This window comes from Macaca nemestrina, chromosome 10, assembly GCF_043159975.1.
Source record: "Macaca nemestrina isolate mMacNem1 chromosome 10, mMacNem.hap1, whole genome shotgun sequence".
Lineage (NCBI taxonomy): Eukaryota > Metazoa > Chordata > Mammalia > Primates > Cercopithecidae > Macaca > Macaca nemestrina.
Genome location: NC_092134.1, coordinates 34,719,155 through 34,853,812, shown reverse-complemented (window position 1 = coordinate 34,853,812; position 134,658 = coordinate 34,719,155). Strand labels below are relative to the sequence as shown.

Sequence of the window (134,658 nt, the reverse complement as noted above, 5' to 3'; positions counted from 1 at the left end):
TATACCTACTAGAGAAGTGGTCCAGGAAAAAAAAAAAAATAGGTGTGTGTGTGTGTGTGTGTGTGTAACAATCCCTTCAGATTATTCTGATGACACAACAGTTTGAGAAGGACTGGGTTTGAATAATCAGGACCTCCCTTACAGCTCAGATCAATTAGCCTCTCTTGAGGCACATGGGCTTCATGGAGGAGGGGTGGAAACATGAACAAAATTAACATGATTTTAAGAAAAAGGAAGGGAGCTGCCAGGTAATCAGTTGAATGTGCATTGACATTGCTTAAGCATCGGCTGGGTGCAGTGGCTCATGCCTGTAATCCCAGCACTTTTTTTTTTTTTTTTTTGGAGACAGGGTTTCACTCTTGTTGCCCAGGCTGGAGTGCAATGGCATGATCTCAGCTCACGGCAACCTCCGCCTCCTGGGTTCAAGCGATTCTCCTGCTTCAGCCTCTCCAGTAGCTGGGATTACAGGCATGTACCACCGCACTCGGCTAATTTATGTATTTTTAGTAGGCATGAGCAAACCCAGCACTTTGGCAGGTCGAGGCAGTTGGATCGCCTAAGGTCAGGAGTTTGAGACCAGCCTGGCCAACATGGTGAAACCCCATCTCTACTAAAAATACAAAAATTAGCCAGGCGTGGTGGCACACGCCTGTAATCCCAGCTACTCGGGAGGCTGAGGAAAGAGAATTGCTTGAAGCCAGGAGGCGGAGGTTGTGGTGAGTCAAGATCAGGCCTGGGTGACATAGCAAGATTCCACCTCCAAAAAAAAATTCCTTAAGCACCTATTATAAACCAACCTTGGGTTAACCATTTTGCATACATTATGTAACAACTCTATAAGGTAGGTACTATTTTTATACATATGATACATGTAGAAATGGAAGCACACAGGGTTTAATGTAACTGATTGAAGGTCACACAACTAATTAGTGGTGGAGCCTGGATTCCCATCAAACAGTCTGACTCTAAAGATTACCTTCAAAACCATGCTACTACATGTATTTGTTTTGGTTTGTTTGTGTTTCCAACATTTCTCTACTTGCAAAATGGAAGACCAACCCCTTGTCTATGATGAGCACCTGCTCTCCCACAAAGGAAGCCAACCACCTTAAGTAACATCTGCAGCTTGCCTCTCTCACTTTACAGAAAAGTAAACTGCAGCTAAAAGAATCTAAAATACTTCCCAAAGCCACTGAGTCAGTCAGCACCATGGTCAGAACTTGACATTTTATTCTCTTAGAGTAAAAAGGTTTATGATATCTGGTTAAGGTACAACTGTCTTACCATCTAGGGAAGTTTACTTTCTTTTTGTATTCATTTTATTTGCTTTTAACCTAAAGTTTTCAACAATTGAGATGCTAGCAGTTTCTTGAGTAGAGTAGAAGCTGTTGAGAAGAAATGATCTTAAATGAGCAGCTTTTATTTAGAGAGAAAAGATCCCCTTCTTTCTTCATAAGTCCTCTGTAAAAAATTGCCATCTGTGCTGAGGTAGCAGCTGTTCTATTGTCATATTTGACTCCACAGGGACTAACTTTGGACTCCTTTTTTAAAATTGGAAATCAATGTCAAATCAGGTGATGGAGAAAGCCAATGAAGTTCTTTTGTTCGTATTCCCTTGGTGGGGCACAAACACTCTTCTCTTCGCTAGCATTGATCTGATAGCAGACAGCTCTGTGTGTTTCTGCTTTGGGCAACCAAGATCCTTCAAGCACTCTTAGCCTGGCATAGGCTGGTCTTCCTTTGAACTAGAAAAAGAAAATCTATATATCTCTTTCTAAAACTTTTACTTGAAACAGTATTCAAAAGACTTGTACTGCTTCGGTCAAATTGGAAGACTCAGTGTAAGACATCCACTCTATTTTCTGAATTACTGCCCATAAATTCCCAAGTTGACCAAGGAGCAGAAAACAGTCAGGACAATCAGTCAGCTGACGAAAAGGCCAGCAGAATGACCACTGCTCCAATTATCACTGCAAGAGATTGGTTTTTCCTTCTCTCACGTGCTCACTCAATGCAGCACAGAAGGTATATTAGTATGTTCTCACACTGCTATGAAAAATACTACCTGAGACTGGGTAATTAACAAGCAAAGAAGTTTAACTGACTCACAGCTCTGTAGGCTTGACAGGAAGCATGGATGGCTAAGACGCCTCAGGAAACACAATCACGGAGGAAGGCAAAGGGGAAGCAGGCACCTTCTTCACAAGGTGACAGAAGGGAGTGTGAGAGTGCAGAAAAAAAAAAAAAAAACTTCCACTTTTAAAACTATGAGAACTTGTGAGAATTTACTCACTATCCCAAGAACAGCATGGGGGAACCGCCCCCATGACCCAATCACCTCCCTCCCTCGACACATGGGGATTACAATTAGAGATGAGATTTGGGTGGGGACACAGAACCAAACCATATCAGAAGGTTTCTGTGACCAGGCATCTGTTGGGTTTACCACACACCAAGCAATTCTCCAGCAGACACCAACTGGGTATCCTATAACTTCACTCAGTTCTTCTACTATCTACCTGGGGATAGCATCAGACTCTGCAGGTTAAAGTCACAGTCCCACAAGACTTCCCCCAACTTCAGATGCCAATGGCAAGCCCCAGGTTGTGACCTGTGCTTCTGACTGACCAGCCATAAACCTGGGTTCCCACATCCACCTCCTCATGTTCAATTAATTTGCTAGAGAGGATTACAGAACTCGGGGAAACTCTTTACTTGTTTTACCCATGTATTATAAAGGATATTACAATAGATACAGATAAACAGCCAGATGGAAGAGATGCACAGGAAAAGGTACGAGGAAAGGGGCATGGAGCTTCCATGCCTCCCTGGACACAGCCCCCACCAGACGCCTCCAAGTGTTCAGCAACCTGAAAGCTCCCTGTACCCTGTCCTTTGAGTTTTATGGAGGCTTCATTACATAGGTATGGTTGATTATATCATTGGCCATTGATGCTTGCCCCTCTCTTCTCCCATCGCTAGACTTTGCTGGGGGAGAGAATAAAACTCTCTATCAAGCTAATATTTTTGAGTCTCTGTTAATCACAATTGGTCCTACTCCTGACTGTTGGGAGAGAGCACAGACTTTACCCAGAAGCCAGTCTCAGTTAAAGTCAAAGAAGAAGATGACCTCGGATGATATCTGGGTCACACCTATTTCAAAGATGAAGAAACAGAGGATCAAAGAGGTTAAGTGACCTGCCCAAGCTAGCTAAGTGGCCGAACTGGAATTTCAGCCAAGGTCTACCTGACTACATTTCTGCATTTTTTTGTCACCCCAAATTCTAATTTATCTCTTCCTTCTTCCATCTTTCCTGATTTCTGCCTCTCCCTTGGAGCTGACATTAACACTGCTTTTCAGATATTAAACTCAGTTCCCTTCTCAGATACAATCTGCAGTTTCACTCTTCCCTTCCTCTAATCATGGTCAGCCTCCAGACCCCTGAGAACACTGTCCCCTCCCCAGTCCAGTCAAGACTAGCTCCTTTGGCTCTATCCCAGGGTATATGCATATGACCAGTATTCCTGCTGGATTTCCCCAGCACAGGGAATTAGACATTAATTCAGCTACATGTTCCATAAGACTTATTAAAAGTTAGGCACAAGTGCATTTTTGCCTTTGAGTTGAATCACAGTGCGATTGAAGAGAATTTCTAAATATAGGAGGATAATACATTCAAATCAGTTATTAAAGGAAGCTAGAGGTGTTTAGGGTATGTCCTTCAACCTCCTGAGATTGATATCAGGGGAAAACATGCCCTTTCAAAAAAAATTCTAGAATGCCACTGTGAGAGAGAAAATGCCAAGTGGCTTGACCCTTTTGGCATTTCTTTGGTTCAAGTTTAATAAATTCCTTCTTAAAATATTTTTTTCCTATTATAAAAGTAGTTCATGTTCATTTAGAATAATTATAAAATAAAGAATAATTCTAACTCAGTAAGAATCACTGTTAATATTTTGGTATTTTCTACTTGCAGTCTCTTTGCTTCATACATTTTTTATATCCTTGCGATCATATGTCACATAAAATACTTACATAGAGTGATTATTCACAGCAACTATTTTATTTTTGAAGCTATGAATACAGATTGTAAAATATATGGAAAATAGAAAGAAGTATGAAAAAATAAAATCATCCAGAATGTCAATGCCCAGAGAAAATTAAAAATAAACATTTCAGTGTTTGTCCCAGGAGTCTTCTTGCTATATATTTTTACATGATAGAGATCAAACTGTAGAGTCTAAATCTTAAGTAAATTCAATACAGAAACACCTAGGGTATATATAGAAGATGTTGCAAAGAGTCTTTCCCTTAGAAACCTGGTATCTACGATCATTAATATGAATTTTAAAGAAGGAGAAAATCGTAGCTAAAGTTCTTTGGCAAAGAAAATGCCTAATATATTGCTCTTTGCAACTCTGATTTTATAGAAGGAAAAAATACGATTTGTTTAGCAATTTTTCTAGCATGCTATCCCCAGCATGTAAATAGTTTTGTCATCCTTGGTAAGTATAGCAGAATAACAACAATTATTGTTTCAAGTGGTCTTCAAACCTGGCAACAGCGTCCTTCTAAATTTTGGTGGGAAGAATGCAGCCCCCAAAAATACATTTCTTGGCACTGGGAAAAGGGGAAAAACAAGAAGGGAAGAGCTGAGAGACCCACTTTCTTCCTTGTCACATCAGCCATGTGGCTTTTCTTCCCACCTTTTCTCTTCATCCTGTCTACTAATAGATCTGCTGTCTCCATGCACAGAGGACATAGCTTCTTACTTCATCTTTGTTTCCACCTTCCTCTTTTCTGCTTCCATGGTTTTCTTGGAATGGCATCTCCTGAAGAAAGGAAGACAGAAGGAGGAGGCAGTGGTTCCCATGGTGGACCTACACAGAGGTACAGCTGAAACCCTGACACAAGGGTCCTCCAAGTTCCAGAGCTCTGGAATTACATTTGTGATTAAATGAACCCCACAGAAAGCCCCAGGACCACTACATGCCCTGTAGAGTCAGCCCATTATAATCATAATGCATATAAAGTCCCTATACTACAGCTTCAGAGCAGTCTCATGTGTAAAGAAGCAGAGCCCAGGAGTTTTTAATCTTCTTTCTTGTCTCTTTCAAATACTAAAGAGTATCCACAGCAGCTCATTATAACTCCCAAGACTGCCTCTTTCTACTTCCCCATAAGATCCCTTTGTCTCTCTTTCATTTATACCTCCCATCCCTACCAGCCTGGTGCCTCAATGGCCTCTTTCTCTCTAGGTCTCTAGGAACAAGCTGTTGACACTCTCGTCTGCCACTTGACCTCAGGGAAATTGATGTTCTTCTAGGCTTCTGGCTTGTTTTCTCCTGAGAAGCCCCTTAGTGTGTCTGGGCCTCTCTTGGAAGAGGAAGGGGTAGGAAGCTAAGAGAACAAAGGGCAGGTGAAAGAAAAATGTGGTTTCCATCCCATCATACAGTATGAAAGTGGTCTTGGAAAAATGAGATGTTGATGGTGTAAGGTAGGAAACTCATGAGATCAGAGCACAAAGCATCACTACTCAAGGAACACTGTGGAGTACAAAGCATTCTTGTGAGGCTTGTCCGTCCTTCTCAAGTTCCAAAACTCTTGCACAAAAGTCTGGATTGGGGACACTGGGAAACAAGTCTAGACTGGGGGACATTAGTAGACAAGCCTGTGGAGGAGCTGGCATGAAGAAAAAAGGTAAGAGCAACTCATTCCATTCCTCTCCACCAGTATTTGACTTATGTGTTTATCTTTAATTATATTTGATTTCTCTTATCAGAATCTGACATTGGGGGACATTCATGTGCAAAGTTCACACAGAGAGTAATAAAAGCATATATTACACTGGAGATGTAGCACTAACAACCTCCACCAACCCTGCACACCTCCACCTCTTCTTCAGCTACCTCCAGCTGCCACCAATGACACCACCTACACCACTAACAGTGTGCACATTACTAGTTTTTTTGTTGTTGTTGTTGTTGTTTGTTTGTTTTGTTTTGTTTTGTTTTGAGATGGAGTCTCGCTCTGTCACCCAGGCTGGAATGCAATGGCAACATCTCGGCTCACTGCAACCTCCACCTCCCTGGTTCAAGCCATTCTCCTGCCTCAGGCTCCCAAGTAGCTGGGACTACAGTCATGCACCACCACACTCAGCTAATTTTTGTATTTTTAATAGAGATGGGGATTCACCATGTTGGCCAAACTGGTCTCAAACTCCTGACCTCAAGTGATCCATCTGCCTCGGCCTCCCAAAGTGCTGGGATTACAGGTGTGAGCCACTGCACCAAACCTAGTTTTTTTCTTTCTTTAAAGATAATTTTTTTTAACGGATTCTCACTCTGTCACCAGGCAGGAGTGCACTGGCGCGATCTCGGCTCACTGCAGCCTCCACCTCCCAGGTTCAAGCGGTTCTCCTGCCTCAGCCTCCTGAGTAGCTGGGACTACAGGCTCGTACCACGCCCGGCTAATTTTTGTATTTTTAGTAGAAAAGGGCTTTCACCATGTTGGCCAGGATGATCTTGATCTCTTGACCTTGTGATCTGCCTGCCTGGGCCTCCCAAAGTGCTGGGATTACAGGCATGAGCCACTGCACCCGGCCTAAAGATAATTTTTTAATATGAAATATATAGAGAATAAAAGTACCAGTGAAAATAGATTATTGTTAACATACTGTTATGCATTTTAGAGTCTTTTTATGGTTTTATTTATGTTGAGTCAGTGAGACAATTCGCATGATTTGGATTATAAAAAGTATGAAAGGATTTAGACTGAAACTCTCCCCCTTCACCGCTGTTGCCCCAACATCCAGTTCTCTGCCCCCAGAGCCTACCATGTTTCAAATATTTTCAAAATGAAAGAAATTAAACACTGTAGATACAGTTAATGTCTCCTTTTCCTCATTCTTCTTCCATGCTCCCTAGAGGCAGCCATTATCATAAATTTGATGAATCTTTTCAATGCCTTTTTATAGTTTTTGCATACATATGCATGTACTTATGAACAGTAGAGAGTATTGTACTGTGTGCTCTTTTTTTGTGTGTAATTTACATCAATGTTATCATACCTTTTAGCACTACCCTATGCTGCCAGCTCATTCTTTTTAACTGCTGTATGATATTCTGTTGTATGACTATATTATGTTTTATTCATCTATTTTCCTATTGCTGGGAAGTTCTTTCCTATTTTCCAATGGTATAAACAATGCTACCACTTTGCTGTTTTCTAAATTAGAAGAACTGTTAGGTCCATTTCTCCCCAGATGAATTGATAAATCCCAAATAACCCAATCAACGCTTAATAAGACTTTTTTTTTTTTTTTTTTTTGAGACAGAGTCTTGCTCTGTCGCCCAGGCTGGAGTGCAGTGGCCGGATCTCAGCTCACTGCAAGCTCCGCCTCCCGGGTTTACGCCATTCTCCTGCCTCAGCCTCCCAAGTAGCTGGGACTACAGGCGCCCGCCACCTCGCCCGGCTAGTTTTTTGTATTTTTAGTAGAGACGGGGTTTCACCATGTTAGCCAGGATGGTCTCGATCTCCTGACCTTGTGATCCGCCCGTCTCGGCCTCCCAAAGTGCTGGGATTACAGGCTTGAGCCACCGCGCCCGGCCCTATTTTCCAATGGTATAAACAATGCTACCACTTTGCTGTTTTCTAAATTAGAAGAACTGTTAGGTCCATTTCTCCCCAGATGAATTGATAAATCCCAAATAACCCAATCAACGCTTAATAAGATATTTTATAAAAATTGATAAGCTAATTCTGAAGTTCATCTGGAGGCAAAAACAAACAAAATTGGCAAATATTTCTTGGAAAAAAAAAGTGGGGAAATTTGCCCTGTGGTTTCATAATCTGCTTTTTTTTCACTTCGTGTATTATTCACAGGAGAGGAAGGAGCAGTTGGAGTTTCTAGGGAGGAGGCATGGCTCTTTCTCCCTGGAGGTTGTTTTGTCTAGACAGGATGCTAGAAATGCAGCAGCCATCTTGCTACCAGACTGAGGATAATGCCAACACATCAAGGTCCAAGCAAGAAGCACCAAGAAACTGAGATATACTTTGAAATTCCATATCCGGAGCCAGTTCTACCTCTGTATTTGTTTAGGTAATAAATGTTGTATCACCTAATAACCTAATTTAAAGAGATAAGGAGGAAGGAAGGATTGTCTTATTTGCAGCAAAAAGCATGCTGACTGATATGTTTTATAATAAGGTCTGATTTCATCAATCCTGGACTGTTGGATTTTTAAGCAATTTCCAATTTTCTTTTATTCCCTTCAAACAAAATGCTCCATGGAATACCCTTGTTACTCAGTCTCTGTGCAAATCTATGATTTTTTTCATAGTATAGATTCCTAAATAATTCCTACTTAAGTGGAATTACTCAACCCAGAATATGGGGAAGAAAGAGATTTGTCTCATAAAATACAATGTAACAAATTCTAATTCAGTAGAGGAAAATATGGAAATTCTAAATAATCTCTGAGTCCTAACCCGAGGCTCACTGTATCCTGTTTTACCATCTTGGGAAGGTTAGAATGTCTTCTTCCCCTTTCAGATCTCAGGGCCTCTATTATATTTGCTGCCTGTAGAATAACAGTAACAACAATAGTAATAACAATCGTTAAGACGTTTAAGCATCTTTTCTGTGCAACCAAGTATTCATACATATCTCATTTAATGTTCATAACAATCCTTTTGAGGAGATACAGTTACTAGTCCCACTTTACAAATGAGGAAATGAGGCTCAGAGTGAGTTAGTGACTCATCCAGAATCCTGCTGCTACATGAAGGGGCTGAGATTCCAAACTGGGTCTCTTACTGTTCATGATCCTGTTTCTCAAATCTCTCCCAAGGTCTTTGCTGAGAGCCTCACTTCCAGATCTTTCCATCCAGTTTCCTTCCTCTGTTATGTGGTCTTTTAATCGATATTAAAAGAACATTCCAAGAAGAAAGGAGGCAAGTCAACAGATATTTTCCCAGCAGGGTAGCCTGCTCCGTAAGTTACTCTGCAGATGTGCAGACTCACCTGAAGTAAAGCTTTGGTCTTCGTGGATTTGGACAACAGAAAACATTTTTCAGGAATTTGCTTATGTTATCACTATCATGATCCTTCCTTCTCTCTCAGAACTAAGTCAAAACCCTCAGCAAGTGCTACCAAAGGTCACACACAAAAATCTTCTGTAACAGACACTGTTGTCTTCCTAGCCTCTCTTCCTCCCTTTCTCCTTCCCCAGAGCCCCTTAGCTTAAAAATTCTCCCACTTTTTTTTCAACGGAGTTGAATTCAATCTCTCTACCCTACTGCAATGTATCTTTGGCATTCTCAGCATTTTTCCTAGAACTGCTAAGACAAAGATAATATCTCACTAGATGTGAACGAGGAAGCATAGCATCCTGGTGGCTACTAACAGACACCCTGGGATCCAGAGGGAAGCCAGCCTTGGGATGAAGCTGGCATCACAACGTATGGAAGATAGAGTGAAAATATCAGCAACAAAAGTAGCCTGATTTATTCATGATGCACTGGATCAAGTCTTACCCCAAACCCTCTCTCCCTCCCACTTTTCAGATACATGAGCTAATACATTCCCTCTACTGTGTAGGCAAATCTGGTCGGGTTTTTGTTCATTGCAACCAAAAGTGTCCGGGCTGGTCCCTTTTCTCTGTGGCGCTTTCTAGCACAAAACTTGGATCACAGCCTCCCAATACAAGCAATGTTAACATTTATGTAGCACCTAATGTATGCCACACACTATCCTAAGCACTTTATTTTATATTTTGGCTCATTTAACCCTGACAACAGCCCTATGAGCTAGTTTGGGGGGGATTTTTAAGCCCATTTTTAAAATGAGGAAAATAAGGTATCAAAAAAGGTTAAATAACTTTGCCAGAGCTAACAGATGGTTGAGCCAGGATTTAAACCCAGTCAGATCCTTTTGATCCAGAATTCTTGCTCTTAACCAGTTGGCTAGCAGCTCTCAAGTGCTGTCCTGGGCTCCCTTGCTGCAGGAGTCTAAGAGCATGCATATTGGACTGGGGGAGTTGGGAGTGGGGTGTGGGTGGGGAAGATGCAAATGTTCATTTTCCACTTATATTTTAGAGAACCCGAAGGTACACGTGTCAGTTTTCATTATCCCAAAATCAGGACAGAGAATTTGACTGTGTCACTCCCCCCAGTCACTGATGAAACTTCTTCTGCCAGGTTATTTCTCAGCTGCTGACAGTTGCTGTCTACAGCTGGGTCGATATTTTCATGTCTACTCATAATCCTGTGTGTCAAGATCCCTGAAAAATAAATGCCAGGATATTTTCTTCATGTTCTAGCCTCTGTTTTGATTTTAGACACCAAATCTAAAGTCTACCTCTCAGGTATTATATGTGCAGAATTCAAGAGGTATAAATTCATATAGGATTTATTCACATAAACGTGAGTGAGGTCTAAACCATGATGCCTTTTTTTGTCTTTGTTTTTTAATTTTTTGAAATAATGGGCTCTTGTTATATTGTCTGGGGTGGTCTCAAATTCCTGGGCTCAAGAGATCCCTCCACCTTGGCCTCCCAAAGTGCTGGAATTACAGGCATGAGCCACCACACTGAGACCTATTGTGCTTTTGAAGCAAAACTGTCTGCGCAGCATCTTCATTTTTGCTAAGGTGGCTGCAGAAGCTTCAATCAATGATAGTTGGACTTCAAACTCTGCCTTTGTCTTCATGCCAAATTCTCTTAAAATTGTCATTAAATAGGAATTAAACACAGAGTGCCGCAAAAATTTGCCTTGCCATCAGGAGCTTGTGATGTTTTAGATTAATAATAATCCGCTTACCATAACTGAACAGGTACCATTTTATTACTTCATCTCCCCCCTCTTTGGTTGGTTGTTTGCTTGCTATTTAATTTCTATTTATTATTAGTTCAACCATGAAAAGGGCCTAATAAGCAAAAGAAGAAAAAAGAGTAGGCAATACTTTCAAGTTCAAAAGACTAGCTGATGGGAGATCACAGTTCATCACAACTGCAAGTCTGAGATGGAATGTTTAAATATGTACATTTCAAAGTGAACCAGAAACCTTTCCCTGAGAGCCAGTAGAGGTGAAAGGAGGTTTTCAATATTCTTGCCCTATGTAAATGATTCTCAGAGTGGTCTGTGGGATTAATCTAAGTCCTTCTTTGCAACCAGATCTTGGATGGAGACACCTGAGTAGCCCTTCTAACAATTTAGGATTAACCTTGTTTGTCTGAACAACATAATTGGGTTCAGACATTATCCCATGTTGTTTCCAAGGCCGCTAGCCAAAAGCAGAACCAAACATGTCATTTCTGGAAGCCAGAAGAAAAGCATTGACCTCCAAAAACCTATAATTTGGCCACAGGTACACAGTGTAATCCTTTTTTTGTTTGTTTGTTTGTTTAATAATAGACGGCTGTGATGGCTAATTTTATGCATCAACTTAATTGAGCTAAGAAATGCCCAGACAGCTGGTAAAACATTATTTCTGGGTGTGTCTGTGAGTGTTCCCAGCAGAGATTAACATTTGAATCAGTAACTGAGTGAAGAAAGTCTCCCTCACTAATTCAGGTGGGCATTATTCAATCCATTCAGGGCCTGGATAGAACAAAAAAGCAGAGGAAAGGCGAACTTACCCTCCGCTTGAGCTGGGACATCCATCTCCTCCTGTCCTCAGACACTGCTACTCCCTATTGTTAGGCCTTCTAGCTCAGATGGAGATTGTCGCCATTGGCTCCCCTGGCTCTCTGGCCTTCAGGTTTGGGCTGGATCTCCACCACTGGCTTTACTGCTGTATTAGTCTGTTTTCACGCTGCTGATAAAGACATACCCGAGACTGGGAAGAAATAGAAGTTTAATTGGACTTACAGTTCCACATGGCTGGGGAGGCCTCAGAATCATGACAGGAGGTGAAAGGCACCTCTAACATGGCAGCGGCAAGAGAAAAATGAGGAAGAAGCAAAAAACGGAAACCCCTGATAAACCCATCAGATCTCGTTAGACTTACTCACGATCAAGAGAATAGCCCAGGAAAGACCGGCTCCCATGATTCAATTACCTCCCCCTGGGTCCCTCGCACAGCTTGTGGGAATTCTGGGAGATACAATTCAAGTTAAGATTCGGGTGGGGACACAGCAAAACCATATCACCTGCTGTTGCAGACAACTGACTGTGGAACTTCTCAGCCTCCATATCTTCATGTGCCAATCCCTCAGAATGAGAGAGGAGAAAGGAAAAAAGCCCATCAGGCAGGCAGTTAGGGCGGGTCCTCGGTTGAATCCTTTCAAACCAAAGAACAGCCTGCAGGCACAGATAAGGGAACTTGCACAGAGGGGCTTGCCGAAGACATGGCCACAGCTGCACAGATAAGAAAGGCTAGGGCTGGGCGCGGTGGCTCAAGCCTGTAATCCCAGCACTTTGGGAGGCCGAGGCGGGCGGATTAGGAGGTCAGGAGATGGAGACCATCCTGGCTAACACGGTGAAACCCCGTCTCTACTTAAAAAAAAAATAATACAAAAACTAGCCGGGCGAGGTGGCGGGCACCTGTAGTCCCAGCCACTCGGGAGGCTGAGGTAGGAGAACGGCGTAAACCCGGGAGGCGGAGGAGCTTGCAGTGAGCTGAGATCTGGCCACTGCACTCCAGCCTGGGCGGCAGAGCGAGACTCTATCTCAAAAAAAAAAAAAAGAAAAAAGAAAGAAAAGCTATACAGGTGACTTGCCCAGACATGCTCACAATGGAAAATTTCATCCCCTGACACATGTGCAGTAAGGGAAACGAAGCAATAGGGAAGAACTCAAGCTAAGGGCCCGCATGTACACTAGGAGGACAGGGTGAAGCTACCAGAAAGGTGCACCTTATGCAAATGAGATGCCCAGCCCTCATGGGTTTCTTATAGAAGCTTTGCATTCAGCTGTAAAAACGGCGGCTGTCTTCTGGGTCCCCTCTCTGCAGCAAAGAGCCTTCTTCATTCAATTATTAAACTTTCGCTACAACCTCACCCTTGATGTCTGTGCTCCTTAACTTCCTTGGTTGTGAGACAAAGGACCCAGATACTACTTCAGGCAATGAGACTACTACATTGTGGTGCATTAGTGAGGCTGTAACAATAGTAAATCTCTTTCTATATATCTATGTATAGCCTATTGGTTCCTCTGCAAACTGTTTTATCAGCAAGGCCTTTAGGTCTTGTGCCGACCTTCTATCTCATCCTATGACTAAGAATGCTTTAACTTGCTGCGAATTCAGCTGAGCAGGTCTCAGCCTTATTTTACCCAGCCCCTGTTCAAGATGGAGTTGCTCTTGTTTAAACACCTCTGACATTTCCTCCCCCCCCCCCCCCCTTTTATAAGAGAATCCTTAATCCTAACGCTTCTAGAGGGATCAAGACCCATCTTCTGCAACTTCTTCAGGCTGAATAAGGGGAGACGATATGCCTGCCTAACTATTAGGTCTCTTGCATTCAGGGTAGAGCAGAGCTCAGTCAGAAAGTGCTGGTATGGCAAGGGCCATTAATAACTCCGAGTTCCAACGAAAGGTGATATCAAAAGTCAGCCAATCAGTGCTGCAGTCTATTTCCTTTGGGTCAGGGGTCTCCTCGGTGTCCTCCTTTCCACGGTTTGCCAGAAAGATGTTACTGGAAAGGAGTCCTGATCCAGACCCCAAGAGAGGGTTTTTAGATCTTGCACAAGCAATAATTCGAGGCAAGTCCATAGAGTAAAGTGAAAGCAAGTTTATTAAGTAAAGGAATAAAAGAACAGTTACTCCATAGGCAGTGCAGCCTAAATGCTAAGTAGTAAACAAGATATTTTCACCCTCATTATCTCATTTGAAATAGAACTTGAAAAAATGAAAGCTTGTGAATTGGTAGTTATCTCACTGTAAAGAGGAGGGAGCTGAAGAAACAAGTTCTATTGCAGTGAGTAACATATAGGATTGATGGACTTTTTGTCACCATGCTGCTTTACTGCAACAATCCAAAAACACACGTAGCCCTGCTGCGGTGGCTCATGCCTGTAATCCCAACACTTTGGGAGGTAGAGGCAGAAGGATCACCTGAGGTCAGGAGTTCGAGGCCAGCCTGGCCAACATGGTGAAACCCTGTCTCTACTAAAAATACAAAAATTAGTTGGGCATGGTGGCGGATGCCTGTAATCCCAGCTACTCGGGAGTCTGAGGCAGGAGAATCATTTGAACCTGGGAGGCGGAGGTTGCAGTGAGCCAAGATCTGCCACCGCACTCCAGCCTGGGCGACAGAGTGACACCCTGTCTCAAGAAAAAAATAAATAAAGCAAATATGTATCCTATGGATGTTTGATATCAAGACATACAGAGCCAATGACTTCAGCACAAGAGACAAGCCAGTATGAGATAGGTCTCAGCATGGAAGTTATTTTCTCCCATCCTCAGACAGCCACAGAAGGCAGACATATTTGCAGAAATTGAATTACCTGTATCTAAAGTTCCAGCACTACATAAATTAATGCAGTAACTAATAAAAATAGGACTACAGTGTTACAGAAAGACAGCTGATCGTGATCCCATGCTTTAAATATAATTATTAAAAATGTATAGGCTGATGACTGACCAGTCTGCACACGGTACAGCAGCCTTGGATATGTGCAACACAGGCCAGCATGGGGCCTGAAAACTGAAAACACAGACCCAAGATGCCAACAGAAGGAAAGGATCCAAGCAGGGCCAGGATGTTTCCCTTAGGTAGATTAATTATATTACATTATATTATATTAATATATTAGTCTAGCAGATTGGTAGGAAATACTAGCTTTAGTGCTACGCTTTGATCAGTATAATTTGTTTGCAGCTTAATGTTATGTAAACGATGCCATTCTTTCCTTGGCGTAGACGCTCAAATAAACATTGAGCATCTTTTATTTGAGACATTCTCAAATAAACATTGATGATCTTTTATTTCACTTTTTATAATTTCAACTTTTATTTTTGATTCAGGGGGTCCATGTGCAGGTTTGTTACATGGGTATATCTGTGACATGGAGGTCTCGTGATCTTCTAGAATTCCATGTTAAAAGAATTCAAATAAGAAGAAGATATAATAAGAAGAATTCAAAGAATTCGAATACTCCAAATAAGAGAGGAATTCCATAAATAAGGCTGCCATTTCTACTGCTGTTGCTAAGACTGGTCAGATCCAATTTACAAGTGCACTGAAAATTTTGGTGCCTAGAGGAGAGATCATATAAACAGCATGAACTCTTCCTGACCAAGTTTCATTTCTGTTTGACCTTCTGAACAAGTTCTATTACATATAAAATAAGCAATATTTTTAAACCTCCAGTGCTAAAAGTAAGATTTCAGGAAACTATCACTAACTTACTAAGAGTTACGCTTGAAAGTCTAATGCTTCCATAGATAAATCAGAGATTTAAATGTGTTCTTTCTATTACTCTTCCATCGCTTTCTAAACTCTGGAAGGAAAAATACAGGAACGTATAGATGCCGGGGACCATTTTGTACCATGAATGATTGATGGCCAAAGGAGATCCCAGATTTTTCTTAAACATACTTCATCTTAGAAAAGTTTGTATAGTTTGTACATATATATTCCTGGTTTTCCTTTATAAAAAATGTGTCCTTTCCAAGGCCAACTCCAGGCATATTAGTCCCACACCTCTCGTTGATTTCTTTAACACATTCTCATAAGTTCCTGGCACACTTTCAGAGTGTAAGCCTTGGAGAAAGAGGCTTTGTTTTGTTTTATGCAAAACCTTTGACTCCTGTAATGTGGAGTTTACACCTTTAGTGTCAGATAAATGACAAATAATCATTGTTAGAGGCAATAACACATTCAGATGTGAAGTTTTACAATAATCTCTGTTTTCCCTGAGCTGCTAAAATCATTAGATGTATGACATTGGTGGATTAGTGGAACTGTATGCCTCTGCTCTGTTTACTTAATTTTTGAATGGACTGGAACGTGCTTTTAATGTGGAAATCGTATTACAGTGTTCAAATAATCTTGTACTCTGAACAAGATTATTAGCTGTAGAAACCAAATGGGATTTTATCCATTGTCATCATCCTCTATTTCCTTGACATGCTCATCCCATCTATTGACAAACCAAATTTCATGTCAGAATCTGCTCCAAAATCCTAACAACATGATTTGTAATTACAGAGCTAATACCTATGAATAATAAAATTGCAAACAAGCAGAGCACCATCAAAAATTCAACATGATAATTTTTTAATGATAATATTACTTCCCGTGTGTGATAGTATACAAAGCATGGAGCATTGTCTTTCTCAAGATGGAATTCTAGTGAATTTCTGAGCCTGAGCACCATGAGGACAGAGGCAATACGTTTCCCATCAATCTCATGGTAACACGGGTCTTCAAAAGCAGCAAGTCAGTTAAGAGAAAAATATTCTTCCCTCATTCTTCATCTTCCCTCAAACACTAAAGTTAATTACATGAAGAATGCATGAGGAATTAAATGCCCTTAGCCTCCAGCACGATAGCACTGTTCAGAACTCCAACTCTAGTCCTGTCATTGATCTTCTGGATTTATTTACATGCCCTTTAAAATCTATCTCAATTTCAGTTTGCCCTAGAACCACGAAATGTTAGAGACCACCTAATAGTCTAACACTTTCATTTTTAAGTGAAAAAACCAAGGCCTCCTTAGCTTAAAGGACCAGGCTAGAGTCATCCTCCTTGATTCTATACAGCTTATTCCAAGTTCAGACCCATCCAATGCTACATAGCGAGTCTCCAAACCCTTCTTAGACTTGTTCCCAAACTGCTCGCCTTGACCCTATTTGAGGTCCACAATCCAACTCTCTTTCAACCCATTGCCCTGTCCTCTTATCTCCCTAACTTCAACTCCAACAGCAGGTCCGTTTTCCTTTAAGTTACTCTGTTAAATTGCAAATACTCTGGAAGGTGAAAGTGCCTTATTATCCAACAATATCTACCATTTATTGAATACTACTTATGCCCCAGACACTGTATCAGGCATACCACAAACACTCTTCCACTTAATCCTCACAACACTCTGAGATTGGTGTCATTATACAGATTGGAAAACCAAGGTCCAGGGAACATAATTAACTTGCCTAAGGTTACACAACCTTCAGCAACCAGAATCTGTAAGTGGTAACAACCAGAATTCGAACCTACCTCTGTCTGGTACTCTTAAGCACTGTGCTTACTGCCTGTAATTTCCTACTAAAGAATTCGGCCATTCATTCATTAAAAACACACATGTCAACCATCAAATATATGCCAGGTGCAGTCCTGGAAGAACAGGGAGTACAGAGATTAAAGAACAAGGGGCAGCAGTAAGGGGCAGACACTTGAGACCCAAACAATTATTCCCCAGAGCAGTGATGAGGGTGGATGACCCTCATCACACCACGGGGTTTACCAAAGGCAGAGCCTAGGATTATTTCAGGCAATGCTAAATTAGGCCTGGTCCGAAGAGGACATTCTTCTAAGCCTCCGTATACTCAGGAGGCTCTACAAATTCCAAATATTTTTTACTAAATTTCCTTCAAGCCCTATTTGATATTCCCCTGCAGGCTCGTTTTGCCTGAGTCTCTAAGTGTAAGGAAACATGTTTTTTCCCCCTGCATACCTAGACAGGATGTTCAGTCATTCACTCTTCTCTGTTTTTATTTGCTATGCACTCACACTCTGTGGATGTTTTATAAGTTGCTAATGTTTGCAAAATTTGGTTCTCAGACTGCTTCTCCGCCCCTTCACTCATTCCCCAACTGCCGAAGGAGTGACAGTTCTTCCTCCTGTATTTGAACACTGGGTTCAAGCTTTCCTTTTTAAAAGTACTTCTCCTGGGCCGGGCGCGGTGGCTCATGCCTGTAATCCCAGCACTTTGGGAGGCCGAGGCAGGCGGATCACGCGGTCAAGAGATTTGAGACCATCCTGGCTAATATGGTGAAATTCCATCTCCACTAAAAATACAAAAAAAATTAGCGGGGCGTGGTGGCGGGCGCCTGTAGTCCCAGCTACTTGGGAGGCTGAGGCAGGAGAATCGCGTGAACCCGGGAGGCGGAGCTTGCAATGAGCCGAGATTGCGCCACTGCACTCCGGCCTGGGCGACAGAGCGAGACTCCGTCTCAAAAAAAAAAAAAAAAAGTACTTCTGCTGTCAGGTCATTTAGCAGCATCATTTATCTATAGGTTTGGGCTCTGCTTTTTAAAAAAAAAAGTTTCTTCCTTCCACATAGCTTTCGAAGATAGGGTTCAGGGCTTATCACACTGTGCTCTGGTCATTCAGAACTTGCATCTCAAATATATTTCCCTTACTGCATGTTTTTTTCTGCTGCCTCTTCCACGACTCAGATTTGTGAAGTGTTTTGTAACTGTTTATGCAAGACAGGGTTGGGGGAGGTAAATTGCCTGTGTTTCTGATTTCTCATTTGAGTCTCCATGTTTGTCTTAAATGGTTTCCTTGAGCTTGGGAAAAACAGCAATCAAAGCCACAAAGTGTCCATGAGACATAAGCAAAGCTAAACAGTTAAACCCTACAAAGATGAATTATGAAAAAGGAACTATGATTTACTCATAGCAAGAAATTAAAAAGTCAAACAGAAAAGGGACAGTGAAGTGTGAGAAGGAAATGCTGACAGCTAAATTGCCCTTCAAGTAAAGGAAGATAATTCTCCTGCCTAGATGAGGGGGCATTCATGCCAGAGCTCAAATATAAATTCCAACAGCCTGTATGGGCCTTCAGACCATTATTTGCTTTCTTGTATTCAGTTATCAGCTCTTTCTTCATTGCTTAAATGTTTGGATACATTCAGCCAGAGGCTTTTTGGATGATGAGCACATTTCCACAAAGCAGAAAAAATAAACATGATATGGTTGCTGCCTACTTCAAGAACCCCATATGGCCACTTTTAGACAGGGGTGTCCACCTCTGGAGGCCAGCTTCCCATATGAAAGGGTGTTTGTCTCATTCTGAGATCAGCTTTATAAATCAATTACAAAATTCAAATCTCATTCTGTCACTCACTTCAGCCAAGTAAGAAAGGAAGGGGAGACAATTTTAATGACTCTGGAAATTTCCATATGCGTAAAAGCTGTAACTAGCAAATATTCATTTTCTTTCTTGGCAGATGACTCTGGTAATTAAGGTAAACTACTAATAACCCTTTCCAGAGTGTAGGATAGATTGTTCCCAAACATATTGAGAGGAATCATATTGAGCAGCTTGAAGCCCAGACAGATCCTTAGAGAGAGCCCTGCCAAGAACAGAATCTCCCACAAGGAAAAGAAAAAAAAAAAAAAAAAAAAAAAAAACCTGGAGAAATCAAAACCCCCGAGTCTGTACCAAGGTTTTAATCTGCCTAACAGCTTCTATGCTGCACCCTTTTATGATCATTTGCTGCAAGTCAATTTATCTCAAAAGTTGATGTACATATTATCCTTTCTTAAAGCAGGCATTTTAGTGGCTGTGTTTGCCAGTCTTGAGCTGTGGTTGGCAATTTTGGGCTGTAAAGGGTCAGATAATCAATATTTTCAGCTTTGCCGGCCATACAGTCTTTGCAGCAACTGTCAACTTGGCCATTGTGGGGAGAAGCAGCCATAGACAACAGCAAATAAGTGAGCGTGGCCGTGTTCTAATAAAACTTTATAAACATAAAAGATGGGCCATATTTGGCACGGGGGCTGTAGCTACCTGATCCCTGCTCTTGAGGATAAGGTAACAGAGAGTGTGACACAGAGTAAGCCAGTGGCTTTCCCTCCCCAGGGCCCAAACTTCCTGGCACCTGACACAAGCTATATCACCCAGAGAAGATGAGCTCAGCCTATGGGGAAAACAACCCATTTTGAAAGTCTAGACTTCCTGAGCCCTCTGACAACTATGACACATCACAGCATTATTTAGTCTCTCGCGCATTTACAATGAGTCACTACTTGATTTGCAAGACTCCCCACTTCAGTGATAATATTGAAAGCCCACTAATATTAGTCACAGCAAGAAGCTGCCCCTAAAACTGGGAGAGGAAATTACTTTACAGTTTTAATTTCAGACTTTGAACTAAAATGACTATATATCAAATGGTTTTTAATGCTGCCTTTGGTACTAACACAAACAAGAATGATCACTTTCAAGTCATGCTGTTCTCCACAGCAGAACACTGTCTGAAGTCTTGAATTAAGAGATTTGCCCAGATATGCCATGCAATGTAGAAACAGGGCAGGGACTTTTGACTCAGACACATCTGGATTCTGGTGCCTGCTGGGCTGTTTACTACCCACGGAACCTGGACGAGTTGTTCAGCCTCTCTGAGTTTGTTTCCCTGTTGGCAGAATAATGCAATAAGCCCTGCCCTGACTGTCTCTCTGCTTCACGGGGTTGTTGGCCATGAATTAGGGGGTTGAGAGCAGAGGGCTATGAAATGAGATCACAGTTAAGGAATCACTTTGTCCATTGTGCAGTGTTCCTCACATAGGAAAGAATTATAATTTTTAAGACTGGAACTAGCCACTAGACACAAGAGCACTGATTAATCACTGCCCCCTACTTACACTGCATCCATTTGTGCCTCTGATGTGATCCTCAAAGTAGATTTACCTGTTGAAAATCTGTCTGATCTCACGGATTAAGTTCCTTGAGGAGCATCCTGATGACCACATATTGAGACTGAAATATATTGGAGCTCAGTCCTCCCGCACCATTTCCCATCTTCAGAACTTAGAGCAAAAATGACTAAATAAATCTAAAGATAGAAAGGCAGGCAGGCAGATAATACAGGCTCAAGAAGGAAGTCACTTTCCCCCCATTCTGAACTCCCTCCTGTCTATTTCCCCTGGAAATATGCAGAAAGATGGTGAACCCTATTGTTCTCTTGGGGACTGACTTTTCCTTAGACCAACCATTTTTCCCCTAGGAAAATTTTTCTCCTCAACTTCAGATGTCTCATGTCTTGATTTTTTCCATTTCTCCTGAATATATCAGTGCTCAAAAAAACTTTTAATTTATTTTCTGCCATGGTATTGTGCCTTCACAGTGGTGAGAGGCAATGGATCAGTCTGAGATAGGTCCAGGGATAAAATAGCATTTATCAAGAACTTGCTTTAGAAGAGAGAATGCAATTTAAATGGCATGAGAAGTAAGGATGCCCATTTTGTTTCTGGTTGATAAAACTAAATATTGTCAAAGTATCCATTTCCTACCTAGTTTCATTTCTATTTTTTACATAATTCTCAATCAAAATTCCAATTTGAGGCGGGGCACGGTGGCTCATGCCTGTAATCCCAGCACTTTGGGAGGCTGAGGTGGGTGGATCATCTGAGGTCAGGAGTTCGAGACCAGCCTGGCCAATGTGATGAAACCATGACTCTACTAAAAATACAAAAAATTATCCAGGCGTGATGGCGGGCAACTGTAATTACAGCTACTCATAGGCTGAGGCAGGAGAATCGCTTGAACCCAGGAGGCGGAGGTTGCAGTTTGCTGAAATTGCACCACTGCACTCCAGCCTGGGCAACAAGAGTGAAATTCAGTCTCAAAAAACAAAACAAAACAAAACCAAAAAAAAACCCAATTTGAGGAATTCTAAAGTTCATATGATGAATAAACAGATGAAACCAGCTAAGGAAGGTACAGGCATTACCTAACATCTTTGGTTTTAAAACTGTGATACTCACATACAAAATAAAAATTGAAAGCCAGCTCAGTGGAAATAATTTCACACTGAAACAGATTCCAGTGTAGTTGTGGTAAAGGACAAAGGATGTATGGTAAAGGTAAAAGGATAAAAGTGAGGGATAGAGAAGGTAAAGGATAAAGATGAAGAGCTACCTCCTACAGGAAGCCCTCCTCAGTTTCTCAGTTCTGAATTAAAAGTTTCTCTTTGGTAATCATATATTATTTTGTGAATGCTTATTTTTCTTTCTATATTAAAGCATGCCATACATACAATTGGGTGCAAAGCATAAGGGTATATCTCAGTGAATTCTCACACAATAAACACATCTATGTAGCCAGCACCTAGGTCAAGAAACAAAACATTACCCAGAATCCCAGAGGCCTCCTCATTCCACTCCTGGGGAAAAATCCCCACCCCTAGTATCAAGGTTTTTTGGGGGTTTCTTGTTTTTTGTTTTTGAGACAGAGTTTCACTCTTGTTGCCCAGGCTGGAGTGCAGTGGTGCAATCTCAGCTCACCACAACCTCCACCTCCCGGGCTCAAACGATTCTCCTGCCTCAGTCTCCCGAGTAGCTGGGATTACAGGGGCCCGCCACCACACAGGGCTAATTTTTTGGATTTTTAGTAGAGATGGGGTTTCACCATGTTGACCAGGCTGGTCTCAAACTCCTGACCTCAGGTGATCTGCTCTCCTTGGCCTTTTTTGATGGTCACAATTATCTTGACTGCTAACACAGAGCTTAGTTTTACATATTCTTGAGCCTTCGACGAATGCACTCAAATAGTTCATATTCTTTTATGCCTGGCTTCTTCAGCTCAACATTATTTTTCTATGATTCATCTGTGATGTTGGAGCTCATTTTTCCTCATTGTTGTATAGTATTTCATTATGTGAATATACCATGCTATATTTTTCAATCTGTGGTAGATGGATATTAGTCTTGTTTCCCTTTGGGGGCTACGTGCTACTATGACTGTTCTTGTGCATATCTTTTGGATGATACAAATGCACATTTCTTTTGGTATGAGCCAGGTAGTGGAAGTCATAAGGTCATTAGGTATGTGTTCATTTGGCTTTAGTAGGCAATGCCAAACAGCTTCTCAAAATGTCTGTACCAAAAGGAAACCCACCTCACATCTTTGTTTTTAAAAACACCAGAGTTTCCTTTTGCTATAGACAATGTTTTCATCCCCTCAAAATTCACGTGTTGAAACCTCATTCCCAATGTGATGGTACCAGAAGATGGAACCTTTTGGAGATGATTAGGTCACCTCCCAAATAGGATTAGTGCCCTTATTTAAAAAAAAAAAAAGACCCCAGGGAGCTCCCTTCAGCCTTTCCATGAGGACATAGTGAGAAGACCGCCATATACAAACCAGGGAGTGGAAACCTCTCCAGACAGCAAATCTGCTGGCAGCTTGCTCTTGGACTTCCAGCCTCCAGAACAGTGAGAAATAAACTTCTGTAAGCCATTCAGTCTCTGATACTTTGTTATAGTCCCACAAACAGACTAAGAGACCTTCACTTCACATCCTCAACAACACTGGTATTGTCTGTTTCGTCTTAGTCATTCTGGTCATTGTTCTGGGAATACAACTAAAATAACACTATCACCCTTTATCTGTTTATTTGGATATCTCCATCACAAGTTTGCAGGCATCCATTCTACAACCTAAGAAACTAAGACCCAGAGAGACTGGGCGAATGCCCAAGGTCTGTAAGTATTCTTTACAGCACAGAAGTCTCTGATGGGTAATGTTCTTATAGCCTGAGGACAGGCTGCCTTCTTTTAAAAGAGTTGGAAACTTGCTTCCAGATAACTAATGCAACTTGCTCATATAGCCAGAGATTTACTCAGGCACACACATGTGTGAGCACACACACACAGATATGCACATTCAACATTTCTAACTGGAAAGTTTAATTTGGAAGCACACCGCTGTTAGCTAAATGATCCTGCAACCAACAGCTACACCTCTCTCCCTTATCTCCCTTTGGTTAATGTTTGGAAATGACTTTCAAATGGGGTTGGCACAAATGACAGCTCTTCATTTTACCTTGTTTCTGTGGATGCCATTTGTGTGAATGTTTTATGGTTCTGTTAATTACCTACATCAAGAGGTTATTCTTGCTAGCCTACAAAATAAGCTAAAAATAAAATAAAAAACAAAGAGGTTATTTTATTGTTTCTAGAGAAGTAAAGTCATAAATGTAAATATTCTGAGGCAGCAAATTTCTTCAGCAAACTAAAATTAGGAGTTCTTGATTCTGTATGAATCAATGCATATATTTAAAATGTTGTGTTATTTCAGTTACTATCAATATCTCAAAATATTTTTCAGGCACAGGTCTATGCATGAAAAAAACGGAGGCAGATGCTATGCTTTAAAAGCAGACTGGAAGTTCAAAAGATGTGAGCTCTGGTATTTCGACAATGCCTTTAACTTCTCTGGGCCTTAATTTGCTCATCTCCAAAATGGGAAGTTATAACACTGTCTATTAGTATTGTTATGAGGTTACATAGAATATTGCATCAAAAGATCTGACAGTAATAAATGCACAAGGATTGCTAAGTGATGACTAAGAGCTAAGGAATTCTGTCACGATGAGGAACTGCATAAAGAGCTTATGGCATATGGCTAAGAGTTTAAGTCCTGGGGCAGTATCACCTAGGTGTATGTTCTAGCATAAAGTGTTCATAAGGTATGGCTAAGTGTTTGAGTCCTGGAGCAGTACTGCCCAGGGGTATGTTCTGACTTCTCCAGTTACTAGCTGTGCAGCTTTGAGTAAGTCACTTACACCCTCTGTGTCTCAGCTTCTGTGTCTCCAAAATGGGTAGCAACAGCAACAGTTTCATGGTGGTGTGAAGATGAAGGAGATAATCCAAGAGACCTGCTTAGAACAGACCCTGACACATAGTTGCCTAGAGAATAATAAATGTTAGCTGCAGACAGGTGTGGATTGCCCCAGGATGATCAGGGATGATGCCGATGACCTGACAGTGTGGAAATAGGCTGATTTCCTTTGTTGCATTTCACCTGTCCCAACCTGGCCAGCACCCTTCCCATCTAATTTTTCTTCCACCGCAGTCACCCAAATAGAAGATAAATGCCTTAATTATGAATAAAAATGGAATGTTTCTCTCCTGGGTGTCAACAAAAATGATTATTTTTTTCCTGAGGAAATAAAATATTCTTTAGCCCTCCTGGCAAATCCCAGCTCCAGAGTCTTGCTGTGCTCAGCATGAGGGCTCGGCACTTGCTAAGAAGCTCAACATGCATGTGCCTCCGCGGCTCTCGGTGCAGCAAGGGGCTTCCGCAATGACAGCCGTCAATATTCCAACACAGACCAGTATCTCACCTCAGAGTCCTTACAAAATGAGTGCCAGCAGGGATGGCCTCTCCGGGCAGGGCCGCCAAGACACTGCTTTGATGGCAACATGTCTCCACCTTACCACTGCCTCGCTGTGGGTGGGACAACTCAATTCCAGGATGGGAGGAGAAGCCCAGATTTGGGAACCAGTAGGACCTGGGTTCAAATCCCAGCTACACCATTTAGAATAGCATGACTCAGGGCTGGTTATTTACCCCCTCTGGACTTACCTCAACATCTCTCATGGAGGGGTGAGAATACTTACCTCAATGACTATAGTTAGCAATAATATACGGTTTCAAGTAGCTAGAGGATATTGAATGCCCCCGAAACAAAGAAATAATCAGTGTTTGAGATGATGTATCTGCTAATTACCTTGATCTGATTATTATATATTATATGAATCAAAACATCACTGTGTACCCCCATGAATACATAGTTATTATTTGTCAATTTAAAAAATTTAAATAAATAAATATTTTTAAAAGAATACTTCAGAGGTCATTGTGAAAGAATAAATGAGATAAAGTAGGTCCAGCACTTCTGCCAGGAGCAGGCACTTGGGAGTTATGATTATAATTTTCCAGCCCTCAGCACTAATATATCTGGATCATTCCACATACCAATTGTCCAAGAACAGTGAAAGAAATGGAGGTTCCTAGGAAGAGCTGGGATGGCATCTTTCCTCCTGCTTGGTGGAGCATAGAAGAAATTGGGTTTTTTAGTCCCAAAAGACCCCACATTATCAGATCCTCATCAGTTTAGGCTGGACGCCTTGGACAGAGGCAGTAGAGCCTGCCTTAGCACAGCTCAATCACCTTTCATCTTTGCTTACAAACTAGCTAGATTTCCTTCTCATAGAAGTGTGCTAAAAACGTCAAGAAGCAGCCAACACACATCATTGTTCTGATCTTTTTCAACCACTTCCCCTAGAGGTACAGGCTCAGGAGACCCACGGTTTCACTTCCACGGTTGTTGCAGGCAATGGTTTACAAATGTTTCACCACATCAGAAGAAAGGTAACCAACTTCCCAGCCTGCAGTCTCTTCATCCCCATTGTCCAACACTCAACACTTGCCTGGAAAGCCAAGAACACACATTTGGGGGCCAGTGGTGAGGTATGTTACAACAGTGTTTCATTTCTGCCTCCAAGTCCACATTAGAAAGGATTCAGGTTTCCACTATTGTCACATATCAGAAACTGAAATGGGATAAAGGCTCTGGAGTCGATAGTCGGGTTTCATCCAGATTCCACCGTTTACTACCACATGACCTTAGACATTTTACTTAAGTGCTCTGAGCCTCAGTTTCTTCATCTGTAAAATGGAAACCCTCCTTATGAGGTTGTTGTGAGTTTTAAATGAGTTGATGTAAAGCACTTGGTGCCAGGAATGTGATATGCTCTTTGTAAATGTTAGATCTCGTTATTACTAAACACTTATTATGTGCTAGGCATTGTGCTACTTGTTGGAAAGATCATGGTTCACAGGCTATCCATTGTCCGTGTCCTCATGGAGTATATGGTATAGAAGCACAAATATTAAACACATAATTACACAGATAATTATTAATATAGCAAGAATGCTTAATGCTATGAAGGAGATGTTCCAGATCTTTCACATCCTTGGTAAACTACGTCCTCTAAGTGGAAAGGAGTATTGCTGAGGTTATCTAATGATACAAAACCAACATTTGTAACATTTTCCATGGAAATAAATCTAGAAAATTCAACTCTTTTCTCATTCCATTTTACATAATGCTTTAAAGTAGTTTGCATGCATTTTCACATCTGTACAGAAGCAGGGTGATGTTGTGACTAATAGCCTCACCTATCAGACTGCCTGAGTTCAAATTCAAGCTCTACCACTGACCAGCTCTGTGACCTTAGTCAGTTTCTATACTTCTCTGTGCTTCAGTTTCCTCATCTGTAAAATAGAAATAATAGCTCCACCATGTTACTGCGAAGGTTAAGTTAATTGATACCCCTAAACTACTTAGAACAGTGCTTAACACATAGTAGGTGCTCAATAAATAGTACCTCTCATTATTTTCTCTTTTGAACTTCTGAACACAGAGAAAGGTAAGGTATTAGGTTGGTGCAAATGTAGTTGGCAGTTTTTGCCATTGAAAGTAATGGCCAAAACAGCAATTACTTTTGCACCAACCTAATAATTATTGTCTTCATTTTATGGATGAGAAAGCTCAGACTCCAAGAAATAAACGAGTGAAAAAGATCAGACCAAATCCAGGTCTCCCAGCTCCCCACATATTGTTCTTTCCCTACCACCAATGGCCTCTCAATTGACAAAATGATGTTATCTTTGAAAAAGTCAATACATAAAGAGTGTAGGCTAACGTGTTTCATGAGGAGAGAGGGTGTCATGACATATAACTGGAACTGAGTAAAGTAGCAAAAGAAAGATAAGACAAGCCAAAGGTTTTGTTTTTAAAGATAAATGAGTAGCAAACAAGCTGGCTTAGAATGAGAGAGGTTAAGAATATTTTCCTGCATAATTAAATCTCTAAAGATTTGGTTAGAGCATCATAGTTTAGATCAGGTTAAAACAAAAGATCATATTAGCAATCACACAAGCTTATATGCAGTGCCTTATCCACACAGCAACATTAATAAGTCAGTTTTAGAGAGTCTAATCAAACTCTTCCTGTAAGATAAAAGAAGCAGACATTTAGAGGGCAAAATTTTGAATGCAGTACACACACAAAACTGAATTTATTCTATCGCCAGTACTTATGTAGGAATTATCATTTTTTATTTATTTTTTCAATTTTGGTGATATATCCATAACATCAAATTTACCAGCTTAACCATTTTAAGCGTGCAGCCCAGCAGCATTGAGGACATCCTCTTGTTGTGCAACCATCACCACCATCCATTTCCAGAACTCTTTTCTTGCAAAACTGAAACTTTGTCCCCATTAAACAATAGCTCCTCAATTCCTCCCTCAGAATTACAATTCTTAAATCAAGTAAGTTTTTGAATCAAGATCATTTTCTTTCAACTACTTAGTTTTTGTTTGTTAAAACAACATTTAGTACAATTTAAAAGCTTTTTGAGAATTCCAGTATGATGCAGTTTATCCTAATCAGAAAGGCATCCTTACTCACTTCAAAGCATTTGGAGACTGATCCCTGTCTAAGGCTATGCCATCATTTTTATGGCTACAACCAACCATAATTTCTACTTTAGAAAGTTGAACAACAGAAGAGAGTTGTCTGTAAATCCAGACCAGATGACAAGAACAGAAGTTTTTGGAATCCATTACAGGAACGGCTTATCGCCTGATGTCAGTCCCATTTCCATTCAAATAGGATAAAGAAGGGGAAGTTTCCTGAATACACAAAACCCATCGACTATCTGGTCTGGCTGGGAGAATGTACTGGTCACCCCAACCCACACCCCATAATTATGCCTTCAAACATGTCTGCCACACGAGGCAGAATATTCTAGCTGCTATCAGAGCCCTCAGACAGACTTCATAACATCCAGTTCAACAGATAACAAGTCACAAAGAGACACTATTCTTTGCAAATGACAAAGAATTTTTCATCTCAGGCTTTTAATGTGTAAGGGCATATATCTTGAAGGGAAAGCTTTTATTACTGCTAATCAAAGAAAAGAGGCTTTTTTTAAAAGCAAAATTTATCAGGAGTTTCTACAGGACAAACGGTGTGACCCAGAGCTTTGTTCCTGGAGAAGATGTGTCTTTGAGGACAATAGAAACTGCAACAGGATTGTCTGATGGTCCTCCTCCCCATAGGCACAAGACAGCCCCTTACAAACGGGCTCCCACCCTGCTGCGGAGGTAGTGATGAAAATAGTCAATCACCTCACATTTATTTGGCATTGTGTGGTTCCCCCGGGGTATCATTTCTCTGCTCTGAGCTTTGTAGGCACTGCTGTTCTGCTTGCTAACGACATTAACAGGAGTATGATGTCTCATCTATGGGCAGTGACCATTTTTAGCAAACGCACTTGGGTGTGGAAAGCTCCAAATTCACCAAATGATACACATTCAAAGGGTTCCTTTAGAGCAAACTGTATTCCCACCATTTGTTACTTTAAAAAGAACTGAGGTAGAAATATCCTTCTGTGCGTGTTTGTGTGTGTGTGTGTGTGTGTGTGTCTGTTTCATCCTATGTGCCCTGTTTATTGATTACACATCGAGCACTTTGACTCTTTACCCTTTTCTTAAGGAAACCGGGTCAGGGCTCACTGTAGCCTGACCACCCTGCCTCTCTGGTGAAGCCCACCTCCTTAAGCTCTGGCCACAATAATTTTTTTCCATCTGCTGGCCTCAAAGATTTGATGAAAATAAAAACATCAGAAGCATCTCGTTCAGGCAGCACTCACTTGTGAAATATTCACTTTAATGATACTGTAATGCCGCGCCCCTTGGTGTGCCATTTATTGTGAGACTTAATCAAAGGCAAAAGGAAAGAAAGACGCCTGGCTTAGGGGCAGGTGCTTTTTTGTGTGTGTTCCTGTGGGAGGGGAGGGGGCCCTCAGGAGTAGGGTGTTATGCACAAAGCCTTAGCTGCCCAGATTGTTGGCAGTTGTTTTTCCGTGAGTCCAGAGGTTTGCTGTTTCTGTGTGTGTGCTTTGTATAGTCTTTTATATATACACCCCAGGACTAAGAGAGAAAAGGAGAGGGATGGAGACAGAGATTAAGAGTGGGAGAGAGAATGTGTCTTGGAGCTTTCCACAGCTCTCTGCAGAGGCCCTGGGGTTACACCCATATGCTTGTGGTATGTGCATGTGCACATGTGTGTAAGATGGAGTAGGGAGAGTTTGTGTAAATGGTCTGTACGTGTGTAGTTTATGTGTTGTGTGTGTATGCATAGTGTCTAGTTGTGTTGGGGAGTGTGTGATGTAGTGGTGCATGTATGATGCATGTGTGTCTGTGTTTGTGTGTGTCTGTGTGTAGTGTATGAGTATATATGGTGTGTGCTTGTGCATGTGGTGGGGGTGTGCATGGTTTGTATGTGTGATAGCTGTGCATGCATATGGTAGTGTATGCCTGTGGTGTTTCTGTGTGTTGTCTGTATGTGGTGTATGAGTATATATGGTGTGTGTTCACACATGTGGTGGGGAGGTATGCATGGTTCGTATGTGTGCATGCATACATACATGTATGGTTGGTAGGTGTACATGCATATGGTAGTGTGTGCACGTGTTTGTGTGTGGTCGTGTGCTGTCTGTGTGTGGTGTATAAGTAGATAGGGTGTGTGTTCATGCAAGTGGTGGGGGTGTGCATGGTTTGTATGTGTGGTAGGTGTGCATGCATGTGGTAGTGTGTGCATGTGGTAGGTGTGTGTATGCATGAACACACACTCATATGACCATATATTGCTGTGATCTACAGAGTTATTCACAGACCCTGGAATTCAAGTGTGTTCTAGAAGTGTCTTATATATCTGTGGCACATGTGTCCATGTGAGCTGCCTGTGGCTAGACACTGCCTATACTACTGCATTAGGGCCAATCATAGCTATTTAAGAGAAAAGACAAAACACTTAACCTAAGTGCCAAACGCACAGTGGTCATTCCATTTGGTAAATGTATTTGAAAAAGAAAGGCAAGAAGAAGAAAAGAAGATTCCAAAGAATCTCAAAAGTAGGATTTCTCCTCAACAAGAATGTTAGAATTTAAGGGATAATGCTAATTAGTCACACCTCTTCCCTTACGGGTTCTGAATCCATTGAGGAGATAGACTCAGATCTACGGAGCTGAAATGATCAGTTATGTTTCCAAAAAGGCTGACTTGGAGAACTTGCCTTGACCCATGACCAGAACCGACTTGCCAACCAGGATGCCAGGCCTCCCCTAGCTCCAAAGAGCAGAGTAGCCCTACTGAGTCTAAGAGACAAGGAGGTAAGAAGGGGACAAGTGCTGAGGACAGGTTGCTGGGAAAGAGAGACCCAGAGGGGCTGACCTCCACACCCCATGACCTTCTTCCCAGCCAGGGTAGGGACAGGAAAAAAGGACAGGGGCTTTCTTCCCAAGTCTTCCATTCTTCCATAAGGTGGAAATTCTTACTTCAAGAATCAAGGCAGGAAAAACAAAACAAAAGAGAAAGAAAATGATTTTTTTTATGACTCCAAAGATATTGTTTTCTCAATTCACCAGGCTGAAGCATCCAGGCTGTGGCCAACTAAGACTGAGTGTAGGGTGTGGAGTCCCCATGGTGGAGTTGCCCATGGTTAACCCAGACACCCTCATGAGGCCACTTCTTCAACACCAGTCACCAATCCTCTGTTTCCTCCCGGGATTGCTGGTGAGTAATTTAGCTTCTGCCTCCAAAGGAACAAAACCTGTTCATTAAATAACCCACAGGGTTATTTATTTAATGAGCCCACACATTTCATTTCCAATTCTATTCTCACCTTTAATCATGTCCAGCAATGTAAAGTTAAGTTCGTTTCCTTCTTGTACTTCTGCATGTTACTGTGTCCTTCTCATAGAGTAAAACTCCTGACCCCTCCTGCCCCTTGCTTACTTCCCAAACGTGGAGAATCCAGACATCTGCTTGATTGAGTGGGAGGAATCCACATTTACTCCCCAGATGGCTTACATCACATGTCTCCTTCATGTGTAGCCTCTCCGTCCACACCATCGGGGACACCACAGCTGGCCAGAGCAGTCACTGACCCAGACTCTCCCCACGGTGGGTTGTCCCAACACCTCAGCTTAAGAAAAAAGGATAGAAACCCTGTGTGGCAATGGTCCAAAGCTATCTCCTCCAGTCCACTGCTAGCAGCAAAAAAATCCAATATTTTGCCTTCATCTAAGTTCTACATTTTTTTCCTCAATTGATTTTTAACTAAGAGGAGAATCAGAAGTAGGATATTAATGATTCCCTTGAACCTCGATAAAAGATGCCAATTACATAGACTAGGGAAAGAGAGAGAGGGGAGTCTGCATTTCCATCAGAGTTGGTGTGATGTTGATATCATTTTTCCCAGTGGCTTTCAGGCTCATGAAGCCCACCGATTCTTCATAACACCTCTCTTTGTGCTCATTCCCCTTCATTTTCATCATCATTTCCAGGCTTTTATTGCGTCTCAACAGACTTTTGCCACCAGCTCTGTATTAGTCACATTGCTAAAAAGAAATACCTGAGACTGTGTAATTTATAAGAACAGAAGTTTAATTGGCTCACAGTTCCACAGACTGTAGAGGAAGCATGGCAGCATGTGCTTTGGGAGAGGCCTCAGGAAGCTTCCAATTACAGCAGAAGGTAAAGAAAGAGCCAGTAATTTATATGGCCAGAGCAGGAGGAAGAGAGAGGGTGGGGAGAGGCACCACACACTTTGAACCAACCAGATCTCATGAGAACTCACTCACTATCACGAGAAGAGCACTGAGGGGATGGTGCTAAACCATTCACGAGGACTCTGCCTCCATGATCCAATCACCTCCTACCAGGCTCCACCTCCAAACACTGGGGATGATGCATATTAAAATCATATCAACCTCCAACTGGGGTCCCAGAATCTAGTGTTAAGCCCCCCTCCAAACTAGCATACACATAATTGTCATATTTAATCTCCCTAAAACTTTTCTCTTTAAAGGAGAATCCCCTGGTCAGGCATATGCAAAGACACCTGTCACCCTAGAAGACTGAGCCCCAAATCCTATCCTACTTATCACAATTCTCCACCACCAGGTCTCTTCCAAATGCACCTATCTTTCTGCAAATCCTCTCCTCCCAACAAACCCAGACATACTCATGTGAGTTCCTATCTCTCTACTTTTACACTAATGTCACATATTAAATAAGTTAAACCAATTAGAATTCAGCATTATGCAATCTTCCCACCACTCCAATCATTCCTCCATTCCACTGTTTGGCCCATGAGACAAACATAGACGATGTCGCCTTGTGAATAATCTTCATTCTGCTGCTGACTGTTCTCCTCCTCTAACTCAACACCAGCACCTCATCCTCGCTCTTCAATATTTGACATGCATTGAGATCAGCATAGCTAGAAGCATCTGAATGTAGTAGACATGATCACTCCTCCAGCCTCGAGCTCACTTGGGCTTGTCCTCAGCAAACTGAGAACTCAGTGATGCCAAAGTACAGTCCACAGAGGTGAAGGCCCACCTTCCTTGCTCTTCCACTAGCCTTGAGTTGCCTCATGGATGTGGTAGTACAAATATCTTGCCCTGCTGATTTGACTCCAGTGACTAAAGCAATGCTATTTTTGTTCAATGCCATTCCAAACACAGACCAACTATAGAAATGTGAAAGCTAGAAGGGGCAATGTAGTTCAAAGAAGTAGCAATCTATACTAACTCTGCAGGGAAGAGTGACCGTGCTGAACTTGAAGACAGAAGCCACATGCACATCACAGAATTGATATGAGAGCTTATACTTTGTGGTGTACTTCAAGGAATTTTAAGAGTAAACTCTGACTTTCCATAAATTGATAGTAATGTGCTCCCCTTTTGAATGTAACCCTTACATTTCCTATGACACTACTGTGCCTGCTCCAAGTGCCCAACCTGATCTCCCCATTTCAATGCCCAGTTGCAGTCCCACCTACTTCTCAGTCCTCACACTGACCACTGAGCCCACGGTGATCTCTCTCTCCTCTGAACTCACTTGATACCAGTAGCATTTCCCTGGCATGTAACTTATGCAACCTTGTATCATTATCCATCTGATTACGGGGGGTGTATGTATATGTAGTCAATCTCTCTGAAGACATTATAAAGCCCTGAAAGACAGAGACCTTATCTCTTAGTCTTTGCACTTCTACTATCCAGCTGCAGTAAGTTCTGGGTAAACACGTGTGACGATAATGAATAAATTTAAAAATCCAGTTCTTTGGAAAGACCCCAAAGTCAAGGTGCCAAGAAAAATGTTTGCATATTCTGTCTACCTGAAAAATGCCTGCTCATTCTTCATGATCCAGACCAAATGCCAGCTCCTTTTTGGTGTCATTGAAACAAATACAGACTTTGCAATCAGCTAGACAGGGATTCAAATTTTCTGCACAATGACTGGATAAGTGACTTCGAATGGAAGTTGTCACTGAGCATTGGTTTCTAGTTCTGTTAAATAGAAATAGTGAATCCACCTTAGAGAGTCTGAAAAAATAAAATAATATATAGACAGTATCTAGAACAAGGTAGGCATGAAATCAATGGCAATTAGTAATATTCACTGTCTTTCTCCTGTGCTCCCATGCACTTTGCCCATGTTGCACCACCACTTTACACACTGCATTGTGAATATCTGCATCTGCGTCTAGCTCCTCCACTCTTCTGGGAGCTTTCCAAGGAGAGGGATTATCCTACCTCTGTGAGAGTTTATTTCATGTCAGGCTCTGTGTTAGGCTCTCTACATACACTATCTCATTGAATCTTCACAATAAACAATTATTCCCGTTTTATACATAAGAAAATTGAGCCTTGGAGCATTTAAGGAACTTGACCCTGTTCACACAGGTACAAGCAACAGATCTGACCTCTGCACCAATGTTACCCCAAATCCAAACCCTTATCATCTTACTATGCTGGGAGCAAGTATGCCTTAGCTATGCCATGTCAGCCTTCCAATACTAGCACATGAGTGCACAAATAAATATAAACAAAGTGATTATTTCATAAATAACAGGATTCTGATTTCATTTAAATGAATATCTTTGTTTCACTTTGAGATGATCCAACATCTGGAACAGTGCCTGAAACATGACTGTTATGGCATAAGTCACTTTTTAAAAAAAAAAATTGTTCTACATTTACCAGCCTCCTGTTTCATAAAAGGCACACATTTAGTTCATGAAGAAAAACCATGGTTTAGATCCCAAAGAGATTCTCCCACAAGTCCTGAGGGAGGATGTTCATTGCAGCATTATTTGTGGAGGCAGGAAATTGGAGTATCATCCCCGGGAGAGTGGAGAGGGAAAATGTGATAGATGTTCACCCCGGGGTACAGCAATCAGCTGAACGGATCACAAGTGGACACAGCGACATGGATGCTTCTTAAAGGCAAAGTGCCGAGTGGAAAAGTAAGAAACAAAGCAAGATTTATGACAATGTTATTTATACACTACCATTTACAGAAGTTAAAAATCCATACACACAAAGAACAGGATACATTTCAGTAGTTGCTGATTAAGAGCATGGATTTCAGCCGGGCGCAGTGGCTCACACCTGCAATCCCAGCACTTTGGGAGGTCGAGGTGGGTGGATCACCTGAGGTCAGGAGTTTGAGACCAGCCTGACCAATATGATGAAATCCCATCTCTACTAAAAATACAAAAATTAGCTGAATATGGTGGCATGTGCCTGTAATCCCAGCTACTCGGGAGGCTGAGACAGGAGAATCTCTTGAACCTGGGAGGCAGAGGTTGCAGTGAGCCGAGATCGTGCCATTGTACTCCAGCCTGGGCAACAAGAGCGAAACTCCATCTCAAAAAAAAAAAAGCATAAGAGCATGGACTTCAGGGCTCAGTTGCCTAGGTTCAAATTCCAACTTCGTTGCTTAGTAGCTATGTGACCTTAGGCAAGTTACTTAACCTTTCTATGCCTCAGTTCCTTCATCAATTAAATGGGAATAATAAAGGTAAGTAATTCATAAGGTTGTTAGGATAATTAAATGAAAGATTACATATAAAGGACTTAGAACAAAGCCTGGCACAAAGTAAGGTCTATATAAGTATTTACTATCATTCATATTTTGCAAACACCACACAAGGAAAAAATGCATATTAAAAACATTAGATGACTGGTCATACGGAATGTGGACGGGACAAAAAAGAATAAGCAGACAAATAAAAGGAACTGTGCACACAACAGTGATGTTAATTTACCATTAACTCAGAAGTATGATTAATTTAATCCTCTTCAGTTAATTTTTTTTTTTTTTTTTTTTTTTTTTTTTTTTTTTGAGACAGAGTTTCGCTCTTGTTGCTCAGGCTGGAGTGCAATGGTGCAATGGTGCAATCTCGGCTCACCGCAACCTCTGCCTCCCAGGTTCAAGCAATTCTCCTGCCTCAGCCTCCCAAGTAGCTGGGATTATAGGCACATGCCACCACACCCGGCTACTTTTGTATTTTTAGTAGAGATGGAGTTTCTCCGTGTTGGTCAGGCTGGTCTCAAACACCCGACTTCAGGTGATCCACCCGCCTTGGCCTCCCAAAGTACTGGGATTACAGGCATGAGCCACCGCGCCTGGTCAACATTTTTTTTAAATCACTAGCATTTACTAGTCAAGCTGTTACAAACCACGTACCTTACTGGGAGTGATCTGCAAGTGGCATTTGTGACAAGTTAACTTTCCAGAGTTCAAAAAACTCACCGTATACTTAGAACCAACATTATACTTAAGATATGACCACAGCTAAGCCCACTTTACCTCAACATCCCTTCTCAGCCAATCCTGGCCCTGGGTGAAAAATTAACAAGCATTTATTCATTGGCTACAATCAAGAGAAATAAAGCCATTGAAGTGCACTTTTAAAATATAAAATGCTAAATTGAAGGGCAAGTTGAGTGGTACCTACTATATCTGTTGAAATCCATTCAAAAGTCCTTCCAGCTGGAATACTGGGGAACCCTTTGCAGAGACAGTGGGAAGCAGGGCTAGCCCCAGCAGTTGCTTGAATGACTCCTAATGGGTCTCCTTATTAATGGAAGACCAAGAGATACATAGGAAAGGAAGACTCATAACAAAATAATTCCAACTGACTTTAGCCTCCAGGTTAACTAATACCTCGTGAAATCTAATTACTACAATTAAGCTGGGCCCCTTCCCTAGAGGGTGAGCCAGCAGCATCCGCACCATGGACAGCAGGTAAACGTGAAGTTATTATTTCAGAAACTGAGGGAAAAAAATAGTTTTTAGACCAGTTACTTTTTAATGTTATCAAATCATTAAAAATTACTAAATTGTCAGCAATAAGATGCAAATGCTCAGTGATATGATTATGCTGTGAGTACAGTCCTGATTTTTAAAATGTGTTAGTACAAATATCAAATCCATAGGTATGGTTTTTGCAATACCACACAGCATTCCAAAATCCAGTCCAAAGAGAAGTCCCATTATTTCACCATCCTCTTATGATTCTCAGCAATTTCAGACTGCAATGGCCAAATTGATGCCGAAGTTTAGAATATAGAAACCTGTGCATGCTGGCACTATCTATGTCTCTTTCATAGGTAAATTATGTGAAATCAAAGCTTTGACTTGGCCAGCCTTCATATTGGAACCCAATAGAATAGAAGTGGTTGTTTTCCTCCCTTATTTTGATTGAATGGCATTTTTAAAAATAAGTTATTGTAAGGAACCCACATTCCTCTTGGGCCTTGATTTGTGTCTTAAAATGTTGAAGTCCTTTTAAAGCCATGTCTTTCCATGACTGTATCCATGATGAAATAATGATTACGATCAAGTTTTGTGGCAAGTGACTAAAGCCCACTTGGCTTTGGAAAGACAGGTGTATGTTCTCCCTCCAATAAGCATTGGATGTCCAGTGCTGGCAGCTCCACAGTCCTCAGAAACTCAGGCTCCTCCATCCTTAAACAAGGCCTTCACCTTGGGGTCCAGATGACTGCTCCACGCAGTACCAGGCATCACATCAACACTCCAGGCAGCAGAGAAGGAAAGGGGAGGAAGAGAGTACACAATCTTTCTTCAAAGAAACATCTGATGGGTTGCACACACTATTTCCTCTTACAGCCCATTGTCTATGGCTACATCTAGCTTCAAAAAAAAGACTGGGAAATGGAGTTGTTATTCCAAGCAGACGTGGCCCATCTAAAATGAAGGATTCTATTGCAACAAAAAAGAGGAGAATGATTTTAGAGGAAAATTAGCAGACTCAGCCACACTGTTTCCGAATAAAATAGTGATTTTTTATACATTCATTTCCCATCTTATATATGCCCTAGTATACTGCACAATTCCCAGTGTTACTATTTCTATCACCAAAAGAATGAAAAAGAAAAATAATATTAGACGATTTCTAGTATTCAAGAAATATTAGGCATTGTACTGGTACATTCACATTTGTTAACCCATTCAATTCTCACATAGCCTTAGCCTCATTTGGGGAAACTGAGATTCACAGCATTGATATGTGAAATGGGAGCATTTAAGCTTAGAGCCCCTCCCAGTTTTCTCTCCCTATAACATGTATTTAACTAAATTCTTTTCTTCCTTAGAATCCATCAACTTCTTTATTCAACTCTCCCCACAACCAAGACCTTTCTTCTGAAGCACCAATAAATAAATCAGGATTCTGCCATGCATCTGTGGATGGATGAATTGCCAGTATTCTCGATGTGGAATGGGGGTGCCCAAATGTTTCCATTCCTATTTTAAGTGACGAATTCATGTTCTTCATGCCCCCATCATTTAGCAAGAGCTTTTATTTTACCGTGTGCCATTCAGAACATTCAGAAGTACTGCATAACATTAAGGCTTGTGCTCGTGCCATATAACATTGGAATGGGTTCATTTGGCTTCCACCCTAGAATAACACCCAATTTTCAGGATGTGATTTAGCAGTCCTTCCTTCCTCTCAACTCTAAGTATGTGGCATCTGTATCACTGGAATTTCAAGGTAATTGAATTCATAATTATAGCAGAAGATATTGAGTGTGTAATATGTGCCAATGATGTGGAAATGATCTATGAGATAGAGTGGGTTGCAGTAATTATTATTGTCCCCATTTTACAGATGAAAACACAGGACCTTAGAAAAGCTAACATGCCCTAGTTCTCATAATTAATATGTAAAAGAGCTGTGACTTGAACTTCTTTTTGACCAAATAGTTCATACTGTCAACCTGCCTACTATGAATTAGGTACCAGTTAGATTGTTGGCAACACAGCAGGTACACAAGAGTCAGTCCCTGTTCTCAAGGGATCACAGTTCAGTGGGTTAAATAGAAATGTGCCTTCAACTGCACTGCACTACACTGAAACAAGTGCTAGTACTGGATAAGACCCAGTTGTTGGCACTAACAAGAGAAGTAGCTAATGTCACATTCAGAGTAGAAGACCTTGTGTTATAGCCTTTTATGCGTATGGCCTGTCTCTCTACCTAGGAAGCAGAGTCTCATACATCTTTGTTTCCTTATTCCCTTATACAATTCCTGACACACAATAAGTGTCCATGAAATACAACCAGCTCTTGCATAACCCAGAGTGAAAACCAACTACCCTGACAAATCATACTATTTAGGACTGAATCCACACTTTCTAGCTGAGATGCAACCTGCACAGAATTATACTAACTTCATTTTTCAACCCATGGTATTTGAAGACACATGAACTAGTTGGACATGAAAACCCCAGACTGAACAGCAGCTGGACTGTTTTTAATTTCTGGGGCAGGATAGTAGGGACAGGCTTTAGTCATGTGATAAGGGAAGCAGCCACAATACAGAAGGCTTCTGAGCAGTGGGGAAGATGTGCTGTGCTCAGGACTGAAATTGCTTTCTTTCTTAAAAATGCCTGTCAGATGTCTAAAAATCCTCTCTCTAGCAGCAGAGGTGAAGGCATTATCTAATGACCAAAGTAGACACTGAATCAAAGTGGACATTTGAGAGTAGCAGTGGACAGGCAACTGTAATAGCAAATTGGAATAGAAGTAGCTAAAGCTATAGAAACACAATTCATCAGTTGATGAAGTCATCGTGATTTAAGTTTGTACTATGAGCAATTTTAGACAGAGAGACTGAGAATTCTCTGCAGTTGAAATGTCAACTCAAATACAGAAAAAAAAAATGACTATTCCAACATGTAAACCATATAAATCAGCATAGTAAGTAGATTGATGTGGGACATGAAAGAGATTCAGCATAGACCAAAGAAAATACATGGTGACCAATGTGGCAACAAATGAAAACCAACAAAACAAGAACAAGCAAAGACTCCTTATTCATTCAGAGCTTGTTATATAGCAAGGGAGCAAGCCACTGTCACTTGCATTTGGCAAAGACTCAAAGGCAGAGGAGTGAGAAAGCTTCATCGTGGAGAAAAGGGAAGGTTTCAGGTGTGCCCTGACTGGAGGCTTGTTGGCCTGGGGAAGGTGGAGACAGGCTAACTACAAGTGGAGCTTCCTACCTGATGGGTTTGGGACATATTTGGCTTACTCTGGTTATTTCTATACTGGAAACAAGGACAAAAATTAGAGATACTGTCAGTTGTTAATCAAGCTTGGCAGTTTGGGGCCAATAGTTACAGGGGTTATTGTTTCGCTTCCTGGACCAGTTTCTAGAAACAGTGGTTAGACTTCCTGCAAGTTGATTTAGATAGCAGGCTGACTTCCTGGGCTAGTTACTAAAAATAACAGATTAGTTTCCAAGGCTGGTTGCTGCAGATTGTGGGACAGAGTTCTGTTTTTGCATATTCAGTTTCTCACCAGGGAAACACATTTTAGGAAAATCTAGTGTAGGGCTGAAGTCAATGTACCATGAGCAGGACCAGCTTCACCTGCCACTTTCTAGTTGTGTGATTTGTGCCAAGGTGCCAGACTTCTTTCACCCTCAGTTTCCTCATCTGTAAAACTGAGATACTGCATAAGAGTTTGATGAGGATTAAATAAAACAATATACATAAAGTCCTAAGCATAGTGGCTGAACATGGAAAGCAGCAAATTAATGTCATCTGCTGTTAATGTAATCTTACTACTATCTTTTTTTACCTGACTTACTCCAGGAACTTTACCGGAGAAAGGGGATAAAATTCCAAGGGATAGCATTTCAGGGAAAATCCACTGGAGAGGTTTCACAGGCCATGAAGCATATATTGAGTGCTCTGTGTGATAATAAAAAGACTAATTGGGAAAAGTCTGTATATACCTCACCCCAAGAGAAGGATACCATCAGAGAGTTGCCTTTAAATATTTAATATCTTATGTTTGATTGATAACTAATCTGCCTGAGAATAAATTTACTCTAGAGACAGTTACATGGCAGCATTGTGGGAAAAAAAAAAAGTACAGGAGAGGTTAAAACAGTCTGCAAACTTTTGAGAAGAGACAACAAAAGAATGCACAATAATAAATAAAAATCTCATGAGGGCCTCAGAGATAGGCACTATGATTATGCCTGTTTTACACACAAGAAAACTGAAGCAGGGAGTAACTGAAGCAGGGCTCAGTAACGTGATAGTCATAGTCAAGATTTAAGGAGAAAGCTTCACAACTAAGTAGGAAGTTGCAGCCAAAAAAAAAATGTTTGGGTGGCCTGGATGGTTCTGTTAAGAACACACCACAGAGAGATGATGCTTAAGTACAAATGGACTGAGAGAATGGGACAAAAAGTGTATAATCACTAAGTTCCCCACTCAAACTTTCTCCATATTATAAAACACTGGCATCTTCCATTTAACACATAGGGAATTATTGTATTTCATTTTCCACCTGCATTTTGTATGAAGTTTCTCTGACATATTATTCACTCCCTAACGGAAGAAGATGTCTGAAAGAAGCAAATTATTCTGTTTTTAACAGGACCAAACCTGCAGCCTTGGCCCCCAAGGTTCTAAGGACATCGTGTAAGCAGCCAACAGTAGGGCAGGCTTTGGTTCAAAGAGCCTGAGTTTGTAAGAAAACAAGAGGAGTATCCGCTAAAAATGTTTGGTTGATTTAACAAAGCAGTTTGTACCTTCTGAAATGTACAAGTTGCTAAGAAATTGCATTGTTTTCCTCTTTTTGTAGAGTACATTCTTAATGTGGTATTTTGGTTTGTGTTTTATGAGAGGTGCTATAGTTTCAGGGTTTGAATATGGGTTTCATTAATCCCATAATTTGTGCCTCCACTGGAAGGAACTGAATATTCTAGACTTGGTGCATAGTGCCCTCTCCTGGATGAAGTGAAATCTCCTTACCTAATATGCAAACCTAGAGATAACAAAATGGATGCGAAAAGACAAGGGAAGGCTCCAGAGGCACATGGTGAGAACTGCTATCTTCCCTGGGGATACAGAAAGAATTTGCCCATCCCCAAGATGGTCTGCAAGATCCAGTCTCAGTCCTATCCTATTGAAGGATGAGAGAGTGCAAGACATCTATGACTTAAAAGGAAAAAAAAAAAACAAAACAGGCATGAGAGGATATGGTCACTGTCTGGATTCAGAAGTCTAACCAGAAATCTACACACCTGAGAATGAGTTGGATGGATGAAACTAATCTCACCAGATCAGTTCAGGGACCCAAACAGAACCTTGGTGGTCTGAAAAAAAGAAATATCATGGCTGGGTGCGGTGGCTTACGCCTGTAATCTCAGCACTTTGGGAGGCTGAAGCGAGTGGATCACCTGAGGTCAGGAGTTTGAGACCAGTCTGAGCAACTTGGTGAAACCCCGTCTCTACTAAAAACACAAAAATTAGCCGGCCGTGGTGGAACGCGCCTGTAATCCCAGCTACTCCAGAGGCTGAGGCAGGAGAATTGCTTAGAACCCAGGAGGCAGAGGTTACAGTGAACCAAGATCGCACCACTGCACTCCAGCATGAGTGACAGAGTGACACTCTGTCAAAAAAAGTCACATACTCACTATTTAGAATGACTCTCAGAAATTTGATCCTGTTCATCTCCTACATTTGTTTAGTTCTGATCACAGCAATTGAGTTGCAAAACATGTGGACTGCAGTTAATGGATGCTTTTTGAAGAAGTGCTGATCTAGAAATACCAGACTTTTCTAAAAAGAATAGGAAATGGGTGTGTCATCAATGGTGCTGTCCACCGATGTTTCTGGTTCTCTTTCTGGGCACAAATGAGGACTGCACTTTCTGTACCTCCAGGAAGTTAGGTGTGGCCCTATGGCTTGCTGTGGCCAATGAAATCTGAGTGGAAGTTAAGCCTTAAAGAGGTGCTGCAATATTCGCCACATTTCCTTCCCCTCGCCACCGCAAGGTGGGCAAACTACACTCCCTGCAGACCAAATCCAGTCCGCTGTCAGTTTTTATAAATAAAGTTTTATTGGAACACAGTCATGCCCATCTCTTCACACATTGCAGCTGTTTCCATGCTATAATGGCAGTTAAACAGCTGCAATAGAAACCACATGATCGGCAAAGCTGTGTATTGTACTGTCTGACCCTTTACAGAAAAAGTTTGCCAACCCCTGCTCTTGGTGGTGGGGTCCCGGAGAGCAAACAACATAGAGGGTAGCCATGCGGAATGTGACGGACATGTAAAAGAATGAAATAAACCTTTATTGTCTTCGAATAGTGAGATTTCAAAGTATTTTTGCTACTGCAGCATAGCCGAGTCCATCCTGACCCTACACGGGATAAAGAAAAATCTCTGATAAAAATACAAAAAGAGAAAGTATAGAATTGAAAACACCTTGAAAGAGATTCCCCAAACATTAATGATAGCAAATATGTAAATTCAATGGCATTGACTTTATCTTTTAACCAGGTGGGGAATAAGCATGATCCCCACATACCAATGAGGCTATTTTTCAGTTAAGCCAGACAAAGACACGATGTTTTTCCCCAAGATTCTAAATGAATTCATTTCTATATCCAAGGAAGGCCAGCCAGCTTTAATCAGACACTGGTTTGTTTTATGAGAAGAGTGAAGAGGCTCATTACAGCAAATCCCAGGCACACGTTGATAAATTCCTAAAGTTGTACTCTCATAAAACTCAGGAACACACTTCCCATTCCACTCTTCTTCTGAATCACTGAGCCAGAGGCAGTGCCTGATTTGCGACCTTCAGCTGTCCGCCATCCCTCGTAGATCACTTCCACCTAATAGAGCCTTAAAATTGTCATCATTTTCTTTCCTTCCACATTTGAAAGAAATGCTAAAGATTGATCCACCACTGGGTTAGCTATTTTGCAACTTCTCCCACCTGGTTAAGAAGGAAGCCATTGTAAATAAATGCAGCTTTCCAGGACATTTTAAATGGTAGCAATCACGGCAATTTCAGCAACACAGAGGGGAGGGGAGCAGAGAGGAGCGAAAGTGGATATAATGGGCTATAGGTAACATATTTCACCTCTAGGGAGCCAGGGTAAGCCTTTTCCCAGTTCCCTCAGATTGAAAGTTGTAACCACCTAATAGCTAGTCAGGAGCTTGGAGGAAAAGAAGTGTTCCCTGCCTTGTTTCCCATCAGCCTTGACATCACATCTGGCTAACTCTAATCACCCCTTTGTGTACCAAGGCAGGATGCAGAGGAATGAAGAGACACGGCTTCTTGTAGACTGGACCCTAGTGGAGAGAGATAACAGGTACCAACATAAGATCATTGCAGATAAACAGGGGACTTTCATCAGAAAGGCCTCTGCGCACCTAAGAATTAATTCAACTGAAACTGGGGTGGGGACAGAAAGAGTGGCAGGAGGGTGTGCTCAGTCTCAGGGGTCAGCCTCCAGGCATTCTGTAAAGCAGCTCCATCTTCCCAATGCTATGGATGTGTGATGCTCAAAACTGCTTCATCCAAATTCAACTCAGAATGGAAATTCTTCTAACACAGAGCTCTCCCTCAGGCTGTGACAAGTGTTCTCTACAGGCCCAAAGACTAAGGAGAAAGAAGGGAAGGGTTTTTTCCTTCTGTCGTTAGTGCCAGCCTTCTCTGCGAGCCTGTCTGATTCCTTCCAATCTATTCCAGAATAATAAGTAGAAATGAGCTCCCCCATCCCTACAAAGCAGGTAGGAGCCACAAGAATGAAAATAGAACTAGGAGCCCCAGTTGAGGAGTTAAACAAGGTCCAACATTTTGGTTTTATCAGTTGCCTGGGCTTACTTGTTAAGTGCACAGATGACTTCTAACTAGGACAGCTGCTGAACACACTGGAAAAACAAAAGTTCAAAACAGCCTCACTAAATTAAAGGTGAGATCCAAAGCCACCAGCAAATGCAGGTTAATAGAGAGCCCCTACCGCAGCTTAGGTTAAGGGGAGAACAATAAAACTACCCAGGTACAAACAACATACAAAAGTGCTGGGCATGTATGTATGAAAGAAGATCTGGAGATCTTAGTGGACAAGTTCATTGAGTCAGCAATATCATAGAAGTGTTAATAAGAATATAAAAGACAAGCTATAGAAATACCTTCATAGATGCATGCATTCTTTTATTCAGCAAACTTTATCAAATGCCTTCTATGCTCCAGGTATTGTGCTAAAATCTAAGGCAAAGCTCAGTAATCTACAGCAGCCCACCGGTCATACTATTTTTGCATGGCCCTCGAGCTAAGAATGATTCATACATTTTTAATATAAAATATAAAACAGAATATTAGCCTTTTGGAGAGAATAGTTGCTCAAAGAATACATTGCCTCTCAGCCCACAAAGCCTAAAATATTTACTATCTAGCTCTCCTCAGAAAAAAAAAAAAAATTTTTGCCGACCTCTGATCTAGGAATACAAAGTTGAATAGGAAGTGGCCCCCACCCTCAAAGAACTCACAGTTTGGTGTGAACTATATAATCAGTATCATAGTACTTTGTTCTCCTGGCTTCACAAGATAGAAAATTTGAAGAAAGCTCATAGAAAGTGATAAAGATTAATAAAAGAATGGGAAGAAGAATTTATGAGAAAAGTTTAAAGGAATTTAGATTATTTACTCTAGAGAAAAGGAGTCTCTGGGGAGACTTAAGAATAGTCTTCAAATATTTGAGGGAATATTATTAAGCAAAAGGCTTTCCGTCATGAACAGAAAGATTAATAGAACATAGGCTAAAAAAAATTTTTATTATAGAGATGGAAGAATTTCCTGAAAAGCTTTTAAACTTCTACAATGAATTAGAATTAGATGAGATCTAAATTCAATGAATTGAGAAATCCATTTTCTTTAAGTCTCTAAACCTAGAGTATTTTCTCATCTGTCTGGGAGTTTTAAGGGCTGTTTGAGCGTTGTCCAAGCTGACAGTGAAGGGTAGACTAGATGCCCTCTGTCTGGGTCTAGCTCTCCAATTCTTCTCTTCAGAACCTGGGGCTTTTCAGAAGCAGCAAATCTTTTTACCTCTCTGGGCCTCAGTTTCCCCCTCTTGCAAAATGAGAGACTCACGTGCTCTGAGTCTGATTTCTTAAGCCAAAACCTTGAAATGGTTCAGCAGCCAAAGAAAGTAAAGGAGGTTAAATTATCTCATCTCTCAAGGGAAGAGGCAATAGATGCTGTTTTATTCCTGATGTGAATAAGGAAATTTAGACTTAATATTTGTTTAAGTTAAAGGTAGCTACTAGTTGGAAAAAGCAGAATATGTTCACTGGAGGGAAAAGACCAAAAGAAACTTGAAAAAGTGACTCAAGATTGTAAAAGAAAAAGGGGGAAATGTCAAGGAGGCATATACAAAGAAAGACATAAAGTAGGATAGCAGTAAGAACGACATTCCATAATCACAATCAATGTGATGGGATTCTATGCTTCTCTTTAAAAGACATACATTCTTAGATAAGATCTAAATTCAAAATTCAACTGCATGTTGTTTGCAAGAGAGCCACTGATAACCAAGGGACACACATGTGTAAAACATAAAGGGTTCAATATGGAACTTGGTTAATCATATGCACACTGCGGTCTTTAGGAATGAAGTTGTCTTATTTGGATGTGACCTGTGCCTCTGTCCCAATGTGACCATCCCTTGCTTTTTAGGGAAGGTCACAGAGAAGCATGGTTTAAAGACAGTTATTAGGAACTGATGGTATTTGAAGGTATGGTATTCTTTCCATATACTGACTGATATCTAGAATTCTCCATCAGTAGAAGGACATTGGTGTTGGAATCGCATAAAGTATTATTTCACCCCAGTTCCATCATGGTCATGTTAATTAAATGTTGGCTTTTGATCAAAGAGAGATATGCTATAACGTTGGAGATGCTATACGCCATGCAATAGAACTCAACATCTCCACCAATGTCTAATAAGCACCTTACACTAATGCATTTAAACAGAATTCCTGATGCTGCACATCAAATCTGCTTCTCCCACAGACTCACCATCTCAAATGGGAAAATTGCTCAGGCCAAAATCCTGGGAGCCATCTCTTTCCCCTCTCTTTATCTCATACTTCGAATACGCTGCAAATACTGTTGGCTCAACCATCAAAATATACCCACTTCCAATGCTACATCTCTGGTTTCAACCACTATTGTTTCTTCTTTGGATTGATAAAGTAGCCTTGGAACTGGTTTCCTGACTGTAAACCTAGGCTCCTCTAGTTTGTTCTCATCACAGCAGCCAGACTGATCTACTATGTGCAATCAAGGCACTATGGTTGATCATTGTCATTCCGCTGCTCACAACTCTTCCATAGCTCCCCATTTCAATCAGAGTTAAACCCAAAGTTCCCCAGTGGCTTTGAGGTCCATCTGTTGCTAGCTCTGTGGCCCCTCTCCTCCCACTCGCCCCCTTGCCCACTTCACTTCAACCACAGTCTCTTTGCTGTTCCTTAAACTGGCACTCAAGCACATACCAATCCCAGAGCTTTTGCTATTCTTTCTTCCCAGAACTCTCCTCCCCCTGATATCCAGATGATTCCCTACCTCCTGTTCTCACTTCTCTGCAAAAATACTGTTAGACGTTTCCTGCCCACCTATGTGAAATGGCAACACCATACTCCCTAGTTTCCTTCTTCTGCTTTATTGTTTTCTATAGCACTTGCTTTCCCTGGTATCTTGATACTTACTTGTTGTTTTATTGTCTATATTTTCTGCCTCTCATAAAAAAACTCCAAAAAGTAAGGCGCTTTATCTCCCTCACTACTGAATGCTCAGAACTGGAACAGAACCTGGCACTTTTTTTCTCCTCAACAAATATTTGCTGAAGGAATATGAACGTGCTTTGAAAATAATAAAGCACTATATATATGGATAATTATTATTTACATGGGTGGGCAAAATGAGATTTTTTCTTAATTTCCAGTTCATTTTTCACTGCAAGATATCCTCTTGGCTCCATCATAAGGAGATTCTTCATCTAACTACCTAAAGATCACATACTGCCAATTTTGGTCATGAGACACCCAGAAGTGACATTCAGAATAGCCTACAACCTGTTCTGAAGGAAACCATGGGAGTGGACCCAACAACCCATCAAAATGATTTCAGCTGAAACCAGCATATACTGCCAGAGCAACAGCAGCCTGGAGAAACTTAAGACTACTGATAGCAGTTCTACTGCACTATCATCTTGTAAAACTTGTAGAGAAATAAGCACTGAACTAGGAATCAAAAAACCTGGTTTGCTGCCACTTCCCCAACTCAGGGTTTCTTAACCTCAGCACTACTGAAGCCACATGATTCTTCGATATAGGAGATATCAGCAGCATTCCTGGCCTTTGCCCACTAGATTCCACTAGTATCTCCTCCCCACTCCTACCCCACCACCAGCTGTGGCAGCCAAAGTTGTCTTCAGACATTCCCAAGTGTCCCTTCAGGTTGAGAACCACTACTCCAACTCCTAGCTATGAAAACTGAGATAAATCAGTAAACCTCATGAGTGTTAATTTCTTCACTTGTAAAATAGGAACAGTAACACCTATCACATGCAGTAGCTTTAAAGACTCAAGAGATAATATATATAACAAGCACTTCACAAATTTTACTATATTATTATTATACCTATTAGTTTTCACACCTGACAAATGACTGGAACAATTTATCTTGCTCTGATAAATGACTTTGCTGACGTAGGCTACACTGACGATGGGCATATTGCCTTTCTACAGTCATAAAGTTGAGCTTTTGTGTGCCTTATCTGGCCACACCTGCAAGACACAAATTATCTCCAAATCCATTCCCTGGTTGGTTTCTCCCCTTAAAGAGCATGCCCTTTAAAGAGTACATTTAGAGCCAGCCTGCTCACCCATGGTTAATTCTGTGGGCTGTTTATCTACAGTAGGATTTATTTGAGTCTATCTTGGTAAATGTAATGAAGCCTGGGTGTGCTTTTATGGGGATGTGAGGTGAAGCTAGGGACAGCAGAGAAAAGTCTTAGGTTAGTTTTGGAAATGTCATTTCAGAATCACTTAAATTGGAAAAGTTCTAGACAGTTCTAAAAGGAAAACTCCAATAAACAAACCCATCACAACAAATAAGACAGAAAACCCACGTCTGCTTTTTGGAGCAGAGAATAGTAGAGCATTTGATGTGGATTCTATCTTGGAAACTATTAATAACCTGTTCTGCCAATTTTTCAGTCCTCTGCCCCCAAGGACTAGACAACTGAATTGTGTGGTAGACTGTATCTATTGTGATATTAATTTGGTCTTTCTCTGGTGAAAAGACATAAATGAATGAATGGTAGAAATCTAGGAAGATGGATATAATTACCCCATTTTGCAAACGAAGAGACTAAAAGAGGTTTCATAGCCTGTTCAAGGTCACACAGATAATTGATGGAGCCAAGAGATGAACTCAAGTCAGCTAGCTTCAGATCCCAGCTCTTTTCATTAAACGGTGCTAAAATACCTTAACATTCTTGTAGTTCATTTACCTGCCCCGTTATTTCACCACCTGCCCTAGAGAAAGGAATGGCAGAAAATATAAGCAGTTTTTAAGAGGATTGGCACATTTACAAAGGGCAAAGCCCAAAAAAAGATGTTGGGTTGATGTTGTTGCTACTGAAAAACAATCAGGTCTTCCCTGAAGCTACCACTGGTGAACCAGCACCAGGCAGGAGCTTCTTCATCTAAACCCTCAGGAGGATTCACATCTTCTCTTATAGAAAGTTTGAACTGGCCAGGCGTGGTGGCTCATGCCTGTAATCCCAGCACTTTGGGAGGCCAAGGTTGGTGGATCACCTGAGGTCAGGAGTTCAAGATCAGCCTAGCCAATGTGGTGAAACCCCGTCTCTACTAAAAATACAAAAATTAGCTGGGCATGGTAGCAGGCACCTGTAACCCCAGCTACTCCAGAGGCTGAGGCAGGAGAATTGCTTGAACCCGGGAAGTGGAGGTTGTGCTGAGCTGAGATCAAGCCACTGCACTCCAGCTTGGGCGACAAGTGCAAAACTCTGTCTCAAAAAAAAAAAAAAAAAAAAGAAAGAAAGTTTGAGCTTATTGAACCTTAGCCTGCCAGGTAGGATGCATACCATGATGAAAGCTGCCTCCACCTAAGAGTGAGATTCAAAGTGTGCACAGAGTGTCAGGGGAGATAACTGATACAAAATTTCAGGGAGAATAAATTCAGGAGATCTACTATACATCATGGTAACTATAGTTAATAACAACATATTGTATAATTGAAAATTGCTAAGAGAGGAGATTTTAAGTGTTCCCACTATGAAAAAATAAGTATGTGAAACCCACAGCCAACATCATATTGAACGGGCAAAAGCTGGAAGCATTCCCCTTGAAAACCAGCAGAAGACAAGGATGCCCTCTCTCACTACTCTTATTCAACATGGTATTGGAAGTTCTGGCCAGGGCAATCAGGCAAGAGAAAGAAATAAATGGTATTCAGATAGGAAAAGAGGAAGTCAAATTGTCTTTGTTTGCAGATGACATGATCCTATATCTAGAAAACCCCATCGTCTCAACCAAAAGCTTCTTAAGCTGATAAGCAACTTCAGCAAAGTCTCAGGATACAAAATCAACGTGCAAAAATAACAAGCATTCCTATATAGCAACAACAGAGAAGCAGAGAGCCAAATCATGAATGAACTCCCATTCACAATTGCTACAAAAAGAATAAAATACCCAGGAATGCAGCTAACAAGGGAAGTGAAGGACCTCTTCAAGAAGAACTACAAACCACTGCTCAAGGAAATCAGAGAGGACACAAGCAAATGGAAAAACATTAGATGCTCATGGATAGGAAGAATCAATATCCTGAAAATGGCCATACTGCCCAAAGTAATTTATAGATTCAATACTATTCCCATCAAACTACCATTAACATTCTTCACAGAATTAGAAAAAACTATTTTAAAATTCATATGGAACCAAAAAAGAGCCTGTATACCCAAGACAATTCTAAGCAAAAAGAACAAAGCTGGAGGCATCATGCTACCTGACTTCAAACTATACTAGAAGGCTACAGTAACCAAAACAGCATGGTACTGGTACAAAAACAGACACATAGACCAACGGAACAAAATAGAGAACTCAGAAATAAGACAACACATCTATAGCCATCTAATCTTTAACAAACTCAACAAAAACAAGCAATGGGGAAAGGAGTCCCTATTTAATAAATGGTGCTGGGAGAACTGGTTAGCCATATGCAGAAAACTGAAACTGGACCCCTTCCTTACACCTTATACAAAAATTAACTGAAGATGGATTAAAGACTTAAATGTAAAACCCAAAACTGTAACAACCCTAGACGACAATCTAAGCAATACCATTTAAGACATAGGCATGGGCAAACATTTCATGATGAAACCATCAAAAGCAATTGCAACAAAAGCAAAAATTGACAAATAGGATCTAATTAAACTAAAGAGCTTCTGCGTGGCAAAAGAAACTATCATCAGAGTGAACAGACAACCTACAGAACAGGAGAAAAAGTTTCCATCTTATCTATCCTAACCTGACAAATGTCTAATATCCAGAGTCTACAAGGAACTTAAACAAATGTACAAGAAAAAAAACAACCCCATTAACAATGGACAAAGAACATTAAGACACTTCTCAAAAGAAGACATAAATGCAACCAACAAACATATGAGAAAAAGCTCAGTGTCACTGATCATAGAGAAATGCAAATCAAAACCACAATTTACCATCTCACGCCAATCCGAATGGTGATTATTAAAAAGTCAAGAAACAACAGATGCTGGGCAAGGGTGCAGGGAGATAGGAACACTTTTACACTGTTGGTGAGAATGCAAATTAGTTCAACCATTGTGGAAGACAGTGTGGCAATTCCTCAAAGACCTGAAATCAGAAATACCATTTGACCCAGCAATCCCATTACTGGGTATATACACAAGGGAATATAAATCATTCTTTTATAAAGATACATGCATGCATAAGTTCATTGCAGCACTATTCACAACAGCAAAGACGTGGAATCAACCCAAATGCCCATCAGTGAAAGACTGCATTTAAAAAATGTGGTACATATACACCATGGAATACTATGCAGCCATAAGAAGAAATGAGATCATGTCCTTTAAAGGGACATGAATGGAGCTGGAAGCCATTATTCTCAGCAAACTAACACAGGAATAGAAAACCAAACACCAGATGTTCTCACACATAAGCAGGAGCTGAAGAATGAAAACACCTGGACACAGGGAGGGGAACAACACACACTGGGGCCTGTGGGTAGGGGGATGAGGGGAGAGGGAGGGGATCAGGAAAAATAACTAATTCATGCTGGGCTTAATACCTAAGTGATGGGTTGATAGGTGCAGCAAACCACCATGGCACACGCATACCTAGGTAACAAACCTGTACATCTTGCACATGTACCCCAGAACTTAAAATAAATTTTTTTTGAGACAAGGTTCACTCTGTCACCCAGGTTGGTGTACAGTGGCACGATCTCGCCTCACTGCAACCTCTGCCTCCCAGGTTCAAGTGATTCTCCTGCCTCAGCCTCCTGAGTAGCCTCCTGTAATCCCTCCTGGGATTACAGGCACATGCCAACAGGTCTGGCTCATTTTTGTATTTTTAGTAGAGACGGGGTTTCACCACGTTGGTCAGGCTGGTCTCGAACTCCTGACCTCGTGATCTGCTCTCCTTGGCCTCTCAAAGTGCTGGGATTACAGGCGTGAGCCACTGCACCCAGCTCAAAATAATTTTTTTTAATTAAGCATATGAGACAATAGATAAGCTAATTAGCTTGATTTAGCCACTCCACAGTGTTTATATATATGCCAAAACATCATGTTGTACATCACACATATATCCAATTTGTCAATTAAATTTTTTTTATTTTTTTATTTTTAAACAAAATATGTACACCTAGTTCAAGAGAGGAGATGCTGGCCCCAGAGGCTTTCTGCTATACTCACCCCTTCCTTACACTTTACACAAAAATTAACTCAGGACCTCCACACTTCTTAGATTCGTGACCTTACACAAATGACTTAACCCTTCCAAGCCTTCATTTCACTTATTTATAACATGGAGATGATAACATTGCCTATCACCCTGAATTGTTGCAAGGATTAAATGAGATGCAAGCAAAGTGTCATGCACTGCTGCCAACCCATATTAGATGCACAATAAACATAAGCTATTGTTACTATTAAAGGAGAAAGATTAAAATAGGCAATATTTCAATTAACTTTAGCAAAAATGAACATGATTCTCCTGTACTTAATGTGACTATTTCCTCAGGTCAGACAAACATGAGATAGGCTACCCCTCACTGAATCATACCTTCCAAACCTGGTAACTGAGTCAACATGATTCCCTTTAGGTTCAATTCCAGGCCCTCGTACTAAATTTGTCCCCAGTTAAGACAAATAGGTTGACCTGTCAACAGAGAGACTTATGGAGTCCATCTTGATTAATTCTGTTTCCACCAGGGGCTGAGCCCCATGGCTTACATGTTTAGTTTTTCCACTGTAAAGCCTCAACCTTCCCAGTCCCTGAAAGCAGAGTTCTATGCCCCAGCCACTGTGGCTACCTTTCCTGTCTCTCAACACCTATCACCAGCTCCCTGACTACTTTTTCCTGGCTTTGCCAATGCTAGTGCCAGTTTGATTTGAACTCAGCCTCTTCAAAGCTGTGGTAGTCTCATCTCAACAATTTTCAGATCTTGCATCCCTAGTAGACCCTGGTTAAAAGGTTCAGGAATCCTACAGATTCTTTCCTGGACAAAACTCCTTGAGAGGGATCTTCAAAACTCACATCCCTACGTGCTAACCCTGGATGTACTACATTTGGCTCCCATCTTTGACTGACCTAGCCTCCAGACAGTAAAGCATGGCATTTATGAACCCAAAGGCTGCAGTCATACAAGGAGCATTTGAGTCCCAGGTCTGCCACCTACTAGCTGTATGATCTTGATCAATCACTTATGATGCTTTCTGAGCCAAACTATAAAATAGCGATAAAAACTCATACCTCTCAGAGTTGTTGTAAAGACTGAAAGAGGTAAATTAGATTTAGTTCCGTAGTTGTCACAGAGAAGCTTTCAATAAGTCAGTGTTATTCTTGATGGAAGGGATCTTCCTCTGTAGCATATCCCCCCTCCACTGCAACTTGATGTCTAGCCATTTTTCACCTATTTAAACTAGACCCTTAACGAAACTACTTAGAAATTACTCAAAAGCCTAGATCATGACAATACTGATACAGGAGCTAAAAAGAAATTATTTAGGCAAATAGGGAGGGTAAGATAGTTCCTCGGTAAGGTATCCTTTAAAAAAAAAAAGCAGCCCCAAAATCATTTCTTTTCTAACAAAAAGCAGCCTGAAAAATCAAGCTGCAAGCATAGATAAGCAAGCTAAAAGCTTGCATGGGTAAATAACCTGCAGCTATGCCAATAGAAAAAGGCTACCTGTGGGCCAGGCATGTTCAACATGGCGGCTTCCTCGTCCCTTTTCTTTGTCAACCAGGTTCAGTAAGGAACAGAAAACTTGGAGCTGCCAGCTAGAGAACGCATCTGCATAATAAAAGACTAGGGTGGGGTGGCCAGCTTCTTCACAGGCTATGTAAATGGCACACCTGGTCCAACCATCTTTGGGCCCTATGTTAATCAGACACCGCCTTGTCAAGCTCGTCTGTAAAACCCTGTGTTTGACTGGAACTCAGCCTCTTCAAAGCTGTGGGAGTCTCATCCCAACAGTTTTCGGATCTTGGATCCCTAGTAGACCCTGGTTAAAAGGTTCAGGAATCCTACATATTCTTCCCCTGGACACAACTTCACCATGAAACCAGAAGACCCACTCAGGCACCCCTCTCTCTCTGCAGAGAGCTATTCTCTTTTCTCTTTCTTTGGTCTATTAAACCTCCGCTCTTAACCTCATTCCATGTGTGTCCGTGTCTTTGATTTCCTTGGCATAGAACAACAAGCCTCGGGTATTACCCCAGACGAACGACGCTGCTTCAATACTTCTAGGTCCTTCAAACCAAAGTTATCCAAAATCAAATTTGGACATACACGGTTGTTTAATATTTATTTAGAACTTCATTCCTTCAACAAACATATAATGAGCACCTACCCTATGCCAAGCATTGGGCCATGTGAGTATCAGACAGACATGGTACCTGCCCTCATGGAGGTTACAGTCCCTGTTTCCCAAATCAGAATTAAAGAGATCCTTTTTTGTGGAAAATTTTTTACTAATCCAGATTTGTGTCTAGCAGAGTGCTAGCTGGTAAAATCATTCTTTTGCTAGTAATTCCCTGTTTTCCAATATTTTAAATGTATTTTTGTTCTCATTTTAAAACTTTATTAAAATTGAAAAATGTGGCCAGGCTCTGTGACTCCTGCCTGTAATACCAGCACTTTGGGAGGCCCAGGTGGGCGGATCACCTGAGGTCAGGAGTTCAAGACCAGCCTGGCCAACATGGTGAAACCCCGTCTCTACTAAAAATACAAAAATTAGCCAGGCACGGTGGCAGGTGCCTGCAATCCCAGCTACTCAGGAGGCTGAGGCAGGAGAATCGCTTGAACCTGGGAGGCGGAGATTGCAGTGAGCCGAGATCATGCCACTGCACTCCAGCCTAGGAGACAGACCGAGACTCCACCTCAAGAAAAAAAAAAAAAGGAAAAATGCTTGCTGACTGTCTGCATGAAGGTAACCTTTGGAAGCAGGGAGGTCTGGCCATCTCGTTTTACTACCCTCATGTTTCTCCCAAGTAAACCTGAGCAAATGGCCACCACTGGCTCCTGATCTGTGGCCCAACATCTACTCTCCTCCCTCGAGGTCCTTTGCCATTTTCTCTCTTCTGGAACCTTCCAGTATTCCAAAATAAATACTGTATTTTTAAATCTGAAAATTTAGAACACATACCAGTTACTTATCTGGATTTTTTTAAACAAGAAAGGACTCCCAATTGCTGCAGTCTTTTATAAAAGCAAAGAAATTTCTCTCTTGGGGAGTTGCTACATATGACGCTGCTCTGTTTTGAAGGGTCTTAGATAAGTCTTCAATTTTGTAAAGTTTCAAGATTAATAATACCTTAGGGGGAAAAAATGCTGAAAGGTAGGCAGGTCTTGTCACAGTAAAAGAAAAGATTCTTTCCTGCTTTGCTGTGATTAGCTGCATAAATTGTGGTGCGAGTTCCAGTGCTAAATGAATTAGTATGCATCCCACCCAGAGTACTGTATTTGTTGAAGTAAAATGCTTACAATCTTTGCTTGGGGGAGGAAAAAAAAAAAGGGTATGTCATTGAGTGAATATGAATTAATCAGTACTTTATAGACAGAACCCATAATTTTAAAGCAGGGAAAAAAAGCCGACGCATTTATCAGGGTCCCACTCAGCAATCTCCCTCTGTCATTGCTAATAAATCTTTTATGAAATGGAGTTTTGCAATCTTTGCAGGAACATTACCCACCCCCACACACACACTTTTCCTTTGCAGGAAAAAAATAAGTTAGCGTCCATCTCTAATATTTTACCCTCCCTTACTTATTTGAGTGTCCTGTACTCAGAAAAAATCTCTGAAGCTCTTTAATTTTAAAGCTTTTTTCTCCCCCAATTTATAATGTTAAGACCTCTTTCATCAGAAGAAATAATTCATATAAGTCTTCTCCCGGGAGATTTAAGGAAAGAAGCCGAGTTTCAGGTGAGGAATGCAATATTTTTAATAGGTATAATATCCCAGACCTGCTAAACAATCAATATTTATAGATGGAGTGATAAAGTCCATCGGGAACTAGAGTTTGGAGATGGGTAAGAGGATAATTAAAGGATACAACCTTCCAATTCAAATGTTTTATAATTTTCCTATCTCTACTCACAGAAGCAAGATTCTGCTGAATTATAAACAGCCTGCCAATAACCTCATGATGCCCTGATTTAATTAGGATTTTATGTTCCCACCTGAAGGTTAGGTTCATTAGCTGTAAAATAAGCCACTGGATGTCTGGATTAAGAATTAAAGGGAACCCTAAATGTAGAGTAGCACATAGCCAGTTTCTAGCCACTTAAACTGTGCAAATGGACGTGTGATCATTCTCCCCGAGGTTGGTAACTTTTTATTTTTAGTCACAAATCCACAGGCCATTTCTCTTGGTTAGGGCTGGGACCTGATGGCTGGTCGAAAGCTTAAAAAGGTACACAACTGAGGAACAAGTTGTTAAGAGGCTATTATGAAGGATTGACAGGAGGGGGTGGGAGGCGCATAATGATTTTGCCATTAAGCTTTCGTTCCATTTTACAGCTTGGATTTATTTATAACAACAGGTGGTGGTATTTGTGGGGAATTGCTTGTTTTTTCATTTGAGAAGGGCAGCTCCATACATCTGCTGGGAGGTGAAACAAAACCTTTTCCAAACACCCGTTTCCTCGCTTTGTGCATCACCATTAGGAAGGAAGAATTTGTAGCAAAAGGCCACCCTGCCATTATTTCTTCCTGATGACACTCATTTAGCAGCCATTAAAATGCAAATAGAACTATGATTTTTAGATCACAAAATTAACATTAACGGTTGGATGATTGATTAAAGGTCATGGCAACGGTATAACTTAATTTCTTAGATAATTGTGTTCGGTTTTCTGCAGACTGTTTGGGTTTCCGAATTAATTTTATCTGTTGTTGAACACTGACAGGTGCAGTAATTGGCACTATCTCCTTTGGGCTCATTTCTTCCTGTGCACCTTGCCCTCTTCTCTTCCCCGAAGCCATTGCCTACAACACAGAAGAGAAGGCCAAACTGGCCAGCTTGCATCAGCAGACTTATGCACCCGGGTGAGGTCACCGGAGGGGTTATTACAGAGCTGCAAAGCCCCAGATAGAATTTCATTCGGTGGCTAACGAGTTTTCCCTCTAAGAACTCCCTGCATCAGGCTCACTGTGGTAAAGAATGACCCCTGCCCCTCCCCTGGGCCTGAGGCTAGCCTCTTCAGATCCCTGACCAAAGGATCCCATCTCAGACCCATTTTTCTTTAATGGAGGCAATAAGCCATGGGATAGAGGTAATAATAACCCCACCGACTTTTCGTGTCACCTTTCTATGTGAGAGTTCAGGCAGTGACCCAGGAAACTGAGATGGGAAGTGGACGGAGATTGGGTCTATCTGCAGTGCTTCTCAAATGTCAAAAAATAAAATACAGATGATGCTTACCTGGCAGGCTACATACCTTCCTCAATCCCAATAAATACGGAACCCTGTATTGTAAAGCCAAGAATTCACAGGAGCAGCACCATAGTGCTGAGAGAATTAAGTTAAACTTTATTATAATTATTATTATTACTATTAACTCTCAAAATGATTTTTCCTAGAAGTTTCAAAAGACTTCATTTTATCATGATGGATTCTATTTTGCAAACTTCTGTGCATCAGCTAAATTCTAACTCAAATCATATCCTCTCCTTATAAAGTCTTAGACTAATGCTTCACAGCCAATTCCTAACTGACTAGTCCTGCCCTCTGAGAGCTTACAGTCTGGTAGGACAGGAATTGCACATGAAGCAATTAAAGAATAATGCAGAGTAGTATGCTAAGCCGTTTCCAGATGTAAGATCCTTAAGGTCACAAGCATGTCTCATCAGGCTTTAATTCAACACACGTATTCATTCAATAAACATATGTCAAACACCTTCTATGTGCCAGGCTATGTCCCCCAGTATCTAGGATACTCTAGAACACAGTCCCTTCAGAATGTAACTTATAGCCTCTGATGGGGTTCATGGAAGGGGTAATAAGCAATAGACAATATTTAAAAGTGAGCTGAGGCCAGGTGCAGTGGCTCACACCTGCAATCTCAGCACTTGGGAGGCCAAGGTAGGAGGATCATTTGAGCCCAAGGGTTGAGACCAGCCTGGGCAACATGGTGAAACCCCCTGTCTACAAAAAATATAAAAATTAGCTGGACATGGGAGTATACACCTGTAATTCCAGCTATTCAGGAAGCTGAGGTGGGATGATCACTTGAGCCCGGGAGGTTGAGGCTGCAATGAGCTGTAACTGCACCACTGCACTCCAGCCTGAGTGACAGAGCAACATCACATTTCTAAAAAAATAAAATAAAATAATAAAATAAAAGTGGCCTGAGCATAAAGGGAAAGGAAGAAGTACTGTGGGCACTTGTAGCAGGCTTTGTATTCTCTGTGCCTCGCACAGTTCACAATAGGTCCCAAACTATTGCTTGTTGAAGCCATCAATCTCTTTACGAATGAATCAATAAGAGGCTATAAGGCACCAGGCACAGTGGCTCACGTCTGTAATCCCAGAACTTTGGGAGGCCCAGGCGGGCAGATCATGAGGTCAGGAGTTCAAGACCAGCCTGGCCAACATGGTGAAACCCCATCTCTATTAAAGATACAAAAAATTAGCCGGGTGTTGTGGCATGCTCCTGTAATCCCACTACTTGGGAGGCTGAGGCAGGAGAATCACTTGAACCCGGGAGGCGGAGGTTGTAGTGAATCGAGATCACACCATTGCACTCCAGCCTGGGCGACAGGGCGAGACTCAGTCTCAAAAAAAATAAAAAAGGCTATAAGGATATAATTCTAAGTTCTAGAAGAGTCCATGGGAGAAATGGGACTTCTAAGCCACCACACTGGCTACTGTCAATTCCTGAAATGCACAATACTTCTCTTACCCAAGGGACTTTATTCATGGCACTCCTGCTGCATGACACTCCCTCTCCTCCTATAGGCCTAGTTAACATCTACTCAGACCTCAGCCCAAAGGACAGGACTGCAGGGAAAGCTTCTCTGACCTCCCCGTCCCCATCCGCAGAGCAGGTCCAGGGCCCAGGTGCAAAGTCCCAGCCAGACACTGAGGTGAGAGTTCCCACAGACCCCACCACCCTAACACCCTGCTACCACTCCCCCAGGGTACTGCCTGCATGGCCCACACCACACAACTTATGCTGATTTACATGATTGTTTGATGTAACTTCTTTCCTCGATCTGAACTCTAGGCTCCATGAAAGTCTGGCGATGTCTGTTTTGTACCACTGGGCCCGTTTGGTAGGCCTTCAATAAATCATCATTAACTGCATAGATAACATTTGCTGCATTCGATCTTGAAAAACAGAAAGCACCTAAACAAGCACAGAAGAAGAGGAGCAAGCAGGGAAGGTGGAAAGAGTGCAGACAGAGTGTGTTCCCTGGGTCTGTGCACAGTGTACACAAAGTGTTTCACTAGCTGTCTGGCTGGGGCTCAGATGGAGCAGAGCAGACAGTGATAAGGCTGGTGCTTCCTGGTTGCCAGCTGTTAACCCTTGTTTAGTTGCTAGGTTGCGGACAGATGGATGAGTCCCAGGCAAAAGCACACCTTGGCTTGTGGGGGTGACAGTGCTTCTGGGACAGCAGCTATCTACCAGTGGTTTAGCAATCTGAAGACTATGAGAGGGTACCAGCGGATGAGAGCAATCTTGAGACAAAATCTGCACCCCAGGGGGCTATACCCATGTGGCCAGAAAGGAAGATAAGCTAAATTATGAGCAGACTTAAAACTCAGGCATAGGCTTTTGAGCTCGAGTGCAACAGGCAACATAGGAAGTCACTATAGATCCCTAAGAAACGGGAAAATGAAGAAAGGCGTATTTTTAGAAGGACTGATTTCAAAGTGCAAGCCAGATAATATGCTGGGCACCAGAGAACAAAAGGTGATACACAGATTTAGGCTTTTCCAGAACTAAGTTTCCCATTTAACAAAATTTCTGGGAGATTCTAAATTTCCCGAGTTCAAGTCTCCACGCTCAGCTGCTAAGAAGGTGGTTTCGTTGGTTTCCTCTTCTGGTTTGTAAGCTCCCTAAAAGCAACTCCCCACACCCTGAATGATGAAGACAGTGTCTAGCCCTTAGTAAATGTCTGTTGGATAGATGAATGAGTGAATTGTTCTATTAAAACACAAACATAAAAAGCAGCCCGTAACTGTGCTGTAATGCAAATCCTCCCTCCTCTCCAATTATTTCCTTTTTTTTCTTTTCTTTTCTTTCTTTTTTCTTTTTTTCTTTTTTTTTTTTTTTTTTTTTTTTTTTTTGAGACAAAGTCTCACTCTGTCCCCAAGGCTAGAGGGCTAGAGTGCAGTGGTATAATCTCAGCTCACTGCAACCTCCGCCTCCCGGGTTCAAGCAATTCTCCTGCCTCAGCCTCCCAAGTAGCTGGGATTACAGGCATGTGTCACCACGCCCAGCTAATTTTTGTATTTTTAGTAGAGATGGGGTTTCACCATGTTGGCCAGGATAGTCTCGAACTCCTGACCTCAGATGATCCACCTGCCTCAGCCTCCCAAAGTGCTGCAATTATAGGTATGAGCCACCACGCCCGGCCCTCCCTAATGATTTCTTAAACAAGTTTCCCCAACGAAGACTTGTCTTTTATCAATGTTGCCAGGACCAAAGGCAGCCTAAGCTTTCCCCTCCCTCGACTGCAATTTAATACAGCTCCTTCCTGAATTGAGACCAGTCCCTCTCTGAATTCAACACAGTCCTCCTCCTTGGCAAACACTAACTTGGTAAGTTGTATTTCATGAAGTTAACCAGGCTCATTACAGAGAACATATTTCCAGGAGGAAGGATGTTAATTTCTTCCACATACAAAGAACAAAAATCAATATCGTAAATCCAGGAAATCTCCCCTAAATGTCTCCCCCATCATCACTCTCTCCTGCGCTCTGTGTAAATATCATTATGACAGGTTAGCTATATTTCTACTCAGGCAATATGATATTGAGGTGACTGCAAGACAAGTCATGCTGCCGAAGTGAGGAGTATTGGCCAAGATGTTATTCCTCAAGGAATTTTGTGACATTGGAATTCCGTCAAATGGAGCTGAATGTACGTTCATCTTTTAAACTAGCCCCAGTTCTGATCCTCAGCCTGCTTAGAACACGCTGTACTTGAAGAGTGACCTATAGATTTTCATCGTGAGTTAGAGGTGGATAAAAAGGAAGCGGTTTTCTAGGGCATGTTTGGATCTCAATATATGCATTTACTGGAATATATAATAAACACAAACTACACACACTGTGTGAGTGATACATTAAAAGGAGGGATGCAAGCATCAATTTTGCAGGAACTGACAGTCTAAGTAAGCAAATAGAGTTGAAACTAAGACTTAGTTTTAATTTGAAAACACACACATCAGAGCCTAGTAAATTCCTATGCAGAAATGTGAAATCTCCAAGTAATGTTTTTTCTACCACCTTTTGAGAGCCCCTTAACCTCATGTAGCCCCAGAGGGAAGAACACAGCTTCATTTTAGAAGTAAATAAGAATCTAATTTTAGAAATCCTCCAAGATGTTGACCTTTGTATTGGGATCTGTCAGTCTAAGACCCTGGGTCTTGGATGGGTTATTATAAATTAAAATCTAATACGTCTTCCTTCTCTCTGGATCTATCATGCCTCATTCCGTCAGCAACGTCCAGCTTCGGTGTGCAATACAGCCCCATGAGGTAGATTGCAAAACCTGGTGACTTCAGCATCCCAAGGGCATAGACAAAATTAATTAAGGCGCTGCCACAAATATTAGCCCTCCTTGAATCCTCCCTCCCAAGTTTATTTCTAATTATCTCCCATTGAGTCGGGTCTCCGATGAGTCAAAATTTTTATTAGATTCTAGAAGCCTATCTCCTGACAGCTTCAAAGGATTTTTATATTTTAGCGTAGTTGATTCCCTCTAATATGCTTCCATCTCTTAACTAATCTCTGTCTTGAATCATATGATAAAACCGTAGAGTAGAAAGAGTCATTTGAGGTCACCTAGCCCAATTCCATCTGATTATAGACAAGGAAACTGAGGCCTAAGGAAGTCTGGTATCTTAAAGAATATGAGTAAATCACCAAGGCAGAAACTATGCTACAGAGATCCACTGTTGGGTAGTACCAAGACCAAGTTGGAAATGGTCTAGAGTAAAGGCCTACATACTTCGACATTTTGGACTATTTCATCCGAAGGTTAGCCTATGGCCAATCATCCTACATAAGGCCCTCCTGTCAACAAACCCAATCCACACACTCAGAGCCTCCAACTGACATTTGGTGCCTGCTTCATGAATGTGGACAGACCAATGTCTTCAGGCTTCTTTTGTTTTGCTTGTTTTTAGTATGCTTTTCTTTCTCTTAGGACAGGAAAACATACTGAAAACAAAGCAAAACAAAAGGAACCTAGAGACAACAGAAAATTCAAGAAACTGAAGAAAATCTCAAAAAACATAAATCCTCAAGGCAATATTTCATACATAAAATATGATGCTGCAAAAGGGAATCTATTAAAGAACAAAAATGAGCTCTTAGGAAGACCATGAAAGCAAATAAACAACTGGAGTTTGGACAATCAAGCCAAAAATCTCACAAATAGTAAAACAAAGAGATAAAGAGAGGAAAACTTGGCCAAAAAATGATGAGTGCTAGGGGGTTAATCCAGGAAGTCTACCATGCAACCAACAGGAGTTCCAGGAATTTGACACAAAGAAAAATGGAGGGAAGGGAATTACTCTAGGCATAAAACAAGCACATTACCCAGGACTGTAGGTAGAAGGCTCTCCTGAGAGAGCTCCATGTGGGCTCAACACCACAGTACAGCCCTGTGGATTCCGGAAGGCCAGAGATAAAGAGAATTGGAGAGCTTTTGAGAATAGAAGTAGGGGTGTTCAACAAAGGATCTGGAATCTAGATGACTGTGGACTTCTAGACTTTGGAAATAAGAAAATAATGGAGCAATGCCTCCAAAATTGAGAGAGAAGATCACCTAGGCTGGGCGAAGTGGCTCACATCTGTAATCCCAGCACTTTGGGAGGCCAAGGCAGGTGGATCACATGAGGCCAGGAGTTTGAGACCAGTCTGGCAAATATGGCAAAACCCTGTCTCTACTAAAAATACAAAACTTAGGCTGGGTGTGGTGGTGTGTGCCTGTAATCCCAGCTACTTGGGAAGCTGAGCCAGGAGAATGGCTTGAATGGGGCTGTGGAGGTTGCAGTGAGCCAAGATCGCGCCACTGCACTCCAGCCTGGGGGACAGAGCGAGACTCCATCTCAAAAAAAAAAAAAAAAAAATACAAAAATACAAAATTTGGCCAGGTGTGGTGGCACATGTCTGTAGTACCAGCTACTTAGGAGGCTGAGGCAGGAGAATTGCTTGAACCCGGGAGGCAGAGGTTGCAGAAAGCCGAGATCGCACCACTGCACTCTAGCCTGGGCAGCAGAATGAGACTCGGTCTCAAAAAAAAAAAAAAATTATTTGAAGCCTAGCATTCTATTCCAACCAAATGATGAGTCTAATGTGAGGATGGAATATTGACATTCTCACACAAGGAAGGTTCAGCTTGTATCTCCTACGCATTATCTCTTAGGAAGTTACTGAAGGATTAGGCTTTTGCAAAAGGAGAGAGAGAAAGCAAAAAGAGGAAGACAGGGTTTTCAGAAAAGTGACCCACCAAAGAAGGGTGGTGGAGGGAAGTCCAAGGGAGAGAGCTGTGAAGCAGGCCATGGAGGAAACAGCAGGACAGAGGACTCATTATCATATTATTTTTGATTTCGGGAGAGGGAGGCACAGTTGACTGCCTACCCACAGCCATTTCCCATCTTTGTCCATGCCACTGGATTTTGTCTGGGCAGCAATCTGCCCAGCTCCCATGGATGAACTGAGACTGGCCTAAACCTTACACTAAGACTTAGTTTTAATTTGAAAACACACACATCAGAGCCTAGTAAATTCCTATGCAGAAATGTGAAATCTCCAAGTAATGTTTTTTCTACCACCTTTTGAGAGCCCCTTAACCTCATGTAGCCCTAGAGGGAAGAACACAGCTTCATTTTAGGAGTAAACAAGAATCTAATTTTAGAAATCCTCCAAGATGTTGACCTTTGTATTGGGATCTGTCAGTCTAAGACCCTGGGTCTTGGATGGGTTATTATAAATTAAAATCTAATACGTCTTCCTTCTCTCTGGATCTATCATGCCTCATTCCGTCAGCAACATCCAGCTTCGGTGTGCAATACAGCCCCATGAGGTAGATTGTTGTGGTTGCCAACAATTCATCTAATAAAGGCATGTGACCAATTCTGGCTTATGAGGGCAAGACTTCAAGAGGATTCTAAGAAAGAATGTGATCCCTAGTCAAAGAACAACAGAAGGCAAAAGCTCAGTTTTGGCTCCTGCCATCCTCCTTCCTGCTTCCTGCTTATGTAGAATAAGAACATGCTCCTTGGAAGTGCAGCAGGGGTCTTGGGACCACCAGAAGAGATCTTGCCAACATACTGAGGATGGAGGGAAAAAAAAAGACAGGGACAGCCAGGTCTTTACCTATCCCAGAACCACCTACAGCCATGATTCTTATTTTATGAGATGATTCTATGTCTTTGTTTTTGGTGGTGGTGGTTGTTTGGAGGTTTGGGGGGTTTATTTGTTTTGTTTCTGTTTTTGGTTTTGAGACGGAGTCTTGCTCTGCTCTATGGCCCAGCCTTGGAGTGCAGTGGTGCAATATCGGCTCACTGCAACCCCCGCCTCCCAGGTTCAAGTGATTCTCCCACCTCAGCCTCCCGAGTAGCTGGGATTACAGGTGCGCACCACCACATCTGGCTAATTTTTTGTATTCTTAGTAGAAACAGGGTTTCACCATGTTGGCCAGGCTGGTCTCAAACTCCTGACCTCAGGTGATCCACCCGCCTTGGTCTCCCAAAGTTCTGGGATTACAGGCATGAGCTACTGAGCCTGGCCATCTTTGTTATTTAAGCTATTGTTAGTTGGGTGTTCTGTAACTTGAGGCCAAAAGCATCTTAGCTGGTATTAAAAATATCATGGGCAGGCTTTGTTATGTGAGAACACTTATTTTAAAAAAAAAAAAAAAACTAACAATGGGTACACTGAAATCTGAGCAGATAAAAATGAGCCCATCATTTACTCCACAAGGAATGGCCAATGAACTTGTGGAAAGATGTTCAGCCTCACAGGTAAAATGGAAACACAAAATTGAAATCACATTTAGATACCATTTTATGCCCATGATACTGGAAAAAAACGAATAATAAAAATCTGATCGTTCCAGAAAAACCCTCAGGCAGCAGGTAGGCAGGGAAGGGAACCTCGGGGCTGTGGCTGTCAGTGGCCCGGGAAGCCAAATTTGCAGAGTTTCCTTTTGATGCCACCTGCCGCTGGGTCTGAGGCTTCCCTCGGCTTCCTCTCCACTCATTCCTGACTGAGCCCCAGGCAGAAGCTGCGAACGCGAACTGGCTTTGGAAACATACACATGTAACCACATTCTCACCCTTTTGAATTTAATTCCACAGTATAATTAAGCACATATACTGCACACGCACGGCTATAATACCAGCTGTCGGTTCAATTTGAAAGTGTACATTAAACAAATCCAAGTAAGAGGCAACAATCTCTGAGCCTTAGGCCTGGGGGAGGAGCCACTCGGCAGCCCCACGGAATGAACATTCCGTGTGACACACTGCCACCCAGTGGCCACAATGGAGACTGTCAGAACCAGGAAACTGATCCGCGCTTTGGTTGTCCTTGGACCTGAAGCGCCTTGCAAATGCTCAGAAATATTCTGAACTAAATTGAGTTGAATTAAATGTAATTGGGCCAGGCGTGGTGGCTCACGCTTGTAATACCAACACTTCGGGAGGGCGAGGCGGGCGGATTATGTGAGGTCAGGAGTTCAAGACCAGGCTAGCAACATGGTGAAACCCTGTCTCTACTAAAAATATAAAAAATTAGCCGGGTGTGATGGCGCACGCCTGTAGTCCCAGCTACTCGGGAGGCTGAGGCGGGAGAATCTCTTAAACCTGGGAGGCGGAGGTTGACTCCATCGCAAAAAAAAAAGTAATTGAGTTGCGGTAAAGTGAAGTGAATTGAATTAGCATAAAATGAACAGGGGTATTTTGGGACAAAGACCAGGCTTTGGTGAGCTATTCCTAAACCGATGCAAGCACTGTATACTTTAGGGCAAACGGAAGCATCCTCCCTGCATCTTGCACCAAGGAGAGGGTTTCGTCAGAAAATCTCTCAAAAAGTCAGGTGTCGGTGTATGTTCTGGCAAAATGATGGTCAGATGGGGTCCACCAGGTCTACAGTATAAAGCCAGTTTCTAACACTTTACAAATAAATACTGAATAAACAAATACAGGCCAAGAGCGGTGGCTCGTACCTATAATGCCAGCACTTTGGGAAGCCGAGGCGGGCGGATCACCTGACGACAGAAGTTTGAGACCAGCCTGGCCAACATGGTGAAACCCCATCTCTAATAAAAATACAAAAATTAGCTGGATATGGTGGTGCATGCCTGTAATCCCAGCTGCTCAAGAGGCTGAGGCAGGAGAATCCCTTGAACCCGGGAGGCCAAGGTTGCAGTAAGCGGAGATCACGCCACTGTGCACTCCAGCCTGAACAACACAGTGAGACTCCGTCTCAAAAAAAATAAATACAGAAATAAACAAACACGTGCAAACAAAATACAAACTCAAACCTTAATAAATAGGCTAAAATAAAATCAGCTGCCACCATCAGTCTTGGGAGCCCCTTCCTTGGTGTCCAGCTGCACCTAGAACCCTTGACTCCCATTCCAGCTATTTCTGCTTTGTGTTATGGTGGCGGGTTTAAAGACCTCTCCCCACTTGGGTTGTGAACTCCCACATTTTCTTAGCACCATGCCGATAATATAACAGACAAGAAATGGGAGGGAGGAAGGGAGGAAGGGAGGAAGGGAGGATGGGAGGATGGGAGGCAGGCATGCTTACTGTAGCACTGATATATAATTTCAACAGAAACCATTTCTTCTGTCTGTTTTGACACAGGCCTGTGATTCCCTAAACAGAACTTCTGCCATTTTCCTGAGGCTTTCTGGCTGTAGGGGTGATCACAATTACAAGCTCTCCAAGTTCTTATTTGGCTTCAAAAAGATCCCCTAGTTTTTCTTTTGCTTTTTGTTTAATTTGGCCTAGTTTCTTCCTGTTTTCAGGTAGCTTCCGAACATGCTGCATGGTGTGGAGTAAATCTATAATGAGGTGGAAAAATAACACCCAAAGTTCTTGACAATTTACAAACATCTCATTTGGGACTGCAGCGAGACAGGGACACCGTTTCACAGATGTGGAGACGGAGACCCGAGAAATTAGAGGGCTTGCCCTAAGTCACAGGCAAAGTCCGCAGCAGCACAGGGACAAAACTGAGGTCTCCTCACTAGCTGAGGCCACCTTCATACCTAGCAAACTTCCTGCAGGTTCAGTGCAGTAGGGCCCTCTCACTAGTTTTACTCATAGACACAGGGTTTCAGCAGAGATGTTATTCTAAGTCCTAATCTGGGACCTATTTTTGAGGCATTTCTTCTTTGTCTTTTCAAAAAATCTACACCACAGAAGCCAAAGGCTTGCCTTCGAAGCTGTGATTGACCTCCTGTTGAGGGCTCAGCTGCTCACACCGGGCCTCTCTCTCTGCTGAGTCATCCTTCTTTCCTTCCCACTTCCCCCCATGGCATCTATACTCAGAGAACTTCAAAGTCATCTGGGGCTTCTCAGATCTTTATGCCTTCATGGTCCTCTAGAAAACTATTTACCAGAGATAAACTCCCACGGAGAAATTTTGTTAAATCAGACATGAATCACAAGTAAGGATGGTTTTAAAGGAAATAAAGGCATTCTAGGGAGAAAAGAAGGGCAGGGGAGTCTTTGTTGGGAAGAGTATTTAAATTAAGATTTTCATTTACAGCGCCGATGAGTCCGAAATGAAAGCAATCACCACCATGAGAAGAAGCTATAGCTGCATATTAATATTTTTTAATTCCTCTTTTCTTAAAAGAGTCATTACACACACACATACATACACACACATTGCGTGCACACACACACACATACACACACACTGCACCTACACGTCTGCCATGGAAACTCTCCTCTTACTTTAGGTAGTTTAACTCCTCTGTGAAGTTCTCCCTGTTGGCTAAAGTACCCCCTCTCCTGCCCACATCCCTACCCCTTGCACACCCTGCTTAATCCTTGCCTATATTTTGGGCGCCTCACTAGCCTATAAGCTTCCTGAGGTCAAACATGCCGTGACAGAATAAATCATCCCCCTTCGGAGTTCAGAGAACAATCAAAATGATTCTAGACAATTACTAATCCAGTCACACGCTCACACCTCTGCCTGAACACTGCACTGGGCCTGATTTATTGGGCTGAAAATCAAATCTCTTACAAATACATCATCCTCTCAGACACAAGCTTGCAGCGATTGTCTAGGGAAGGAGAATACCCATCCATGTGCCCTTGGAGGATGTTACAAAGACAGGATAAAAGAGTCTTCTTTTAATGAGAGGGGTTCATCTGTTACTGGCTGAGCCTAAAGGATTTAGTTTTTAACTCTTATAAAGTTCTTATCCCCCGTTACCCCAGAGTGTCAGTTTTTAGGTTATGAATTTACAAGCTCCTTGAGGGCAGGGACAGACTCTTCTTTAAAAACCTAACAGTGTTGCTGGGCATGGTGACTCACGCCTGTAATCCCAGCTACTTAGGAGGCTGAGGCAGGAGAATCGCTTGAACCCAGGAGGCGGAGGCTGCAATGAGCCAAGATCATGCCACTGCACTCCAGCCTGGGCAACAGAGTGAGAACCTGTCTCGAATCAAACAAACAAACAAACAAAAACTAACTGCAGTTCTTAATCTTTTTCAAGACACAGGGTCTGCTGAGGTTTTAGAGAGCCCCATAAGTGACTCCCTGTCTTCCCTTCTGAATTCTAAATCAAGTAAGGAGTAAGGTACAGGAGTCCTGGTGATAAAATTATAATAGCTATCATTAATAACATTATGTTCTAGGAACCATGAGTACTTAGATATGTTAAGTCATTTAACAGTGTTACCCAAGCTTTACAGGATAGGAAACTGAGGCACATGAAGTTGAATCATTTGCCCAAGGTCGTACACCTAGTAGGTGGCAGAACTGGAATTTGTACCCAGCAGTGGCCCACACTTACAACCACCATGCAACGCTGCCTCTCAAACACCGGCCATGCCAATGGAGCTAGGGGGAGAGCAAACCTTGGTTCTATAGTCAAAGGGGCTTCCTAAAACATCCCTTGTAAATTGAAATTTACTCCTCCAAAACTTCAGGCCTCCCCTTGCAAGGGCAGAGCCTTCCCCTTATTGGAAAGCAGATGACAACGTGCCCTCTCAGGCAGGACTGGCTGCACAATTTTCAAGGATCAGTGCCAAATGAAAACATGGGGCCCCTTGTTCACATGTTGTTAATAATTTCAAAAGGGCAACAGCAGGGCATTAAACCAAGCATGAGGCCCTTCTGAACAGAGTGCCCTGTGCAGCCACACAGATCACACACCCATGCAGCTGGAGAGGAGCCAAGCAGGCACTTAGAAACGCACTCTCAGTTCCTTCCCTAACCAGAGAAATGGCCCTCCAGGAGGAGTGAGCCAGGTGGCCGAGGGAATGAAGGAGGGAATGTTCCCATGCTTTATGCTTCTGGGGAGTAAAATAAAAATTCCTCTCCTCAACAGTAAATAAACAATGGGGAAGAAAAAAAGAAAACAGAAAAGAAAAAAATAAAGAATGGGGAAGAAACGATCCACCATACAGGGACCTATTGTGAGAAGATGGTGAAAATTGTACATACGCACACTTCATTTTGCACACAATTTCATGGGTTTCACAAATCCCTTGAGTATATCTCTGCAAATCCTTCTATGCTTAAATGCCTTAAGCATAGAGGGGATGAGATGGCAATACACACACTAACACACACACATACACACATATATATATATACACACACAATATACGTATGTATATGTACATATAATACACCACGCACACACACGCACACACACATATATATACACACACAAGAGATCTCTCAAGGTCCCTTCTGGCTCTTGGATTCTTTGGCTCTGACCATCACAACTTAATCACTAGCTGATCTTCCTGAAACTTTAATCCCAGCAGAGTTCTATCTAGCTCAGAATGAGTCAGCTCATTTGCTTCAACAGGTAAAGGTCAAACTGTATCCATTATTTGTGCATAGGCATCTCCAGTCTCTGTCACCCATGGCTGTCAATCCAAAGACTGGATTTATACTCAATGTGGTCTGGGTTCTCATTAACCTTGAATCGTCTCCTCCTCCACAGAGCTGTGACATTTAACATCTTATCAGAGTACTCTAAAACAACCATCAGATTGAACCTTCGGGGGATAAAATAAATGATCCATAAGCCCAGGATGAGAATGAAATAAAAACAGACCTTAAAGAAGTAAGGTCTCCATCAAACGCATCACTCACAACACATCATTTTGTGTTGGTCTCTGTTTGTGCTTTACCTGGAATTAAATGATATTCATCTAATTTAGCCCTTCAGATGTAATTCTGGTTCTGAACGCCACCTTGAAAACAGTGACCAACCAAAATTCCCAAGAAGAAGGATTGTCATTTTTAATGGGTTTCAAAAAAAAATGTTATACAAGTTTCAAAGACCGAGGTCTTATTTTTTTTAATGATGATTCATGTAGGCCATCTCAAAATGGATTGATTTCCCAATATTTTTATACCACATCAAATATATCTCTTTGCCCAGCCAGGTTGATGGGCAATGTGCATCATTTATACACATTTCACTGGTTGAAAATTTATGGAGAACCTACTGCATGTCAGATGATGTGACAGGAACTAGGAATGGAAAGATAAATAAAAACTGGGTTCTGTCTTACAGGGTTGCCCCGTGCAGTGAAGGGGACAGCCATAGGGGATGAAACGCAGTGATAGCAGCATGTGCACAGTACATGCTCTCAAAGCCTGGAAGAGGCACTGATAGAATCTGGCAAGGTACATTTTGATGGGGAGAATATTCTAGGCAGAGGAAAGAGGATGACCAGAAACACAGCGGTACAGACATGAATGCCAGTTCAGGGAACCTTAAATGCACTCTAGTATTGTGTTGGACAGATGGGTCTTGATTCCGCCATTTTGTAACCTCATGACCTTGAGTCAATCAATTCAAGTCGATCACTTGACTTTTCTGACCCTCAGTTTCCTTGTCTGTAAATTAGAGTCATTACCACTAGTCACTGAATTGCTATGAGGTTCTAATGAAAATATATATAAAAGTGACTTGCAAGCCTGATGTACTATTCAAATGTCAATCATGCTTGTCTTTTATTTTAAACCTACCATGTCTTGTTCCTCTTCAACATGAAAGTGTGGACTCTCAGAAGGGATTTCATGGACTGCCTGGTCCAAGTCGCTCATAAATAACAAAACCAAAGCCCCAAGAGGTGGTTGCCAGCATCACCATTATCAACAGCAACAGCACCAGCATGACATCATGATTGTGATGATAGACACCATTTTTGAGTCCTTGCTGCCTCCCAGGCTTTTTGCTCTCATCTCATTTACAACTCTGTGTGACCAATAATGATCTCCACTTGATAGAGGAAGAAACTGAAGCTTGGGGAGGTTAAATAGCGGGTCCAGCAACTCAAAGCTGGTAAATGACAAAGTCAGAATTTGAACCCAGGTCGGACCCCTTGACCCAAGCCCTTAACGTTCTGTTATAATGCCTCTTTCTGCTTTTCCTTTACCACCATTCTCCTCTCTCTCCCTCTCTCTTACTTTCTTCCTTGACATGAAAGTAGGCCACTTCTAAATACCCATCATTTCCAAGGACAAACTTTTCTGGAAGGAAGTGAAAGGAACAAACTGGTAGAGAGGCCCTCAGCTGCAAGTATCTGAGCCCCACGTGACCTGTCAACAGAAGACCACCACAGGACACAGGAGAAGTGCTGGCCTCTTGCCGGCATAGGAAGCAGGAGCTACACAGTGGGAACTCAGAGCAGAGAGCAGACAGAGTTGCCTGTGTAGTAACTTTCCCTAACTCATTAGCCTTAGCATATTGTCTCATCTGCAGGGAGGAGGCAGGCAAAGGAGGCTCAGCAGCAGTGCTTGCTTTCCTGCTTTTTTTTTTTTTTTGAGACGGAGTCTTGCTCTCTGGCCAAGGCTGGAGTGCAGTGGCGCAATCTCGGCTCACCGCAAGCTCCGCCTCCCGGGTTCACGTCATTCTCCTTTCTCAGTCTCCCAAGTAGCTGGGACTACAGGCGCCCGCCAGCACGCCCGGCTAATTTTTTTGTACTTTTAGTAAAGATGGGGTTTCACTGTGTTAGCCAAGATGGTCTCAATCTCCTGACCTCGTGATCTGTCCACCTCGGCCTCCCAAAGTGCTGGGATTACAGGCATGAGCCACCGCGCCACTTTCTTGCTATTTTTAACCCACTCAGTTGGTCCTCCCCTTCCAACAGGCTCTGTTCCTTCTAGGTTATTCACTTCCTCCTAAGGGATTTTGTTTGTTTGTTTGTTTGTTTGTTGTCCTACTACTTTTTGACTTGTGGAATGGACTCATCGCTTCCTCTCCTTATTATAATACATTATAACAGACATTTATTGGGATATTGGGAGAATATGTAAACACCTTTGCTTCTGTGGTTTTCTTTGGAAGGCAAGGGGACATGTGATTGTCACTTCGTTAAAAGCCTTGTGTTCCAGGAACCAAGTTCAGGTACCAAGTTCAGGCACCATTGCATAGTTTTGTAAATAAGAATGGGCCCCCTGGGGACACAACTCAAAGGAGAATATAAAATTTATAATCTGAAAGGAACTCATCTGTAATGGGTTTGAATGCCAGAGTTTCAAAGGACAAGCCATACCTTGAGGAAAACAGGTGCCTGCCTCTGGGGGAGCACTGGAGTCCAGTATGGACTCTGCAGTGGATCTGCTTCAAGTTCCTATTTTAAGAACCATTCCTAGGTTCTGGCCTCTCAACCCTAAGCCTCAGGAAGGCAGTGTTCATCAGTAAGACCCAGCACCTGGCACTGAATAGCTCCCCATAGATATTCACGGAATGAATAAATGAAGACATTGACGGTCCTAGTAAAATGGTAATTATCTCATGGAAGTGGTACATGAAAGGCAGTCATGCTCCCCACCAAGAATTTGGACTTGCCCTCTGGGAATAAAACCGAACATCAGTATGTAAGTCATCGTAAGCAAGGATAGACTTTAACCAAACTTGTGACCCAGGGAGAGAAGTCTTTTACATTCAACATGCCAATTCCAGTCAAATGACTGGTTCCCTGGAGTGCTGCATAGAGAAGGATTTTTGCGACTTCTTCTGAGTCTAGCAGGAAAGAGAGCTACAATTGATTAGTAATGTCTGCCATGCACACAAGAGGGGGAATTATGGCAAGGATAGCATATAAATGCATCCCTTTGTTGACACATCCAGAAAACTGTGACTCAGAAGTGAGAATGACTGACCCCAGGAGTATGGAAAAGGGGAGCCACTGAGGCAGATGGGGGCACTGCCCAAGGAGCCCTAGAGCAAGTATTTTTCCAGCTAGGAAGAGCCCAAAGCAGAAACTATGTCATTAAGCACAGTACTTACACCCTGATACTGATTCCAAGTTTACCAAGCAATGTCTTCTGTGCCTTCCCCTGTAGCATGCCTTTAGGGAAAGAATGTTCTGGGTCAGGACACACCTAGAGTCCAGTGGCCAGTTCGCTTGAAATTAATAGTTCTTGATGGAGGTTATGAAGAGTCTTTCTGGTTTCATTGATGACTCTCTGTGGACTTGGTTCATGTGTGCCCATCCCAGAAAGATGAATCTGCTCTCAGGTACCCTTGGTCAATCAGGTCTCTGCGACCACAAGGCTAAGGACTAAATCTTGGACTCTGGTAAATTCACCAACATAAAGTCCCCCTACCAAGTCTTTTCCTGGGCTTGTAATTGCATTCCCTTCTGCATGCCATGTTCATTTGACAATCACCATATGCTAAGAGGACTATGGAGTGGAATTAAATCGCTAGTGTATTTTTAGAAACGTGGCTAGCAGGTCAGTTGAGTTCTGAAGGTGGGGACACAGGATTAGTCATTTTAATAAGGACAGAAAGGAAGTAAACTGTCTAAAACCTGGAGATTGGCAGACCCAGATGGAGCCTGTAAGCTCTTCAAGGTCAGAAACCATGTCTTAGTTATGTACATATCTATTCTCAGTGCACGACACCACTCTGAGACATGGCAAGTACTCCATAAATATGTGTCGAGTGAATGAGTTTATTGAATGAGCGGCAGAAGTTTCCAGAAGTGTTGGGGAAGGAGCTGTTTGGGTAAGAGAATGAGCTGAAAGGGCCAACAGGAAATACCAACAATAAACCACAGGCTTTACAATGTCGCCTTAAGCCTACCCACCCAGTTTAGGAAGTTTTCACCTTCAAGTCAGCAATATCGCTGTTTATACAATAACCTTGAACCTTTGCGTACGCTGTTCCCTCTGCTTGGAGTATTCTTGCTACCCTGACTGTACACATGAATTTGCGCACATGTGCACGCACACACAGACACATACATTCACAGAACTGCTTCTTTAGTTGTCACCTCTTCAGAGACATGTTTTCCAATTGTTCTAAGTTCTCCTCCTCCCACTGCCTTGTATCCTCTAGCTCAACCCCTTTCATATGTTCTTCATAATATTTGTCACCATCTGTAATTATCTTAAGTGTTTTTCACTTATTTCCCGTTTGCTTCCTCCCCTAGGGCATAAGCTCCATGATTCAAGGACTGTATTCTTTTATTAACTGTTGTATCTCCAAGCGCTGAGCTTGGTATCTGGTCATAGTAGATACTCAAAAAGTATCTATTGAATAAATATGAATGAACAGTGCTTTTACACTTATCGCCTCACTGGTACAGCACAATAGGCTTTTATGAGTTAGACTTCAGTAAAAGGAGACTGAAGATAGCACTCCAGTTATTTTAATCAGAAAAATTTTAATCCAAAAAATTCATCTTTTTTTTTTTTTTGAGACGGAGTCTCGCTCTGTCATCCAGGCTGGAATGCAGTGGCATGATCTCGGCTCACTGCAAGCTCCACCTCCCGGGTTCACGCCATTCTCCTGCCTCAGCCTCCTGAGCAGCTGGGACCACAGGCGCCTGCCACCATGTCTGGCTAATTTTTTGTATTTTTAGTAGAGACAGGGTTTCACCATGTTTGCCAGGATGGTCTCGATCTCCTGACCTCGTGATCCACCCCTCTCGGCCTCCCAAAGTGCTGGGATTACAGGCGTAAGCCACCGCACCTGGCCCAAAAAATTCATCTCTTACAAAATTATTGGAGGGCTAGAAGAATGGGTTCTAAACTGGGCCTCCAGGAATGACCACCTAAACAACACTGTTGAACTGGTACCCACTTTGCCAGAATCAGTTACAAGGGGCAGTGGAGAGGCCACTCCTGGAACTATTGAGTTCAAGGACATACCACGGAGCTTGCAAAACAAGGACAGGGAAGTCATTGGTGCTGCAAATACCTCTCAGCACCCTCAGAACTAGGTAGTAAGCACTGGAACATTACTGCAGGGGGAAAATGCCTCTGTGACCAGGCTCACCAGCCCAAACAGTCAAAGCAGCAAAGCAACAAGAAGATGGCTTCCACCTAACGTCCATCTTTCACATGATGAGTTATTGGAACTAGGAGAAACCTAAACCACGGTTGTAACCCTAGCTGCAAGAGAGCCTTGGAAATGTAGTGCCTACCTTTCCAGTTTCTGTGGTTCTGGAAGGTGCCCTATGGAGGTTGGAAAGGATGATGATGAGTTCCGATACCAAACCACCACAAGCACTGTGAGGCAGGCAGGGAAAACTCCATCATTGCCTGGTGGTGTGGTGGCTCATACCTGCAATCCAAGCACTTTGGGAGGCCAAGATGGGAGGATTGCTTGAGTCCAGGAGTTCAAGACCAGCCTGGGTAACATACAGATACCTTATCTCTACAAAAAAAATAAAAATTTGCTGGGCATGGTAGCTCATTCCTGTAGTCCCAGTGACTCAGGAGACTGAGGAAGGAGGATCTGCTTGAGCCTGGGAAGTCAAGGCTGCAATGAGCCATGATCACGCCACTGCACTCTAGTGTGAACAGAGGGAGACGCTGTCTCAAAAAATATTGCATCATTGCCACTTTCCAGATGAAAAACCTGAGTCTTCAAAAAATTAAATGATAATCCCTATTAATTGGTTCTCAAAATTATTTGTGGAATGAGTGAGGATGAATTATTTTCCCAGAGTCAAAAAGCAAACTCCTATTGTCCTTAAAGACCCAAGTGAAAGGGGTCTCCTCTATGATGCCTGACCTAACTACCCAAGCTAAAGTAAATGCTACTGTTTATGCATACACACCTACACACACACACATCATGACATGGATATGTTCATCATGGTACCTACCACAATGTATTTTAAGGACCAATTTGTGTTTCTGTTTCCCTAAGCAGACAATTAAGACCTCAAGGGCAAAGATGGCATCTTAGTCTTCTCACCAACCTGGGTATCCACTGTGTGTAGCTCATAAGAGGTCAAATTAATACTTGGTTTATTGACTTAGTAAGTGTAGTGCTCTGGGCTCTTGACATTAGGCCAGTGCTCTTTCCACCATGCCACACTGCTTCTGCCCAACGTTTTCTGAAATCTACTGGCTTTGTTATTCATTTGCTCATTCACGCAAGAAATATCTATTAAGCACCCGTAATGAATCTGTGTTTGACAGGAGATGTAATAGTGAGTGAAAAGAGACAGTCTCATGGCCCATAAAGACTACAGTCTAGTGGGGGAGATGGATATGAATTAGCTGATCACACAAATAAATGTGTAACTACAGCAATGGTGATGACACCATAAAAGGAGGTGCATTGTGGTCTGGGAGTATGTAATAGGTTTGAACTGTACAGGGACATCAGAAAAGGTTTGTATAAAGTGATGATAGCTGAGATCTAAATGATAATAAGAGCTATACAACGCAAAGAGGTCAGAAAGTCAATTCCATGAGAAAGGAAATGGTCATGCAGAGGCCCTGTGGTAGGAGGAAGGTGAAGAAACAGAAGAACGAGGATGGTATTAGGTAGGGCTGGAAAGTGAGGAAAGGGTCAGACCCTGCAGAACCTATAGGTCAAATGTAGGATCTTTTTCTTTATTCACCTGGGGAAGGGGATGACATGCTTATAGGTGTGCCTTAGAAAACTTCAATGTGTGGCCAGGCGTGGTGACTCACGCTTGTAATCCCAGCACTTTGGGAGGCTGAGGCGGGTGGATCACTTGAGGTCAAGAGTTCGAAACCAGCCTGAACAACATGGTGAAACCCCGTCTCTACCAGTAATACAAAAATTAGCCAGGTGTGGTGGCATGCACCTGTAATGCCAGTTACTCAGGAGGGTGCTTGAGCTCAGGAGGTGGAAGTTGTAGTGTACTGTGCTCCAGCCTGGGTGATAAAGCAAGACTCTATCAAGAAAAGAAAAGAAAATTTCAGTGTGGCTGGGCGCAATGGCTCATGCCTATAATCCCAGCACTTCGGGAGGCTGACACAGGAGGATCGCTTGAGCCCAGGAATTCGAGACCAGCCTGGGAAACATAGGTAGACCTCATCTCTAACTAAAAGAAAAAAAATTAAAAAGTAATTTAAAAAATAAGAAGACTTCAATGTGAAGAATAAAGTATGGCATAGCATACAATCATTCAGCCTCCCACAGTGCCCCACTTTGAGCCAAGCACAAAACTGTGAGCTAAGCCATCTGCAGCAGAAGCCCCCTCTTCTTGGTCCGTCTTTCCAAGATTGCATCATATGTTGAACATCATGTAAATGTATGCTATGCACAAGAAAAACATGCATTTCCAAAGAATACTCTGGAGAGAAACAACTTGCTTATGTCATTCACATACAGAGGCACAGGGAGGTTTATATTGGCTTTTGGCTTTTTAGCATTTAATTTATTTTGCAGAAAGAAATTTAAAAGTCTTTGGGACTGGAGGTTTCCTTTGAACTAACATCAAACTACCAGACCTGCTAAGGAAGGTTCAGCCAGGCTTTGATATGCCTCAGCACACACTGCTTCTGCTTTGGACATGCAAAGGGAGAAAAAAATAGTACTCTGCCTCATGAATCCCTCCTTATTAAAAATAATTATTAGAGATAGTGCATAAGTCACTTTTAAACCCCTCCCTTTCTTTAATTATCCTTCTAAATACATACCAAGACCTAGTCACCAAAGACTGCCCTGGATATTTTAGAAAACGTCTTTTTACTCTACCCAACAAAAGTTTAAGCAAGAAGTTATTTTCGCTCAGGATAAGTGAAATAAATAATAATTAAACTGACTGTTATGGTTTACATGTGTCTCCCAAATTTCATTTGCTGGAAACTTAATCCTCAAATTCATATGTTGATGGAATTTGGAGGAGGGATCTCTCAGAAGTAATTAGGATTAGACATGCTCATGAGGGTAGGACCCCTGTGATGGGACTGCTGGCTTTATAAAAAGAGGAAAAGAGACCTGAGCTGGCACACTCTTGCCCTTCACCATGTGATGTCCTCTGCCATGTTATGACACAGCAAGAAGGCTTCCTGATGCCAGCACCACGCTTTTGGACTTCCCAGCCTCCAGAACTGTGAACTAAATAAATTTTCTTTAAAATTACCTAGTCTGTGGCATTCTGTCATAGCAACAGAAAATGGACCAAGACACTGACTTTTTTCCTTGTTTTTCAATCTCACTCCTTTTCACTATTAAGTTTTGTCGGCCATGTTTTAGCTGAGAATTGATCCTCCTCAAAATTAAAATTTTATTAGAAAGTGCAGTTAAATCCACAGCCACCATCAAAGTTTCATGGGATTTTGTGTACTTTTCTGAAGATTCTGCAGAAATTTTGCACAAAACAAGAATGTGTACTTTGTGGGATACATTTTTTAAAACCTATCTAACCCCTGACTTTCTATATACTCTAATAGCAATACCAGTAAGATCATTTTACATTCATGGTCATTCTAATCTGGCTGTTCTGCTTATCAACCATGTGACCTGGACGAGGCACTTCACCCATTTGAGATTTGGTTTGTTTGCCTTTAAAATGAAAATAATTATTAAGCTTCCATTTAAGGACAAGTTCAAAGCAAAAGGTGAATTGGGCCTATGTTTCTGAGTAATGCTGAAACTGCTCTAGTTTTCCAGAACCTTGATACCTTGGCCGTACTCTCTCCTTAGCATACCCCACTTCTGCTCCACTTGTTTTAAAACAAGTCGTCATGCTTTTTATTGTTTTTTGATGCTTATTCCCCTCTGCCTGAAAATCCCCAACTTCTCTATCTCAAGTTGATCACTCCTTACTCTGTTTCATGACAGCTTATCAGCTTATCTCATCATATTATAGTTATTTATTTATGTCACTGGTCCTCCTAAATAGATAGTTTGTTCCTTGGGGTGGCAAGAAGGTCTTATTCATCCCTATATCCTTAGTCCCTAGCAAATTTTCTGACATAAAATATGCATTGACTGAATAAATGAATGTATGACAGTGCGTCAAATGTCTAGTAGAAACATGCCAATTATGGGGAGACTAAAAATTCTAATAGTATATATCAAGGAATCACTATATGTATTAACTATTGGTTTTGTATCTATTCAAATATCATGAGCAATTTTAATTAATGGTAGAATGTGCAAAGATGAGAACTTCTTTTAACCAGATTCATTCTATGTAAAGTCACCCTCTGTCTCTTATTCTTCACTTCTCTTATTTCCATCACAGGAATAATCACAATTTATAACAATTTCTTCTTATTGTTGCTATCTTTCTCCTCTAGAAGTTCTTGATTTTGTCTGTCTTGATCATGGTTGAGGCATAGTCCCAATACACTGTAAGTGTCCAGAAAATATTTGTTCAGGGCCGGGCACAGTGGCTCACACCTGTAATCCCAGTATTTTGGGAGGCAGAGGTGGGTGAATTGCTTGAGCTCAGGAGTTCAAGAGCAGCCTAGGCATCACAGTGAAACTACATCTCTACAAAAAACGCAAAAATTAGCTGGGTGTGGTGGTGTGTGCCTGCAGTCCCAGCTAGTCAGGAGGCTGAGGTGGGAGGATTGCTTGAGCCCAGGAGGTGTAGGTTGCAGTGAGCCGAGATCACACAACTGCACTCCAGCCTGGGTGATAGAACCCGACCCTATATTTAAAAAAAATATATATTCAGGAAATGAGTGAAGCCACCAAGTATGGAACAAAGTGTCTTATCGAATCTCTCCATGCCATCAACTACTTGTATTAAATTCCCAAGATGATTAAGGGAAGTCAGAATTTCAGCCTTTTGGGGGAGTCTAAAGAGACACAATAAATAACACTCTCTTCTCTTTTCTGAACCAGTTGAGTACTGAAGCAAAGGAGCTGTAGTTAGAGGATCAAATTTTTACCTTTATTAACAATCAAGCTGAAATAAAAAAACTTGGTAAGTGACCCCATCATACTCAATCTCACAATCGTATAAACTCGACCTCAAATCTCAGCAGTCTCTGTTTGAGGTTGGAGGAGCTAATTTTTTCCTTAAAAATTATGGTGTAGGAGAGCAGAGGAGAATGCAGGTTTCCTGGACAGCTCATCCCAAGAACAAGGGCAGCAAAGTGTGGGTCCTAAATGCACAGTTTGTGAGTCCACGCTCACTGATCAAAGGCAGCACTTCACCTTCCACAGGCAGAGGGAGGGAAGAAATCAAAAGACCAGTAAACTAATGGGGCTCCCAGTCTCTCCAATGAAATAAAACATCAAGACTGGAGTTTCCCCTCTCCTACTCCCACCTTGCCTTGACTTCAGATACACCTATTTTCAGATGCTGTCTGTAGAGAGCCTGAATTTGGCTGTGTGCATTAAGCCCATCAGGCCAATGTTAATGATTACAGGAGAAAGCATCATTCTCATGTCAACAAAATAAACAGAGGTTCAGGCAGCCTAAATGATTTAGCCTTTTTTCATCAGTATTGGAATGCACAATACTATTGGCCAGTAATATAACTATAAAAAAAAAAAAGCCCTCTGAAATATACTTTCTATCACTTCCATTGATGCATCTTTGGTTGCATGGCTTGCTCTACAGCTTCCCAGCCAGCTTGCTCCCTGATTTGGCCCAAATCACTCCCAAGCCACTGAGCTCCTGGTGAAGGTAGTAGGAACCTTGCCTTGGTCAGCAGAGGCCACACAGAATAGCCCTTTCTTAAATACTCAAGATCCTCTGTCTTGAAGTTGTTCTTTTCCTGGATGGCCAAAGATCCTGGGGAATTCTCTGACAGCATTTCTCTCTTGCTGACAAAGCAAGATAGAGGAAGACAGGAGAAGAGCAAGCAAGAGACCCTTAACATTCTTCAAAAATACTTCTTCAAGATGCCATGAGGAGAGGCATTTTCCCCAGATCTCCCAGCCTACCAGCAGGCAGAACTTCTATGGAGGGGTTAAAAAGAATTTTATCACTTGGATAAAACAGACAGAAAAACCCATATGTAAATGTGTGAAGACTTGGTCTTTTCAGGTGCCTTCCCTTTGAACTCGAAGGGGAAAGAGTAAAGGGGGAGAAAGGCCCTTAAAACTACCATGGAGTTTTGGGGTTTTTTTCTACTTTGCTTTTCCCTTGTGTAGAGCAAACTCTTAGGTTACATCCTAGCCTAGAATAAATCTTCTGGGCTGAATGATAAATCAGGGATTGTAATGGAAATCACTATTGACCTTTAAAAGGGCACTGTCTTTATATTTTCACACTATCCTGTTTGAAATGTCGACTCAGAATCAGGAAAATAATATGCCATCGATTTCTCTCCATACTTCTTATAACAGAGCTTGAAATTGACCTAGAAAGCGTTGGTATGGGTTTTCTCATTACGGTTTTCAACATCATCGGAAATGGTGATTAATGATTCAGTCTTGGGAACAGCATTGTTAGACCTTGTAATTACTGTGTGAATCATGTCCAAGCAGCAACTAGCTTACCCTATTTATACCACCCCCTAGAAGTGGGGGTATTTTAACCTTCATGTGGTAAAACTTCATGGTTCTCGATTAAAAGCCTCTACTAAATGGGAGTATTATTTCCTCACATTATTGTTTACCATGGTTACCATCTTCTCCTTGTCCATTACTCCGTTTTTTCTTTCCATTTCTCAATGTGCCACATTTCTCTGCCAATTCATTATAGTTTTTAATTCTCCTTTTTCTTTTTTCTCTCTTTTCTTTTTTTTTTTTTTTTCTGAGATGGAGCCTGGCTCTGTCACCCAGGCTGGAGTGCAGCGGCGCCATCTCAGCTCACTGCAGCCTCCGCCTCCTGCATTCAAGCAATTCTCCTGCCTCTGCCTCCCGAGTAGCTGGGATTACAGGCGCCGCCACCACACCCGGCTAATTTTTCGTATTTTTAGTAGAGACAGGGTTTCACCGTGTTAGCCAGGATGGTCTCAATCTCCTGACCTCATGATCCGCCCGCCTCGGCCTCCCAAAGTGCTGGGAGCACAGGCGTGAGCCACTGTGCCTGGCCTCTTCTTTTTCTTTCTAATTTCCCTATTTTCCCTCCAATTTCAAAATCTCTCCCCCTCTAATTTATCTTTTTTGTATTTTTTCCTTTTTCTGTCTGATTTTATATATCCCATCTCTCGTTCACTCAAGAAGGACCTTTTAAAGCCATGCAGATTCTCTTAGCCTTGCCTCTTCTGACGGACTATATGGAAGGTCTTTTCCTTTCTGGCCTTTATCCTCACATGTGCTGGCCCGTGCAGGATGACCAAGTCACTCTCTGCCATCCTTCCCACCAGCTCTCCTTTGGATCTTTTGAGGAAAGCACAGTGAAGTACCACTGAGAGGTGTCCACAGACTTTCAATTAAACATGGAAACTGACAGCACGACCTCTCTTCATTTTAAAAATAGCTAGGAAGGAAGACATGGTTAATATTTTCTCTGTTTAAAGAATTTTAAATGGCTTTTAGGGACCAGTTGTAACCACTCTGCAGAAGCAGGAAGGACCCCCACTCGAAATTTGGTCTGGACGTCAAGACTGATAAAGCCATACATATACCAACAGAACATGAAAAGGTTTATCATCTACATAATTGAGGCTTTTCTGGGGAGAATATGGCAGGCCTTGCAAACAGGTCCCAAATGGCTTGAAAACACAAGCAAAGGGACTGGCTAGGTTATGTGTCATGTAGGGACTGGGGCCAGGGTGAGGGTTCCCACAAGCTGGTAGGGGCCAACAAAGAAGAAAAACTCACCTGCATTCAGATGAGGTAGTTGGCCACCCACAAGATGTAATTTGAACAGCACAGGTAGTACTCCCTTGCCCAAAAAGTGTTCTGCCTCAGGAGTGCCAATGAGCCAGACACACTCAGTAAGCCCTCCTTCAAATTCAGAGATCAAACATACCCATAACATTTGGAATAACTCTAAAGAAAAAGCATATTTTGTGGACCTAGATCCAAGTCCCTTTTTTGCCAATTTTGAGACTTTGAGAAATGCACTTATTTCAGAGGCTCAGGTTCTGCATCTGTACAATGGGGATAAATAATACCTATTCCATTTTATCAATTCTAAAATGCTTTCTTCCTCTCGTTTTAGTGTCTCTGAAAACTGGATACAATTCAAGGACTTCTTATAAATGTAATTAGTGGGTTTTTTTCTTGATGGCACATAAAATCACAATGGTGTTTCTTATAACTGATGGCATCTTAGATTATATCAAATACAATACTTCATAGGGCTGTTGTGAAGAAAGAAAAAGAAAATACGAAAGCATTTTATTCATTTTAAGTGCTAAATAAATGTTTTATATACCCCTTTGGGCCTTAGTTTTTCTTATATGTAAATTGGGAGTAATAATAATACATGGGGTTGTTGTGAGGGTCAAGTGAGTGAATACATGTCAAGTGTTCAAAACTATGCCTGAACCAGAGTAGGAGGACTTAGTCTTATTATTAGTCCAGGACCTTCTGTGACTCATCTGAAGACAAGTTGGCCATTGATTTATCCCCCAAACACTGAATGTTTGGTGGGTGCCAGCAGGGCTCTAGAGTCATCCTGGCTCTGCCACTTAATAACTCTGAGCAATTTCTGTAGTTTTATACAAATGCCTCTTCTGCATCCAGATATGAGAAGAATAATTGCACCTACTTTGCAAAGTGCAGATGAGCATTAAATGGGTCAATCCACGGAGACAGCCTAGTGCAGTGCCTGGCAAGTAAGAAGCCTCAAAAAATGCTAGTTATTTTTAGTACGAGATTAGCCCAGAAACAGAAAATTATAATACCACAAGCTAGGGGTGGCCCCTCTTCACACACACTACCTTTATGTAAGACCCATCAATGCCCTCAAGTCAAAGACCCTCCAAGAACGCATCTGATGTCAAACAGAATTGGGTTTGCTCTTGATGGTGACATCAGCTCACACCATGAGGATCCATGAAGCGTCTCAGAAAGAGGGTGTTAGAAAGGGCTTGTTATGAGAGTGTTTCAGATTTCAGCTGAATCAGTGTGTTAGCTGATTTCAGGGAGCACTCAAGGAAGTGGGGGATCTGTGCGGGATGGAAGCTGTCAGATACAACGTAGGGAAATTTAATGATTATCTTCATTTTGATTTAGTGGGTAGGAGAGAAGTAGGGCTAGAGCTGGCCAGGCGAGGTGGTTCATGCCGGTAATCTCATGTAATCCCAGCACTGTGGGAGGCTGAGGCAGGCGATCACAAAGTCAGGAGTTCGAGACCAGCCTGGCCAACATGATGAAACCCTGTCTCTACTAAAAAAGAAAAATACAAAAATTAGCCAGGCATGGGGGCATGCGCCTGTATTCCTAGCTACTCAGGAGGCTGAGGCAGGAGAATCACTTGAACCCGGGAGGCGGAAGTTGCAGTGAGCCGAGATCGCGCCACTGCACTCCAGCCTGGGTAACAGGGCAAGACTCCGTCTCAAAAGAAAAGAAAAGAAGTAGGGCTAGAGTTGTGATCGAAGAAGAAGCAGTAGTCACTCCCGTTAGCCAGAAGAGGGGGGTGTTTAGTCATTTTTGCAGCTGTACAGTGTGTTTTTATCTCTGTTCAGGCGTAATTACAGAGTTGTCTTGTTTTTGTCTTGTTCCATCACATCCTTGAAAGTCCTCATCTGATATCAATATTCTGCCTGTGTTCACCAAGGCAACAGCATGACCCAACTGGCAGCAAATAAGCCGGCAATTAGCTATTAGCTGTAGGGTGACCAACCATCCCAGATTGCCGAGGACTGAGAGGCTTCCCAGGATACAGGACTTTTCACTCTAAAATGGGGAAAGTCCCAGGCAAACAAGACTGAAGTCAGTCCCCAAGCTGCCAGGGCTTTCTTCTTCTCTCTCAGCCTTCACCTTTTTAATAACACGTCCTATGAATTACCCAATTTATATTTTTCTTTATTGACTCATTTGTCTGCATATGAGGATGTGCTTTGGAGGCAGACAAGTCCCATCTCTATCACTTACTGGCCATGTGACCTTGAGCAAGTTGCTCCATGTCTCTGAGTCTTGGTTTCCTCCTCCCTAAAATGAGGCTGGTGCGTACTCTATGCAAAGGCTTACTCAAGATAATGGCATCTTCAGCAATGCCTTGGACATCGTAGATGCTCCATTAATGTTACTCCTGTCCTCCCCAACTCCCATCTCTACCCTATTCCATATCAGCTTTACACCATTTCGTGCAAAGGCCTTGAATCTACAGTGGTATCTCTGAACCTTATTTTTATAGTTCTTAGCATGGCTCCAGGTGCCTAAAAACACTTAAAAATTTAATTTAAACAATGTTATTTCTGCTCCTTTTTCTGTTCTTCAGTTCCTCCCCTTATTTCCTTCTTTTTTTTTTTTTTTTTCAGTTCAGTTTCAATACAGACTGCAAAAATTGCCCATGCTGACTATATTTTAAATCATCATGGCAGGGTATTGGGAAACGTTTTCAACTAGCCATAATCAGGCCTCGGATAAACCTCATGGGCTACCATACTGCCACTGTGCAAAGCTACCATTATTTCTTATACTTCTCTATCCCCTTTTCCTGCAGGAAATTCAGACCTGTAAGTAACAATAATTGTAATAAACTACATTTCTAGACCCCTTTGCAGCTTATAAAATGCTTTTGACCAAAGGAAAAAAAAACTGAGAGGCAAGTACTATTACTCTCCTGTTTACAGATTAGCAAACTGAGGCTTAGAGAAGCCATGTGCCTGATTCAAAATCACAAGACTAGTAATGAATGAGAACCAATGCTCTGAGTCTCTGCTGTGCTCTAAAACAACTTTCCTCAGATACTCCAACCTGGATGTCAATGCATCCCCATGCTTCACATACCAAGGGCCATGGATCAGGACTCTTGACCAGATGTTGCTATTGAGACAAGCAGCTGTCATTTGTAATATCCTGCGCTGTCCCCCAGGGTTCATGGCTCAATTTCACTTAAATCCAGCCATGGCTCTTGCCAGACCAATGAGAAACTCCCATTTGAGGTGGAACCACTGAAATCTGATTCAGAGCTCTCTGCTAGTTCTTCCTCTGACTGTCGATTCAGCTTAAGCCCTGGCAGCTGGAGTTAGTCGGGGCTGAATAACCCTAACTTCCCTTGACTTGCCATCTCCTTCCCCACTGCCCCAAGAAGGAATGACAAATGGACTCACACTTGTCGCCCTTTGGAATCCTTTACGTGTCATAGCCTAAGCAGAATTACAAATAAGGCTTTGGTATTTAATTCAGACCAGTACCAAAATATTTCCGTGTCTGGAGTTCATCCATGAAGAAAGCATTTATAGTATCCAGATGGTGGGGGCATGGGCCTGCAGGCGGCCCAGGAATGCAAGTCAACAGCCTTGAGTCCTACTAGAAGAGGGGTGTGGACACAGGGCGCCTTTCCAGGGTAACCCAAGCAGGTGGAGTTTGTGGTAAGGCAAAAAAAGGCTAGGACTTGGGGCCAGCAGAGCCAGGTTTAAATAACAGTTCCTGTGTTGACAGGGAAAGTCGCCGCATGCTAAGCGTTCAGTCTCTCCTAAGCTCTCCAGCAACGCCTGTCCCACCCTTCTCTTTAGGGTGGTCTCAAGGTAATGGACATAAAAGCCCTTTAGAACCTGGAAATCGCCAGACAAGCGTAGGCTGTTAATATTACAGTGCAACGTCTAAAGTCTGTAATACATTTTTCAGGCAGATTCACTATGCATTCCAATTCTCTTTGGTCTTTGTTTTTCTTCCAGTTCCCTTAATCTGTCTTCCTGCACAAGCTCAAAGTTGCCGAAGAATAGGTCTGCGTTTGTTTCATATTTCACACACTTATTCAAGAAATATTCCAACCCAAAAAGATAGTCTGAGGAAGCTTAAGTGATCGAAAGGAGAAGAAAAACACGTGGCTCAAAATATGATTTTTGGTTTTTGTTTCTCTAGTCTAGAGAGAAATTTTAGATTTTGATTTGGAGGAGAAAAAACAGAAAAGTAAGAGAAATTGAGGCCAGGCATGGTGGCTGATGCATGCAATCCCAGCACTTTGGAGGTGTAAGGAACACGGCTGTGCTGCAGCCAAGCGGGCATATGGCAGCAGGTATAGACCGAGGAAAACAGCCTAGAAGACTCAGCGGGATTGGGGCGCACGCACACGCTCCCGTGTCTCATATAATCATACCCATGTAGATACAACATAGAGAAGCTCCCCGCCTGGCTCTCAGCCCCTATTGTCTGTGTAGGCATAAATGTAACACTGACCCTGTGAGGGGCTGCTGAGTAAAACCATGTCTCCTCTACCTGCTGTCTCTCCAGTGTTCTTCCAGCTCCCTGCCCCACGTCCACTCACTCCCTTCAGCCCTCAGCTGCGGCTGGAACCTGACCCTGACCATGAAAATTGGCAAAGTCGGCAGGATGAGGTGAGAGGATCTTCAGCTCTTGGGGCTCCCGGCTTGGCTATGTGGCCACAGCGTGGGCTGTGATGTCCGGTGGCAGAGGTGCTGCTTGCATGGGCCCTAGTGGAAATGTGGGAGGCAGTGGATGGGTCTCCCGCGAGTGTGGAGAAGGCACTGAAGCAGTTGGAAACTCACAACACCATGAAGGAATGCACCTTCGCTGGCAGAGTCGGATGGGTGTTTCTGACTGCACTAGGCAGAGTACGTGCTCAGTCCCACAGGTGAGGGACCTCCTGGCGCAAGCCACGTGCCTGGGGGCCCAAGTGCACAGCTTGGAGCAGGACCTGGGGGTGGGGGACCTGCAGGCATAAGCAGGGTGCTTGGAGGCCCAGATAACAGCCTGGAACATGAGTTAGCAATGGCTGTTAGTGCGATCTTCAGCCAGTCCTCCCAGTCAGACACTTCCGTTGGGTCTGATGCTAAGGAGGAGGGGGCTATTCCGCTGCGGGCTCGCCCTGTGATCCGTCAGAAGGTAGAACATGAGGAGCCGATGGGACCCCAGGGGAGAGCCCAGGGCTCCCTCCTCCCCAACAGTGGTGAAACACACCTCTTATAGTGCTTATACCCCCACTGAGTTGCAGGAGTTGGGTAAACAGTGTCGGAGGTGCCCAGGAGAGCCCCTGCCAGCCTGGCTACTCCGTCTTTGGGATGAGGGTCTGACAGCATTTCTTGCTCTGCCTCCAGGAAGGAGAAGCCGGCCTCTATTGCAACTCACTCTTCCCTTCATCAGCGGCTGCAACTGTGCCAACGGTTGGCACACAGGCAAGGTGTGGACATTAATAGAGTGGCTGATGGCAGCCATACGGACTGTTTGGAATGATGCCAGAGAGATACCAAAAATTGTGAGTAAATGGCAATCATCTGATTTGATGCAGGTACTCTGGGAGATGGGCAGGTGGCAGGCTATGTTTGATCTGAAAATCCAGGGGCCAGATGATGAATGTTTTACCTCCCACACGAGGGATCTTGTGCTGGGCTCAGTACCCCCGAGTGCTTTTGGCTAGAGTGCTTTTGGCTAGAGTGCTTTTAGCACCCCCACATATGGGGCGCCGCATACATGAAGTGACTACTGACTGAGGTAGTAGACACAACACAGCGGAGCTCCCCACCTGGCTCTCAGCTACTATTGTTTGTGTAGGATATAAATGTAACACTGACCCTGTGAGGGGCTGCTGAATTGGCTTGTAGGCCATCGGCCCATTTGGTGCCAAGCAATGTGGCAAGACCTCCGGGAAATATGTCATCAGAAAGATTTAACTATCATGTGTCAGGTCATGTGCCTTTGGCCACCCCCTGTAATGATGAGGCAGATGCCTTAGCCAAGGTCCGATGGTTAGAGTCGGCACCTACACAAGATGTAGCTTTGTGGCTACACAGGAAACTGGGACAAGCAGGGAGTGAACTGATGCAACAGGTCAGTAGGCACTGGGGCCTGTCTTTGCCTTTGCAGGACATTTTGGAGGCCTGACAGAAGTGCCCGGTGTGTGCCCAGGCATACCCCAGACGGAGACAGCTTCCCAGTGTAACACAGCAAGTGATGGTAGGACGGATGCCCTTTAGCAGATGGCAAATAGATTACACTGGGCCACTGCCAAAATCACAGGGCTACACATATGCACTGACAGCTGTAGACACAGCCTCTGGCTTGTTGTTCGCCTACTCTTGCAAGATGGCCGACCAGCAACATACCATTCAAACCCTGCAACACTTATGTGCTCTATAAGGCCATCCCCTGGCCATTGAAAGTGATAGGGGAACACATTTCACTGGACAGCAGGTAAAACAGTGGGCACTACAGACAGACATACGATGGGGGTTTCATATTCCTTATAACCCACAAGCTGCTGGCATGATTGAGTGATATAGTGGACTCTTGAAGAACGGGTTACGGTTGCATGTTACTCCCCCATCTTTGCGGGGCTGGAGTTCCAGGTTGGACCTGGTGCTTCAAATTTTGAATGAGTGGCCATGGAAAGGTGGCCCAGCCCTGGTGGAGGCACTGTTATACTGGACCGCTGCCCCCATCCAGCTACAGATACACATCTAGGATGACCTCCTCCACAGACCCATAAACTCCCATCCAGTGCTGCATCCAGCTTCTGTGAAGAATTGGACATAGCTAGAGACTTGGGTCCCACAGAAATGCATGGGATGCAACACAGTGGGCTTTGGATGGGGGCATCGCAAACCTCATGGTGAGCCTTCCCCCTGGCTGACTCGCAGTGTCCATGATGGATCGGGCTGGCTAATGGGAGAACACAGGTGGCCATTAGCCAGCACCAAGGTAAAGTCACTGTAGGATGGCTGTCTGCTGAGGTTTGTGCAAATATAACATGTGTCACCACACCAAGGGTGTGGAGGAGCAAGCGATCTTACCAAGGCTGGGCCCCCATAGACTTCATGCGCCCTGGGAGTTTATGGGTCTGTGGGGACACAGGATGGCCATATCTACCAGCCAATTGGACTGGACGTTGTACCTGGGGGTGGTATGTGCCTGCCATTGTGCTTCCCACATTGCCTAGTCACCCACATAATTTGGAGGCACTGCATTTCCGCTTTTTCTGAGTGCGGGGCGCCCCCTGGTGGTTTTATCCCTTAGCAATCCCTATCCCTGGAGCAGGTGTCATTACCGTGATAAAGCAGATTACAGCCTTTGCAGAGCACACAGCTGGGGCCCTGAATTACACCCAAGTTCTCTCCTTTTGTTAACTAATGAAGTTGACAAGGTCAGGAAGGTGGTGCTGCAAAACAGGATGGCCTTAGACATAGCCTTAGACATGCAAGGACATAGGTGGCCCCTGTGCCTTGTAGGGACACAATGTTGTACATTTATCCCTGAAAACCACCCGAATGTAATGGCAGCTTTGCAAGGGGTGTCATAGGAGATTAAGGCAATTGAGCACCTTACTGACGACCCCCTGCAGAGATGGTGGGCGTCTTTTGGGCTCTGGCCTACATTGGGCTCTCATAATCATAAGTAGCACAGCAGGATATTCCTGGTAGGTTGTTGCTCTCTGTATGGTTGCTGTGGCCTATGGGTCCAGGATGCTGCCGTATGTGCACACGTCTCCACCAAGAGGATCCCCTCGGCCTAGGGGATGGAGTGTAAGGAACATGGCTGTGCTGCAGCCAAGCAGGCATAGGGCAGCCGGCATAGGCCAAGGTAAATAACCTAAATGACTCAGAGGGGTTAGGGTACACGCGCACACTCCCATGTCTCATACAGTCATAGCCATGTAGACACAACATAGAGAAGCTCCCCACCTGGCTCTTGGCCACTATTATCTGTGTAGGTATAAATGTAACAGTGACCCTGTGAGGTGCTGCTGAATAAAGCCATGTCTCATCTACCTGCTATCTCTCGAGTGTTGTTCCACTTCCCTGCCCCACATCCACCCGCACCCCTCAGCCCTCAGCTGGGGTTGGAACCTGGCCCTGAGCATGACAGAGAGGCTAAGGCAGGATTACTTTAACCAAGGAGATGGAGACCAGCCTGTGCAACATAGTGAGACCCCGCCTTTGCAAATAATAAAAAAAATTAGCCAGGCATGGTTGTGGTCCCAGCTATTCAAGAGGCTGAGGTAGAAGAATTGCTTGAGTCCAGGAGGCCAAGGCTGCAGTGAGCCATGGTCGTGCCATTGCACTGCAGCCTGGGCAACAGAGTGAGACCCTGTCTCAAAAAGAAACAGACAAGTTGAGAATTAAAAAGGAAAATTACATCTCACATTTAGGAACGATTGAAAAGAGGTTACATTTATAAAGTTAATTGACAGAGTCAAGTAGGAGTTGTGAATTTGCAGCACGAAGAGATAAAATTGTTAAGGCAATAGTCCAAGTACTTATGTATCTTTGTTAAGCAAAGATACATTTACTTATCACTACTCAAGTCATAATTACACAACTCAAGTACATTATCATCTCTAGGGCTTGGGTCCAGGGAAAAAGAGATTCTTAGAAAACAGGACTCACCTCTGCTTCACCACATCTTAACATTATTTTACCCACATAGGGCTTAATATGTGTTCTGGAAACTGACCATATTCTTTACAAGTAATCCACAAAAGACTGAGACAAGGAAGGTTCAGAAATATCTTTCTGAATATTGCCCTTCCAATATGGCCCTGCTTCGGTTCATATAGCTCCATGTTATACGCTTCCAGCAGAATTGTTTTAAGACTTTCCACTGCAACAAGGGAATTTACAGACAAGCCTGTCTGTCAACAGGTGATGGGCTGGACATGGACTAGCCATATAGTATGAAACCCTTCTGCAACACTAACCACCTCACATATATGGAATTTGGATTTTGCAGTTAAATCTTGGACTCATTCCAGAAGATTTAGTTCAGGAAATACCACAGGTTCTCACCGCCATGCAGCAGCTTCACTTTCAAGGCCAGACGGGGTTTAGTGTCAGGAATGCAGACACTGGGAGTCAGAAACTTTCCAGATGGCCACCAGATGGCCTCACTGTTCAGAACCACATTATACTGCATGTTTAAGTTACAGTTTTAGTCCTTGAAGCCAGATGATAGGCCCAGAGGTTTTAAAGGTTGCCACGAAAATCATAATCATCAAGTGACAGATTTTTTCATTATTCACTAGATTTTTAACCTAGTTTACCAATAACAATGCCGGTGTCTAATATCTAGACTCTCCAGGGGAAATAAATAGAATATTAGACATTTTTTACTGTAATCTTAAAGTCAAAATATTTTCTGTACAACGTTATGTACTTTTGTTGAGTTTCCCTGGAATCTTGATGACATTATTGACCATAATGATCAATCTACTATTTAATGAGTATATATTTTTAAAAAGTGATATGCTGAAGGCCCTTTAAACATATTATAAATTGCTTCTGCAAAAGGTTGCAATTAGTTTTAGACTAACAGACAAGATGAGAATATCCATCACCTGTACTTCATCATCATTCAGTATATCATTTTTTTTTTGAGATGGAGTCTCACTGTGTCGCCGAGGCTGGAGGGCAGTGGCACGATCCCAACTCACTGCAACCTCTGCCTCCTGGGTTCAAGCGATTCTCCTGCCTCAGCCTCCCAAGTAGCTGAGATTACAGGCACCTGCCAACACATCCAGCTAAGTTTTCTATTTTCAGTAGAGACAGGGTTTCACGATGTTGACCAGGCTGGTCTCGACCTCCTGACCTCAGGTGATCTTCCCGCCTCGGCCTCCCAAAATGCTGGGATTACAAGCGTGAGTCACCGCGCCTGGCCCAGCATATCATTTTTTAAATATTTCTTTTGTGTACAATATTCCCTAGGGTTTGGGTGAAATCTCATATCACGTGCTATGAGCTAGGGAATCAGCTTAATTGGAAAAAGAAGAAATTTTCAAGGCCAGGTTCAGCTCGACAAAAGCCCCCCGCAGCGGGTCCTGTAACCTATAGAGGCATATCAAGGATGTTGGCTGGCTCTTCCTTCTTCTATAAGCATGCAAGGACGGCCTTATCAGTAGACCAAGAGGTGTGGTTTAGGGTTGCCTGCTATTTACAAGAGTTATTTAGAATGTCAGACACTCGGCACCTAGGGACTCTGGAGCCTGTAGGATATTTCAGCCCATTGCCAACACGCCGTCAGCAGGGAATGAAAGCACCAGTTACATGAGAAGCCGAGCTTGGGCACTGCCCCTCCAACCGAAAGAAGGGCAAGACCCTGAGTCTTAATTACCCTTTGGCCAGGCCACCCAGATAAGCTCACTGGGTTATGTGGGACAATTATACTCCCTGCATAAAATGTAGCCATTTGATTAAGCAAAAAGCACAAATAATCATTTTTACTTGCATTTCTTTGATTACTAACTTATATGTGCTTTTTTACATTTTTATCGGCCAGTTGTATTCTTTCAGCGATCGATTTATGCACTTTGCCCACTTTTCTTTGGGGATATTCATATTTTACTCTTTAATTTGTAAAATAATTAATATATAGTAAGCCTTTTAATCCAATAAGATCATCATGTAGTTTTTCTTATTAGATCAATTGATAACATGTTTTGCATTAATATAGAGGATATTGTGGATTATTTCCTCAGTATCCACACTCGCCCCTTCTCTGTAGTATCCTAACGCTTGTTTGGGGATCCAAGTGGTACCAGAAAAGCTGACTAGACCCCCAACTCCAGGTGGGGCATAAACCTTGACCAACCAAGTCATGGCCCTCACCAACATGGTTGGTACAAGGCTAGGCATGTGACCCAAATCATTCTAATCAGGGGAAATCTCAAAATTCTTGCTATAAACGCTGACACAAAGAGACAATCCCTACTTCTTGCTAAATAAAAAATTGATGCACACAACCTCAGAAGCCACCGGCAGCCAACCTGGGGACTCAGTTTAGGATGAAAATCATAGGAAGGAAAACAGAGCAGAGAATAAATAGTTTTTGGCATAATATTATTGATCTACCAGATCAAGCCTCACCTGAGGAGCCCCTACTTCTGGATATTTTAGTTCCATAAACCCAAGAAGATATACTGAGCAGTGCACACTGGAATAGCCATCCTGGTTGGACATGGGTGACATCATTCTTTTTTTATTTTAAGTTCTGGGATACATGTGCAGGATGTGCAGGTTAGATACACAGGTAAACGTCTGCCATGGTGGTTTGCTGCACCTATCAACCCATCCCCTAGGTATTAATCCTGGCATGCATTAGCTATTTTTCCTGATGCCCTCCTCTCACCCTTCACCCGCCCCCCACAGGCCCCAGTGTCCATGTATTCTCATTGTTCAGCTCCCACTTATAAGTGAGAACATGCAGTATTTGGTTTTCTATTCCTGCATTAGTTTCTGAGGATAATGGCTTCCAGCTTCACCCATGTCCCTGCAAAGGACATAATCTCGTTCCTTTTTATGGTTGCATAGTATTCCATGGTGTACATGTACCACATTTTCTTTATCCAGTCTATTATTGATGGGCATTTGGGCTGATTCCATGTCTTTGCTATTGTGAATAGTGCTGCAATGAACATACATGTGCATGTATCTTTATAACAGAATGATTTATATTCACATCATTCTTATTACTCAGATGCCTACTCTAATTGGTTAATACCTATGCTGTAGTGGTTGTTAAATATTTTTAATATCATCCTTATATGTGCCAGGAATTATCTTTATTATTAAGTTAGTTTGAGTAAGGTTTGGCTTTTAGTTTTTGTTGTGTTTTTTCTTTTTCATCTACAGCATATTCAGCAATACCTCTAAGACACCGATTTTTTCAAAGTCTAATAGAAGCTTTCATTAGGCTGGGGCTGGTGGCTCACACTTGTAATCCCAGCACTTTGGGAGGCTGAAGTGAGAGAATTGCTTGAAGCCAGGAATTCAAGACAAACCTGGGCAACATAATAAGACCCCATCTCTACAAAAAAATTTTAAAATTATCCAGGCGTGGTAGTGTGCACCTGTAGTCCTAGCTACTTCAGAGGCTGAAGGAGGAGAATCACTTGAACCCAAGAGTTGTAGGTTACAGAGGGCTATGATTGTGCCACTGCACTACAGCCTGGGCAACAGAGTGAGACCTTGCCTCAAAAAATAAAAATAGTAACAATAGCGGCCGGGCGCGGTGGCTCACACCTGTAATCCTAGCACTTTGGGAGGCCGAGGTGGGCGGATCACGAGGTCAGGAGTTCAAGAACAGCCTGGCCAATATGGTGAAACCCCATCTCTACTAAAAATACAAAAACTAGCTGGGCGAGGTGGCGCATGCCTGTAATCCCAGCTACTCAGGAGGCTGAGGCAGAAGAATCGCTTGAACCCGGGAGGTGGAGGCTGCAGTGAGCCGAGATCATGCCACTGCACTCCAGCCTGGGTGACCGAGTGAGACTCCATCTCAAAAAAAGAATAGTAATAATAACAATAGCTAACATTTTTACTGGGTAATTACCATGTGTCTAGACACTATTCTAAGTTTTATAGATGTTAACACCCCTAAAACTATTACCATCCCTATTTTAGAGATAAGAAAATTAAAGCACAGAAAGGTTAAATAATTTGTTCAAAGCTTAACATCTAGAAGAGATGGGATTTGAACTCAAGAATTCTGGCTCCAGAAGCCATGGTTTTATTCACTATACTATAACACTCTGCTCTGAAAGACGCTTGACAAAGTGAGGAATCATTAAAAATACACATACTTTAAAAATTCTGTTCTAACTTAAAACATGTAAGACAACATTAATTTGCCAATTTGGGGGAAGGATTACTGCAGACTGAGTATCTCTTACCCAAAATGCTTGGGACCAAAATTCCAAAATTTTGGATTTTGGAACTTTTTGGATATTGGAATATCTGCAAACACATAATGGCATACTTTGGTGATGGGACCCAAGTCTAAACACAAGCTTAATTTATATTTCTTGCATAAGTACTGACACAAAGACAATCCTTATTTCTTGCTAAATGAAAATATTGAAGCACATGACCTCCTTCTTTTAATCTATACGTATACTTTACACACATAACCTGAAGGTAATTTTATACAATATTTTTAATAATTTTGTGCATGAAACAAAGTTTATGTTAAGTACTTATGCATGGAGTTTTCCATTTGTATCATCATGTTGACAGGCAAAAATTTCAAATTTTGGAGCATTTCAAATTTCAAATTTTCAGACTAGAAATGCTCAACCTGACTGAGCACGGTGGCTATGCCTCTAATCCCAGCACTTTGGGAGGCCAAGGTGGGCAGATTACCTGAGGTCAGGAGTTCGAGTCCAGCCTGGCCAACATGGTGAAACCCTGTCTCTACTAAAAATACAAAAATTAGCCAGACATGGTGGCAGGCGCCTGTAATCCCAGCTACTTGGGAGACTGAGGCAGGAGAATTGCTTGAACCTCAGAGGCAGAGGTTGCAGTGAGCCAAGACTGCACCATTGCACTACAGCTTGGGCAACACGAGTAAAATTCTGTCTCAAAAAAATTAATAATAATAAAGGAATGCTCAACCTGTATTCTTCTTTGTTTCCACTTCTTCCTGGGCACATGGCGAAATCACATTTCTCATCTTGCCTGCAGTTAATATAACCATGTGCCTGAGTTATGGCCCTTGAAATATGAACCCAAGTGATGTGATCACTTCCCAGGCTTCACCCACCCATGAGAACTTCTACATGGTAGCCTTCGTGCTTTCTTTCCTCCTGTGGCTTAATGCATTAGAGCATGGCCACCTTGGAAGCCAATATGTTGAAAATGTCAGAGCCAAAAGGTAGAAGTAGCCTGATGCCTATCCACCAGGAACCCATTTTAGACTTGATGTAACTAACAAAACTGCTAATTGTATTAAGCCATTGAGATTTAGGGGTTTGTCTAGTATAACCAAAACTAGCATTGCCCTAACTAGTTTTAAAACTAACTAACTAATAACTTTTCTTTAAGTATCAGTTTCCTAATTAGAATTCTATATCATCTTTCTTACCTAAATCAAACCCCTAATGCATTGTTATTTCTGATTTAGCTTCTTCAAAGAAAATCATTTCAAATTGCTCTTAAAATAAATACAGGATTCTCCAGGCGCGGTGGCTCATGCCTATAATCGCAGCTCTTTGGGAGACAGAGGTGGGCAGATCACAAGGTCAAGAGATCGAGACCATCCTGGCTAACATTGTGAAACCCCGTCTCTACTAAAAATACAAAAAATTAGTCATGTGTGGTGGTGGGCGCCTGTAGTCTCAGTTACTCAGGAGGCTGAGGCAGGAGAATCATTTGAACCCGGGAGGCGGAGGTTGCAGTGAGCCAAGATTGCGCCACTGCACTCCAGCCTGGGTGACAGAGCGAGACTCCGTCTCAAAAAAAAAAAAAAAAAAAAAAGTACAGGATTCCAGAGTTTTGTGACTTGTTCCCAAATTTTACAGTTGTCTCATTCTCACCTAATTTAATTTTTAATGGATCACTTGTATTGAGTTCATCTGAAACATTCAATTTAGTTTTCATAGGAAAAATTCTTTTTCCATGCTCATATTTCATCAGTTTACAGAAATATTTAATTAGATTCCATAAATATATTAACAAGTACAATTGACATAAACTTGTTTGGAAACCTGTTATTACAGGAACTGAACTGCCAGGGAACATGAGGGCAAATTAGCCATAAGGATTCATCCTTCTGTGGACAGAAGTCAATGTTTCATAGACAAAATGACGAACTTTTCTTAATCTGGTGAATCAGTTAAGTAGAGACTGATCAAATGAATATAATTGAGTTTAATTTTCCTATTTTTTTCATTACAAATTTCTCATATGTATTTGCCCATAAAATTATTCTATAGTTTGATATTTTTGTTGTTTATATATCAGGTCCAAATGGTGAGGCCGTGCGAACTGTATAGAATGAATTTGTTGGTATCATTTATTTCTATGTAATTAACAGAGCATAAGATTTATATGTTTCTTGAAGAAACAAATAAAATAATCAGATCTGAGAATCTCTCTGTGGGGTAATTATTTTATAATTTCTTTCCGGGTTGTTTTTCCATTCAGATTGTCACTTCTTAAGTCAATTTTATTAATATGTGTTCTCAGAAAACCATCTACTTCATTAGGGAGATTTTCAAATGTATTAGCATTAAGTCAAGCATAACATTCTCTTCTAAATTGTTTAATTATGGAAATTGTCTTAATCTGTTTGTGTTGCTATAACAAAATACTTGAGAGTGGGTAACTTGAAAAGAGGTTTATTTTGCTCATGGTTCTGCAGGCTGGAAAGTTCAAGGGCATAGCTTCTGGTAAGGCTTTCAGTGCTGCATCACAACATGATGAAGAAGGTCAAAGGGGAAGCAAACGTGTGAAGACACAAACCTGAGGGACATCCCAGCTTTATAACAACCCACTCTCTCAGGAACTAATCCATTCCAGTGGGAACTAAAAGCTAATCAGTCTCACCAGTGTGAGAACTCACTCACTACCTTGAAAAGGAAACCAAGCCATTCATGAGGGAGCCACTCCATGAATCACTTTCCAATAGGCCCACCTCCAAACATTGCCACCCAAGTGACCAAATTTCAACATGAGTTTTGGTGACGACAAACAAACCATATTCAAACCATAGCAGAAATGCTTAAGCATACATATAAGTGGTTAGAATAGTATAATGAACACCCAAGCACCCATTACCAGCTTCAAGAGTAATCATTTTTGCCAATACTCCTTTGCCTATTTCCCTATTACTTTTTCAAGTGGAGCACTGTGATTTAAAACAAATCCCAGACTTCCTATTACTTACCCATATACATTTCAATAATTCTCACAGAAAAGAACTTTTTTATATAAAAGTTTAACCTTTTCTTTGTCTAAAATTTTACCTCATTTTTAATTTTTTGTTTTTTCTCTTCTATTTTTCCCAAGATTTTCTTAAAGACATTGGTTTCTCAGAGTCATCTCTTGCATTAATATCAACTCTGCAGTGCTTCTGTTTTCAGTGATTTCTGTTAAGTTTATTTAATACTTCATTCTTACTACTGCTCTCTTTGAGTTGGTTCAGTTTGTTTTTCTCAGGTTGAATGCTTGCTTGTTAAATAATGAATTCCAGTTGGGCACAGTAGCTCAGGCCTGTAATCCCAGCACTTTGGGAGGCCAAGCTGGGTGGATCACTTGAGGTCAGGAGTTCGAGACCAGCCTGGCCAACATGGTGAAACCCTGTGTCTACTAAAAATTTATAAATTATCTGGGCATGGTGGCACACACTTGTAATCCCAGCTACTAAGGACACTGAGGCAGGAGAATCGCTTGAACCCAGGACATGGAGGCTGCAGTAAGCCAAGAATGTGCCACTGCACTCCAGCCTGGGTGACAGAGCGAGACTTCATGTCAGAAAAAAATAAATATAATAATAATCAATTTGCTTCTGAACACACCTTCAGCCTCATCCCTTATGATGTTCTCATCTTCCATGTTTTTCAAATACTCTATAATTGTGGTTTTTAATTTCTACTTTAAACTATAAATTATTTAAATTGTTGCTTCTCTTTCCTTTTTTCTTATTTCTAAGTGCATGTAAGTTTTTTAAATGTTTATGTTAATTTTGTAGTATTTATTTCCCTTTTCCCACTCCCATGTCCTAGCATTTATTATTATATCACATATAATAATGCCACATTAGTGGCCGGGCGCGGTGGCTCAAGCCTGTAATCCCAGCACTTTGGGAGGCCGAGACGGGCGGATCACGAGGTCAGGAGATCAAGACCATCCTGGCTAACACGGTGAAACCCCGTCTCTACTAAAAAGTACAAAAAACTAGCCGGGCGAGGTGGCGGGCGCCTGTAGTCCCAGCTACTCAGGAGGCTGAGGCAGGAGAATGGCGGGAACCCGGGAGGCGGAGCTTGTAGTGAGCTGAGATCTGGCCACTGCACCCCAGCCTGGGCGACAGAGCGAGACTCCGTCTCAAAAAAAAAAAAAAAAAAAAAAAAAAAAAAAAAAAAAAAAAAATGCCACATTATTATAAAAATATATATTTTTGAAACAGGTTTTTACTCTGTCACCCAGGCTGGGATGCAGTGATGTGATTGCAGCTCACAGTAGCCTCAACCTCCTGGGCTCAAAATATCCTCCCACTTCAGCCCCCTTAGTAGCTGGGACTGTAGATACATGCCACCATGCCCAGCTAATTTCTTAATTTTTTTTCTAAAGATAGGGTCTTATTATGTTGCCCAGGCTGGTCTCAAACTTGTGGCCTTAAGCGATCCTCCTGCCTCAGCTTCCCAAAGTGCTAGGATTACAGAAGTGAGCCATCACACCCAGCCAAAAATTATTTTATTTATTTACTTATTTATTGAGATGGAGTCTTGCTCATCGCCCAGGCTAGAGTGCAGTGGCACGATCTCAGCTCACTGCAACCTCCACCTCCCAGGTTCAAGTGATTCTCCTGCCTCAGCCTCCCAAGTCGGGGGGGATTACAGGCACGTGCCACCATGTTCAGCTAATTTTTTGTATTTTTAGTAGAGACAGGGTTTCACCATGTTGGCCAACCTGGTCTCAAACTCCTGACCTCAAGTTATTCGCCCACCTCAGCTTTCCAAAGTGCTGGGGTTACAGGCATGAGCCACCGTGCCTGACCTATTATTTGCTAAATCAGCAGGAGAACTAAAGCAATAGAATCCAGATCTGTGCTGTTCAATACAGGAGCCAAATGTAATTACTGAATACCGCTTACCCTTGAACAACACAGGTTTAAACTGTGCAGGTCCATCTATACATGGATTTTTTTCCACCTCTGCCACCTCTGAGACAGCAAGACCAACCTCTCCTCTTTCTCCTCCTCCTCAGCCTCCTCAACATGAAGAGGATGAGGATGAAGACCTTTATGATGATGTACTTCCACTTATGAAGAATACATATAATTTATCTTCCTTATAATTTTTAATAACATTTTCTTTTCTTTTTTCCCTAGCTTTTCCTATTGTAAGAATTACGGTATATAATACATATAACATACAAAATATGTGTGAATCAACAGTATGTTAGCAGTAAGGCTTCTGGTCAACAGCAGGCAATTAGTAGTTAGGTTTGGGACAGTCAAAAGTTATACATGAATATTCAACTATGTGAGAGGTCAGCACCCCTGGCCCCATATTGTTCAAGGGTCAACTTGAAATGTCTCTAGTCTCAAATGAGATATGGTTTAGTATAAAACAAAAAAGAAGGTGATATATCTCAATAATACTTTAATATTGACTACATTTGGAAATGATAATATTTTAGATATAATAGGTTAAATAAAATATATTATTGAAATTAAAGTCAAACAAGGGCACTACAAAAAAAGAAAATTACAGGCCAATATTCCTGATTAACATAGTTGCAAAAATTTTCAACAAAATATTAGCAAACCAAATTCAACAACACATTACAAGAATCATTCACCGGCCGGGCGCGGTGGCTCAAGCCTGTAATCCCAGCACTTTGGGAGGCCGAGACGGGCGGATCACAAGGTCAGGAGATCGAGACCATCCTGGCTAACACGGTGAAACCCCGTCTCTACTAAAAATACAAAAAAAAAACTAGCCGGGCGAGGTGGCGGGCGTCTGTAGTCCCAGCTACTTGGGAGGCTGAGGCAGGAGAATGGCGTGAACCCGGGAGGTGGAGCTTGCAGTGAGCTGAGATCCGGCCACTGCACTCCAGCCTGGGTGACAGAGCAAGACTCCGTCTCAAAAAAAAAAAAAAAAAAAAAACAAGAATCATTCACCATGACAAATGGGATTTATCCCTAGAATAATTAAACATATGCAAATTAATAAAAATGATATTCTATATTAACAAAATAAAGGATATATAACATATGATCATTTTAATAGACGTGGAAAAAAGGCATTTGGCAAATTTCAAAACTCTTTTATGATAAAAACTCTCAGCAAATTAGGTATAGAGAAAATATACCTCAACTCTATAAAGGCCATATGGGAGAACCTATAGCTAACATCACATTTAGTTGTTAGGAAACTTCTTTTTAAAAAATAAAAAATAATAATAAAATTAAATTTAATTTGAAAACAGTGAAAAATTGAAAGCTTTTTCCTCCAAGATCAGGGACAAGAAAAGAATGCTCATTTCCACCACTTCTTTTCAACGGTGGAAGTCCTAACCAGCACAATTAGGCAAGAAAAAGAAATAAAAGGCATCCTAATAGGAAAGGAAGAAGTGAAATTGTATTTGTTTGCTGGTGATATAATAGTATATATAGAAAATCCTAAAGATGCCATTAAAAAAGCTGTTAGAACTGATAAATAAATTTAATAAAGTTGTAAGATACAAACTCAACACACAAAAATCAGTAGTGTTTCTATACACTAATAACTAACTACCCAAAAATTAAATTAAGAAAACATTCCCATTTACAATAGCAACAGAAAAATAAAATACTTGGGTATAAATTTAACCAAGGAGTTTTGAAAGACCTATGTGCTGAAAACTAAAACACACTGATGAAAAAAAAAATTGAAGAAAACACGAATAAATTGAAAGATAATCCATGTTCACAGATTGGAAGAATCAACATTAAAATGTCTCTACTGCCCAAAGTATTCTACAGATTCAGTGCAATCCTTATCAAAATTCCATTACATTTTCACAGAAATAGAAAAAAGCAATCCTTTAAATCCATATGGAATCACAAAAAACTGAACAGCCAAAACAATCTGGAACAAAAAGAACAAATCTAGAGGCATCCCACTCCCCGATTTTAAAATATATTATAAAGTGATTCTAATTAAAACAACATGGTACTGATATAAAAAAAAAAAAGATACATCAAACAATGGAACAGAATAGAAAGCCCAGAAATAAACCCCACACTTGATAGCCAATTGATCTTTGACAAAGTTGTCAAGAGCACACAATGGGAAAAGGACAGTCTCTTCAAGAAATGGTGTTGGAAAAACTGGATATCCGCATACAGAAGAATAAAATTGGAATCTTATCTCACACTAAATACAAAAATCAACTCTAAATGAAATAAAGGCTTATATATAAGACCTGAAACTGTAAAACTACTGGAAGAAAACCCAGGGGGAAATCTCCGTGGTATCAGTCTGGGCAATGACTTTTTGGATATGATGCCAAAAGCACAGGTAACAAAAGCAAAAATAGACAAATGAGGTTGCACAAAATTAAAAAGCTTCTGCACAGCAAAGGACACAACTAACAAAGTGAAGAGACAACCCACAGAGTGGGAGAAAATATTTGCAAATTATACATCTGATAAGGGGTTAATATCCAAAATATAGAAAGAACTCAAATACCTCAATAGCAAAAAAAACCCAATAACCCAATTTAAAAATGGGCAAAAGACCTGAACAGACATTTCTCAAAAGAAAACTTAAAAACAGCTAACAGGTTCATGAAACATTGCTCAACATCATTATCATTAGGAAAATGCAAATTAAAACTTCAATGAGACAGCACCTTTTAGAGTGGCTATTAACAAAAAGCTGAAAGATAACAAGTCTCGGTGAGAAGAGAGAGAAAAGGAATCCTTCTACACTCCACACAACCTGTAGCACATTGAACAAGTTGGATGTACTACCAGTTGCAGTGGGAGAGAATGCAGGCTGTTGGGAACCATGGGGAATGTCAGCATGAAAGTGACAGAAAGGACTTGCTATAGGATATGGATTTTTGGATTCTCTCTGGATTTGGCAGTGTCAAAAAGCAGGGGCAATTCTATAATTGTGTATCTCATTAAGTCCTATTTATAGGAGGGCAGGCTAGATCAAGGCTAGAGATTTTTTCTGCCTCTGTCATCCCTGAAACAGCAAGACCAATCTCTCTTCTCCTCCTCCTCAGCCTACTCAATGTGAAGATGACAAGAATAAAGACTTTTATGATGATCCACTTCCACTTGATGAATAGTAAATATATTTTCTCTTCCTTATGAGTTTTCTTTGTTTTTTTTTGTTTGTTTGTTTGTTTTTTGAGATGGAGTCTCACTCTATTGCCCAGGCTGGAGTGCAATGATGTGATCTTGGCTCACTGCCACCTCCACCTCCCAGATTCAAGCAATTCTCCTGCCTCAGCCTCCCAAGCAGCTGGGATTACAGGCATGCACCACTATGCCCAGCTAATTTTTGTATTTTTACTAGAGACAGGATTTCACTATGTTGGCCAGGCTGGTCTTGAACTCCTGACCTCAAGTGATCTGCCCGCCTCGGCCTCCCAAAGTGCTGGGATACAGGCATGAGCCATCACACTCAGCCCTTACAAGTTGCTTAATAACATTTTCTTTTCTCTATCTTACTTTATTTTAAGAATTCAGTATGTAATATAGATATATCACACAAAATATGTGTGAATCAACTGTTTATGTCATCAGTAAGGCTTCTGGTAAACAGTGGGCTATTCGTAGTTAAGTTTTGGAGAAGGCAAAAGTAATTTAAAAATTTTCAACTCTCCAGGGTCAGCAACCCTAACTCCCACATTGTTCAAGGGTCAGCTGTAGACAGACCAACATCTACATCTATGTATACGAACTGGAGCTAGTTCAGGGTACAATGGCCCAAACTAGTTTGAAGCTATTTTAGGGCAAAGTCCATAGTTTTAAGCAGAAAGACTTAAACCCATGACATATGGGGAACAACTGATGGAATTAAAGATGCCCATTGTAAAAAAGAAAGGATTTGGTGGCAGGACTGGAGGGTGGGGTTCCAGTGGTAGTAGAAATATAATGGTCTTCATATATTTGAAAGCTATCATATAGAAGGGAAATTGGCCTTGTTCTAAATGGCAAGTATAAGGTAAAAACCAGAACTAACAGGTGGGAGCTTTAAGAAAGCAAATGTGGACCTTCTAATAGAGGTGGCCCCATTTAGGACAGACCACCACTGGCAGTGTCTTCGTGCAAATAATGAACAGCAGGGATTTTGAGAATCCACAGGATGATTCATGTAGAAGACCTTTAATGTCCTTCCCAATCTTAAAATTAATGATGCAAAGAAAGATTTAGAAAGAAACTATGAAAACATGACAACTAAATGTAATGTGGGACCAAGGGTTGGATTGTGACCACAAAAAGAATGTTCATTAGGAAAACTGAGGAACCTCAACATTTGAATAAGGTCTATAGACCTTATTGGTTAATAATATTGTATTGCCAGGCACAGTGGCTCACGCCTGTAATCCTAGCACTTTGGGAGGCTGAGGAGGGTGGATCACATGAGGTCAGGAGTTCGAGACCAGCCCAGGCCAACACAGTGAAACCCTGTCTCTACTAAGACTACAAAAATTAGCCTGGCATGATGGTGAGAGCATGTAATCCCGGCTACTAGGGAGGCTGAGGCAGGAGAACTGCTTGAACTTGGGAGGCGGAGGTTACAGTGAGCTAAGATCGCGCTACTATACTCCAACCTGGGTAACAGAGCAAGACTCTGTCTCGGAAAAAAAAAATAAAAAATGTATCAATGTTACTTTCCTAGTTTTAATAGTTATAATATGGTTATGTAAGAAGTTAACACTAGGAGTAGCTAAAGGAAGAATATATGGGATTCACTGTACTATTTTTGCAACTTTTCTGTAATTGTAAAATTATTTCAAAACAAAAACTTTTTAAACCCTATCTCTGCTATTCATTAGCATCATTGTATTGTACAAGTTGGTTAACTTCTCTGACATACAATTTCCTTATTTTTGTAGAATAAAGATAAAATTCCTATATTGCAGAATTGGTGAAATTAAATGAAAGAACATTGCAATGCATTTTGTCAGAGTGCCTGCACATAGTAACTGGTCAACAAAGGTTATTATTACCTTAAAAAATTAAATAACAATATCAAAAACTTTAAAACAAGTCTATAATACCAAAGTTCTAGAGAATAGTGTGTTGCCCAGCTATTCCTTGGGACTAGCCTCTCTAGAATGTACCTAAAATTATTGTTCACTTATTAAGTTTATCAGATGAGCTAAGCTCATTAGTGTACAAACAGAAAACAGTTTCATGTTTCTCTGATAGCCCCTTCAGAATATGATCCATCACAGCATCCTTCCCCACCTCTGGGAAATATCTCAGGCTTCTCTCATAGATTTTGAAATTACTTTCAAAAATGAAAACTCATTAAACATTTCTATTAAAAACTTCAGACCAGGCACCATGGCTCATGTGTGTATTCCCAGGGCTTTGGGAGGCCAAGGTAGGGGGATTGCTTAAGGCCAGGAGTCCAACACCAGCCTGGGCAACATAGCAAGACCCCATCACTACAAAAAATTTAAAATTAGCTAGGTATGGTGGTACATTCTTGTAGTCCTAGCCACTAAGCAGGCAGAGGCAGAAGGATCTCTTGAGCCTAGGAGTTTGAGGTTACAGTGAGCTATGATCAGATCACTGCACTCCAGCCTGGGCAATTGAATGAGACCCTGCCCCTGAAAAAAATAAAAAGAAAGAAAAAAAAATACTTCAATCATGTACTCAGTACAGTCTCAGCCTGGTGTGGTGACCTACAGCATGGGAAGGAGGAACTATCTGCTCTTCTTCCATCTCCTTCACATGCCTCCCTCTCACTCTGCTGTGTCTGGGCTCTCCAGGGTCTAGTCAGGGAGCAGGGGGATTAAGGGAAGAAGGGCAAATATATCTTTGTGGCAGATGCTCTTGTAATACAGTATGCCATGGCCTTGGGGTAGGAGGAGCCCACATGCTGCCTCTCTCCAGAGGGAAGAATTTGTGGGACTTTTGAAGGCTCTCTGTGGGGACCACCTGGCTGAAAAACTCCCTTCAAAGCCAGTACACTCTCCCACTTCTCCCAGAAATTTCTTTTTTTTTTTTTTCTTTTCAAGACAGAGTCTCTTTTTGTTGACCAGGCTGGAGTGCAGTGGTGCAATCTCAGCTCACTGCAACCTCCTCCTCCCAGGTTCAAGAGGTTCTCCTGCCTCAGCCTCCCGAGTAGCTGGGATTACAGACATGCACCATCACACCCAGCTAACTTTTGTAGTTTTAGTAGAGATGGGGTTTCGTCATGTTGGCCAGGCTGGTCTCAAACTCCTGACCTCAAGTGATCCACCCATCTTGGCCTCCCAAAGTGCTAGGATTACAGGCATGAGTCACCATGCCCTGCCTTCTCCCAGAAGTTTCTTGCAAATTTCTCAGCTCCTGCTCAGAGGTACAGCATGTAACAGCTCATTGCTGGGGTCTCTTCACCCCATAGGCAACACTTCTGATTCAAAGCCAGCTGTTTTCCATTGTAGCTCCTCGGAAACGCATGCCCTCACCATTACAAATTCTGGCAGTGTAAACAGGTTCCACTACAACCTGTTCAGGATTCCCTGAATCCCCCACAAATCCCCCACAAATCCCCAACTCACCAGGCAGGAAGCAAACCCTAGTTTCCATTCATTTATGTCCCTAACTGCCGGAAGACACATACCCACTCCATAATCTCTCCTCCTCCACTCGAATCCCAGGACACCACAGGAGCCCTGAACTCTCTCAAGAGTTTCCCCAGAGGAAGAGAACAGGAAATGCCATGACACTATCCCTATCCCAAAGCCACTTTCTAATCCCCTTCCTCCTTTTCAGCTGGAGGATATGACTGAGGTTGATAATCACCATACTAGTTTTGCTGCCGTTTCATAATTTCTACATGGATATGTCTGTGCTAATATCCTATTCAGAAATCTGGGGATAATTATCACCTTTTGCTTTCAACGTTGGGGATTCAGATAAAATTTCAAGACACCATGAAAAGTCCCATTGGATATTCTGTTACACTTAAAACACACCATGACACTTTCCATACGAGCTCTCAGCCCTCGTCAGGGCTGTCTGCAGATGACACAATGGGAAACAGAGAAGCTGTGACTATTGGCGGGGTACTGCGTCTGAGCTGCTGAGATAAGACTTTTGGAAAGATTCAAACCACAGGCTTTTGCAATAGTTACACAATCACTTCCACCCCACCCTCAAGCTGAATGCCTTCCAGAAAGCTGAACATTCTTTAGGAGGTGATTATATAACTAAAACAGAAAAGGTTGTAACTGATGTGTGGGAATATCATTTAAGGGTTTGAAAATATATCAAATGAGAATGAAACACTTAATTAGGACAGGATAGCTTCTTACAGTTAAAGGTCATGCTGTAGAGAGGGGATTTAAATCATTCTGAATTACCCAAGGACTACCTTATGGAAACTACAGGGAAGCCAGTTTGGGACTCAAAAATATGCATTCATTCATTCACTCATTCATTCACTGAGTTCCTGTGAGGCTTCAGGCTCTGAGCTGACGTTGATGTTGACGCAATGGTTAAGATTTGTTCCCTGCCCTCAAAAGAACTCAGAGAAAAACTCCATAACAGAATAAGGTGCCACCAGAGAATAAATCATTATTTGAAAAAGATACTTGCACATGCATGTTTATAGCAGCACAATTTACAATTGCAAAATCGTGGAACCACCCCAAATGCCCATCAATCAATGAGTGTATAAAGAAACTGTGGTATATACATATGATGGAATACTATGCAGCCATAAAAAGGAATGAGTTAACAGCATTTGCAGTGACCTGGATGAGACTGGAGACTATTACTCTAAGTAAAGTAACTTGGGAATGGAAAAGCAAGCATCATATGTTCTCACCGATATGTGGGAGCTAAGCTATGAGGACGCAGAGGCATAAGAATGATACAGTGGACTTTGATGACTTGTTGAAAGACTGAGAGAGGGGTGAAGGATAAAAGACTACCAGTATGGTGCAGTGTATACTGCTTGGGTGATGGATGCACCAAAATCACACAAATCACCACTAAAGAACTTACTCATGGCTGGGTGCAGTGGTTCACACCTGTAATCCCAGCACTTTGGGAGGCCAAGGTGGGCAGATCACCTGAGGTCAAGAGTTGGAGACCAGCCTGGCCAACATGGTAAAACCCTGTCTCTACTAAAAATACAAAAATTAGCCAGGTGTGGTGGTGGGTGTCTGTAATCCCAGCTACTCAGGAGGCCAAGGCAGGAGAATCACTTGAACCCGGGAGGCAGAGATTGCAGTGAGGTGAGACCGCATCATTACATTCTGTCCTGGGCAATAAGAATGAAATTCCATCTCAAAAAATATTAAAAAAGAGAATTTATTCATGTAAGCAAATACCGCCTGTATTCCAATAAATGGAAAATTTTTGAAAATTAAAAAAGAAAAAGAAAAAAAAATTTTAATCATTAAAAAAAATTAATTTATATATTTTTTTTAAAAATAAGTACTGAGATCCCCTACGGATATATGCCATATATGTATCCTGGAAGACCAATGAAGAGGGAGGATTCAAGTCCAAAGAGTGGGAGAAGAGAAGCAGTGAAACAGCTGATCTTTAGTGTGCCTTCTATCCTTGCAAACCTGAGGCTCTGTTTGTGCTCTGGAAGGCTCAGGCATGAGCCATGATGTCCTGCTGGCTATGTGCTGAAAGAGCTGACTTGGTCAGCTGGACATTTGCTACACAGGAGGTTTTTGCAGAGTAGGACTGGCTAGGTCAAAAAAAAAAAAAAATAGCTCTCAACTTCTAGCTCCTCCCACCTGTCTAATCCCAGAGCATCTAGCAAGTGAGACAAGAGGTAGAGAGTGGGGCTGGGCATGATGGCTCATGCCTGTATCCCAGCACTTTAGGAGGCTGAGGCAGGTGGATCACCTGAGGTCAGGAGTTCACAACTAGCCTGGCCAACATCATGAAACCCTGTCTCTACTAAAAATACAAAAAATTAGCCAGGCGTGGTGGCAGGTGCCTGTAATCCCAGCTACTAGGGAGACGAGGCAGGAGAATCACTTGAACCCAGGAGGCAGATGTTGCAGTGAGCCAAGATCGCACCATTGCACTCCAGCCTGGGCAATAAGAGCAAAACTCAGTCTCAAAAACAAACAAACAAACAAAGATGGAGAGTGAAAGAAAAAGCAGATCTTACCTACTCCTTTCCTACTTCAAGCCTGTGGGAGAACATGGGAGGAGAGGTTTTTAATTAGAGATATGATTAAAGATTTTATTTTGATTAAATAAAATTAATTTCAGACAGGCAATAGAACCAACAGTGCATAGTCCAACATCAGAGGTATGTTCATTAAAATGCAGAGGACAATCAGTAACAGTATTTCCATGAAGTAGACCTCATGCAGGCAGAGGGAATTCAGGTAGCTGGTGAGGAATAGAAATGCTTAAAAATGGTCTACATGTGCTTGCACTGAAACATATAACAAGGGACAAAGATTTGTGAAATGTGTCCAACAATGCTATATGAGACTTTTCCTGCCTCTACATTGTGAATAAGACAGTAAGATCTGGACACATCAAGAAATCCACCTCCAGCCTACAGCCTATATATAAGAGTGAGGACAACAAAGTTGTCAATCCATGGTATAGAGAAACGTGCTGTTGGCCAGGGGCAGTGGCTCACACCTATAGGCATGATTACAATCCCAGCACTTTGGAAGGCAGGCAGGTGGCTCACCTCAGGTCAAGAGTTTGAAACTAGCCTAGCCAATATGGTGAAACCCCATCTCTACTAAAAATACAAAAATTAGTTGGCGTGGTGGCGCATGACTGTAATCCCAGCTACTCAGGAGGCTGAGGCAGGAGAATCACTTGAACCCAGGAGGCGGAGGTTGCAGTGAGCCGAAGTCGCGCCACTGCACTCCAGCCTGGGCGACAAGAGTGAGACTCCATCTCAAAAAAAAAGAAAAGAAAAAGAAAAACATTCTGTTGCCTTCCCAAACCATGCAGGAGGAGTCACAAGAGAAGCAATGGTAGAGAATGGAAGCAGACAGTCCCTGCCAAAAAAAAAAACACCATCTCACCATCTTCTTACCTGCCTGCTTACTAAAAGGCAGAACTGGTAGACCCAGTGAGAAAATCTGCGAGTACATTAGTTTTTATTGCTGCCATTAAAAAAATTGCCACAAATTTAGTGGCTTAAAACAACACAAATGTATTATCTTATAGTCTGTAAAACAGAAATCTAGTAGGAATCTCAGGCTAAAATCAAGGTGTCAGCAAACTGAGCAGACTTCTAGAAGCTCTATGGAATAATCTGTCTCCTGATCAGTTAGGTTGTTGGCAAAATTCAATTACTTGCAGTTGTGGGATTGAGATACACGTTTTCTCTTTTTTTTTTTTTTTTAAGACGGAGTCCCACTCTGTTGCCCAGGCTGGAGTGCAGTGGCGCAATCTTGGCTCATTGCAAACTTCACCTCCCAGGTTCAAGCGATTTTCCTGCCTCAGTCTCCCAAGTAGCTGAGATTACAGGCGCCCGCCACCTCGCCCGGCTAATTTTTGTATTTTTAGTTGAGACAGAGTTTCACCATGTTGGTCAGCTGGTCTCGAACTCCTGACCTCAAGGGATCCACCCGCCTAGGCCTCTCAAAGTGCTGGGATTACAGGCATGAGCCACCATGCCCAGCCGAGACACATGCTTTCTTGTTGGCTGTAGCTGAGGGCCATTATCAGCTCCTGGAGGTTATTCACTGACTTGGCCTGTGGCTGTTTCCTCCATCTTCAAGTCAGCAATGGCAAGCAACATTTTTCTCATGTCATATGTCTCTGCCCTTTTTCTGTAGTCACATCTCTCTCCCTGACTATAGCCACCTAAAAAGGTTCTCCACTTTTAAGGATTCCTGTGGTGAATTAATTAGACTGGGCCCACATGGATAACCCAGGATAATCTCTCCTACTCAAGGTCCATAACCTCAATCACATCTGCAAAGCTCGTTTTGCCAGGTAAGATAACATATTCACAGGTTCCAGAGATTAGGGTGTGGACATCCGTGAGACACTCTTATTCTGCCTACCACAGAGGACTGACCTGTGTTCCCTGGAGTTTGGGAAGTACAGAGACGGGTGCCTGATTCTCCCCTAGAAAAGTCCAAGCGGGAGAGGCTGGCTGGCGCTGTCTGTAATGAAGAAGAGAGAGCATCACACTTTCAGAGCTTAGTGAGGCAAAATGCAGAGCAGATGCTGCAGAGACTCCACCCAAGAAGGCTGCTGACCAGCGTCCAGCCAGAAAGACGTGACGTGCTGTAAATTGCTGAAGTAGGGACGAGGGCATGTCATAAGAGGGCACCATATCAGGAAATTTTGCACTATCAGAGGTCTCCAATGGAGAGTCTCCAAAGAACCCACAAAAGCCCCTTATTGAAAAATTATCAGTATTTAGATGTTTGCTACACAGGAGGTTTTTGCAGACTAGGACTGGCTAGGTTAAAAAATATACCTATATATAGCTCTCAACTTCTAGCCCTTCCTACCTGGCTAACCCCAGAGCATCTAGCAAGTGAGACAAGAGGTAGAGAGTGGAAGAAAAAGGCAGATCTTACCTCCTCCTTTCCTACTTCAAGCTTCTGGGAGAATAAGGAAGGACAGGCTTTTAATTCGAGATGTGATTAAAGTTTTTATTCAGATCAGTCTGAAATTTATAATAGCTGAAACTATTCTGATCCCTAATGTCCAGAAAAACAAACGGCTCTGCCTGAGACACCATCCAAGATGCTGGAATGAAGTTTATTTGAGGATTTTATTTGAAGGCAATGGTGACAAAGAATACAATGGTTTCCTGCTGGAATAGTACCTGTGATGGTTAATTTTGTTTTTTGTTTGTTTGTTTTTTGAGACGGAGTTTTGCTCTTGTTGCCCAGGCTTGAATGCAATTGCGCAATCTCAGCTCACTGCAACCTCTGCCTCTCAGATTCAAGTGATTCTCCTGCCTCAGCCTCCTGAGTAGCTGGGATTACAGGCATGCACCACCATACCCGGCTAATTTTGTATTTTTAGGAGAAATGGGGTTTTAACATGTTGGCCAGGCTGGTCTCAAACTCCTGACCTCAGGTGTTCCACCCACCTCGTCCTCACAAAGTACTGGGATTACAGGCGTGAGTCACCACACTCAGCCAATGTGATGGTTAATTTTGTGTCAACACGACTGGGCCATGGATTGCCCAGATTAAACATTATTTTTGGTGTGTCTGTGAGAGTGTTTTGAGGTGAAATTAACATTTGAATTAGGCTGGGTGCAGTGGCTCATGCCTATAATCCCAGAACTTTGGGAGGCCGAAGCAGGTGGATCACCTGATGTCAGGAATTTGATATCAGCCTGGCCAACATGGTGAAACCTTGTCTCTACTAAAATTACAAAAATTAGCCTGGTGTGGTGGTGCACACCTGTAATCCCAGCTACTCGGGAGGCTGAGGCAGGAGAATCAATTGAACCCGGGAGGAGGAAGTTGTAGTGAGCAGAGAGAGATTGTGCCACTGCACTCCAGCCTGGGTGACAGAGCAATACTCCATCTCAAAAAAACAAAAACAAAAAAAATTTAAATTAGTAGGGTAGTAGGGTAGAAGAGCAGATTGCTTTGGTTGGGCCTCATCCAATCTGTTGAAGACCTTAAGATAGAATAAAAAGTCGAGAAAAAAATAATAATTAGTTCTCTGCCTGTCTTCAAGCTGCAAAGTCAGTCTTCTCCTGCCTTTGGACTTGGACTCAAACTAGAACTTACACTATCAGTGCTCCTGGTACTCAGGTCTTCGCACTTGGACTGGAAATACATTACCATCTCTTCTGGGTCTCCAGCTTGCTGACGGCAGATCCTGGGACTTCTCTGCCTCCATAATCATGTGAGCTAATTCTTTATAGTAAGTCTCTTTATAGAACTCCTTTTGGTCTCTTTCTCTGGAGAATGCAGACTAACACAGCATCCAAGGCCAGTACATTCAATATACTGATCACATTCGCAGTGGCTCATCTAGGACCCTTTAAGAACAAAGATATTCTATTCTCTATGAGCTCTACACTGTGCTTTGTTTTGCTTGATGTCAGACTCAAGCTAAAATTTTACAAGTGAGTTTAGTTCTAATAAGTAAAGAAAGGAGGAAAGCATCCCAGGAGAGAAGCTTAGACATAGAAAGAAGCAAAGGCATAGCAGATAGGAATGAATAAGGCAGTTGCAGGGAAAAGAGAACAGAGCTACTTGATTGACACAAAAGGTGGGTGTCCAGGAAGCAGGAGAAAGAAAGTTACCTAAGTAAGACGAACTCTCTAATGCTAGAAAAAAAAACTCTGGGCTTGTTGCAATGTATAATAGAGAACCATCAAAGTTTCTATAACTTACAGAGTTTCTGTAAGCATTGGCACATATAAGCGTTTTGTTTTGTTTAAACAAAAATAAATGATAATATCTAATAGATAACATCTTCTAATAGAAGAGAGGAGTAGGGTTGAGAACACCAGCTAGGAATCTGCTACTGAATTCCTATGCCGACTCTACCTTCTGAACAGAACTTGGGAGCTGCAATCTGACAAGTAGGAATGTACATGAGTCAACATAACAGAATATTTGAATTGAGGACATCCCAGAAAATCTCTAGTTATTGTAAGTACACCAGACATGTGGCAATGAGGTGGAATGATTTCTTAACCCTTCCTTCTCTGTCATAACATGTTGTAAGATGAAATCTCTCCCAATCCTTCTGTAATTGGTCCATTTGGGGACAAGCAGGAAATTACTAAGCAATGGTTGCACCATTGTGAGATTTCATTCTTTCCTGGAGTTGTGTTTTATTTAGACTTCTATTTAAAACTAATTTATTTCAAGCAAAACAAAAACAAAAAATAACATTTTGAACAGGAATAAACTAGTTGGCTTAATTTCCTACAATGCACCAGGCTCCCTACTTCATTCTTACTGCACAGTCGGGTCTCCTGGTACCAGTCACACTGAAGGTATTAGTACCTCCCAGGAAGGGCAGTATAGTTCCTCTGTGGGAAGATATTTCTCTCTCTTTCACACACACACACACACACACACTTAACAATACAACTATTGTATGTGGCAATACAATATTTCTCCTAATTTTCTCAAAGAAATATTCCAAGCTCTTGTCTCCCATCAATCCCCAACTCCTCACCTGAGAAAATCTGAAGTGCCCTCGGGGACTTGGGGATACAGGAGAATGACTGAGAGAAAACCCCCACGTGGTTAAAGGCACAGAAAGTGAGCAGCCCATGGGGGCTCCTGTCCCACAGACACCACGTTTCCTCACTCACCAGTCACATCCTGGCTCAGCACATCCTGCATCTAGGGACCCTCCCCTCTCCCCTGGCTCCAACCTTTCCTCACTTTTCACTCAGCTAATTTCACCTCCCAGAAGCTCTTCTTTGCAAGGACCTGCCTATCTGTGTTGCCTCTTCTCCCTTCCCATCCTCTCCCAGCCGCTGGGTGGCCGTCTCATTCCAGAAAATCCTTTTTGCTCAATCATTCTCTTCATGCCTTTTTTTTTTTTTTAGACAGAGTCTCGCTCAGTTGCCCAGGCCAAAGTGCAGTGGTGTGATCTCAGCTCACTGCAACCTCCGCCTCTAAGGTTCAAGCGATTCCCCGCCTCAGCCTCCGGAGTAGCTGGGACTACAAGCATGTGCCACCACACTCAGCTAATTTTTATATTTTTAGTAGACGTGGGGTTTTACCATGTTGGCCAGGCTTGTCTCAAACTCCTGACAGCAAGTGATCTGCCTGCCTTGGCCTCCCAAAGTGCTGGGATTACAGGCGTGAACCACCGTGCCCGGCCCCTCATGCCATTTTTGAACTGAGACCAAACTCACTACCTCCAATTAAAAGACCTTAATCCCGACCAATATGCTCAGCAAACAGTAAATGTGGCCATCTCCCTCCTCATTGTCTAAGTGCTTACTTTTCCTCAAGCATCAACATTCATCTATTTTTACACCCTTTTCTCAGTTTATGTTTCTATTCTTTACATGTATTCCTTTTGTAAAACTATCATTGGAAATGTTTCTAATTATTTCTAATGACAGTAAAACATTTCTGCTATATTATGGGCTTCAGTGGGCTGGTCTAGGAGTCTTAAACACCATTTTATAGCAGTTTCTACAAGAAAATGTATTTCAAATTCAAATAGCTGAGTTGTAAACTTCAAAAACACAAACCTTTTAAAATCAGAGAATGCTGATCAATAAGACATTCTGAGACCGTGAGACTTAAGGTAATTGCCTGTTACAAAATAAACAAGATGCATAATTACCTCTTTTAATGGATCTTCTTCTTTCATTCAACGAAGGCCTCCAACGGGTATCTAAACAGGAGTTGGAGCCAGCTGCTGTCTTTGCCATTGTGAAGAGAAAGCTTTAAAAATACACACAGGGACAAAGAAGAAACAAGACAAGGATGCTAAGGAAAGTGACTGTGCAAAGAATTTCAAATATGGGAAACAATAACTGACAGAACACAATGAACAGTGAAACAATTCTTGAGGATTTCTTTTTAATGGAAAGTTCATTGTTATGCAAATGCACATCCACATGTTATCGTTTTGTTTGTTTTTTGAGACAGGGTCTCCCTCTGTCACCCAGGCTGGAGTGCAGTGGCGCAGTATCAGCTCATTGCCTCCCAGGCTCAAGCGATCCTTCCACTACAGCCTCCTGAGTAACTGGGACTACAGGCGCCCACCACCACACCCAGCTAATTTTTGTTTTTTGTTTTTTGTTTATTTTAATAGAGACAGGGTTTCGCCATGTTGCCTAAGCTGGTCTCAAACTCCTGAGCTCAAGTGATCCACCCACCTCGGCTTCCCAAAGTGCTGGGATGATAGGCGTGAGCCACCATGCCTGGCAACATTTTATCATCTTTCTTTTTTTTTTTTTTTTTGGTAGAAAGAGCCTTACTCTGTCTCCCAGGCTGAAGTGCAGTGGCAGGCTCACTGCAGCCTCTGCCTTCCGGGTTCAAGTGATTCTCCTATCAGCTTCCCTAGTAGCTGGGATTACAGGCGTGCATTACCGTCCCCAACTAATTTTTGTAGTTTTAGTAGAAATGGGGTTTCACCATGTCGGCCAGGCTGGTTTCCAATTTCTGACCTCAAGTGATCTGCCGGCCTCAGCCTCCCAAAGTGCTGGGATTATAGCTGTGAGCCACCACGCCTGGCTTTATCATCTTTTTAAAGACATAGCCACATGAGGCCGGGCGCGGTGGCTCACGCCTGTAATCCCAGCACTTTGGGAGGCCGAGGAGGGTGGATCACGAGGTCAGAAGATCAAGACCATCCTGGCTAACATGGTGAAACCCCATCTCTACTAAAAATACAAAAAATTAGCCGGGCGTGGCAGCGGGCGCCTGTAGTCCCAGCTACTCGGGAGGCTGAGGCAGGAGAATGGCGTGAACCCAGGAGGCGGAGCTTGCAGTGAGCTGAGATCGGGCCACTGCACTCCAGCCTGGGTGACAGAGCCAGACTCCATCTCAAAAAAAAAAAAAAAGAAAAAAATATACAGTCATCCCGCTCTGCTAGCAAACATTAAACTTACTTCCTTTATCTTTCTGTATATTTGCACCCTTGAACTCACTTGTCTTCATCCTCTCCCCTCCTCCCCACTCTCCCTTCTCAGTCTCTGTTATCTGTTTTTCTACTTTCTACCTCCATGTGTTCAAATGTTTTAGCTCCTACATGTAGTGAGAATGCGCAATATTTGTCTTCTTGTGCCTGGCTTATTTCACTTAAGATAAGGTCCTCCATTTCCATCCATGGTGCCTCAAATAATTTAATTATTTCTTTTTTATGGTAGAATAGTATTTCATTTTGTATACATAGTACATTTTTATTTTTATTTTATTTATTTAGAAACAGAGTCTCGCTCTGTCGCCCAAGCTGGAGTGCAGTGGCACGATCTCAGCTCACTGCAACCTCCGCCTCCTGGGCTCAAGTGATTCTCCTGTCTCAGCCTCCTAGTGGCTGGGACTACAGGCACCCGCCACCACACTCAGCTAATTTTTTCTTTTTAGTAGAGATGGGATTTCACCATGTTGGCCAGGCTGGTCTCCAACTCCTGACCTCAAGTGATGTACCCGCCTCAGCCTCCCAAAGTGCTGGGATTATAGGCATGAGCCACCACACCTGGCCCATACTACATTTTTTAATGTATTCATCTGTAGACAGACACTTAAGTTAATTTCATATCTTTGTTATTGTGAACAGTGCTGCAAATAAAAATGCAAGTACAATTTCATTGGCTGCTAGAGTCATATAGCAAAGTAGGAATGAAGTGAGATCTTTCCATGTGCCATGAAAGAGCAAAGCAGGAAATACTTAGTTTGCACAGAGCTGATAATTCTCACAGAAAACGACATTCATTCCAGTGGAAGACAGCCAAAGCTGACAATGCTAAAGAACTTGACTCTACCCTGGGTCTGAATGAGACCCCCTGAGATTAAGCAGAATGACAAACTGGTAAGAGCTGTAATTTTTTTGCACTTTAATTGATAAAAGAAATTTTAATTCTTGGACTTTGATTTCTTCCTGGGAATTTAGTAATGGGAAAGCTTCAAATGTTTATTGTTTTAAAGTGGGATGATTTTATTTTGCTGATGTTATATTACTTAAGGTGTTTTTATGTCATCATCTGGGCTCTGATATTCTACATCAGCTACCACAGCTAGGCATAAATTGAAATGTAAAACAGCATAGCAATTTACTTTCAGCCAAGAGTGCAGAACAGCCTTGTTGGTAATTTAATTCATGTTCCTTTTCCATCCCATTTCAGATCCTTCCATTAGCAGAAGATAAACCTCCTACCTGTGGTCACAGGAGAACACTCAGAGGAGCCATGGTTATATTAGGAATGTGTTCTTAGGAAGGCAGAAACGGGAACATCTGGAGAAACTGATGGTCTCCTCCACCGAGGGAAGTCGCCACACTGGACATGGAAAACCCTAAGGATGAATAAAGGAACAAAAAGTTGGGGAATAGCAAGGAAAGGCACTACTTACTCCCTTGGGTGAGTTGTACCAAGGTCTAGGCTTGGAGGGATGTTACTGAGAAGCCCAATGGCTGCCATAGGTCCAGGCTATAATCCCTAGTGGGGGTTTATCATTAATAAAGCTAATTTACAATCTCCATCTGCATGGAATAAACGCTGCATTTGCTTCTCAAATGATTTGAAAGTTGGAAGTCAGAGAAAAGCTGTAATTTAAACCACAACAGAGACCTTTAGGAAAACTTAAAGCAGGATACTTATTTCAAATATAATCTTAGAAACTCAAACTATAAAACAGATCAAAGTGGAGTTCTTTTAGTGAAAGGGGAGAACCGCGAGTTGTGGAATCCATCCACTCAGCATCCCCCTTGCCTCCTTTGGGGTCTCTTGAGTGCTCCTCTGAGCACAGCTTGAAAATCACTGCCTTAAGGAATCAGAACCACTGGCCACTTTCCATGACAAAGAGGCAGTCAGAAGAGCCTAACTCCTTCATTATCCCAGAAAAAAATACTCCCAACTTCTCCTTTCAGAGCATTACAAGAATGAGGACTCTCCATTTCCTTGCGGTCAATATTGCGCACTCTTTAAGTTCAATATGCAGAAGAATCACCTGGCATTCCTGTTTGCCATATAGATTCCTAGGCCCCACCTGCAGAGGTAATAGTCACTGTTTCTAGGGATGATTTTCTTTTTCTGTTTTTTCTTTATTTGAGATGGTACCTCCCTCTGTCGCCCAGGCTGGAGGGCAGTGGCGCAATCTTGGCTCACTGAAACCTCCGCCACCTGGGATGAAGTGATTCTCCTGCCTCAGCCTCCCAAGTAGCTGGGGGTTCTGCAGGTTCAGGAGGAACCTGCACTTTCAAAAGCACTCAGGTAAATCTAGGTTTGTCATCCTGAGGACTACACTTTGAGAAATACAAGAGTCAAAAAGAAAACTAATGGAGAATATATTGAAAGTATCCAGTGGGCCTGGATTATGAAGAGACTTGAATGCCAAGCAAAGACATTCAGACTTTATTCCATGAACAGCAGAAAGCTACTGAAGTTATTTGAGCAATAGGGTAGTATCAGCAAAGGTGAACTTCAAGAAAGTCAACCTGGGCCCCGCACGGTGGCTTACGCCTGTAATCCCAGAACTTTGGGAGGCCAAGGAGGGTGGATCACTTGAGGTCAGGAGTTTGACATCATCCTAGCCAACATGGTGAAATCCCTCTCTACTAGAAATTTTAAAATTAGCCTGGTGTGGTGGCGGGCACCTGTAATCCCAGCTACTCGGGAGACTAAGGCAGGAGAATCACTTGAGCCCGGGAGGTGGAGGTTGCAGGGAGCCGAGATCGCCCCACTGCACTCCAGCCTGGGTGACAGAGGGAGATTCCATCCCCACCTCCACCCCCAAAAAAAAGAAAGAAAAGAAAAAAGAAAGTCAATCTGAAAGTAGGATGTGAAAATAATAGGAGAAGGAAAAATAAGGTAAGAGGCTGTCGTGTGGGTCTGAGAAAGAAATGAGGAGTTTCCAGATTTGGACAGTGAAGGTGAAAATCAAAAGAAGAGAATAGGTTATAGTCTTTCTTCTATGGAACTGTAAGAAATAAATTTCTGTTGTTGAAGCCACCCAACCTATGGTATTTTCTTATAGCAGCCTGAGCTTACTAAGATAGTCTGCAAAGAATCAATATGATTTGGCAGAGGTTGGAACTGAATATTAAGAGGAAAGATAGATTCAAATATGAGGCCAGGGTTTCTTATCCAAACAGAAGGCGAGATGGTTGTTCCTTTAACAGAAATGGGAAGGAAAGAGATTGGACTTTGGGACTGTATTGGGCATGCCAGCCATTGTGCTGCTCAGCCGCTGGCCCTGCTGAAGTAGTAAGGGCAGTTCTCAGGAGCCACATAATCCCTCCAACTACAACTGGTCAAGCAAGTGTGGACCCCTGACCTAAAGGCAACCAACCTATAGATTGACCAGAAACCTCGGCATTTCCCTAGTTCAAAAACATAGCACAGCCAATCAGATTACCTGTCTCAGGAACTTGAGGGGAATAAAAGCAAGGAAATGAAGCTGTCAAGTGTAGATAACCCTGAAAAGATATTGAGAAGGATCATGGGCTGAGTGCAGTGGCTCACGTCTGTATTCCCAGCACTTTGGGAGGCTGAGGTGGGAGGATACTTGAAGTCAGGAGTTCAAGACCAGCCTGGTCAACATGGTAAAACCCTGTCTACTACAAAAAAAAAAAAATTAGCCAGGCGTAGCAGTGCATGACTGTAGTCCCAGCTACTCTGGACTCAGGAGTCTGAGGCAAGAGAATCACTTGAACTTAGGAGGTGGAGGTTGGAGTGAGCCAAGATCCTACCACTGCACTCCAGCCTGGGTGACAGATTGAAACTCCATCTCCAAAAAAAAAAAAAGGGTCATGAACTTAAGAACCATAAGCATAAGTAAAATGAAGATGCAGAAACTGTGAGAGAAAGGGAAGACCTAAGCTAGCAGCTAAGACATGAGGAAGCAGACGTGCAGAAAGTGAGTCTCACCAACAGCACTAGAGTAGAACTGAGGTCCCATAACTGGGTGTTTTGGGATTCCCTCCTTACCTGGCACATAGTAAGCACTCAAGAAGCAGGTACTTTTAGAATTTAAAATAGAGGCCATTTGAGTCCTGCTCCATTCCCCAGTTCCTGCTCTTCTTAAATGCTTGATGTCCACTTTCACCAGGTTCCCAGGCACATTCATTTCACAACATACCGCCTCATTGCTTGGCAACTTGAATGAAAATTTGGTCATAGTCAAGCAAGTGTGTAAGGCAAGGACATACGGTATGTAGGGAACTTTCAGAAAATCAAGGTATAGAAGAAAAGACTGCTGGAAACAGAACTGGAGCTCAGGAGAGAGTCAAGGCAAAATGTTGATTTGAAGGTCATGTCCACAAAGCATTAAGTAAGGGCCAGATAATGACAAAGCAGATCACATATATCGCAACAAGAAGAAAGACAAGCATAAATCCTGAAGAAACTCTTCACTTAGAGGGTGGGAAGAGAAAGGAGGCAAAAGAGACAGAATCCATCTTTGTGAAGGCCTCAGTCTATTTTTGCACCAGGTTTATCCATGATGATTTGCATTGATTATATGAACAGAGCTGCTTTTATCCTATACGACTCAGTGGTTAATGGGAGACCCGCTTTCCCTGGTTTCATATTTTCACATAAAGGAAGTTGGTTGGGAATTGCTCTCAGAATCAACACCTGTGGGATAATGGAAGGAAGCAGGATTACAGTGTCTTAGTCTGCTCACTCAAGTTGTCATAACAAAGAACCGTAGTGGTTTAAACAGCAAACATTTATTTCTCACAGTTCTAGAGACTAGGAAGTCCATAACCAAGTCAGTTCCTGATGAGGGTCCCCTTCCTGGATTGCAGAGGCCAGCTTCTCACTAGATCCTCACATGGCAGAGAAAGAATATCGCTCTTAGGCCAGGCACGGTGGCTCATGCCTGTGATCCCAGTACTTTGGGAGGCCAGAGAGGACAGATCACCTGAGATCAGGAGTTTGAGACCAGCCTGGCCAACACAGTAAAACACTGTCTCTACCTAAAATACAAAAAGAAAACAGGCATGGTGGCGCATGCCTGTAATCCCAGCTACTCAGGAGGCTGAGGTGGGAAAATCACTTGGATCCAGGAGGCAGAGGTTGCAGTGAGCTGAGATGGCACCATTGCACTCCAGCCTGGGCAACAGAGTGAGACTCCATCTCAAAAACAAAAAAAAGAAAGAAAAGAATATTACTCTCTCCTTCTCTTTTTATAAAGACACTATTCCCATCATTAGGGGCCCACCCTCACAACCCCATCTAAACCTAATTACCTCCTCAAAGACCCCCACTTCCCAATACCATCACATTAGGGGTTAGGACTTCCATCAGTGAAATTTGGGAGGACACAATTCAACCCATAGCACAGAGGAAGAGGGGAGGCTGCAATGCAAACACAGCAAAGCTTCACAGGACTGCCAGATTTAGCAAATAAATATACAGGATGCTCACTTAAATCTGTAAGGTGGGGCAAAGTAGTTCATGCCTATAATCCCAGCACTTTGGGAGGCGGAGGTGAGCAGATAACTTGAGCCCAGGAGTTTGAGACCAGCCTGGGCAACATGATAAAACTCCATCTCTACAAAAAGTTAGCCACGCATGGTGGCGTGCACCTGTTGTCCCAGCTTCACAGGAGGCTGAGGTGGGAGGATCACTTGAGCCCTGGGAGGTCAAGGCTGCAGTGAGCTGTGATTGTGCCACTGTACTCCAGCCTGAGTGACAGGGTGAGACCTTGTCTCAAAAAAAAAAAAAAAAAGACCGGGCGCAGTGGCTCATGCCTGTAATCCCAGCACTTTGGGAGGCCGAGGTTGGCAGATCACGAGGTCAGGAGATCGAGACCATCCTGGCCAACATGGTGAAACTTCGTCTCTACTAAAAATACAAAAATTAGCTGGGTGTGGTGGCACATGCCTGTAATCCCAGCAACTCGAGAGGCTGATGCATGAGAATCGCTTGAACCCAGGGGCAGAGGTTGCAGTGAGCTGAAATAGTGCCACTGCACTCCAACCTGGAGACAAAGTGAGACTCTGTCTAAAAAAAATAAAAGAATGTTAGATAAACAGCAAAAATAATAATAAATGTCCCATGCAATATTTAGAATCTATAAATACCAAAACAATTATTTGTAGTTTACCTGAAATTCAAATGTAACTGAGCATCCTGTATTTATTTTATCTGGAAACCCTAAGGCCTCAGTCACCCCACAGGGCACTCTGAAGCTGGGCTAGTTCTTTTTTTTGTTTTTTTTTTTGAGATGGAGTCTTGCTCTGTCGCCCAGGCTGGAGTACAGTGGTGTGATCTCGGCTCACTGCAAGCTCCGCCTCCCGGGTTCATGTCATTCTCCTGCCTCAGTCCCCCAAGTAGCTGGGACTACAGGCGCCCGCCACCATGGCCGGCTAACTTTTTTGTATTTTTTAGTAGAGACAGGTTTTCACTGTGTTAGCCAGGATGGTCTCGATCTCCTGACCTCGTGATCCACCCGCCTCGGCCTCCCAAAGTGCTGGGATTACAGGTGTGAGCCATCGCACCCAGCCAAGCTGGGCTAGTTCTTTTAGCCTATCCTGAGTTGGGTAAGGGCACAGAATCTTTAAGTATGAATATCGTAAATTATGTAAATAAGTATGAATATTGGCAAGGTGGATTTATACCTCCACATAGACCAGTCATTGGATGCAGCTGCCCCTAGGAGGAGGGCAGAACTTTGAGTAAGGTGGTTCTCGTCGGCCACAGACAGTTCCTGGAAAGTGCCAGCTGCTGGAGAGTGTCAGCCAACTATAATCCCAGCAGCTGGAGGGGTAAGTCCTTCAGTCCTGGAGGGAGGATCTGTGTGGTGTAACAGTTACCTACAGCTCTCTCCCCAATTAAAACCTCCGACGATACATAATTTATTTATTCCCTTCTGTGTTTTCAGCAATATGCTAGGCCCTAGAGTCACCTCTCCTCTAATTGTAAACTGTCAGTTAATGAAAAGAAAGAGAGAGAAGCAAATCTAAATATTTGGTCATTTTTAATATTGAAAGTCTCATTTATTTTCCTTGGTTTTCTGAGATGGATGGCTCCTGTGATACCTTTTCTTTTAAAAGATATTTTTCTGATGATACAATTAATTTTCCATCCATTTCTAATAAAATAATTTACAATAAACTAGGAAAAGATATTTTCTTTTTCTTTTCTTTTTTTTTTCAGATAGAGTCTCACCTCTGTCACCCAGGCTGGAGTGCAATGGTGCGATCTCAGCTCACTGCAACTTCCACCTTCTGGGTGCAAGCAATTCTCCTGCCTTAGCCTCCCAAGTAGCTGGGATTACAGATGCCCACCACCACACCCAGTTAACTTTTGTATTTTCAGTAGAGACAAGGTTTCACCATGTTGGCCAGGCTGGTCTCGAACTACTGACTTCAGGTGATCTGCCCGCCTCCCCCTCCCAAAGTACTGGGTTTACAGGTGTGAGCCACCACACCCGGCCTGAAAAGGGGTTTCTAACAAAAACCTAAAATAAGTCTTGTTCTTTTTTTTAATTTGACTCTTTGTAGAATTTAACTCTTTTATTATGGAAATTTTCAAACATACACAAGCATAGAGAAAATAGATTAATGGTTGCTATGGACCTGTCATTATCTTCAACAATAATCAACATTTTGCCAATCTCCAAACATCATTCTAAAGAACAAAACATTAGACCACATCTCCACAGAACTCAGAAACAACACATAATGATGCCTACTTTTATCATCGATAGTAGACATTGTCCTAGAGTTACCAAGCAATGCAAAAATACCAGAAAAAAAAAGAAATAAGTATGAATATTGGCAAGGTAGATTTATACCTAGAAAATCCAATGAATCACAGGTAATCTATATGGACTAATTAAAACTTTCAGAAAGGAAACAAGATTAACATATAAAAATCTACAGCTTTTCTAAAATCAGAAAATATCTATTTAAATATGTAATAGAAAAGAAAGCTATATTCAATTTCAATAGACCTTGGGTTATTTAGGAAAAAACTTAAAAATATGAAAGCTGTTGCCAGGCATGGTAGCTTATGCCTGTAACCCTATCACTTTGGGAGGCTGACGTGGGTGGATAACCTGAGTACAGGAGTTCAAGAACAGCCTGGGCAACGTAGCGAAACCCAGTCTCTACAAAAAATCAGCCAGGTGTGGTGGCACATGCCTGTAGTCCCAGCTACTTCGGAGGCTGAAGTGCGAGGATCACCTGGGCCTGGGCAGTTGAGTGAGCAGAAATTGTGCCACTCCACTCCAGCCTGGATGACAGAGTGAGACCCTGTCTCAAAAAAAAAGAAAAGAATATTGTTGAGGATAACCATATAATTTTAATGAAGGCCATAAAAGATATTTCTAAATGAAAAGACTCAATAGTATGCAGATATTATACCCCCAAATTAAATAACAAATGTAACATAATTTTTATCAAAATTACAACAGGATACTTTATAGAAGTAGCAAGTTAATTTTAAAGTTCATCTATGAGTTGTGCCAAAAAAGTTAAGGTTCATTAGAAAAACAACTTTGCCAGATGTCAACTATGTTGTAAAGTCACAATAATTGAAATAGCACTGGGAAAAAATAGACCAATAGATCAATATGAATAGAATAAAAAGTATAGAAAATATATATATATACACACACACATATATATGTGTGTGTGTCCATTTGTGTGTGTGTGTGTAATCTTAGTATATGTTAAAGGAGACATTTAAATTACTTGGGAAATGACAGACTAATAGATAGTGTTGGGACAAGGAGCTATCCATTTGGAAGAAAAAAAACAAATTAAATCCCTTTCTAAGACTGGGCACAGTGGCTCATGCCTGTGATCCCAGCACTTTGGGAGGCCAAGTGGGGCAGAACGCCTGAGGTCAGGAGTTTGAGACCAGCCTGGCCAACATGGTGAAACCCTGTCTCTACTAAAAATACAAAAAATAGCTGGGTGTGGTGGCCGGTGCCTGTAATTCCAGCTACTCAGGAGGCTGAGACAAGAGAATCGCTTGAACAAAGGAAGCAGAGGTTGCAGTGAGCCAAGATGGTGCCACTGAACTCCAGCCTGGGCAACAGAGCAAGACTCCATTTCAAAAACAAAACAAAACAAATCCCTTTCTCATACCATACATAAAAATAAATTTGTCTGTTTGTTTGTTTGTTTGTTTTTTGAGACAGGTTCTCACTCTGTTGCCCAGACTGGTTACCAGTGGCATGATCTTGGCTCACTGCAACCTTTGCCTCTTGGGCTCAAGCGATCCTCCCACCTCAGCCTCCCAAGTACCTAGAACTGAACTAAAGGTATGTGCTACCATGCCTGTCTCATCTTTGTGTTTTTGTAGAGACAGGGTTTTGCCATGTTGCCCAGTCTGGTCTCAAACTCCTGAGCTCAAGCGATCATCCTGCTTCAGCCTCCCGAAGTGTTGGGATTATGGGTGTAAGCCACTGTGCCCGGCCTCAATTTTATTTTATTGAACCATATGAAATTGCCACTCCTGTTTTTACAAAATGGTTGAATATCAGCAAATTCATATGGCTCGAATTAATTAAATAGTTTCCTGATTTGCACACATCATCAATTCGAACACAAAGTTGTGAAGCAGGCCGGGTGTGGTGGCTCATGCCTGTAATCCTAGCACTTTGGGAGGCCAAGGCAGGTGGATCACCTGAAGGCAGGAGTTCAAGACCAGCCTGGCCAACATGGCAAAACCCCATCTCTACTGAAAATACAAAATTAGCCAGGCGTGGTGGCAGGTGCCTGCAATCCCAGCTACTAGGGAGGCTGAGGCAGGAGAATCACGTGAACCCGGGCGTGCAGAGATTGCAGCGAGCCAAGGTCACACCACTACACTCCAGCCTGGGTGACAGAGCAAGACTCCATCTCAAAAAAATAAAAATAAAAAATGAAAACGTTGTGAAGCAATGTCTTATTTAAAAATTAACCATTAAACATGCTAATTGAGAAGATTAAATGGCTGATTTCATTATGGGTGGACTAGACTGGGACACTATTTTTTCTGCCATAATAAGAAAATGCCCACATTATTGAAAGCATTTTTTAGAAACTGGGTTGCTAAAAAAAAAAATGCTACTGCTGAAGCACAGAAACATGGGGAGAAACTCAAACTTTTCCCAAAAGGTCTTTCAGTATTTCAGCACTACAGGTGTGGGTGGACAGAATAGCTCATACAGAAAGAACCCAAACTGAAAACCTAACTTTCAAATCACACCCACATGTTAAGCTGGTGCAGCAGCCTCCCCAGATACAGGGAAAATGACCCTTCTCTGCACAGCACTCAATGGCATAAAGATACTCGGATTCTTAAACTTACAGAAGACAGGACCTTCTAGTGGGTTGAAAATACTTAACGTTCCATTGACTCGCCTCTGATTCCTCATGCAGCCACTGAAATCTCATGCATTTGTCAGCTCAAAGTTCGGAATTCTACCCAGTTTTGAGACTACTATCTTGTATTTCTTTGCAGTTAATTTTTTGCATAGAGATTTATTTCCCTCTGAATTCTAGCCTGTTGCCTTGCAGGTTTCTTGCTGCCTTCCCTTCCCCAGATAATAGCATCCTACAAAGTTTGGTGCTATTTCTAAATCCACTGTAGATACCTCAGTCTTACTATTTCCTAGGCTGTCAGCTCATATGGTAGCCCTCAAAGTTTAATGCTTTTTGCAGTGATACCATCATCAGTTTCTAAATACCTCCTTTCTTCAGATTAACTAAAAAATAACAGTGTAACGCTATTTGCCTTTGGTTATTTAATTTTATTTATTTTATTTATTTATTTATTTAAGAGAAGTCTCACTCTTGTCCCCCAGGTTTGAGTGCAATGGCTTTATCTAGACTCACTGCAACCTCAGCCTCCCGGGTTCAAATGATTCTCCTGCCTCTGCCTCCCAAGTAGCTGGGATTAAGGCACCTGCCACGATGCCCGGCTAATTTTTGTATTTTTTAGTAGAGATGCGGTTTCACCATGTTGGCCAGCTGGTCTCGAACTCCTGACCTCAGATGATCCGCCTGCCTCGACCTCCCAAAGTGTTGGGATTACAAGTGTGAGCCACCGCGCCTGGTCTGGTTTTAAACATATTATAACTACTTCTTTATGGACATCTCCAGAGAAGGAACTATAATTCTTTTTTACATGTTGAAATGTTTGTGGATGTATTTTCAAATCTTCAGTCTAGAAGAAACACAGGTAGCATAAAAGTCAGGAATCCTGATATGAGGTTGCAGTCACACAGCCTTCATTGCCAGAGCCTCCACTCATATTATTTTTTCATGTTTTCTGTTCCATTTAACAACAGTTTCCCATAATCTCTGGAGGTCCAATCTCAATTGCCTTCCTTCTCGATCTTTCTTCCAGCCTGTTCTCCCCTAACTTGATATTTCTGTGGTCAGCTTGACTTGCACCACTGTGTACTGACATGCAGCCTCTCGAAAGAGGAAGCCCTCCACACAGCACCTGCCCTGCCTTGTTCAGATACTGACCATTAAAGTATGCTATTTTTTTGTTTGCTTAACTGAAACAGTGCACTACTATCTGAAAAAAAAAAAGTAGAAATAGGTCTACGTTTGTCTGAATTTAGAGACACTTTTGCCTCACCATCTGCATCGTGAGTTAAATTTTAAGAGTTACAATAGCTTCAGACCCCAACAAAATAGAAAAGTTAGTTCAATCTAGTCACTGCCCCACCTCAAGCAACACTAGGGTTTGAAGCTATCCTCACCCCTTTGGAAGCCTCCTCCATCGTGCCAGGGTTTGGGGGGAAAGTCAAACATTATCTTCCAGAGGAAACACTAGGTGGGCACCCCGGCTCGAAACCTTCTGGTTTCCCATTCCCAGGTCCCGCTCCAGCACTTCCTCTGAGCTGCTCTTCATTCTCCAGCTGCCCTCCAGACCCGTGGAAGCAGTATGGGAACCTGAGGAGCCATTTGCAGTCACTGTGCTGTCCCCGTAGGTCAATGTGAGGTCGCCTTCAGTCAGAATAAAATCAGAGTTTCCCTCTCTCAGTGGCTTTTGGTTATCGTACACCTCCATGACTGGTCAGACATCGAGCTAGCAAGCTACACCAGGCGGGAGAGTGGCGGTTAGGAGAGCCGCTGTGTCTACACCAGGCGGGAGAGTGGCGGTTAGGAGAGCCGCTGTGTCTACACCAGGCGGGAGAGTGGCGGTTAGGAGAGCCGCTGTGTCTACACCAGGCGGGAGAGTGGCGGTTAGCGGGGAGCCGCTGTGTCTACACCAGGCGGGAGAGTGGCGGTTAGCGGGGAGCCGCTGTGTCTACACCAGGCGGGAGAGTGGCGGTTAGCGGGGAGCCGCTGTGTGTGAGGATGGGCTTCAGGTAATTACGATCAAAGCTGTACCACAGCCTGAATATCCACGTACTCTCCTGTTTTGTCCGGTTTCCTCTGGCAGAATCTGTGCTGTCCCCTTGTAAGACTTGAAAGCTGTGGTTGTTGGCTGGTGGATCTTGATCGGGGTCAACACCAACTCTGAAGTACTGCCAGTGGTGTTCATTGTGGTCCTCTTTGGAGGGCTCCTCGAGGCCAACTCTGATATTAAGCCATGACAACATGGGTGTCGTGCCTCCTCCAATGATCCAGATGGTGAAGAACACGATGAAAGGCATGATGGTGAACATCATGTGGCGAGCATAGGATGCTGTGTCACGGATGGCCAACGCAAACGCCATTGCTCCTGAGGCCTGAAAACATCATCATGTGTTGGAAATTCCAGCCAATCTTATGCCTTCTGCCCAAGTTGAGGAAGAGGGAGAGCAGGTCGATATGGGCAGCTCTGCCCAGGAAAACGGCAACGAAACCTCCAATGATGAAAATGGGGCTGAAAACACGCTTCTGGAAGGTAAATAGCACCAGGAGCATGCAGAAGAAGATGAAGTTTTCTGCCAGGAAATGTAACACCTCAAAGAGCTACTTGGTTTGACTTCTTGATTCCACGGACAGATTGTTGTAGGTGTAATGAGCTTGTGTGATTCCACAGAAAAGGACAGCTACAACGCCTGTAAATTCGTAGGCTTCTGCCAAGAGAAACGTGCTCCAGGACACGAGGAAGAAGAGCGCCCTCTCCAGCAGGGGGAAGCAGTCCAGTTTGGTAAACTTGGTCACCAGTCACAGCTCCCATGGTAAAACAGCCACTAAATATGCCTAGAAAAATGCCAACTGACTTTAAAAAGACAGCAGCATCAAAGGCGTGAGTTGAAGTTCAGTCCTGCTGTCTGGTAGGCAACAATAGATGAGGAAAGTACAAGGGCAACAACGTCATTTAGGATGCTCTCTCCAAACAGAAGTACATAAAGATCCATGTCTGCATGCAATTCATTAAATATCGCCAGCACAGTCACTGGGTCAGTGGCAGAGATGATTGCTCCTAAAAAGAGACAATGTGCGTAGTAAAATTTATCTGAGAGCTGTCCCATAATCTTCATGAGCTTCACCATACCATACATGAGATTTCCAATAAGGAAGCATGAAACAACAGTCCCCAAGAAGGTGTGACCCGAGATTTCCAAAAAAGTGTCTCTTTAAGCTGTATCCAACATGGAAAATAACTGGAGGCAGAAGAATGTTGAAAAATACCTCTGGGTTGAATGTTACCTTCCATAGCGTGTCATTCAGCTCTACGCTGTTGATCTTGCCAGGGCTGATCTCTCCTTTCAGAGTGTATTGGAAGAACTTACCTCTGACATTCACTACTAAAGTGCTGAAGGCCCGATCTTCCTGAGTGCAGTTCAATGATTTGCGGCCACTGGTGGAAGGGGTACCATACCTCAGGATCACCCCAACGATAAGCCCACAGATCATGGCCAGCCCGGTCTCATGCAGTAAGTGCACCCGGCAGTGCTTGAAGAGCCATATGGTGAGGATGGTGAGCGTGAGCAGCAGGACGAAGGTGAGCAGGCTCACACTGTCTGGCCGGTGGCTCTCCTCCGCCTCCTTCCCAGAGGAGGAGGCTGAGGCCGAGGCCATGACTCGAAGTCCCCGACCCAGCAGCAGCTGCAGCAGCATCTGCCGCCGCGGCAGCGCCTAGGCAACCCGACCCGGGCCTGGGCGCGCCGCGTCACCGGGCTCCATGGTCCCGGAGCCGCCCGCGCCTCCTCTGCCCGGGGACCGGCAGCACCACCGCAGCTCCTCCTCCTACTCGCGCCGAGTCGGAGCTGGGCCCAGAGCAGCGCCTCCATTCGTATTTAAAATGTAGTTTTTAGAAGAATAACCAAGGCCGGGCGCAGTGGCTTACGCCTGTAATCCTAGCACTTTGGGAGGGTGAGGCGGGTGGATCACTTGAGGTCAGGAGATCAAGACCAGCCTGGCCAACATGAAGAAACTCCCGTCTCCACTAAAAATACACACACACACACAAAAATTAGCCGGGCGTGGTGACAGGCGCCTGTAATCCTAGCTACTTGGGAGGCTGAAGCAGGAGAATCGCTTGAACCCAGGAAGCAAAGGTTGCGGTGAGCCGAGATGGCGCCATTGCACTTCAGCCTGGGCAGAAAGAGCGAAACTCTGTCTCGAAAAAATAAAAAAAAGAATAACAGAAAAAATGGGAAAATTTATTTAAAACCTTGGAGGGAGAAAGCTATCTTTACAAAACAGAGAGCCAAATTCATTCACGGATGACAGAAGGTACATAAAGTCGAGAAGAATCTGAATTATTACATAAAATATTTGCAACTGGTATAACAAAAATGTATACCTCACTTTATTTTTTATTTTTTTATTTTAGTTATGGAGATAGAGTTTCGCTCTTGTTGCCCAGGCTGGAGTGCAATGGCGCGATCTTGGTTCACTGCAACCTCTACCTCCTAGGTTCAAGTAATTCTCCCGCTTCAGCCTCCCAAGTAGCTGTGATTACAGGCACGCGCCACCACGCCCAGCTAATTTTTGTATTTTTAGTAGAGATGGGGTTTCACCATGTTGGCCAGGCTGGTCTTGAACTCCTGCCTTCAGGTGATCCACCTGCCTTGGCCTCCCAAAGTGCTGGGATTACAGGCGTGAGCCACCACACCCGGCCTATTTTATTGTTTATACATATAATATATTTAACATTTTATCTGAATTATCTAAATTTAGCTAAATATTTTAGATATATGTTTATATAAAGAACCTATTGATCAGGCCAGGCACATGGCTCATACCTGTAATCCCAGCACTTTGGGAAGTTGAGGCAGGCAGATCACCTGACGTCAGGAGTTCGAGACCACCTGGCCAACATGGCGAAACCCTGTCTCTACTAAAAATACAGAAAAATTAGCTGGGTGTAGTGGTGCACACCTGTAGTCCCAGCTACTCGGGAGGCTGAGGCAGGAGAATTGCTTGAATCCGGGAAGCAGAGGCTGCAGTGAGCTAAAATTGCTCCACTGCACTCCAGCCTGGGCAACAGAGCGGGACTCTGTCTCAAAGAAAAAAAAAGAACATACTGATCAATAAAAAACAACCAAGTAGAAATCTACTATTCAATTAAAAATAACCCGGCCAGGCACAGTAATCCCAGCACTTTGGGAGGCCAAGACCGGAGGATCACGAGGTCAGGAGATCGAGACCATCCTGGCTAACACGGTGAAACCCTGTCTCTACTAAAAATACAAAAAATTAGCTGGGCGTGGTGGTGAGCACCTGTAGTCCCAGCTACTGGGGAGGCTGAGGCAGGAGAATGGTGTGAACCCGGGAGGCGGAGTTCGCAGTGAGCCGAGATCACGCCACTGCACTCCAGCCTGGGTGACAAAGCGAGACTCTGTCTCAAAAATAAAATAAAATAAAATAAATAAAAAACATAAAATAACCCAGTTAAAAAATGGGTAAAGAATATAAACAATTTGCAGATTTGTTTATATTTGTTTATACTGCAGATTTGACAAGATACAAATGTTCAAAACCACATATAAAATGTTCATATGAATAAAACAAATTAATAAAATAATGAGAAATAAATCAAGTTAATAAAATCAGTGAATGAAATGAGAGATCAATTTTTGATCATGACTTTAAATCAGAAATTGAGACGAGTCTGCAGTTTTACCCTACCTGCAAGCTAACAACTTTTAGCCTACCACAGTTTTTGGGTT

The 134,658-nt window shown here is 42.4% G+C and overlaps 1 non-coding gene and 1 pseudogene across 1 annotated transcript; both read right to left on the bottom strand.

Annotated features, from left to right (window-relative positions):
* Positions 1–34,033: 34,033 nt before the first annotated feature.
* Positions 34,034–132,946, bottom strand: LOC105463354 (sodium/hydrogen exchanger 7-like; annotated as a pseudogene).
* Positions 86,721–86,863, bottom strand: LOC112423419 (U4 spliceosomal RNA). The gene has a single exon (XR_003013889.2). It is a non-coding gene; the product is annotated as a U4 spliceosomal RNA (small nuclear RNA).
* Positions 132,947–134,658: the final 1,712 nt, after the last annotated feature.